General features: G+C 41.6%; 1 protein-coding gene across 4 annotated transcripts; it reads right to left on the bottom strand.

Annotated features, from left to right (window-relative positions):
- Positions 1-1,720: 1,720 nt before the first annotated feature.
- On the bottom strand, positions 1,721-100,287 carry LOC134337584 (scaffold attachment factor B2-like). Of its 4 annotated transcripts, none has more exons than XM_063032730.1 (19): positions 100,118-100,287; positions 94,847-94,934; positions 94,604-94,665; positions 90,304-90,447; positions 89,745-89,801; positions 83,722-83,749; positions 76,883-77,333; positions 76,360-76,403; positions 75,945-76,060; positions 75,049-75,198; positions 71,845-71,963; positions 67,894-68,009; positions 65,795-65,832; positions 63,755-63,915; positions 54,915-55,071; positions 49,412-49,578; positions 32,910-33,019; positions 18,565-18,631; positions 1,722-2,007 (listed from the first exon to the last, which is right to left on the bottom strand). In XM_063032730.1, the coding sequence occupies exons 1-19, from the start codon at positions 100,259-100,261 to the stop codon at positions 1,947-1,949; spliced, it is 2,280 nt and encodes a 759-aa protein (XP_062888800.1). In that variant the 5' UTR covers positions 100,262-100,287; the 3' UTR covers positions 1,722-1,946. The 4 variants fall into 4 exon arrangements, with proteins under 4 accessions (XP_062888803.1, XP_062888800.1, XP_062888802.1 ...); XM_063032732.1 differs by lacking the exon at positions 1,722-2,007 and adding an exon at positions 10,565-10,583; XM_063032731.1 differs by lacking the exon at positions 1,722-2,007 and adding an exon at positions 15,672-15,748.
- Positions 100,288-119,470: the final 19,183 nt, after the last annotated feature.

Below are 119,470 nucleotides of genomic sequence, written 5' to 3'. Positions count from 1 at the left end.
ACTCATTATGTTGTAACTGAGGTGAAAAGCATCAATGCAATCGGAACCCAATGGAGAAAAGAATAGGAGACGACAGTAAAGGCAAGGCTCTTTTGCCTGTCAAGTCTATGCTGCTCCTTTTGAAGAGTTCCCCAGCTATTCCCTGCTCTATCCCCAAAGTGTTAAATGAACTGCTTCTCCATGAAGCAGTTAGTTTTATTCACTTGTCCTCATGGCATTTCCCGTTATTTGACCTCTCAACTCTTCAAAGTAATACAGCAATTTACAGTACAAGTGACCTGGGTTCAATTCCTGCCATTGCCTGTAAGGAGTTTATACATTTTCCCCATGACCATGACCATGTGCGTTTCCTCTCACAGGTCAAAGACCTACTCGTTGGTAGATTAATTGGTCATTGTAAATTGTCTCGTGATTAGGCTCAGGTTAAATCAGGGGATTGCTGGGCCGCACAGCTCAAAGGGCTGGAAGGGCCTATTCTGTGCTGTATCTCAATAAATAAAAAAATTATACAGCACAGACACAGACCCTTTGAATCAACTCATCCATACCGACTAGGTTGTCTGCCTACCTGAGATAGTCCCACTTGCCTGCATTTGGCCTGTATCCATGAATTAAATGTCTTTTAATTGTTATAATTGTACCACCTTTACAGCTTCCTGTGGTAACTCGTTCCACATACCCACCATCCTCCATATGGAAAATTTGCACTAGGGTCCACTTCAAACCTTTCCCCTCTCATCTTAAACCTATGTCATCCAGTTTTAGACTCCCTACTTACGTAAAGGACTTTGTCCACCCACCTTATCTACACCTTCATGATTCTATTCAACCATTTGAAACAATTTCTCATGAATACTTTCTTCTGCGCTCCCTGTGATTTCATAATTTCCTTATCTCGAAGGAGTGAAACCACAGTTTCTTCAGTCTACCCACCAACCTACAACCCTCATCACTAGAATGTTCTTCCCTTACTCTTTTTATAAAGTGCAGTGCTCAGAATCGAGCAAGACCTTAAAACACAAGTTTCTATTGTGCCTTTGGGGAACAAAAACATACAGTGATGGGGCTAGATGGGCAAATAGACTGAAGCCAGGTATTTGAAATAAGGGTAATTATAAGAACAGAAAACAGACCAAGTGAATGGCAAATTAAATTAAGGGATGTTCGATCGTGAAACAGTAGTAGAAATTTTCAGGAGACGGAGAAAAAAAGTCTCCAAGAGGAGGACTTGTCACTGTGGTGAACTAAACAAATTACAGATAACAACATATTCGGTTTGGCAATGCAGGTAGAGCTTAATTCCCAGATCCGGCAACCCGGGTTTAATCCTGACATCAGGTGCTATCTGTATGGAGTTTGCATATTCTCCCTGTGATCGTGTGAGTTTCTTCTGGTCGTTTTGGTTTCCTCCGACGTCCCAAAGAATGAACGATTGGCTGCTGTAAGTTTAATTTGGTGAGGTGGGTGACAAAACTCGGGGAGATGATGCACATGTGAGAGAGAATAGGCTACAGGGAAATAAGGTAAGGAAATGGGACTGCTGAGAATGGTCTGAGGGCTGACAGATGTTATCAGAGGAAAATGAGTCATATGAGCGCATGGATTGCCAGGTTTTGACAGATTTTGAAGAATTCATATTGTCCTTTATGCAAATAGTCAAAGGAAAATTCAAGTATTACCGGACATAAATTTGGTATAAAAGGAGAAAATTTGATTTATTTTTTTTGTGAATGCACGTACATTTACGCAAGTAAATTGTTAATTACAAGAATACTTGTCACATTAAAACAATTGATTTGAATACTCAAGACATTAAACTATAACTACAGAACATTGGCAACTGCTTAAGCTTCTTATTAAGATAATGAACCATTTTTTAAATAAAGGTGTTGGTGTGTTCCTGAGGCATGTCTTCATGATATGTTTAAGTCTGATATCATCTGGTTTTAGCAGTTATCAAAAGCCGTAGAGACTGGTTGGAAGCCCCTTTGTACATAGTTTCCTTGGCTGTTAAAAAAACAAGATGAAAGCAGGTTATTTATAAAGATAATAAGTCACAACGTAAATTTAGCTTCAGTCTAGGGTCTAGAAATAAAGAACATTACTCAAGTGCATTGAACACATAAGAAATTTTCACAAATGAACACAGAAATGCAGCATTGAACCCACCCGACCTTAAAATAATACCAAAAATTTTCAACATCAACAAAGTTATTATCAGTCTCCTCGCCGCACGCCATGGAGGTGCTAATATAGGGAACTGTTTGAAAAGTCAAGGTGGGAAGCAGGTACAGAAGAGGATAATGTGAACACCACGAGTAGGAGATGCAAGAAGATATCAGGAGTGTCACATTACCAGGCTAATAAACTCCCTTGCACAGCAGCTTCCAGGTACACTGTGGTCACTCACCTGAGCTATACAGATATCAACCCCCAATGGAAAGGGAACACCTTGAACACAGGATCCCTTCCATCACACAGCCTGATTGATTGCCATTCAATATTATGGTTGATTTGACCTTTGCTCTCAACTCAGTATTCTTGCCAGGGACCTGGTGGTGTGGAACCTAATGACTTAATGACAAGAGCCTTCAGTGAAATGTAAATCAGAATCAAATTCAGGTTTAATATCACTGGCATATGTTGTGATATTTGTTGTTATGTGGCAGCAGTACATTGCAATACATAATAAAAACTGTAAATTACAGTAAGTATATGTGAGTGTATGTGTGTGTGTATATATACACACATACATACATGCACATATAAAAAGCTAAAATAAATATGTAGTGCAAAAAGAGAATGGAAAAAAGGTAGTGAGGGAATGTTCATGATTTCAATGTCCATTCAGAAATCTGATGGCAGAGGGGAAAATTTATTCCTGAATCATTGAGTCTGTGCCTCAGGCTCCTGTATGTCCTCCCTGATGGTAGCAATGAGAAGAGGGCATGTCCTGGGTGACGGGAGTCCTTAATGATGGATGTAACCTTTAACTTTTTTGAGATATAATTCCTTGAAGATGTACTGGATGCTGGGAAGGCCAGTGCCCATGATGGAGCTGACTGAGTTTACAATTTTCTGCAGCTTATTTTGATCCTGTGTAGTGCCCCTTCCCCAACGGCAGACAGTCAGAATGCTCTCCATAGTACATCAGTAGAAATTTGTGAGTGTTTGATGACATACCAATTCTCCTCAAACTCCAAATGTCATGCCTTTTTTGTAATTGCATCAATATGTTAGCCCAGGACAGATTCTCAGAGATGTCAACATCCAGGAACTTGAAATTGCTCTCCCTTTCCACTTTCTGGCCCCTCATCGAGTGTTCCTTTATCTTTCCGGTCCACAATCAATTTTTTGATCTTACTGACATTGAGTCCAAGGTTGTTGCTGAAATACCCAAGAAACGGGCACTGATACCTGAGATGGGTCTCTATTTAACAGCTTGTCAACTTGAAAATGATCCTTTCACCCCTAGACTTGATTTTCTGTCTGTCAATCTACTTGTGCCCTTAGATTGTTCAAGTGGCCTTTTCTGTGGCAACTTATTGAAAATACTAGTGGCCTTCCTTTATCCATTGTGGGAAGCTGTATGACAAAATAATCCACATGTGCTCCTGCACAAATTAACTAGTTGCTTTACTGTTGACCTGACAGAAGGTGCGTGCAAGCACTGAGCATTGCAGCAGAGATTAGGATGAGCAACCTCCCCCCAGGTGGACACTGTCACCTACTGGTCACATTACCCAAAGTACATACAACACTTGGCACAAGATTATTACTTCAGTACCAAGCTCAATCTAAGTCATTCAAAGTTCAAAGTTCACAGCAAAATTTATTATCAAAGTACAGACACATCACCACATAAAACCCTGAGATTCTTTTCCTGTGGGCATACTTAGCAAATCTACAGAACAAGTCATTGTAAACAGGATCAATGGACAACAAATTGTGCAAATGTAAATATAAATAAATAGCAATAAATAACAACCATGAAATAACAAGATAAAGAGACCATCGGTTGTGGAAACACCAGAAATAGAATGAGTGTAATTATCCCCTTTTATTCAAGAGCCTGATGGCTGTGGGATAGTAACTGATCTTGAACCTGGTGGTGCAAGTCCTGAGGCACCTGGGCCTTCTGCCTGATGCAAGAAAAGAGCATGGCCTGGGTGGTAAGGATCTTTGATGATGGATGCTGCTTTTCTATAGCAACATTTCATATAGATGTGCTCAATGATTGGAAGAGTTTTACCTGTGACATACTGGGCTAAATCACTACCTTTTGTAGGATTTTCTGTTCAAAGCCATTGGTATTCCCATACCAGGCCATAATGCAGCCAGTCAATACACTTTCCACCACACATCTGTAGAAGTTTTTGATAACGGAAAAAAAAGACGCTGTTGTGCTTTCTTTGCAATTAAATTTGTCAATGGGTCAAGGACAGGTAATCTGAGATAATGACACAGAGGAATTTTAGTTTACTAACTCTAACAGGTTGTGCATCACAACCTGGTATGGAAGTTGTCCTGTCCAAGACCAGAAGAAGCTGCGGAATATTGTGATCACAGCCCAGCACATCACACAAACCAATCTTCCGTCCTTGGACTCACTTTACACTGCATGCTGTCGGAGCAGTGCTGCCAGGATAATCATGGACATGACCCACCCAGCCAACACACTTTTCGTCCCTCTTCCCTCTGGGAGAAGGCTCAGGAGCCTGAAGACTCGTACAGCCAGATTTGGGAACAGCTTCTTTCCAACTGTGATAAGACTGCTGAATGGATCCTGATCCAGATCTGGGTCGTACCCTCCAAATATCCGGACCTGGCTCTCAGTTTTTTTTTGCACTACCTTACTTTCTACTTCCTATTTATGATAAATAATTTAATTTTTTAATATTAACTATCGATTTGTACTCCAGGCAGCGCAAAACGCAGAATCAAATATCGCTGTGATGATTGTACGCTCTAGTATCAATTGTTTGGTGACAATAAAGTAAAGTGAAGTATCCACCTCTGGCTCATGGACCTCTGATTTCCCTCTGCTGAAGTCCACAATCACTTCTTTGGTCTTATTGACATTGAGTGAGAGGTTGCTGTTATTACACCACTCAGCCAGATTTTCAATTTCCTTCCTGTATGCTGATTCATCACCACCCCTTTGATACGGCCCACAACGGTGGTGTCATCAACAAACTTGTATATGGTGTTGGGGCTGTACATAGCCACACAGTCACAGGTGTAAAGAGAGTAGAGCAGAGAGCTAAGCACACATCCTTCCTGTGCTGATGGAGATTGTGCAGGAGATGTTTTAGCCAATCTGAACTGACTGGGGTCTACACAATGGGGGAAATCCAGGATCCAATTGTGCAAGTAATATTGAGGCCCAGCTCTTGGAGTTTACTGATTAGTTTTGATGAGATGATAGTCACAGTCATAGTCATAGTCATAGTCATACTTTATTGATCCCGAGGGAAATTGGATTTTGTTACAGTTGCACCAACCAAGAATAGAGTATAAATATAGCAATATAAAACCACAAAAAATCAAATAATAATATGTAAATTATGCCAGGAAATAAGTCCAGGACCAGCCTATTGGCTCAGGGAGTCTGACCCTCCAAGGGAGGAATTGTAAAGTTTGATGGCCACAGGCAGGAATGACTTCCTATGACGCTCTGTGTTGCATCTCGGTGGAATGAGTCTCTGGCTGAATGTACTCCTGTGCCCAACCAGTCCATTATGTAGTGGATGGGAGACATTGTCCAAGATGGCATGCAACTTGGACAGCATCCTCTTTTCAGACACCAGTTCCATCCCCACAACATCACTGGCCTTACGAATGATGGTATTGAAAGCTGAGTTGTAATCAATAAAGAGCATCCTGATGTATGCATCGTTGCTGTCCAGGTGTTTCAGAGTTGTGTGAAGAGGCAATGAGATGGCATCTGCTGTAGACCTGGTGCTTCGGTGGGCGAATTGGACTGTATCCAAGTCGCCACTCAGACATGAGTTGATGTGCTTCAACACCAGCCTCGCTAAACACTTCATTACTGTGGACGTAAGTGCCACTGGCGATAGTTATTGAGGCAGGTTACCATACTCTTCTTGGGCACCGGGATGGTTGAAGCAGGTGGGTACCCCACACTGCCGGAGCGAGAGGTTGAAGATATCTGTGACTACACCAGCCAGTTAGTCAGCACAGGCCTTCAGTACTTGGCCAGGTACTCCATCCAGACCAAATGCTTTCCTTGGATTCTCTCTCTTGAAGGCAGCCAGCACGTCATCTTCAGGGACTGAGACCAAACGATCATCAGGAGACATTGGGGTGTGCAATTGTTCCTCCCTGTTCCGGTAGTCAAAGCGAGCATAGAAAGCATTGAGCTCATCTGGAAATGAAGGCTCTGCTGTCCCCTAAGTCGCAAGGTTGTGGTATTAAAACCCTGCCACAGTTGTCGAGCATCCCTAGAAGAACCACCGTAGCTACGCATGATGTAGATGTTAGAGATGCAAAACCCATAAAACAACATCTGTATCGAATGAACAGGGAAAAATGTGAACTTCCTGAACAAGAAATTAAGTATATGTTAGAGAATGATATTGTTAGATATTCTAATTCCAATTGGAGTTCACCGTGTGTTATGGTGCCTAAGCCAGACCGTAGTATTAGGTTTTGTACGGATTACAGAAAGGGGAATGCTGTGACAAAAACTGATACATATCCAATCCATAGGGTAGATGATTGTGTGGATAAAGTTGGACAGGCCAAATTCCTTACAAAAATTGATTTGTTAAAAGTTTATTGGTGTGTTCCATTGACGGATAGAGGTAGAGAGATTTCAGCATTTGTAACCCCATCTGGGTTATATGAATTTTATGTTCTTCCATTTGGGATGAAGAATACACCAGGTACTTTTCAGAGGATGATTAATAGTGTGATTCAGGGATTAAAAGATACAGATGCCTATATTGATGATTTAGTTACTGGAAATAATACGTGGAAAGCACATATTACGGTGGTGGAGAAGTTATTTGAGAGACTTTCAAAAGCTAACTTAACTATTAACTTAGCTAAAAGTGAATTTGGTCATGTCACAGTGACTTACCTTGGTTATGTTGTGGGTCAGGGAAAATTAGCACCTGTTCAAGCAAAAGTTCAGGCAACTTTAGAAGTACCCACTCCAACTGGTAGAAAAACTCTCAGAAGATTCTTGGGTATGGTAGGATATTACAGAAAATTTTGTAAGGATTTTGCAAACATTGCTCTTCCATTAACTAAACTCTTGAAGAAAAATGAAAGGTTTGTTTGGACAGAGTCTTGTCAAGAGGCATTTGATAAATTGAAAACTATAATATGTAGTCAACCTGTACTTAAATTTTGTTAGCTGTAGATGCTAGTGATGAAGCTGCAGGAGCAGTGTTACTTCAAAAAGATGATGGTGATGAAGTTGATCGTCCGGTAGCTTATTTTTCTAAGGAATTTAATGCCCATCAAAGAAATTATTCAACAATAGAGAAAGAATTGTTATCTCTTGTTCTGGCTTTACAACGTTTTGAAGTGTATGTTGGTACTCCTCATAAACCACTCACAGTTTATACCGATCACAATCCATTAGTGTTTTTGAGTAAGATGAAAAACAAAAATAGAAGATTATTAAATTGGAGTCTAATGTTACAGGAATACAATATCTTGATCACTCATATTAAGGGTAAAGATAATGTGATCGCTGATTGTCTGTCTAGATGTTAAATGTACAATGAAAATTTGTTTTTTTATGGAGTGATATTTTAACATTTGTGACACTCCTACTGTACATTAGCTTGTAAAGGGATGAAAGATAAGACTATATATATTGTGTATTTTGTAAATTTTATACCTTTGTATTTTTTTTGTATAAATTGTTAAAATTTTGTTCTTTAAGAGATGAACATTTTTTTGGAGGGAGGTGTTACATGCTCAAGGAGACCTTTTTTTTGTGAGAATGATATAATGGTCTTTTGGAGGTCACCTGATGTGATTTTCCCACCGATGTGAGGTCATGTGATGACATGTGCACCATGGGTATATAAGGGTAGATCCCAGACGACACAGTTAGTCTTAGTTTGTAGATTTCCAGGTAGAATGTGCTGTGTCTCCGTTTCTGTTGCGTGTTTCTGTTTGTGACGCAGTTTCATTTTTGAAACGGTTGTGCGTTCTGTTGCAAGATAGAATATTATTGGACTGGAAATTTTTGCTAGATGTGCTGATGTACCTCATTCCAGCAGTAGAAGGGAGAGTGAAGACTTTATCGAAGTACAGGACCCGAAGATGAGAGGAGTCAGCATCATTCAGCAGTTTAACAAAGGATCGACCTTATTGAGTCTTCGTTGGAGGAGAAGCGACCTGCATCGAGATAACTCTTGCCAAAAGAGGTTTGCTCTCTCTAAAAGAATTTAAGGTCAGTTGGTTTAAACTGTTTATTTACTGCATCATGAATCCTTTGGACAGAACCAGCAGGAAAGTCACACCTATGAAGAAATCCTTCTCCAGAGAAGTCTCTCCCAATTGAACGTATAAATCTGTTGAACTTTCAACTTTACCATTTTAAGAACTATATCTGACTTTACCGCTTTAAGAACTGTTTTTGCATTTAATGCTTTAAGAACCAGTGCCGAGTGACGATTTGTTGAACAGCTGCATAACGGTTAACTTCCGGTTAAGGTTTTCGTTTGTATTTTCCTTATCGTTTATCCATGTTTAATAAATGTTTGGTTGTTTTTATATAACCTGTCTCGATTGCTATTCATTGTTGCCGGTTACGTAACAAGACCAGCTGGCTGAGATTCTCACTGACATCTTCAACATCCCCCTGAGCAGTGTCGTCGTTCCTACGTACTTCAAGGCCACCACCAGAATTACTGGCAAATGTCATGAAATTTGTTGTTTTGCGGCAGCACTATACGGCAATACATAATAATAAAAACTATAAATTACAGTAAGTATATGCAAAAAATATAATTCTAAAATTTCAGATGGGTTCCAAGATTCCATTATTTGATCCTCATAAGCCTTCTTGGTAGCACAAGAATGGTAGTATTGACTTCCTTTTATCTGTGCATTCAACTGTTGACTTACTGCCTGCATTTCATAATAGGCCTAACCTAGCTCTCAGCTGGCATTTCTTGATATTCATGTGGCCATTTAATATATGGAGTAATGCTTTTTGCATCATTATGATCGACGATCCAACACAACTTTTCAGCAAGATGTCATATTTGACTGATTAATAGCGTCTGCTTCTTTCACCTACCCAGACCACCCTCAAATCATTCCTTGAAAAAAGGATCTGCAACTCCTCAAATTTGTCCGTCTTTGAACTTGCTCAACTTTATCATTATATTCATACCTGGATCATCTCAAGTTTCTCCTGGCCTAACTGGCAAAGTCATAGACATGCTACCCACTCTAACCATGTTTCTTTTCCATGCTTGTATTTCAGAGTGAAATTATAACTCTGAAGTCTGAACAGAAATATTTGCAGCCTTGTGATCTCTAATGTTCTACTTGAAGATTTACTCTAGTGCAGGGTTTCTCAACTGGGGTTCCACAAGAGATCGTGATTTTAAAAAAAAACGCCTTTTGTGCTCGCAGTTGCGGGAAGTGACCGAGCAACCCAATTAGCAATCTCGTTAGAGGTCTCTCAGCCCAGTATGACAGTGCGCAGTAGAGCTCTGTTTATTTGGTTGAATCCATTCTCAGTTTTTGATGCGAGATAGGGGAGGCCGTTGATAAATTGAGAGGAAAGGATGGTAGGCATGAAGTGTGTTTTACAAGCATTGAATGGACTTGCCTAACCTGGGCTGTGATGTCAGCCTCTCCCTACCAAATTACCTTCCCCAATTTCCCCTTACGTGCTACTGGACTGACTTATGGGAGCAAACAAACCCTACTAGTGCAGGAGAAAATTGGAGGGAAATTTTCATTCTAAAGAAGGAATTCTTATAAGCTGCAACTCAGCAGAACATATTACCCAGAAAAAGAAAAGTCACACATTTGGTGAGAACCTAATAATGCCAGATGTAAAAATATAGCTGGTGAAATGCTAGGACAAGATGGACTACAAGAAATTGAAAAGTTGCACTCTCAAATAGTACAGTAATTTGAATTTTGAATTTATTTAAATCTTACATCCATCCCACAACATGAGGGAGTAAAAATCTTTACGTTATGACTCCATCGCAATGCAAAGACATGCAAATTCATAAGTCTAATGGCTGGTAGGTAGAAGCTGTCCCATAGCCTGTTGGTCCTGACTTTAATGCTGCGGGTACCATTTGTCTGATGGAAGCAGCTGAAACAGTTTATAGTTTGGGTGACTAGTGTCCCCGATGAACTTCCAGGCCTTCTTTATGCACCTGCTGCTGCTGGAAGTTCACGTCCACAGAATCATTGGGCTGTCCGCACCACTCTCTGCAGTGCCCGGTGATCAAAGTTGATGCAGTTCCCATACCAGGTGGTGACACAGCCAGTCAGGATGCTCTCAATTGTACTGTTGACGTACTGATGACATGTCACATGATGCTGAAGAGGTTTTGTGTGATTAACTGAAAAACAACAGCTTCTCTATCAGGTTGATGAGTCAACAGATTTCACCAGTAAATGTCATGTTGTAGCATTTGTAAGATTTGTAAATGATGGTGAAATTCAAGGAAACATTTTCTGTTGCAAAGAACTGCCCATAACAAGTAAAGGCCAAGATAGATTTAATGTTTTGTCTTCACACCTGGAAACACAAGGTCTGTCTGGAGGAACTGTGTTGGCATCTGTACTGATAATGCCCCATCAATGGTTGGCTCCATGAAAGGTTTCATTTCTCTTGTCAACGAAAAGCAAATCCTGACATTGTCATAACACATTGCTTTCTTTACAGAGAGGTACTGCTGTCAAAAACTCTTGGAGATGAAATGAAAAAGAGTTCTGGATGATGCTACAAAAATAGTTAACTTTACTAAACAAAGACCAGTTCACATGAGAATATTTGAAAAACTGTGTGAAAACCTGGACAAAGAATACAGTTGAACAAGTCTCTGCAAGGCCCTGGAGAAAATGTTTTGACTTCAAGTGACAAGATTCATGGATTTAAAAGGAAACTGAGCCTTTGGAAAAATCATGTTGCAAAAGGAAATCTTGAAATGTTTCCACTGCTGCTTAGGCTTGAGAGTGAGGAAAGATATCAGAAAGTCTAGAGTCTTATTGAAAACCACCTGGAAGAACTGTAGAACAAAATTGAACAGTATTTTTCCTCCCTTTCATCACAAGTGTATGACTGCGTGAGGGACCCTTTCTCTAAATCTTCTGCTCAGCCCGAGAACTTGACTTTAAGAGAAGAGGAAGAACTTTGTGAGCTGCGGTTCAAGATGAGATTTACTGACCTGCCCCTAGACAGGTTCTGGATTTCTGTGAAAGAAGAGTACCCTGCCAATCATAGGAAAGCAATGAACATTTTGCTGCAGTTTTCAACTTCTTACATGTGTGAGCAAGCTTTTTCTTGTTTAACAATCATCAAGAGCAAGAGTAGAAATCAACTCATTTCTGTTAAAGGTGAAATCTGTTTGTGCTTATTATGTTTGTCTTATCAGGTTTTTAAAATTAATGAAAGGGAAGGCAAGATTAATTTCAAGAAAGGTAAGCTAAGCTTAACTATCTGTTTTTTTTTCAAGAAAGGTTGGCTAAAATTTCATTCTGTACTGAAAAAAGCATCAACAATCATTTTTGGATGATCACTTCTACAACTTACTGATCATGCTTCGGGCAGGTGGGGCTCATCAGCCTTGGACGGCAGCCCGCCTAGGAGAAGGAAAACTCTGATTTCAAACCTCCGCGGCCTTGCAGCCATACCCACCCATGGGAAAGGGTTGGGAGTAAACCCTGAGGAAGAAATCTGGAGCTGGGGTCCATAAGGCAGTTTGATGTTATTTACAACTTCACTCTGGCAACCTCTGTGTCTACACTGGTGCCAAGCTGTACTGGCACTTTCCCTTGCCTTGGACTACATCAGTGATGTGGAGAGGGGGAACCCGCTGCATGGGCAACAGCTGATTCTTCAAATCTTCCCGCCCAGTCTTGCACCCTGGAAAGGCCACAGTCCACTAGGGCCGCAAACCCATGATCCCCTGGGAACGATGGCTGCCTACTACTACTGATCACGTCAACGTACCATGAGCTATAGATGTAATTTTTATGCAGAGGTTCCCTAAGGCCTGAAAATTATTTCAAGGGATCCTCCAGGGCAAAAAGGTTGAGGAAGGCTGAGTTAGTGAACCCTCTACAATGAATTTTCTATCCCATGAGTGCAATTGCTAATAGCACTCTAAATTGGGGCATTTTGTTTCCACTGATGGAAATGCCATGGTTTCAAATGTGATTCACATGCCAGGCTGTACTAGGGCAGCCCTGATGTTAGTAGAGAGCTAGTTACCTGTAAAATGGCAACCTTTGTAAAATTGCACACCACCATATCAAATGCTGGAGAATGAGATTCATGGGGATGTACTGATGGGGGCAGATTTTGTTGGGAGCAAACATTAACCCATTGGCAAACAGCCACCTGCGATGCAAAGGTTTGTTAAGAACTCATTTCATGGGACTGTGAACACCAGTGCTCTTCTTTCAAATTTACTGCATGATTTGCTGCAAGAAGTTAAAACTCATCCCTAGGAAGCTCCTCAAAACTTCTGTACCACTGCAAGTTTTCTTGGGCTTGGCTTAACACTTCCAATGTATAAACCAAACTAAGAGCAGACCCCCTGATTGGGATGATTCATTTGTCCGCATTCATCTTCCTAATGTGACGATATCCTGAGTTATTCATTATGGACTCTGCTTTTAAAAAAGAGAGAGAGAGAGCGTGCAGCTGTACAGCACAAACAACTTGTTATTGAGAGAGAGAGAGAGAGAGAAGGGTGAAGAATGCTCACAGTTCGTTTGGGATTTTTGCAAGGACACTGCCAGCTTCTGAGTTCCTACAGAGAGAGAAGGGAGGAGCTACTTGATGGACAGCTGGTGTTCAGCACGACAGTATTTAAACCAGCGTAGTTGCTTGTTTCACAGGACACGCAGATGCACTAAGGTGTGGTGAAGTTACCACTATTCTGTTCAGGAGTCCACGAGTGTGGGACTGAGGATTGATCTTGAGGGATCGATCTGTGATTATTAGTGCATGAAAGAGCAACCCTGTGGAGTCTATCAGTGTGTGTAACCTTTGCCTGGGATGGTAGACTATCACTTGAAGACGGTCAAGTTTGGCTAACTTGGAAGTTTCGGAAGACAACGGGAAGAATCGACGGCATCGACTTACTCGGACAGCCACAACACCTCTCTCTCTCCCCATCACTACTCAACTCAATACCACGAACTGAACTGACTATACCTATACCATCTAAAGACTGTATCATTTATCACCTGGGCTGAGAAAAGTTTGGGAACTTTATTTACTCACTTATATATGCCTGAACTTTGCTAACCTGTTTGATTTATCTGAATTTATATTACTGTATTGCATAGTTACTTATAAACTCCATTAGTTAACAGCAATACCAGACTCCAAGCTGTTTTCCATTCCTGCTGGTTCTTTAACCCGTTACAGGGTACGTGACACTGAGTTTCATCTGTTTCTTTCTGAAGCTGTTTCAGGAGATTGGTATTTGTATCAGCAAAATGTGTCAAACAGTAGTGAGCTGTCCACTCTATCTATTCCTCTTAATATCTTGTACACCTCTATCATGTCTCCTCTCATCGTCCTTCTCTCCAAAGAGTAAAGCCCTAGCTCCCTTAATCTCTGATCATAATCCAGACTCTCTAAACCAGGCAGCATCCTGGTAAATCTCCTCTGTACCTTTTCCAATGCTTCCACATCCTTCCTATAGTGAGGTGACCAGAACTGGACACAGTACTCCAAGTGTGGCCTAACCAGAGTTTTATAGAGCTGCATCATTACCTCGCAACTCTTAAACTCTATCCCTCGACTTATGAAAGCTAACACCCCATAATCTTTCTTAACTACCCTATCTACCTGTGAGGCAACTTTCAGGGATCTGTGGACATGTACCCCCAGATCCCTCTGCTCCTCCACACTACCAAGTATCCTGCTATTTACTTTGTACTCTGCTTTGGAGTTTGTCCTTCCAAAGTGTACCACCTCACACTTCTCTGGGTTGAACTCCATCTGCCACTTCTCAGCCCACTTCTGCATCTTATCAATGTCTCTCTGCAATCTTCGACAATCCTCTACACTATCCACAACACCACCAACTTTTGTGTTGTCTGCCAACCCATCCTTCTACCCCCACATCCAGGTCGTTAATAAAAATCACGAAAAGTAGAGGTCCCATGTAGAGTTTAAAAGTAGTTGGAGAATGCATGGGGGAGCTTGGTGTGAACAGATTCTGGATTACCATCTTACACAATCCCTCAATGTTGAGTACTTGATTACATGTTCCGTGGGTTCTGAGAAGGGCTGATGAGGTTACAGGCACCACAATAGTTGAACCAGGAAGTATTTAATGAGTTATTGGGGAGGACTAGGTTTCATACACAACTTCTGCTATTTCTCTTGATTTCCTGTGTAAACAATGTGGCCTGTTCGTTGGAATGAGCTGAGTGTAATTAGAGGGTCTGCAGAGAACAGTGGCCTAGGAGAGGAATGTTGGTTCACTTCATCTACAAGCACATTTACAAGATCTTGCAGACATGGTGTTGGTGGTACTTCTTATGTTTTGAAGTGCTTGCTATGGCAGTCCATGTCTCTCAACCATGTAATCATTGCTACCTGGTGGATCATGAGTTTTTTTGCCAAGTTTGTCTTAATCTGCCAATACCTTTTCTCTGAGAACTGAAGGCTGCAGTTGTGCACTGGAAACAGTGATGAACTTTATCACTGATATCTGCCTTCACTAAGATCTAGCAATCAAGGTTTGAAAGTAATCATACTTTGCAGGGCCTTTGTTGGCCTTTATTGACAGAGGCTGGTTTTGAGGAAGCTTCATATGAGTGAATACCTTGAGTAAGCTGCAACTGGTCTAATGACCTGGAGTTCAGCCTCCAAAAGTCAACAGCATTTTACAACTCAAAAACCTTGGCACTGCTGTCAAAGTCAAGGAAATTTAACAATTTCACATTCATTCTACAGATCAGCTCCAGTTCAGAAGGAAGTTTGCTGGCGGTGAGTTGGAACACTGCAGCAAGAAAGTTTAATAAATGTTGAGGGTGATGACACACCTTGCCCAGGACTGAGATTGGACCCAATGATTGCTTGGCAGAATTGTGGCTTACCTCAAAGGTAACAGTCACATGTATAATTGAACCAGATTTCTGAGGACAGCCAAAGCTTGGCAGAATTGTGGCTTACCTCAAAGGTAACGGTCATATGTATAATTGAACCAGATTTCTGAGGACAGCCAAACTTAGGAAGCATTCTTCACAGTTCCTTTCATTGACAGATGAAGACTTTAGTTGGGTCAGAGTTGGCTGGTGAGGTGACTGATATCACTCCTTGCATGTTTTCCTGGTGTTGTCACATGGTGATCATTCCTTTTAGGCCTTTATCACCCAGTTGCACTTGCATACGCAGACGTGAAGTGTTCTGAGAGGCTAGTGAAACATTATCACCTCCTGCCTGAGAGGCGACTTGGATCCGCTCTGATTTGCCTATCAAAGCAACAGGTCTACAGCAGATGTCATCTCACTGGCTCTTCAATCAACCCTGGAACATCTAGACAGCAAAGGTGTATACATTAGGATGCTCTTTGTCGATTACAGCTCAGCATTTAATATCATCACCCCCTCAAAACTAATCAATAACGTCCAAGACCTTGGCCTAAATACCTCCTGTGTAATTGGATCAAGAGACCCCAGTCAGTTTGAGATTGATAACAACATCTCCTCCATGATCTCCATCAGCACAGGTACACCACAGGACTTAGTTCCCTGCTCTACTCACTTTACACCTATGCCTGTGGGGCTAAGAACAGTTCCAAACCATATTCAAGTTTACTGATGACACCACTGTTTTGGGTCAAAGCAAAGGAGGTGATGATTCAGCATGCAGGAGGGAGGTTCAAAATTTGGCTGAGTGGTGTCACAACAATAACCTCTCTCTCAATGTTAGCAAGACCAAGGGATTGAACGTAGACTTCCAGAGAGGGAAACCAGATGTCCACAACCCAGTCCTTATGGGAGGATCAGAGATGGAGAGGGTTAGCAACTTTAAATTCCTGGGAGTTACTATTTCAGAGGACCTCTCCTGGACCCAGCACGTAAGTGCAATTGCAAAGAAAGCACAGAAACGCCTCTACTTCCTTGGGAGTCTGCAGAGATCCAGCACAACATCTAAAACTTTGACAAACTTCTATAGCTGTGTAGTGGAGAGTGTATTGACTGGCTGCGTCACAGCTTGGTATGGAAACACCAATGGTTTTGAATGGAAAATCCTACAAAAGGTAGTGGATTTGTCCCAGTCCATCACGGGTAAAGCCCTCCCAACCATTGAGCACATCTACATGAAACGTTGTCATAGGAAAGCAGCATCCATCATCAGAAATCCCCACCACCCATCCTCTTTTCTCACTGCTGCCATCAAGTAGAAGGTACAGGTGCCTCAGGACTCACACCACCGGGTTCAAGAACAGTTACTACCCCTCAGCCATCAGGCTCTTGAACAAAGGGGATAACAACACTCACTCACATCGAGATGTTCCCACAACCAGTGATCTCACTTTAAGGACTCTTTTATCCTATTATCTCATGTTCTCATTACTTATAGCTATTTATTTATATTTGCAGCTGCTGTGTGTCATCTTCTGCACTCTAGATGATCTTTCATTGATCCTGTTATAATTACTATTCTATAGATTTTCTGAGTATGCCCACAGGAAAATGAATCTCTGGGTTGTATATGGTGACATATATGTATTTGAATAATAAAATTTACTTTGAACTTTGGATGGAACCCACAATACAATTTGGGTGACTCTCCCAGCAGCTTGGTAATGACTTCCCTGTTGCAGACAGCTGGGAGATACTTCTATAATGTCCACAATCAATATCTCTTTTCCTGAAGAAGGTCACAATTACAGCATCTGGTGTCTCTTCACAAATATAGGAGATATTGCTGTAAATCAGTGTTAAGTGCTTCTACCGTTTTTGTAGAATACTTCAGCAGGGCATATTATCTTGAGGCTATGTCTGTGGTATTTTCAAGATGACATATAGTATGGCTTTTTCAACCTTTTATTGGTCTGACGGTGGCGAGTCTGAATTTAATATTGCACTGTGAAATGGAGCCAAGGACAGAGTCTCAGCTGAGGAGCTCTTTGAAGTAATCCTTCCAATGGGTGCTAACCCATTTCTAGCTCTCAGAGATGTAGGCCAGAGGATGTTCGAGCTATAAGTGGTCTTGATGTGCTAAAGAATCCACTTGCATCATGGCTACAGCCAGTTGCTGGATCTCCCCCGATTTCTCCACCAACCATTTGTTCTTTAGGTCACGTGTTTTTTGTTGGACCTCAGCCTTCAAGTGCCTGTAAAGCTGTTTTTTTTCCATAGAAGTGTGATCAAGTTTCCATTCCAAGAAGGCCTTGCGTTTTCGACTAATTAGCTCCTGGATCTCATGGTCATTCTCATCAAACCATTCCTGGTGTTTTCTGGTAGAGGAGTCAAGAGCAGTAGCAGAGTATTAGGGAGCTTGGTGTAACAGGGTCTGTATATGCAGAGAGTAATGAATAATTGACTTATCTAAAAATAAGTGCAAAGAAGAGTTCAAGTACTGGGACAGGACTGGTACAATCAGGACTACTTCAAACTGGACTAGTACAATCAGGATTGACCTGAAAGCTTAAGAGAGAACTCTGAGATACACAACATGAAGAGAAAAGCTAGAATGGATCATATCTAGGACAATTAGGATAAGGACAGAAAGGATAGGCAAAGTGACTGAAATCTCCTGGGAAGTGAAACTGATAAGTGTGCTGTCTTTCTCCAATATTCTGCTTGCCCTATGATGACATATATAACAATCAGAAATATTTCAGGAGTGCCGACATTAGCAGCAGCAGAAGATGCTATTACATCTCCGCAAGCAAACCCAGACCTTATTGGGGATCAGGAGAACATAGGAAGTCAAGTTATCTTGTTTACCATTTATTTATATGGAGATTTATATTTATTTTTCTCTGAAAGTTGAAGATATAGACATAGCATTATAGTGATAAGAGTTCTGTTAATTCACAATAAAACTATGAAAAAGAACAGTCAAATAAAACACAAAATAAAATACAACCTCCATTACCACTCTGGCACAAAACCTACTGATAGAATATTAACATCAAATGGCAGATGGAAAGGTTAAATTGAATAACAATTGTTTACATACCAATCGTGCTCATGCATACCATCAACGTATGAATGAAGTACATGGATAGATATTTTATCAAGTAAAATTCCACAAATACAATTGGCAATTATTTTTAAATTTCGATAGTCCACATTCTCTGAAATATGTAATGCCAAGAGACCTTTCCTGCTACTTACTTCTGCTGTCCTCCTCTGTGCATAGTGTAACTTGTTCCAGACTGGCCAGACGTGTCCCGGTCATCACCTACAACAGCAGTACATTAGTGAGTAATCTTCATACTCAGGTAGCTAATCAATCAACATGGAAACACCTTATGAACATAATAAACAATGAATCACAAATTAAATTTGAATTAAATGAGGTGGGGGCAAGACGTTACAGAAACAATCAACATTATGAGAAAGAGTAGCATGTTAGAAGCTTTCCAGTCCATGATAAGAACAGGGAGTACCACAGCAGTAATCAATGTACCAGCAAAAATTGAGCAGGGGATCTGAGTGGGGCTAAAACAAACAAGGTTCCACATATCCCAAACAGACAAGTATACTTAGGACCCAAACAGACACTCTATTTGAGGAAAATGAATGAAGTCAAAAGGAATTGAACAATTTGTGAACATGTTCAGACAGAAGAATGGTGGTCATCTAAACCAGTGGTCCCCAACCACCGGGCCGCAAAGCATGTGCTACCGGGCCGCGAGGAAACGACGTGAGTCAACTGTACCTTTCCTCATTCCCTGTCACGCCCTCTGTTGAACTTGAATGCTCGCGAGGTCATCAGTTGGGCATTAACCTGCAACTACTCGATGAGTAAAAAACAAACGTCGCTTGAGAGTTTCTTTGGAAGAGATAGTAGGGGACATAAAAGACCTAACGATGATGATCATGCAGAGACTGCAAAAAAAAAGAAAGCTTCCTTTAACAGAAAATACAACGAGTCATACATAAAATATGGCTTTATTGTGACTGGTGACTCGCATGCTCCAAGCCCCGCGTGTGATATGTGGAGACAAGCTGTCTAATGAGGCAATGAAGCCCTCAAAACTGCTTCGACACCTTGAGTCTAAGCACCCTGCACTTAAAGACAAACCCGTTGAGTTTTTTCAGCAGGAAAAAACATGAGCAAGCGGGACAGAAGCAAGTGCTGAGAGCCACCACCTCCACAAATGCTGCTGCTCTGAGAGCGTTGTACTTAGTGGCTAGCCATATTGCAAAGGCTAAGAAGCCTTTCACTGTTGGTGAAGAATTGATTCTGCCTGCTGCCAAGACATGTGCTGTGAACTGTTGAGAGAAGCTGCAGCTAAAAAGATGGTACAGGTTCCATTTCAGCTACCACAGTTTCAAGGAGAATTGATGACATAGCGGAGGACATGGAAGCACAGCTGTTGGATCAGTAACGAGTCTGGTTTCACTACCCGAGTCAAAGACGTTGCTCCTGAATGCCAGTCTACACACTGTGTCACACAGAGGGAAATGCTGGCTAGCCGAAAAATGTCACCTGATCTTAACAGTGTATTGAGTGATGTTGTTGAAGTTATCAATCACATCAAAGCAAAAGCCCTTAACTCACATCTGTTTGAGCAGCTTTGCGAGGAAATGGATGCAAAGCACAAACGCCTTCTCTTACACACTGAAGTCAGGTGGCTATCAAGGGAGAGAGCCTGGCCAGGGTTTTTGAGTTAAGAGAGCAGCTACAGAGATTTCTTTCAGCAAAAAGGTCACCACTGGCAGCACACTTCAGTGACGAGGAGTGGATAGCAAAACTCTCTTATCTGTGTGACATCTTCAACCTGCTCAATGAACTCAATTTGTAACTTCAGGGGAGAATGACAACTGTCTTCAAGTTGGCAGATAAAGTGTCTGCTTTCAAAGCCAAGCTGGAAATGTGGGGACGGCGAGTGGACAGGGGCATATTTGACATGTTCCCAACATTAGCTGGGATTTTAGGAGAGACTGAGGCTGCGCCACCCTTCTCACAGCTGGTGTGCGATCATCTAACTTCGCTGTTGACAGAATTTGAGCATTACTTCCCAACCACAAATGACCCAAGACGTGCAAAGGAATGGGTCCATGACCCATTTGTGAATGTCCCCGGTGAATCATCCATGTCAGCACGGGTAGAAGATCAACTCCTCAAGCTTGCAAATGACGGTGGGCTGAAAAGTATGACTTAACATCTCTGCCGGCATTCTGAATCAAAGTCAAGGCTGAATATCTTGAGATAGCCATGAAAGCACTGAAAACGGTGCTTCCATTTCCAACATCATATTGCGAAGCAGGATTTTCTGCAATTAATGCAATGAAAACTAAATTGCGGAATAGACTGGACATAAGGAACCCCCTTCGAGTATCGCTGTCTCCCATCACCCCTCGATGGGACCGTCTTGTTGCAGGGAAACAAGTCCAGGGCTCCCACTGATTCAGCGATATTGGTGTGTTGCAATGATTTTATAAGTTCATACGAGGAAAATATGCGCTGTGTGTTTAATATTAAATTTGTTAGGTAAACCCTTTTAGAAACAAAATTGAGTGTATTATTAGCCACTTATAAGTGACATAGTTTCACCTATATTCCGGTCGTGATTAACACCCCCCCCCCCACCCCACCGGTCGGCTGGTCCGCAAGGATATTGTCAATATTAAACCGGTCCACGGTGCAAAAAAGGTTGAGGACCCCGATCTAAACCACCAATAAAAAAGGGAAAGAACCCAAGATCTCCTAGTAGGGGATTAAGATATAAAGGGACAGCATAACCATAATGAAAATAAGACACATAGGGTCAACAAATGGAAACTGTTAGTGACAAAGGACTTGCAAAATATTGTTTATAAAGATATAAATGAGGAGAGCTGAAACAAGTTCATGCAATGCAAAGTTGCTTCATTTTACTTCTGTATATACTGGCATATACATCGAGATACCTGAATATACACCCAAATGATTAAAAAAACTCCAAATGGGATCAGTTCTAAACAACCTTTCAATTTTGTGATGCATTCTAAACTTATTAACACCAGCTGCATTTACTTACAATTACAAGTAATTGCTATTCTACATTTTACATATATGAAGGTAGTAAGTAGTGACGACTTGAAACATATGCATATTACAAAGAAGAAGGTATCTGCAGCCTTGAAATGTATTAAGGTGGGCAAATCCCCAAGGCTTGACCAAGTGCACCCTTGGACTTTATGGGAGGCCGAGGAAGAAATCACAGAGCCCCTTGTAGAGTTATTTGCTTTGTCGTTAGCCACTGGTGAAGTTCCAGAAGACTGGAGGGTGACTATTATTGTTAAGAAGACTAGCAAGGATAGACCAGGGTACTACAGGTTGGTGAGTCTGACTTTAGTTGTCAAGAATTACTGGAAGGAATTCTGAGGGACAAGATTGACAATCACTTGGATAGCCAAGGCCTAATCAGGAAGAGTCAGTGTATGCATGGGAGATCATGTCCGATGCATCTTTTGGAGGTTTTTCAAAGAGGTAACTAAGGAGACAGATGAAGCTATGTCCATATGGATTTTAATAAGGTTTTAGATAAGGTTCCATATGGCAAGCTGATTTTGAAGATGAGGTTGCATGGGATACAGCAGGAGCTAGCAAAGTGGATTCAGAATTGGCTCGATGATAGGAAACAGAAGGTGATGGTTGAAGGTCGATTCTTCGAGAAGAGGCCTGTGGCTCGTGGCGTGCCCCAGGGATTCATGTTGGGACCTCTGATGCTATTTGTTTTTATGTAAATGATTTGGATGTGAGTGTACTTGGCACAATTAGCAAGTTTGTTGATGATACTAAATTAGACAGCCTTATTGATAGTGAAGCAGTTATAGTGAATTACAAATTAGTGACAAAGGACTTGCAAAATATTGTTTATAAAGATATAAATGAGGAGATCTGAAACAAGTTCATGCAATGCAAAGTTGCTGTATTTTACTTCTGTATATACTGGCATATACATCGAGATACCTGAATATGCATCCAAATAATTAAAAAAACTCCAAATGGGATCAGTACTAAACAACCTTTCAATTTTGTGATGCATTCTAAACTTATTAACACCAGCTGCATTTACCTACAATTACAAGTAATTGCTATTCTACATTTTACATATATGAAGGTAGTAAGTAGTGAGGACTTGAAGCATATGCATATTACAAAGAAGAAGGTATCTGCAGCCTTATATCCTTATATCCCTCATCTGTTTGGGAGATGGGCTGAGGAATACCAAATGGATCTCAACTTAAATAAGTGTGAGGTGCTGCATTTTGGACATTCAAACCAGGGTAGGATCTATATAGTGAATGCAGGGATCACGCAGGTAGACAGGATGGTGAAGAAGGTGGTCTTCACAAGTCAGGGCATCATCAGTCGAGCTTTTGAAAAGCGACACCTTGACTGGCACAGTAGCATAGTAGTTAGCATAACGCTATTACAGCGTCAGTAACACTGGTTCAATTCCGTCTCCTAGAACAGAGAAATCTACAGCACATTACAGGCCCTTTGGCCCACAAGGTTGAGGCCAGCATGTAACTACTACTACTACGTCGACTCAGGCCTAGGGGGCCGGCGTCGGGCAAAACCATGTAATCTACTCTAGAAACTGCCTAGAATTACCCTACAACATAGCCCTCCATTTTTCTAAGCTCTACGTACCTATCTAAGAATCTCTTAAAAGACGCTCGTTTATACCTTCTCCTCACAACGGTGTGGGTTTCATCTGGGTGCTCTGATTTCCTCCCACATCCCAAAGATGCAGGTGTTAAATGGTCACATGGCTGTAACTGTGCAGCATTAGCTTGTTGGGCCGAAAGGGGCTGTTACCACACTGCATCTCAAAATAAACAAAAATAAATAAATTATTTTGCAGTTACACACATCATTGGTGAGGAAGCACTTGGAGTATAGTGTGCAGCTTCTGTCCGTTTTTATTACAGGAAAGACATTGTCCAGTTAGATTAGGTACAGAAGAGATTATAGGGAGAGATTGGCCATACTGGATCCTTATTTCGTGAGCATACTAGAATGATGGGAGACTCAGAAGTTTATAAAATCATAAGATGGTTGGTCATAGATCTGAGAAGTAACTTCTAGTAACACAGAAGGTAGCGAGTACCTAGAATAAGCTGCCAGAGGAAGTGGAAGAAGCGGGTACAACAGCAGCAAAAAACCATTTGGACAAGTACAAGGAAGAGAAAGGCTTGGAAGAGTATTGGCTCTTCAAAAATGCCACTGGGATGAGCAGGGATGATGCTGTGGTTGGTATGGACTAAATGACTGAAGGGCCTGTTTCCATACAAATGAATATACAGGTTAGTTTCATCAGCTCTGATTTACTTCTACCAACCCCACACTTTAAGTCGCGGTGACTACAGCGAAGAGTTAAAGAGTGACACTGCTCCTATGTTATATTGCTTAGAGCTGCTTATGAAAGCACCAAATCTCAAATTGGCTGATGGAAGCAGAATACAACTGGTGGCCTCCCCCTGCTTCCCCCCAAAAAGTCTCTGGGAACTTCCAGTAAGATGGTGATAGGTTAATCACTTAAAATTGTCGCTCTGTTTTATTTCTTACCTCCGCACTTCTTATCTTCCTTTTTCTACTCTAGACTGCTAATTTTTGTTTTGTTCTCCTACCTGCCTGTGAATACGTCTGTCTTACAATGGCCTTCAAGCTGGGAAAAAAGAAGTTTCTGCGACTGCCTCCGGCTCATCTGCCGACATTATCGCCATTCTGGACCAGCACCGACAAGAGATTATATCTGAACTTAAGTCAGAATATAAGTCTTTCTTCAGTTCATTGGAGTCAAAATTGGATCAATTTAATTCCAAAGTGGAGAAACAGGCTATTCGACTTTCTCATCTTGACTCAGAAACCGGAGATTTAAAATGTCATGTTCAGCAGCTGGAAGCCATTCCAGCAATTTGAGTGAGAACAACACCAAGTTATCAGCCAAAATAGCTGATCTCAAAGGTCAGAGCAGAAGGCACAATCTACGTATCCTCGGTCTGCCAAAGGCTATCGAAAGCGGAGTTCCTGTTGAACTTTTTTCCTCCTTGCTTTGTGAGGTTTTTGGGAAAGATACTCTTCCAAATTCACCTGAGTTAGACAGAGCTCACCGTATACAGGTATTTCGTTCTAAGCCCGAACTGGGCTCCCAGCCATGCCCAGTTATGCTTTGTTTTCATCGCTATCAGGTGAAAAACCTTTTGATTATGGAAGCACGTCGAAGAGGAAAATTGCATTATCAGGGCCATCCCATTCGTATTGTTGAAGATTATACTCCTCAAGTTTTTTTGAGACTACGCGCCAAATAGAAAGGTGTAATGAAAGAGTTTTACAATCATGGATTTAGGCCCTCGTTATATTACCCTGCCAATCTTTGAATAACTCTTAGTACTGGGGATAAAAAATTGTTCAACTCTGCTACAGAAGCTCAGGAATTCATCAAAAGTCGCCCTGCTGTTACGACTTCTTCAGACTTGATCTGATTATTTAAAATGGCTGATTACTTTTTTTTCTCTCCTTGGTTTTTTTTTTGGTTTCCTTTTAAATTATTGATAATGGTTTATTTCTGGTATAAGAAGTTTAGAAATTTATCGAAAGTCTCCTTGTCATTGTGATTTCTTCAGACTCAATTTGATTATTTAAAATGGCCGATTGTTTTTTTCTCTTTTTTTTGTTGTTTTCCTTTTAAATTTAATTTTTAATATTACTGGAAATGGTTAACTCTGCTATAAGTAATCAAGAAATTTATTTGAAGTCTCCTCGCTATGGTGACTCCCTCTTAATTAATTTTTAAATTACTGAAAATGGTTTAATTCTGCTATAAGAAGTTCAGAACTTTATTGAAAGTCTCCTTGCCATGGTGTCTCCTTCAGACTTGATTTGATTATTTAAAATGGCCGATTGCTATTATTTCTTATTTTCCTTTAAATTTAATTTTTAAATTACTGAAAATGGTTTAACTCTGCTATAAGAAGTTCAGAAATTTACTGAAAGTCTCCTTGCTATGGGGACTCCTAAATTATTTCTTAAATTACTGAAAATGGTTTAAGTCTGCTATAAATTCAGACATTTTTCAAAAGTCTCCTTGCTACAGTGTCTCCTTTAGACTCGATTTGATTATTTAAAATGGCCGACTGGTACTTTTTTTTCCTCTTTCTTTGTTTTTTTTCCCCTGTTTTCTTTATAAATTTTATTTTTTTTATTACTGTATTTTTTTTCTTCGCGGTTATGGTAATCTGGATTATTATTTCAAGTTAAGTCTAATACTTTTTGATAGTACTGTTTTCTTTTTTTTCTTTGTGTACAATTTTAATTCCAAGTGCATAAGCTCTCTGGTTTTTTTTAAACTGTTAATTAAAAGGAGCTCATGAAACAGAAGCTGAAAGTTGGGGTTGGGGTAGTTTTTTTCTGAAGAGCTTGCTGCTGTTCTTGCTTTGGGTTCTGAGGGGGTAGGGAGAGGGTTTCCTAGTGCCAACATTATTTAAGCAATTCTTGGTTATCCTTTGTTATTCAGGACTTTTTTTTTTGTCCTGATTTTTTTGTTTCTTACTTTTGCCCCAGAGCTGTTATTAGAATGTTTGTCCATATTTATGCCTACTATCCTATATGTTTTTTATATGACAATGGTTAACCCATTGAATCTTATAAGCTGAAATGTTAAGGGATTGAACCATCCTGTTAATAGAAGGAAGGTGTTTTCACATCTCAAGCAGCTTCAAGCTGATATTGCTTTTTTGCAAGAAACACATATTCGTAGTTTTGATAACTCTCACCTTATGTCTAGGTAGGTTGGACAGCACTTTCATTCTGCCTTTCCGGGTAAAGCCATGGGGGTTTCAATTTTTCTTAACCAGAATGTTCCCTTTGAGCTTCATAACAAAATTTCAGATACAAATGATCATTTTATTATTGTCTCTGGGGAATTGTATAATAATAGGGTAGTCTTGGCTATACTCCCAATTCAGATGATGTGGATTTTTTTGACCGTTTTTTTTCTTTACTGCCTGACTTGAGTTTATATTCCCTCATATTGGGTGGTGATTTTAATTGTTGGTTAGATCCAGTATTGGATCGATCCTCCTCTGTTCCTAGACTACCTAGTAAATCTGTGTTGTCTATCCATTCTTTCCTTTCTAATTCTGGTATTTCTGATGTGTGGCGCTTTTTCTATCCTACTGAGAGGGATTATTCCTTTTTTTCACATGTCCATCATACTTTTACTGGAATTGATTATTTCTTAATGGATAATCAGCTGATTCCATCTGTTCGCTCTTGCGACTATCAGAGTATAGTGATTTCGGATCATTCCCCAGTTACCCTGTCCATAAATTTCCCTGGTCTTCCTCAAATGAACAAACATTGGCATTTTAATCTGACCTTGTTGTCAGATAATGAGTTTGTAAAATTTATGAAGGACCAGATAACTTTTTTTTAAGTAGTAACATGTCATCTGAAATCTCATCCCAGGTCGTCTGGGACGCCATGAAAGCATATTTGAGTGGTCAAATAATTTCATATACTGTGAATCTGAAAAGAAAGACCTATTTAGAACGTTTAGACTTGATTGGTCAAATTAAAGCAACAGACCAATTATATGCCCAGACCAAAAATCCTGAATTGTATAAGAAGAGAGTAGAACTTCAAACTAAGTTTGACCTCATCTCCACTCGGCCAGTTGAACGCCACCTTCTTGAAAGAGCCGATTTTATATTCATGGGGATAAGTCCAGTAAGTTTTTAGTTAACCAACTAAGACGCTCTAAAGCTAAACAACAAATCACAAAAGTTCGAATGGGAAATGGGAACATTACTTCGAATCATTTTGCTATCAATGACACATTTAAGAACTATTATTCTCGACTTTATATTTCTGAATCTTTAAATGAGAATATCTCGGTTGAGTATTTTTTAAATAGTTTAAATATTCCTTCGTTTTCTTCTGACTTTAAAACAAAACTCAAAGAACTATTATCATTAGAGCAAATATCGTCTGCCATCTCTGTATTACAGTCGGGTAAATCTCCTGTATTGCAGATGACATAGTCCTGCTCTCTGACCAGATGAAGGAAGCACAGCAGCTACTGACAAAAAGTGGAAATTGAGTGCAATAAAGTTGGACTTCACCTAAACGCTAAAAAGACAGAGTACATGGTGTTTAACTGCGACGAAGGTATTCTCAAGACCGTAGAGAATGATACCATTAAGAAAGCCTTTGACTACAAGTACCTTGGGTCAAGAATGATGAGTTCGGAGAACGACATAAAGATATGGAAGGTGCTGGCGTGGAGGGCTATGAACGACATGAAGGAAATCTGGAAGTCGAACCTGACCAGAGGGCTTAAAAACAGGATTTTCATAGCAGTCATAGAGTCCATTCTCACATACGGGTGCGAGACGTGGACACTCACCAACATGATGCAGAAGTCTCTAGATGGTTGCTATACACGAATGCTCCGTATGGCTCTTGACGTGAGTTGACGACAGCACATGACGAATGTCGAGCTCTATAACAACCTACCAATGCTCACCACTAAAATCAAGGCAAGAAGACTGCAACTAGCGGGGCACTGTCTTCGCCACCCCGAGCTACCTGCCAGCCTAGTCATCTTATGGGAGCCCAAGCACGGGAGGATGAACCCTGGGTGCCCTCCCAAGACTATGGTCAACACGCTCCTAGAAGACAGCGGCGCAGCTAATGTAGATGAACTGAACACACTGATGAGGGAGAGGGAGAAGTGGAGAGTCCGTCATCGTGCCCGACCCCGGCCCCCTAGGCCTGAGTCGACGTAGTAGTAGTAGTAGTAAATCTCCCAGACCTGATGGCTTTTCAGCAGAATTTTATAAATCATTTTCTTCACCGCTTTCGTCTCAATTATTTTCAGTTCTATCCGATTCGTTTAAGCATGGTAAATTACCTGCATCATTTAATGAGGCATGTATCATTCTTTTAGCCAAAAAAGGTAAAGATCCGACAGAGTGTTCTTCGTATAGGCCGATTTCTTTATTAAATGTTGATGTTAAAATTTTGGCTAAAGTTTTGGCTCGTAGATTAGAAAACATTATACCCTCTATTATTTCTGAAGATCACACCAATTTTATCAAAAATCCTCTTTCCTTTTTTTAATATACGGCACTTATTTAATATTTTATATTCACCCTCAAATGGGATTCCTGAATGTGTCATTTCTCTTGATGCGGAGAAAGCATTCGATCGCGTCAAATGGAATTACCTTTTTGCGGTTTTAGAAAAATTTGATTTTGGACAAAGTTTTACTACATGGATTAAACTGCTATATTCATGTCCCACTGCTTCTGTTTTGACCAGCTCTCAGCAATCCCAGTCTTTCAGCCTTAAACGTGGCACTCGTTGAGGTTGTCCTTTAAGTCCCATACTCTTCGATTTGGCTATAGAGCCACTTGCCATTGCGTTTCGCAGCTGTGCTGAAGTGACGGGGATTTGGAGGGGAGGTGTTTTATGCTGACGATCTTTTACTTTTTATATCAAACCTGACTACCTCCTTACCCTCAATGTTTTCACTTCTTAATAAATTTAGCCGATTTTCTGGTTATAAACTTAATTTACACAAGAGTGAACTCTTTCCAATCAATAGAGAAGCACAAGCTTTAGTATTCCATGACTTCCCTTTTAAAGTAGTTAACAATCAATTCACTTATCTTGGTGTTACAGTAACAAGGAACTTTAAGAATCTTTTTCGAGGAAATTTTACCAATCTTCTAAACTCTACAAAACAGAGTTTGACACAGTGGTCACCCTTGTCTATGTCTCTTGTAGGTCGTATTAATGTTATTAAAATGTATATCCTTCCTAAATTTTTGTATCTACTTCAGTCTTTACCAATTTTTATTTCTAAAGCTTTTTTTGATGGGTTAGATTCTATTATTTCATCTTATCTATGGGAGGGTAAGTGTCCTAGACCTAATAAAGCTCATCTTCAAAAATCTAAAAAGGAAGGTGGTATGGCCTTGCCAATTTACGTTTATATTATAGGGCAGCCAATATTCGTTGTCTTATTTTTTGGTCTTTCTTCCATAATAAGTCTTACTCTCCAAAATGGGTGGCTGTGGAGTTGAACTCTACTAAGGATCTTCCAATTTCTGCACTTCATGGTTCCGCACTTCCTTGTCATTTGCCTAGACTTATTGTTAATCCTCCTATCAGACATTCTTTAAGAATATGGGCTCAGTTCAGAAAATTTAATGGTCTTCACGGTTTTTCTCTCTCTAGCCCTATTTTACATCATCATCTTTTCCTACCTTCTATGTGGGATTCAACATTTTACAACTGGCATAAAAAGGGTATTAAGCGCTTTGAAGATCTTTTCATTGATAACTGTTTTGCAACTTCTCAACAATTGTCTGTAAAGTTTAATCTACCTAATACTCACTTCTTTAGATATCTTCAAATTAGACATTTCATCAACCCTTTGATATCAAATTTTCCTGAGATGCATGAGAAAAATGTTCTGGATTTGTTTCTCTGTATCAATTCATTGGGTAAAGGTTTAATTTCTGCTATTCGGGATGTTAGTGATTCTGAGGCATGCCCCTTTTGATAAAATTAGAACTGCCTGGGAACAAGATCTAAATATCTCCTTATCTGATGCGGGTTTGGGATTTAATTCTTAAGTCCGTCAACTCAACCTCTCTGTGTGCTCGCCACTGCCTTTTGCAGTTTAAGGCTGTACACAGGGGTTCACATGTCTAAAACTAAATTATCACGGCTTTATCCTGGCATTAGTCCTGTCTGTGATAAGTGTAAAGGGGCCGAGGCTTCCCTTATTCATATGTATTGGACCTGTCCTAGTCTAGAGAAATTTTGGAGAGAGGTTTTTTCAACCCTATCTCATATTCTTAACTGCCATTTAGAACCTAACCCTCTGGTTGCTCTTTTTGGCACCTTGGGTGACGTAAATTTGCACTTGAGTCCGACTAAATGCTGAACATCCAGGAGGAAATCTGCAGACGCTGGAAAATTTCAAGCAACACACATCAAAGTTGCTGGTGAACGCAGCAGGCTAGGCAGCATCTCTAGGAAGAGGTACAGTTGACGTTTCAGGTATTCTTTTTCTCTCTCTCTCCTTTTTCTCCCTCTGTCCCTCTCACTATACTCCTTGCCCATCTTCTGGGCTTTCCCTCCCCCTTTCTTTCTCCCTAGGCCTCCCGTCCCATGATCCTCTCATATCCCTTTTGCCAATCACCTGTCCAGCTCTTGACTCCATCCCTGCCCCTCCTGTCTTCTCGTATCATTTTGGATCTCCCCCTCCCCCTCCCACTTTCAAATCCCTTACTCACTCTTCCTTCAGTTAGTCCTGACGAAGGGTCTCGGCCCGAAACGTCGACTGTTCCTCTTCCTAGAGATGCTGCCTGGCCTGCTGCGTTCACCAGCAACTTTGATGTGTGTTGCTTTAAATGTTGAACATTACCTTTTGTCTCTCTTTTGGCTAGACGGTTGGTTCTCCTTAGGTGGAAAGATGCTGCCCCACCCACTCACGCTCAATGGCTTAGTGATATTATGGCCTGTTTAGACCTCGAAAAGATTAATTATTCATTTCTCAATTCGGACGTAATATTTCATAAGGTTTGGGGACCTTTTCTTGAATATTTTCACAATTCTTCTTTAGGGTAAGCTTATCCTTTTTTTGTATGCTACAATCCCTTACTTCCAGCTTTTTGTTTTGTAAGTTATATGGTTTTTTGTTGTCAATTACATTATACTTTTGGTAGTTGGCATTATACTTTCTTTTTTTCTATGTATATTTACAGTTCTCTGGGGTTGAATGCTCCGATTGATTTTTTTTATATATGCACAATGGTTGGCCTGGGTTTTTTTTTCAGTGGGAGGTTGGAGTGGATACCTATTTTACATAATTCTCTTTTGGCTGCTTTTTTTTTCTTAATTGTTATGAATTACATATTGGATTTGTTTGTTTTGCACTGTATAAATCTCCATTTTGTTGTTGGGTTCGCTTTCTCCAGTTTCTCGTAGAAATGCATTAAAAAATCAATTTTAAAAAAGTCTCCGGGGGTGGGGGGGCTGACTGCTCACTGACACTGGATAACTCAGGAACATTATTAGTTTAGCAATTTCAGATCACATTTTCCTCATTTTTTCCACGCTATCAACAGCAATCCATCTATTGTAGCTTCTTTACTTTTCATGATCTTTCCTTTTGTCATTTAATTTCTCCTGCATTCCATCACAAGCTTTCCTTTCTGTTCTCTCCTATTGTTTGTTTTGCTTTCTGACAAGTACTTTAATAAGATGTAACAGATGTTATACTCCAGTTTTCACCAATCTTAAGTTACTGACTTAAACTTCACATTCCACAAATACCTGCTGTGCATTTGCATTGTTTTTATTCATAATTCAGATTTCAAAATTGGAAGTACTTTTCTCTTGCATTGTCATATCAGCAAACTCTTGAAAATTATACCAATAAACAGATAAGTCAGTAGTGTCATCTTCTTGAGAAAATGAACTATAAAATATCAGCTCAGTGGAATATCAGATTGGAAAACTGCAATACAACTTTGATGTTATATTTAATACTAGCAGGCACAGGCAGGACATCTCCCTAATCCTTTATACAATACAGCACATTTATCCTTCAAATGTTGTAAACACAACTGGTTCAGCTCCTTGAGCTCTAAACTTGGTCTATTATTCCACCTTTTCCCCCGTTCATGTTTCTTTTTTATTTTTCATATTTATTCACCACTTTGAAATGCTATTTTCAGCAACGCTTCTGATAGGGCAATCCATTTCTCTCTGACTGACATATTTTGCCCTCACCCTTTATAATTCTGCAATGCCCTTAAATTTATACACTCATTTCCAATTTATTGGAGATGGAGAACAGTTCATTTCCAGTTAATGCAAAAATGTAACAGGTTTTCTCCAGGTTTTAGGACCAAGGTCACAGATGTTTTTAGCTGTTGATGACTTAGTTACAATACAGGAAGAGGTCATTCAGCCCACTACATTCTTGCTGGTTTCCAAAAGGTCAAACCATCAGTCTCATTTCTCCTCCCATTTCACTATAATCTTGCAATTTATTGTTTTTCATATCACCAGTAACTCTCCTTTCTTTTCACATTTATGTTATGTTCAACAGTAACCAGAAGCACCAGAAGAAACCCTCAGAGATAGTGTGAAAATGCCACGTAGATAAGATCAACCTTAGAGTTGTGGAGTGACAGACCTACAGTAAATGCCAAGCCACTATGTTAGCCTGTACCCAATTAAGTTACTAGCAGGTCTTTAGTGTGTGGAAGGAAATCAGAGTACCAGGAGAAACCCACAAGGTCACAGGAAGATGTGCAAATTTCACACAATCTACACTGGAAGATAATGACTACTGATAAACTCCGTACAGATAGTATCTAAGTCAGTAACTACTGCTAAGTATGAGCAATGATTCTCCAGTGTTGAAATGGCCAGAAACAATTTCTTTCTTCACATTGTTCAGAAACACAAGACTATTGTAGAGTTTCACCTTGCCAATGATTCCTTGACATCATTCCATTATCCATGCCTTCCTGCCAGGAATGATCAGGAAATCTGTCCATTTTCTGACTAAGATCACTGTTCCAACCTTCACTGAAGCTGAAAACAAAAATTCTTCAGTAAGCATTAAAAATTAGAGGGCAGAGGTTTAATGTATATCAGAAAAGCAAGACAGTTAATCATCAAATACAGTGCCCCTATTTCTTCACTAGGTCTTTTGCTCAAATTTGCTCATTCTGAGAATGAAGATTAAGCAGCAATATTTTCAGTTGGCAGAGACAAATCCGAATCAGAACCATATGTCATGAAATGTGTTGTTATGTGGCAGCAGTACATAGATAATAATAACTGTAAATTGCTATATATATAGTTATGTTAAATAAGTCATACAAAAAGAGAAAAAAGTAGTAGTGAGGTTGTGTTTATGGGTTCAATATCCATTCAGAAATCTGACGGCAGAGGGCAAGAAGCTATTCCCTGAACCTGGTAACCAAGAAAAAACATGGTGAAATATGGGCATGTACGTAAAAAAGGTAATGCTGGGGAATTGAAACTTTTTGCTACTAGGGCAGCACCAAGGACACCCAGCCGGAGGGCATTATGAGCCAGAGTAAATTTATTGTGGCACAATACACTAATATTATAAAGAACAATTGTTCTCACTTTAATCCAATGCCCCATCCATGGAAAAAATGATCATCCTACCCAATATACCCTTTTTTGTGAACTGATTGCAGAATTGAAGTCAGAAATAGTGACCATTACTCAACTTACTTTTGAAGGAAAAATAGAACTTTAAAAGGGTAAAAACAAGTTGATGTACAAAGAGTATTAGTGCAATGGCAAGTAGACACAAGTGTGAATAAATTCACCAATAAGAGGGACATGGAAAATTGTGAGGACAGCGTAAAATAGGCTGATATGCGAGTTGAGGTTAAGAAACAGGATGTGCTGGAACCTTTGAAAAACATTAGGATAGATAACTCCATAAGACCTTAAGACATAAGAGCAGAATTAGGCCATTGAGTCTGCTCTGCTATTCCATCATGGCTGATCCCGGATCCCATTCACTTGCCTTCTCACCATTTCCTTTGATGTCTCTGGGGTCAGATGAGATATACCCCAGGTTACTACGGAAACCAAGGGAAAAGACTGATGAGCCTTTGAAGGTGATCTTTGCATTCTCAGGGGCCACAAGAGTAGTACCAGATGACTGGAAAGTAGCAAATGTTATTCCTTTGTTCAAAAAAGGGAGTAGGGAGTAGAGAATTATAGAATTATAGAGAATTATTGTCTTCCTTTGCCTGTGGTGAACAAATTGTTGAAGAAGAGACTTAGATACAAGATTTCTGAGCATTTGAAGAAGCAGAGTTTGATTGGGGATAGTCAGCATGGCTTTGTGAGAGGCAAATCATGCCTCACGAGCCAGATTGATTTACTTGACGATATGACAAAGCACATTGATGAAGGTAGAGCAGTAGATGTGTTGTACATGGAATTTAGTAAGGCGTTTGTTAAGGTTCCCCATGGTAGGCTCATTCAGAAAGTCAGGAAGCATGAGATCTAAGAAAACTTGGTTGTGTGGATTCAGAATTGGTTTGCCCACAGAAGGCAGAAGGTAGTTGCAGATGGACCATATTCTGCCTGGAGGTCGCTGAGCAATGTGTTCCATAGCCATCTTTTTTGGGATCCCTATTCTTTGCAATTTTTACAAATGACTTGGATGAGGAAATGGAAGGGCGTGTTTGTAAGTTTGCAGATGACATGAAGGTTGGTGGTAGTGTGGATAGTATGGAAGGAAACTGTAAGCTACAGTGGGATATTGACATGTAGAGCTGGGCTGAGAAGTGGCAGATGGAGTTCAACCCACAGAAGTATGAAGTGTGAAATGATGCACTTTAAAGGACGAATTTGAACAGTGAATACAGGGTTAATGGCAGGATTCTTAGCAGTGTGTAGCAACAGAGGGATTTGGGGTCCACTTCTATAGATCCCTCAAAGTTAATGTGCAAGTTGATAGAGTTGTTAAGAAATCTTATAATGTGTTGGCCTTCATTAGTCAGGGGACTGCATTCGTGAGGTAATGTTGCAACTCTATAAAACCCTGGTTACACCACACTTCGAATATTGTGTCTGCCTCCTTTATAAAAAGGATGTGGAAGCTATTGAGAGGATTCAGAGAAGATTTACCAGAAAGCTGCCTTGATTAGAGAAAATATTTTATGAGGATAGGTTGGGGAACCTAGGGCTTTTCCCTGGAGCAAAGGAAGATGAGAGGTGACTTGATAGAGGTGTGCAAGATGATGAGGCATAGTTGTCAACCAGAGACTTTTTCCAGTGGGAGAAATGTCTAGAATGGTTGGGGGGGGGGGGGCATAATTTTGAGAGATTGAAGGATGGTATGAGGAGGAGAGATGTCAGAAGTAAGTTCACCCCTCCCCCCCCACTGGTGGGTGCATAGAACATCCTGCCTGAGGTGGTGATAAAGATACATTATAAACATTTAATAAACTTTTAGATAGGCATATGGATGATAGAAAAATTGATGGCTATTTAAGAGGAAAGTGTAGATTAAAAGGTTGGCACAACATTGTGTGCCAAAGGGTCTGTACTGTGCTTTAATGCTCTGTATTTTATAGAGGTGCAAGTAATTAAGAAAGTGTGTGTACCTTAATACCAAGGTTGCTGGAGTAAAACTAGAAAGCCTTGCTGAGTCTGTATTAAGGTTAGGGAAAACCTTGTTTGGGGCATTGCTAAAGGATACATTGGACTTAGAATCACAGCAGCTTGATACTCTGACCATTTCCTAGGATGAGATGCTGCCCAATGATGAACAACTAAATAAGATTAGGTCATACTGGAGTTCAGAAAAATGCAGCAGCTCAGTGAAATAAACAAGATTCTGTGACGGGGTGATAGGATGCATGCTGTTTCTCCAGATGTTAAGTATAAAGCAACTGTTGGCTGGCTGACAAGTCTCCAGGTCCATGTGCACTTAACTTTAGGATATTAAAACTGTTTTCATTTTCTAAAGCTTCTTAGGGAATAGTTCCATTATATTGGAAAACAGCAAATACTCATTATACAAGAAAGGCAGAAAGCAGGAAATTACAGGACATTAGCTTAACATCTGCTATAGGGAAACTGTTGGAAGTTATTAAAAGGATTTAAAAATATTCAGGCATTCAACCAAAGTCAACTATAAAAGGGAAGTTAAATTTATTAATAACAGAATGGAAATGAAAACAAGAGGATGTAATAGGATTCCCAGAAAGCATTTGATAGACTCAGATAATTGAGTTGTGCAGCACTTCTGGGCTCTTCACCCCTAATGTGTGCGTCCATCTAAACTAATCCCACTTGATACAAGAAATCCATGCCCCTTTTATGCCTTGCTCACTCAAATACTTTTCAAGATGCTTCTTAAATAATGTTCCTTTACTTGCCTCTTCCACATCCTCTGACATCTCCTTTCAGATATGAACTATTCTATTATGAAAATTTACCCCTCAGATTCCCTTTAAACCTCCTCCTCTCACCATAAACCGAAAACCTCTCATAGGAAACAGATACTGACCATCCACCCAGTCGATGTCTTTGATAATTTTTACATACTTTTATTATGTAAATTCTCAGATCCCTTTGTTCCAGGAACAACAGACCAAGCCTGTCCTATCTCTCCTAATAACTCAAGACCTTAATCCAGGCATTGTTTCTGTGAATTTTTCTATATGCTCTTTAGCTTAATCACATACTTCCTGTAGTGTGGTGACCAGAACTGCACATAACACACCAAGTGCAGCCGAACTGGTGTTTTATACAATTGTACCAGTTCTTGTATTCCATGCCTCAGCCAATGGAACAGGCCAACAGGTAAACAGGTAAACATGAACCAGCCAACTGTACCCCCAAGGTCTCTCTACTCAATAATACTTCCCAGGGGACTATCATTCACAGTACATGTCCTACTCAGGTTTAACTTCCTGAATTGCAACACTTCACACTTAAATTCCATCTGCCATAACTTTTGCCAACTTCCCTAGTTATTGCCATGGAATTACGGAGTGACACTACAGCACAGAAGCAGCCCTTTGGCCATCCAGTCCATGCCAACCTGACCTTTTATCTAATCTAATCCCATCCCATCCATACTCCTCTTATCCTCATACTTTTCCAAACTTCTCTTAAATGTTATAATGGAACTGGAATCTACTACTACAGCTAGCAGCTCATTTCACACTCACACCACCCTCTGAGTGAGAAGTTTCCCCTTAAATATTTCACCTTTCACCCTTAACTTATGACCTCTAGTTCACATTTCACCCAACCTCAGGGGATAAAGCCTGCATACATTCACCTGATCTATACCCCTCACAATTTTGTATACCACTCTAAGATCTACCCCCCTAATTTACTGGACTCCAGGGAATAAGATCCTAAACTATTCCCCATTTCCTATAACTCAGAGCCTCAAGCCTGAGCAACATTCTTGCCTGGTGAGTAGCCAGAAGTCTTGGTACATATTGGCACCAACGATATAGGTCAGAAATTGGAGGAAGTCCTGAAGAGAGAACTTAGGGAGCTAAATAGAAAGCTGAAAAACACAACCTCCAGTGTAGTAATCTTTGGATTGCTGCCTGTGCTATGCACCAGTGAGGATAAGATTAGGATGATTTGGCAGATGAATGCGTGGCTGGGGAATTAGTGCAAGGGCAGGGTTTCAGATTTCTGGATCATTGCGATGTCTCCTGGGAAAGGTATAACCTGTACTAAAGGGACAGATTACATTTGAACCCGACAGGAACCAATACCCTAGCAGACAGGTTTGCTAGAGCTGTTGGAGAGGATTGTAACTAATTTGGCAGGAAGATGGGTAACTGAGTAATAGGGCTAAGGATGAGGCAGTTGGTATATAAGCAGAGGCAGGGTGTAGTGAGACTGTCAGGAAGGAAAGACAGATGTTAGGGCAAAATTGCAGTCAATGGGATAAGTTGCAGTAACGGGGGACAAAATCGAAAAGGGTGACAAATACAGGACTGAAGATGTTGTATCTGAATGCTTGCAGTATTATTATGCAGATTGGCAGGCATGATGTTGTGAGCATCACTGAGTCCTGGCTGAAAGAAGATTATAGTTGGGAGCTTAACATCCAAGGATACACATTGTATTTAAAGGACAGGTAGGTAGGCAGGGGGTTGACGCGGCTCTGTTGGCAAAAAATGCAATCAAATCCTTAGAAAAAGGTGACATAGGATTGGCTGTAAATCATTGGGTTAAGAAACTGCAATGGTAAAAAGACCCTGATGGGAGTAATAGAAAGGCCTCTGAACAGTGGGCTACAACTTACAAAGCGAAATAGAAAATGCATGTCAAAAGGGCAATGTTATGATTGTCATAGTGGATTTCAATATGCAAGTAGATTAGGAATATCAGGTTGGTGCAGATTTTGGATTCTGAAAGAGAGAATTGTAGGATGCCTATGAGATGGCTTTTTAGAACATCTTGTGGTTGAGCCCACTAGGGGATCAGCTATTCTGTATTGAGAGTTGTGTAATAAATCAGATTTGATTAGGGTTATTAAGGTAGGAGGCAGTAATCATAATATGATAGAATTCATCCTGTAATTTGAGAGAGGGAAGCTAAAGTCAAATGTATCAATACTACAGTGAAGTTAAAGGGAATTACAAAAGCATGAAGGAAGAGCTGGCCAAAATTGATTAAAAGGTGACACTAGCAGGGATGACAGCAGAGTAGCAATGGCTGAAGTTTTTGGGAGCAATTCAGAAGGTGCAGGATAGAGACATCTCAAAGAAGTAGTTGTAGTATAAAGGCAGGATGATGCAACTGTGGCTGACAAGGGAAGTCAAAGACAGCATAAAAGCAAAGGAGACGGCATAAAATAGAGCAAAATCTAATGATAAGTTAAAGGCTTCGGAAGCTTTTAAAATCCAACAGGTGGCAACTAAAAATGCCATGGAGGAAAAGATGAAATATGAAGGTAAGCTAGCCAATAATATCAAAGAGGATACCAATAGGATTTTCAGATATATAAAGAGTATAAGAGAGGCAAAAGTCAATGTCAGACTGCTATAGAGGTAGTAATGGGGAACATGGAAATGGCTGACGAACTGAATAATAAGTATTTTGTATCATTCTTCATGTGGAAAAGATCGAGAGTCAGGGGGCAGAAGTGAGGGCAGTTGCTATTACAAGGAAGAGGGTGCCTGGGAAGCTGAAAGGTAGATAAGTCACCTGGACCAGATGGATGACAGTCGAGGGTTCTGAAAGAGGTAGCTGAAGAGATTATGGAGCCAATAGTAATGGTCTTTCAAGAATCACTAGATTGTGGCATGGTTCCAGAGTTCTGGAAAACTGCAGATGTCACTCTGCTCTTAAAGAAGGGAGGGAGGCAGAAGAAAGGAAATTATAGGCCACTTAGCTTGACCTCAGTGGCTGGGAAGATGTTGGAGTCAATTGTTAAAGATGAGGTTTCAAGGTACCTGGAGGCACATGATAAAGTAGGCCATAGTCGGCGTGGATATTTTGAGGGAAAATCGTGCCTGACAAATCTGTTGGAATTCTTTGAGGAAATAACAAGCAGGATAGACAGAAGGGGATTGGTGGATGTTGTCCACTTAGATTTTCAGAAGGCCTTTGACAAAGTATGAGGCTGTTTTGCAAGGTAAGAGCCCATGGTATCACAAGAAAGCCACTAGCATGGTTAGAAAACTGGCTGACTGTCAGCAGGCAAAGAGTGGAAATAAAGGGAGCCTTTTCTGATTGGCTGCCTGTGACCAGAGGTGTTCCGCAGGGGTCGGTGTTGAGACTACTTTTTACATTGTGTCAATGATTTGGATGACGGAATTAATGGCTTTGTGGCCACGTTCGTGGATAATACAAAGGTGAGTGGAAGGGCAGACAGTGTTGAGGAAGCAGGGAGGCTGCAGAGGATTTAGGCAGATTAGGAGAATGGGCAAAGAAGTGACAATTGGAAAACCATGTCGGGAAGTGTATGGTCATGCACTTTGGTGGAAGGAATAAAAGCACAGACTATTTTTGAAAAGGGGAGAAAATTCAAAAATTCCAGGTGCAAAAGGACTTGGCAGTCCTCGTGCTGGACTCCCTAAAGGCAAACCTGCCAGTTGAGTTGCTAGTAAGGAAGGCAAATGCAATGTTAGCATTCATTTTGAGAGGACTAGAATATAAAAATAAGGATGTAATACTGAGCCTTTATAAGGCACTGGTGAGATCTCACATGGAGTATCATGAGAAGTTTTGGGCCCTTTATCAAAGAATGGATGTGCTGACATTGAAGAGAGTTCACAAAAATGGCTCCGGGAATGATAGCCTTATCATATGAGGAGAGTTTGATATCTCTAGGCCTTTACTCACTGGAATTTAAAAGAATGAGGAGGGATCCCATAACCTATTGAATGTTGACAGGCCTAGATAGAGTGGATGTGGAGAGGATGTTTCCTATCGTGGGAGAGTTTAGGACCAGAGGGCACAACCTCAGAACAGAGGAATGTCCATTTAGAATGGAGATGAGGAGGGATTTATTTAGCCAGAGGGTGGTGATTCTGTGGAATCCCTTACCACAGGTGGCAGTGGAGGCGAGGTCATTGGGGGTATTTAAGGCAGAAGTTGATAGATCTTTGATAGGTCAGGGCATGAAAGGTTACAGGGAGAAGGTAGGAGAATGAGTTAAGCGGGATATGGATCTGCCATGATCAAATAATGTAGAATTGATGGGTCGAATGGCCTAATTCTGCTCCTATGTCTTATGGTCTTAAATTTTTTCTGCACTCTTTCAAGCATTGATATCTTTCCTGTAGATAGGTGACTAGAACTGCACACAATGCTCCAAATTCAGCTTCACCAACATCTTACACAACTTCAAAATAACATCTCAGCTCCTGTACTCAATGCCCTGACTCAAGGCCAACGTATTAAAAGTTCTCTTTACAACCCTTATCTACCTGTGATACCACTTTCAAGGAATTATGGATCTGTACTTCCAGGACCCTTTGCTCTAATACACACCTCAGAGCCTTACCATTCTTTGTCCTTCCACAATGCAGCACCTCACACTTGTCCACATCAAATTTCATCTGTCATTTTTCAGCCCATCTTTCCCAGCTGGCTGATCTTGTAACATTACACCATGAAATTTGGTATTTTCTGTACCAATCGGGCCACTTACATTCTCATCCAAATCACTAATATATATGACAAGAGAACCCAGCTCCAATCCCTGCGGCAGGCTTCCAGGTGATCAATCTACCACGAGGGATCTCGTCAAAGACCCTGCTAAAGTACATTTATACAACTATCAACAATCCTCTTGGTCACCTCTTCGAAGAATTCAATCAAATTCCTGAGACATGATTTCCCATGCACAAAGTCCCGTTGACTATCCCTAGTCTGTCTACGTCTTCACAAATGTAGGTTGATCCTACCTCGCGCTTACTCACCACAAGCAAGTGACTGCTTAATCCACAGTAATGGAGCCCACTCTGTGGACACAGCAATGAAACCCAGAGGCTGGCAAATCCTTTGGTCGGAAGCCCATGATCAGCGAATCCAAAGGTCAAAGTCCTGAGGTCGGCAGGTCCTGAAATCAAGAGATGTGATCGGCGAGAACCGGGGTCAAAACCCACAGATCAGAGATTCTGGAGGTCAAACCCTGGAGGTTGAGGTCCCGAGACTGTAGAGACCAGAAGTAAAAATCCGAAGGTGGAAGCCATGGGTTGGCCAATCCAGGGAATCCCCTAGCTTAGCAAGTTGGAGGCATGATATTTACTAGTTTGCAAGTCCGGGGCCTAGGCCAAGGACTGGAAGTCAGAGACCTGGAAGAGGCCTGTCCTGGGGCTGCAGGCCTGGCTTTGTGTGTAGGCAGTAGGGACTAGCTTGTTTTGCTTTGTTATTATTTTGATTTGCTGTTGCTTCTGCTTATTGGCAGCATGTTGTTCTGCTGAACATTGTGGGCATGATATGTTAGCACCAGAATGTGTAGGTGACACTTGTGGGCTGCTAATGCAGTCAATGCATTTCACTGTATATTCTGACATACAGTACATGTTAATAAATAGATCTAATCTCACAAAATCCTTTCCAATAACTTTCCCATCATTGATGCAAGGATCACTGGCCTGTAGTTTCTTGACTTGTCCCCATGCTGTTTATTAAATGAATGCACATTAGCTATCCTCAGTTTCATTACCTCATTTATGGCTGATGAAAATACAAAATGCTCTGCCATGGCCACAGCTTCCAGTAATGACCTATGATACACCTGGTCAAATCCCAGAGATTTATTCACCTTCACCTATTTCAAGACCTCCAATACCCCCTTCCTTGTTATGATGATCTGCTCCAGAACATAACAGTTCCTTCCTCTAAACTCACAAGGTTGCAGATCTTTCTCAGAAGTAAATTCAAACTCAAAGTATTCATTTAAGACTTCAGCAATTTCCTATGGTTTCACGTATGAATCACCACAGTTGAGGAATAAAGATAACACTGAGAATGACAGACCTGTAAGTCTTACTTCAGTAGTGGGAAAATTATTTGAGAAGGTTCTTCAAGAATTTGAAGGAGCATAGTCTGATAGGGATAGCCGGCATGACCTCACAAGCCTGATTGAATTCTTTGAGGATTTGACAAAGCTTAATGATGAAGGTAGTATATATGGATTTTATTAAGATGTTTGATAAGGTTCTCCTTGGTAGGCTTATTCAGAAAGCCAAGAGGCATGGGACCTTGGGAAACTTGGCTGTGTGGATATAGAATTGGCTTGCACAAAGAAAACAGGGTGATTATAGGTGGAGTGTATGTGACCTGTAGGCTAGTGACTAGCTGTATTCAGCAGGGATCTATTTAGGGATCCGTGTTCTTTGTGATTTTTATAATTGAATTGCAAGAGGAAGTGAAAGGATGAGTTGTAAGTTTGCAGATGACACGAAAGTCAGTGGAGCTGTGAATAATGTAGGCTGTTGTAGGTTATAACGGGACATTGACATGATTCAGAGCTGGGCTGAGAAGTGTCAGATGCAGTTCAACTCTGTGAAGTGAATCACTTTAGATGGTCGAATTTGAAGGCAGAATACAGGGTTAATGCAGAATTCTTAGCAGTGTTAGAAGGATCTTGGGAGCCATGGCTGTAGATCCCTCAAAGTTGCCACAGAAGTTGATGGGGTAGTTAAGGAGGTGTATAGTCTGTTGGCCTTCACTTTTGGGAGAATGAATTCAAAAGCTGCAATTCTATAAAACTCTGGTTGGACCACACTTAATTTTCGTTGCCTTGAAAAAGCCAGTGGGGCTAGTCAGGTCATTTGACCCCCCTGAGATCGGCAGAGCCGTAGGCCTGTGGATTTTGAAGATGAGTTTTGATAAAGTTAGCAGAGCTGTCAGGCCATTTGGTGGGCTTGAAATTATTGTGTAATTATACACTTGTTACGGCCAATAAAAATTTTAGGTTTAAGTAGAGCTGCCATTGTTGGAGCGGGACACTGCAAAAGTGGACGAGCTTTCACCCAAGAGGCTTCAGTGAGGACAGGCAGAGGCTAATGTAGGTTTCTAGTAAGTTTCCATCCTTATATATTAGTGCCCAACTAGTGTAGTGATCAGTGCTGTGTTCTTCACGTCAGACATGAGAGTTTGGGATGACCTCTAGTCTCCCTAATAACTACATTTGCATGAAGTCCATCTAGTTGCAGCTTCTTACAAAGTTAGGGAACTGGAGTTAAAGCTAGATATCCGTCATCTCATACAGGAGGCTGAGGTGGTGACAGATAGGAGTTACAGGGAGATAGTCACCCAAAAGTTGCAGAAGGCAGGGTGTCTTTCAGCAGAGGAAAAGAGAATAGACAGTGTGGAGTAACCCGTGGCCATTTCCCCAATAACAGCTGTACCACTGTACAACTGATGGGGAGGATGACCTAACAGGAGAACGTTGCAGATACCAGGTCTCTGGCACTGAGTCTGGCTCTGTGGCTTAGAAGGGAGGGGGAGGGGAAGGGGAAGGGGAGAGAAGAGTGCAATGGTGGTAGGGGATTCAATACTTAGGGGAGCAGAAAGGAGATTGAGTGAATGTAAAAGAGACATCTGGATGGTATGGTGCCAGAGTCAGGGATATCTCACATCAGGACCACAGCATTCTAAATAGGGAGAATACTCAGCCAGAAGTTGTGCTATGTATTCATACCCACAACATAGGCAGGAAACAGGATGAAATCCTAAACAGAATATACAGGGAGCTAGGTAGGAAGTTCAAAAGCAGGACCTCAAGAGTACTAATCTCTGGATTGCTGCTTATGTCATGTGCCAGTGAGGGCAAGAATATGATGATATAGCAGAGGAATGTATAGTGGCTGAGAAATTGGTGCAGAGGGCAAGGTTTCTGATTTGTGGATCATTGAAATCTCTTCTCGATAAGACATGACCTGTACAAGTAGGATGGGTTACACCTGAACTTGAGAGTGGGGTTAAACTAGTTTGGCAGGGGGATGGGAACTGGAGTGATAGGTCAGAGGATGAGCAGTTGGTGTACAGGTAGATGCAGTATATAGAGAGATTGTAAGAAAGGATGAACAGTTGATAGAGCAAAATTGCTGTCAGTGGGATGGGTTGAATTATATCCATTTTAATGCAAGTAGTATGAAGAACAAGGAGTAAGAGTATTAAAGAGTATTCATTGGCACATGGAACTATGATGTTGTGGCAATTACCCAAGACTTGGCTGTTAAAAGGGCAAGAATGACTGCTGGATGTTCCAGAGATAATGCCTCAAAAGGGGACAGGGAGGTAGGTAAAAGATGGGGGAGTGGCATTGCTAATCAGGGGTAGCATCATAGCCACAGAAAGGGAGAACACTGTGGAGGGATTTTCTACTGAGTGTGGGTGAAATTAGAAATAAAAAGATTCATCACTCTATTGGGAGTATTCTATAGACACCCCCTACCCCTTGCAAGTCACTGAAGAACAGATCAGGAGCCAGATTTTGGAAAGGTGCAAAAATAACAAGGTTGTTGCTATGTGTGACTTGTGCCTAATATTAAAAGGATTAGAAGAGGCAGAATTTGTTAGGTGTCCAGGAAAGATTCCTGACTCAACATGTAGACAGGGTGACAAGAGGAGGCCATACTGGATCTGGTGTTAGTCAATGAACCAGGCCAGATGTCAGATCTGTTGGTGGGTGAGCATTTGAGACAATATCCACAACTCCCGAACCTTTCCATAGCCTTGACAGGGATAGGTGGTGGTATGGGCAAGCATTTAATTCAGGGAAAGGGAATTATGATGCATTAATGTAGGGATTTGGGAGCATAAATTGGGAATGGATGTACTCAGGAAAATGCACAATGAAATGTGGATGTTGTTTAGGATACACTTGTATAGGTTCTGGATAGGTTTGTCTGAGGGAGGATAGCTAATGTGCATTCATTTAAGGTAGATCATCTTGTCAAAAGGAAGAAGGAAGCTTATTAAGGTATTGGAAGCAAGGCTGAAGAAAGGGCTCTAGAGAGTTACAAGATAGACAAAGAACATTTTGAAATAAATTACGATAGACCAGACAGAATATACCCCAAGTTACTATAGAAAGCGAGGGAAGATATTGCTGAGCCTTTGGAGATGATCTTTGCACTTTCATTGGCCACAGTAGTACCAGATAATTAACCCTCCATATAATTGGAGGGTGGGGGGTGGAGGGTGAAAAGAAGTAGGGATAACCCTGAGAATTACAGACCAGTGAGTCTTACCTCAATGGTGAGCAAATTATTGAAGAAGATCCTTAGAAACAGGACTTCCAAACATTTGAGGAAGTAGTCTGATGAGGGATAGTCAGCATGACTTTGTGAGAAGCAAGTCACACTTCATGAACCTGATTGAAATCTTTGAGAATGTGATGAAGGTAGTGCAGTGGATGTGGTGGATATGCATTTTAGTACAGTATCTAACAAGGTTCCCCATGGTAGGTTCACTCAGAAAATCGAGAGGCATGGGATCCAGGGAAACTTAGACGTATGGATTCAGAATTGGCTTGCCCAAAGGGAGAGTGTGGTTGCAGATGAAACATATTCTGCCTGGAGGTCACTGGCCAATGTGTTTCCACTGGGATCTGTTCTTTTATAAGTGACTTGGATGAGGAAGTAGAAAGTGGGTTAGCAAGTTTGCAGATGACATGAAGGACCGTAAGGTTGTGGGTAGTGTAGAAGATTGCCATAGGTTGCAACCGGACATTAACAAGATGCAGAACTGGGCTGAGATGTGGCAGATGGAATTCAACCTGAAAAAGTGTGAAGTAATTCATTTTGGAAGATTGAATTTGAAGGCAGAATACAGGGTTAATGGCAGGACTCTTGGCAGTGTGGAGGAACAAAAGGATCTTAAGGTCCATGCCCATAAATCCCTCAAAGTTGCCACGCAAGACGACAGGGTAGTTAAGAAGGCATATGGTATACTAGCATTCATTGATCCTCCAGTGACTTTTTCCAGGACAGAAATGGCTAGGATTAGGGGGCACAATTTAACGGTGATTTTTGGAAAGTGAGAGGCAAGATTTTATTTTAGAGATGGTGCTGAATGTGTGGAATGCCCTGTCACGGGACGTGCTGGAGGCAGATACATTAAGGATATTTAAATAAATGCTTAGAAAAGCACATGGATGACTGAAAAATAGAGGACTATGTAGGAGGAAAGGGTGAGATTGATTTCAAGAGCAGAATAAAAGGTCAGCATAATATTGTGGACTGAAGGGCCTGAAATGTACTATGTCCTGATCTTCAAGAGAATCTCCTCTCTTCCAATTATTCTTTTGCCCTTTATAGAATATTTTAGGATCCTCTGTTGCCTGCCAAAGATATGAAATGGCCCCTTTTTGGCTTTCCAATTTCAAGTGTACGACTGCATGCCTTATATTTCAACTGATTTGATCAGTCCTAGCTACACACAATTCCATTCTTATTACTAAATTCTTAATAATCTTCTTCAAATAAAGTTCCCTAATCCTGACCAGCCTTTTTCTTCACTTTTACATGTACATGATCTAGCGGAACTCAACTTGGCAGAGTTCCTTTAAGGCACCATTAAAATTATCCTTGTCCCAATTTAGGACTTTGAAGTCAGGCTCAGTCCCATCTTATCTCATAACCGTCTTGCTAGTAATAGAATTTCGGCCACTGACCCTAAAGTGTTCTCCCAATGAAATATAAAGCACTTCTCCAGTCTCATTTCCTAAGAGGAGGCCCATCCACTTTTCATTTCAGAAGACTTCCTTGCACGTTCTTAACAAATCCTGCCCCATCTAATTCCTCAGCACTATAGAGGCCCAAGTCAATAATAAGGAAGCTGAAACATCAATATTCGGGAAGTTGAAATCATAAACTATTATAATCCTATTATTCCATTATCCATGATTTCCCACATTTGCTCAAATTCCTGCTGACTTTTGGATAATCACCCCTTTTTAATGTCAGGTTCTACCCATAGGGCCTCACTGGATGCTCTCCTAAGATAGCTTTCTAAATACTGCTGTGATGTTCTTTCTCTCTAGTTAACACAACACGTTTTTCTTTCTGCCTTCACCTCCGTATCACCAGAGGCAATGATACCTTGGAACATAGGATGGGTTTTTGCTAAGCTAGATGTGTTGGTGAAACCTATCACTTATAAAGATGGTCATTCCCTTTTCTCAGCTCGTCTCCACCGCATCTGTCCTCAGGATGAGGATTTCCATTTCAGAATACATGAGATGTCCTACTTCTTCAAAGAATAGGTTTCCCTTCCTCTCCCATTGATGCTGCCCTCACTCACCTCCTCCATTTCCCAGACATCCACTCGCAGCAGATCGTCCCATCACCATAAAGGGCAAAAGCTCCCCTTCTCCTTACCTAGCACCCCACAAGCCTCTGTATCCATCACGTCATCATGCATAACTTCTGCCATCTTTAATGGATCCTACCACTAAGCACATTGTTCCTCTTCCCTTCCCCCATCACCAGCTCTCTGCTTTCCGCAGGGAGTGCTCTCCATATGACTCCCTTGTCCACTTGTCTTACCACTGGGTAAGTGCCAGGAGGGAGATCAGTGGAGAGGGACAAGTGCTACACCTCCTCACTCACAACCATTCATGGCCCCAAACAGTCCTTCCAGGTGAGATGACACTTCAGCGACGAGTCTATCAGTGTCATCTACTGTGGTCCTGGTGAGACCTGTCACAGATTGGGGATCACTTCTTCAAGCACCCTCACTCCACCCATCACCAAAGGCAAGTTTTTCCAGTACCCATGCATTTTAATTACTCATTCCACTTCCATTCTGACATGTCAGTCCATGACCTCCTCTCCTGCCATGATGAGGATTCTCTCAGGTTGGTGGAGAAACACCATCTGGGTAGCCTCAAGCCCAAGGGATGAACATCGATTTCTCTAACTTTCAGTAATTTCTCCAACTGCACCCCCTTTCTTTTATCATTCCCTGTTCTGGCTCCCCTCTTACCATTTCCCTTCTGCTCACCTGCCCATCACCACCGTCTAGTGGCCCTCTTCCTTCCCTTTCTTCCATGGTCCACTACTCTATCAGATTCCTTCCTTTTCAGCCCTTTACCTTTTCCACCTATCCTTTCCCAGCTTCCCACTTCATTATCCCTCCCTCATGCAGCTTCCTCCTCGCATGTTTTCACTCATCACCTGCCAGCTTGTACTCCAACACCCCCTCCCACCACCTTCTTATTCAGGCTTCTTGTCCCTTCCCTTCCTTTCCAGTCCCGATGAGGAGTCTCCACCCAAAATGTCATCTGTTTATCCCTCTCCATAGATGCTGCCTAACCTGTTGAGCTCCTTTGGCATTTTGTGTGTGTTGTTCTGATTACCAGCATCTGTAGAATCTTGTGTTTACTCAATGTACATCTTTATTTTTGGTTTGTAAAAAAAGTTGAATAAGTTTGATTTTTGGAATGAGGAAACAAACTCCAGCATAATTTCTGTTTTGTAACTAGATTTAGGAAGAACATTTCAGGTTTATCCTTTTGAAATTGCACCACTTACAACACTCAGGTTGCATGGTTTACTTCCCGTGTCCCTTAGCTCATAGATGGAGTCAAGACATTTATTGCTGGCAGTTCAGACAATTCTGCTGTGATCCAAATAAGTTTGATCTTGAAGAGTATGACTCCAAACCAAAGACCTTCTTCAAGCTAACCCAGTACATTGAACTAATTTTAGTACCTTCACTATTCCTTTTTTTTTTGAACTATTTTATTTTTGTAATTTATAGCAATTTTGTCTTTACACTGTACTGCTGCTGCAAAACAATGAATTTCACATCACACAAGTCATGAATAATGAATCTAATATTCCAGATAAAATCAGCTGACATTATCAAGGATAATTGGTTTGTACAGTATAACATCACAACATTTAATGGAGGACAAAGGCATTATATAGTGATTAGACCATCATGCAAAACTCTGGAAGAAAAATGACATTTTACCTATCATAAGGCTTATCATATGGTCTTTCATAAGGCCTATCATAAAACCTTTCATACGGCCTTTCGTATGGTCTATCGTAAGGCCTCCTCATAGATTGTTCATAGTGCATCTCACGGAACAATTGTTCCTTCTCGCGATGTATTCGCTCCTGTTCTCGTCTCCTCTCCTGTATGAAATAACATACATCATTGTGAAAAAACAAATACTTAACTTGCAAGTAGCTTATTAAGCCAACCAGCATGCCAATCTCATTGTTGGCAGCTGACTTTTGTTTCTCACTCAGTTGTTGTGTGTGATCAAAGCACGTCTTGTATGGAGTCTCTAAAGTTTTAGAAATATGAGCAGATAGGTACTTTTCAAAAGCTTATTCACATTATTGATGCCCCTTTACCAATACCTTTTCCGTGAAGGTGCTCATATTTAACAGTTCCAAAAGGCAACTGATACCACCAGATTCTTCACACAAGCAATTACATTCAACTGAGGCAAGAGCATGACAAGCAAACTGTTATACTGCTTACACCAGTTATTCGCATTAATGGAATTAGAACAATGGCCGTAAAAACAGGGAGTGTGCAAGAATCAAACCCATTGATTCTGCATTAAAGAGTTGACATCAGTTAGCTCAGCAGATCTGTATGATTCAACTTCACTAAGTGCAGTTCTTAAAATGAATATTTTACCAAATACTCAAATTTTTATTAAAATACTGAAGGGTCTCCTATCTTTAATACTGAAGTAAACCATGATTTCTTTAAAGTCATGACTACAGCTAAAGTACATGCTTGGGGGCATCCATAATAATTCTGAAGTTTCCTCAAATTGACAGTGCAAAGAGTGTGAGAGACCTCTCAACTTAAGTCGCAAGAATGCTCACCTTGGATGGTTATCATCTATTTTGGAAACCAATCACAATTACCTATTTTCCCCCCGACTCAGCTAATAGTCCAAGTTAGAATCAAACTAGGACCTTATTGGTTACATGGATTACGACACCTCTGGATAGGAGTAACAGAATTGGTCCAAGTCTGCATGGATTTACGAAGGGGAAACTGTGCTTGACTAATCTTCTGGAATTTTTTGAGGATGTAACTATGAAAATGGACAAGGGAGAGCCAGTGGATGTAGTGTACCTGGACTTTCAGAAAGCCTTTGATACAAGTCCCACGTAGGAGATTAGTGGGCAAAATTAGGGCACATGGTATTGGGGGCAGAGTACTGACATGGATTGAAAATTGGCTGGCTGACAGAAAACAAAGAGTAGCGATTAACGGGTCCCTTTCGGAATGGCAGGCGGTGACCAGTGGGGTACCGCAGGGTTCAGTGCTGGGACGCAAGCTGTTTACAATATATATTAATGATTTAGATGAGGGAATTAAAAGTAACATTAGCAAATTTGCCGATGACACAAAGCTGGGAGGCAGTGTGAAATGTGAGGAGAATGTTATGAGAATGCAGGGTGACTTGGACAGGCTGGGTGAGTGGGCAGATGCATGACAGATGCAGTTTAATGTGGACAAATGTGAGGTTATCCACTTTGGTGGTAAGAACAGGAAGGCAGATTATCTAACTGGAGTCAAGTTAGGAAAAGGGGAAGTACAACAAGATCTAGGTGTTCTTGTAAATCAGTCACTGAAAGCAATCATGCAGCTACAGCAGGCAGTGAAGAAAGCTAATGGCATGCTGGCCTTCATAACAAGGGGAACTGAGTATAGGAGCAAAGAGGTCCTTCTGCAGCTGTACAGGGCCCTGGTGAGACCACACCTGGAGTACTGTGTGCAGTTTTGGTTTCCAAATTTGAGGAAGGACATTCTTGCTATTGAGGGAGTGCAGCATAGGTTCACAAGGTTAATTCCCGGGATGGCGGGACTGACATATGTCAAAAGATTGGAGCAACTGGGCTTGTATATTCTGGAATTTAGAAGGCTGAGAGGGGATCTTATTGAAACATATGAGATTATTAAGGGCAAACAACAGGAATTCTGCAGATGCTGGAAATTCAAGCAACACATATCAAAGTTGCTGGTGAACGCAGCAGGCCAGGCAGCATCTGTAGGAAGAGGTGCAGTCAACGTTTCAGGCCGAGACCCTTCATCAGGACTAACTGAAGGAAGAGAGAGTAAGGAATTTGAAAGTTGGAGGGGGAGGGGGAGATCCGTCTGGGTAGCCTCCAACCTGATGGCATGAACATCATTCTGACATGTCTATCCACGGCCTCCTCTACTGTAAAGATGAAGCCACACTCAGGTTGGAGGAACAACACCTTATATTCCGTCTGGGTAGCCTCCAACCTGATGGCATGAACATCGACTTCTCTAACTTCCGCTAAGGCCCCACCTCCCCCTCGTACCCCATCTGTTACTTATTTTTATGTCCCTCCGCACTAATCCTAACCTTATTATTAACCCGCCGATAAGAGGGGTGCTGTTGTAGTCTGGCGTACTGACCTCTACCTTGCCGAGGCACAGCGACAACTCGCGGATACCTCCTCTTATTTACCCCTCGATCGTGACCCCACTAAGGCGCACCAGGCCATTGTCTCCCACACCATCACCAACTTTATCCGCTCAGGGGATCTCCCATCCACTGCTATCAACCTTATAGTTCCCACACCCCGCACTTCCCGTTTCTACCTCCTACCCAAGATCCACAAACCTGCCTGTCCTGGCCAACCTATTGTCTCAGCTTGCTCCTGCCCCACCAAACTCATTTCTGCATACCTCGACACAGTTTTATCACCCCTTGTTCAATCCCTTCCGACCTATGTTCGTGACACTTCTCACGCTCTTAAACTTTTCGATGATTTTAAGTTCTCTGGCCCCCACCGCTTTATTTTCACCATGGATGTCCAGTTCTTATATACTTCCATCCCCCATCAGGAAGGTCTCAAAGCTCTACGCTTCTTTTTGGATTCCAGACCTAATCAGTTCCCCTCTACCACCACTCTGCTCCGTCTAGCGGAATTAGTCCTTACTCTTAATAATTTCTCCTTTGGCTCCTCCCACTTCCTCCAAACTAAAGGTGTAGCTATGGGCACCCGTATGGGTCCTAGCTATGCCTGCCTTTTTGTTGGCTTTGTGGAACAATCTATGTTCCGTGCCTATTCTAGTATCTGTCCCCCACTTTTCCTTTGCTACATCGACGACTGCATTGGCGCTGCTTCCTGCACACATGCAGAACTCGCTGACTTTATTAACTTTGCCTCCAACTTTCACCCTGCCCTCAAGTTTACCTGGTCTATTTCCGACACCTCCCTCCCCTTTCTAGATCTTTCTGTCTCTGTCTCTGGAGACAGCTTATCCACTGATGTCTACTATAAGCCTACTGACTCTCACAGCTATCTGGACTATTCCTCTTCTCACCCTGTCTCTTGCAAAAACGCCATCCCCTTCTCGCAATTCCTCCGTCTCCGCCGCATCTGCTCTCAGGATGAGGCTTTTCATTCTAGGACGAGGGAGATGTCTTCCTTTTTTAAAGAAAAGGGCTTCCCTTCCTCCACTATCAACTCTGCTCTTAAACGCATCTCCCCCATTTCACATACATCTGCTCTCACTCCATCCTCCCGCCACCCCACTAGGAATAGGGTTCCCCTGGTCCTCACCTACCACCCCACCAGCCTCCGGGTCCAACATATTATTCTCCGTAACTTCCGCCACCTCCAACGGGATCCCACCACGAAGCACATCTTTCCCTCCCCCCCCCCTGCATTCTGCAGGGATCGCTCCCTACGCAACTCCCTTGTCCATTCGTCCCCCCCACCCCTCCCCACTGATCTCCCTCCTGGCACTTATCCTTGTAAGCGGAACAAGTGCTACACATGCCCTTACACTTCCTCCCTTACCACTATTCAGGGCCCCAAACAGTCCTTCCAGGTGAGGCAACACTTCACCTGTGAGTCGACTGGGGTGATATACTGCGTCCGGTGCTCCTGATGTGGCCTTTTATATATTGGCGAGACCCGACACAGACTGGGAGACCGCTTTGCTGAACATCTACACTCTGTCCGTCAGAGAAAGCAGGATCTCCCAGTGGCCACACATTTTAATTCCACATCCCATTCCCATTCTGACATGTCTATCCACGGCCTCCTCTACTGTAAAGATGAAGCCACACTCAGGTTGGAGGAACAACACCTTATATTCCGTCTGGGTAGCCTCCAACCTGATGGCATGAACATCGACTTCTCTAACTTCCGCTAAGGCCCCACCTCCCCCTCGTACCCCATCTGTTACTTATTTTTATGCACACATTCTTTCTCTCACTCTCCCTTTTCTCCCTCTGTCCCTCTGAATATACCTCTTGCCCATCCTCTGGGTCCCCCCCGCCTTGTCTTTCTTCTCGGACCTCCTGTCCCATGATCTTCTCGTATCCCCTTTTGCCTATCACCTGTCCAGCTCTTGGCTCTATCCCTCCCCCTCCTGTCTTCACCTATCATTTTGGATCTCCCCCTCCAACTTTCAAATCCCTTACTCACTCTTCCTTCAGTTAGTCCTGACGAAGGGTCTCGGCCTGAAACGTCGACTGCACCTTTTCCTACAGATGCTGCCTGGTCTGCTGCGTTCACCAGCAACTTTGATGTATGTTGCAATGTTCTATTTGCTTTCTTAACTTGTTGCACTTGCTAATATTGTGATTCATACAACACCTAGATCCCCCGTACTTCACTCATTTCCAGTCTCTATTTGATAACAATGTGATTTCTCACCAAGTTAATGACCTAACACTTACCCAAATTAAACTTAAATTTGCTAAATTTTCACATACCCACTCAATTATCAATTGAATCACATCTCCATCACAATGTGCATTTCCATCTATTTTTAGTGTTGCCAATAAATGTGAATACTGCCCACTTTTCCAAGTCATTAATAAAAACAGTAAATTTTGAGGGTTAAGAACTGAACCTTGAGGGTAGCCCATAAGTTACCTACAACTGTCATTACATTTATCATAAATGTGTCATTTCTAGGTAGCCTTCCAATGTAGGCACTACTCTAGTCCCTTGGGTTCAATTTTGCATCTTATACATTTCTCAATTTATTTCTGTCAACCAGACAGATCTGCAGGTATGATGCTCTGCAAATCAAAAACGCAGCATCCTCTTTCTTTGGTTATTTCAGTCCTTGTGTAATTGAGTAATCTTCAAAATACTGAAGAACAGGAAGATAATATAACGAAGGTAGCATGTGGGGCATAGAACCTAAGAAAAGAGAAGGTATGGGGCAACTTTGTAAAACATTGTTCAGAACTGCATACAGTACTCTAGCCTTAACCTAGAATGCAGAGGTGGTTTACCAGGATTTGACTAGGGTAGACTATTTCAGTTTGTTTTCCTTAGAGCAGGGGAACCTGACCAAAGTGTACAGAATTATGAGGAACAGAGGCAGGTTACACAGTAACAGATTTTTCATCCAGGGGATTGGCTGGAATCAGGATTGTTAGCAGCTACAGCCTCTTTCTGTGCTGTAAGACTTTGACCAACTGCCTAGATTTTTAACTTACTTCTTCTATAAGTAACCTCTCTCTTTCCAGTGCTTCTCGCTCCAGTCTCTCTCGTTCGAGTCGCATCCTCTCAATTTGCAAGCGGCTTCGTTCCCTCTCCAGCATTTCTCTACCTTCACGTTCCCGTCGGCTTTCTCGCTCCCATATATCTCGCTCTCTGCAGGAGAGAAAAGCACTGGATGTTCATGGAATTTCACAAAACAAATTAAGGTCACTTGTTCCATCAATTCTGTCTCAAGATTTAGTATTTTGACCCACTTCACTTCATTCCCCTTTAGGTATCCAAATTTCTTCTTTAACAGCAGTTATCCAGTTCATTAGAAATTGGGCAATACATTCTTGATCATAACTTATAATTCTCATCACTATGCAATACGCTTTTGAACCTTCTCTTCAGCAGAACCAATTCACATTCTTCAACCTGGTCTAGCTTTCAGCTCCACTTCATCATTATTCAGCACTTCTAAACATTTATTGTATTTCGTGCTTTCAAATAAAGGATCAACTTGCATTCAAATATTCCTCCAGATCCTCTTTCCATTTTCCTTTCATTCACTCTTCAACTAATCTCACCATTTGCTTCTGATCTTCCCATCTTGACCACAATTAATCCTCAGAAGCCTTTCCCTCCCCACGTTGAAGAGTTGAGCTTATGAAGCTGAAGTCCTATTCTGCCCCCTTTGTACCGATCTCCAGTTCTTTGGCCATGAGTCTTCATCACTCACAATGGGCTCCCTCATTTTGATCCATCAAAATAACCCCAGGAGACCAATATGTTCTCGCTACATATAGTAATGTTTAATTTCCAATGTTCTGGGCCACCCCCACCCAAGTTGCATCCCTTACACTCAGATCATTTCTAATACTATCTAACTTTTTTGTTTCCTGGCCTTTTCACCATGGATATCCAATCTAAACTCCAGAGTTCTTCCACAAACACAGAGCAATCTAGTCCGCTTCCACTTCTCTTTAGTGGAAAAAAAAGCTGCTATGAACACTATCAGTGTGTGGGGGGTGAGGAAAGAGAGAATGGGGAAGGGAGGAATTGATGTTACTGAAATATCTTCCTCCTCCCACCACAGATGTTACTTGCCCCATGACTTCCTCCAGTCTATTCTCTTCTTGGCTGAAATGGCTCTCACATTAACTGATTTCTCCTTTGATTCTATTCACTTTCTCAAAATGAAAGTTGTAACTGCAGCAACTCATATGGGTTTAACTCTGTAGGAGATGTGGAACATTGTTTCAGTTCTACTCAGGCTCCATAACGTACCTCCATTCCAGTATCTGTGCCATCTTTTGCTTTTACACCAAGTTAGAAAACAAAGTGGCATGCAAAGGTTTGGGCACCCCGGTCAAAATTTCTGTCACTGTGAATAGCTAAGCGAGTAAAAGGTGACCTTCCAAAAGACAAAGTTAAAGATGACACATTTCTTTAATATTTTAAGATCTTTTTTATTTCCATCTTTTACAGTTTCAAAATAACAAAAAAGGAAAAGGGCCTGAAGCAAAAATTTGGCCACCCTGCATGGTCAGAACTTAGTTAACACCCCCTTTGGCAAGTAACACAGCTTGTAAACGCTTTCTGTAGCCAGCTAAGTGTCTTTCAATTATCGTTTGGCGGATTTTCGCCCATTCTTCCTTGCAAAAGGCTTTTAGTTCTGTGAGATTCTTGGGCCGTCTTGCATGCACTGCTCTTTTGAGGTCTATCTACAGATTTTCAATGATGTTTAGGGTCAGAGGACTGAGAGGCCCCTGGCAAAACCTTCAGCTTGCACCTCTTGAGGTAGTTCATTGTGGATTTTGAGGTGTGTTTAGGATCATTATCTGTTTTTTTAATATACAGATGGTGTGATGCTTACTTCCAGAATTTGCTGGTATTTAATCAAATTCATTCTCCCCTCTACCAGTGAAATGTTCCCCATGCCACTGGCTGCAACACAAGCCTGATCGATCCACCCCCGTGCTTAACAGTTGGAGAGGTGCTCTTTTAATGAAATTCTGCACCCCTTTTTCTCCAAACACATCTTTGCTCATTGCGGCCAAAAAGTTCTATTTTAACTTCATCAGTCCACAGTACTTGTTTCCAAAATGCATCAGGCTTGTTTAGATGTTCCTTTGCAAACTTCTGACACTGAATTTTGTGGTGAGGACGCAGGAAAGGTTTTCTTCTGATGACTCTTCCATGAAGGTTATATTTGTGCAGGTGTCCCTGCACAGTAGAACAGTGCACCACCACTCCAGAGTCAACTAAATCTTCCTGAAGGTCTTTTGCAGTCAAACGGGGGTTTTGATTTGCCTTTCTAGCAGTTCTCTCGGATGTTTCCTTGGTCTTCCAGACCTCAACGTGACCTCCATCATTCCTGTTAACTGTCATCTTAATTACATTACGAACTGAAGAAATGGCTACCTGAAAACACTTTGCTATCTCCTTATAGCCTTTTCCTGCTTTGTGAGCATCATTTATTTTAATGCTCAGAGTGCTAGGCAGCTGCTTAGAGGAGCCCATGACTGCTGATTGTTGGGATAACGTTTGAGGAGTCAGGGTATTTTTAAAGCTTTGAAATTTGCATCACCTGGCCTTTCCTAATGATGACTGTGAACAAGCCATAGCCCTAATATGCTAAGGTCTGAGACCTTGGTAAATTATCTGAGAGCTCAAATCTCTTGGGGTGCCCAAACTTTTGCATGGTGCTCCTTTCCTTTTTTACCACTCTAAAATTGTACAAAACAAAAAAAATACACTAATCTTGCTTAAAATGTTGAAAAGAATGTTTCATCTTTAACTTTATGACTTTTGGAGATCAGTTCATCTTCTACTCACTTAACTATTCACAATCCTCTTCAATAATTTCACCACCACTGAAGTAAGATTCACTGATCTATAATTTGCAGGATTATCCCTCCTCTCTTTCAGAACAAAAGAATAATATAAGCTACCTGCTAATCATCTGGTATACTCCTGCGGACAGACAGGATGCAAATATTATCACCAAGGGGGCAGCAATCTCCTCCCTCGTTTCCCACAGTAACCATGGGTATATCCCACCTGGCCCCAGGGACTTATCTATCCTAATGTTTTCCAAAGGTTCCAGCATATCCTCTTTCTTAACATCAATACACTGTCCTCAATCACCAAGGCCCCTCTTGCTGCTGAACACTTAAGCAAAAGTATTCAATAAGGACCTCCCCTACCTCCAGGCATGTTTCCTCTCCTCTCCCTGATTGGTTCCATTCTCACTCTCACAACATCCTCCTGTTCTTCGTGTACATACAGGATGCCAAGGGGTTTTCCTTAATCCTACTCTCCAAAGCCTTCTCATGCCCCCCCCCCCGCCCCCCACTAGCTCTCCAAAGTCCATCCTTCAGTTCCTTCCTGGCTACCCTGTACCTCTATAAAGCTCCATCTGATCCTTGCTTCCTAAACATTAAGCTTCTTTCTTCCTCTTGACACATTCTACATCTCTTGTCAACCATGGTTTTCTCACAGTACATCCTTATCCTGTTAAAATAGCAAAGCGATCCAGAACCATTAGTAAGTGCTCCCTAAACAACCTCCACGTTAACGTACATCAATTCCCAATTTATGCTCCCCAATTCCTGCCTAGTAACATTATAATTCCCCCTCCCCCTATTAAATACCACCTCCTATCCCTCTCCAAGGCTGTAGTAAAGGTCACAATCACCGAAATGCCCTCCCACAGAGATCAGACACCAGCTCAGCACACCTACTGCCTTGCACCAAATCCAATATAGCCTCTCCTCTAGTGTAGATATTGAGCCTGGAATCCTTTCTGGACCTACCAAAAAAATTCCACCCCATCTAAACATTTTGCACTAAGGATAATCAATATCAGGAAAGAAGACCCCCATGAACAACCCTGTTATTTTTCAATTTCTTGCAATATCTTTCCATGTGTGCAGAAATACAATAACTAGCCAAAAAAAAATGAGGAACATGAAAGTAACAATGTCTCAAACTCTTTTCAGGTGAAGCCACCAGTTCCTCCAACCTAACCAACAGTATTCAGTGCTCACTGTGGTCTTCTCTATACTGTGTAAGACTGTCTGAGTGATGTACTTGTGGACCAGCTTCCACCCTGCTACTAGTTCTCCATCTTATCCCTACATGGACCTCTTTTCTCTTCCTCCCACATGATTGCAAAGTTCTTAAACTTTGAAGGAAAAGTCTCTTTGCAATTTGAAACATTGCTCAACAATTCCTGACAATTAGCATTTCCAGTGCTCACTCCACCTCTAGCAGTTTCTGCAAGTCCTCCTTTTGCTCATCCATCTTTTTTCACCTTGCATTATCTCTTTCACTTTCAATCTTATTATAGAGTTGTCCCCTCCTAACACCCACTTTCTCCATGATAATACTTGATTATCTCCAGCTCCTCCCAATTTTAGTTGCGGGTCACCAACACATCTCCAGGAACCTACTGACAGCTTCCAACGCACCTGTCGTCAAATCTTTTGCTTTCTAGTCAATTAACTGAAACCTATATTCTCCAATGATTTATTAGTTACAAGAAATAAGTTCGCTTGCCCTACCAAAATCTTTAATGAACATTTCTCCCCTATCCTTCACTCACAAGAAACCAATCCCATGGTTCCAGCATCAACATGGAAATGTATCAACAGACAATGTTCTGGGCCGAGTCTATTCATCAAGTGTCTTGATGAACAGTCTCAACCCAAAATGTTGACTGCTGATTAATTTCCATAGATGCTGCCTGACCTGCTGAGTTCCTTCAGCATTTTGTATGTGTTGCCCTGGATTTCCAGCATCTGCAGGATCTCTTGTCCATGTTTCCCAGGCTGGCTTCACAAGGACACTTCAGAATCTGGAAAATTACCCAGCAATCTTATTGCGGACGCACATAAAGTTCGATCTTCTGTGGCTGAACTAACATTTTTAAGGAAAATTATAACAACAGCTTTCAGCTATGGGTGACGATATTTGGCATCATTCAGGGGAACGAAGAAGTTTCTCTCCTGATTTCCTAGAGCAAAATCAGAGTCTCCTCAACAACCAGTTATAATATGTAGGAGTCCCAACTGAAAGTAAACTCTCTGGGTTTTATTTAGAAGATATTGAAATCCTAGTTTAGAACAAGCTTTTAAGAGCACTGGAGTACTAAACTTGGATCTGCAGTGTGAAAGATGCTACTACCCATTCAACATAATGCCTCTCACTTGGAGTGATACTTGAAAATAGAGCATGCTAACAATTCAATAGACTAGGGCAGTGGTCCCCAACCACTGGGCCACAAAGATGTGCTACCGGGCCGTGAGGAAACGATATGAGTCAGCTGCACCTTTCCTCATTCCCTGTCACGCATTGTTGAACTTGAACAACCCCCCCACCCACGGTCCGCAAGAATATTGTCAATATTAAACCAGTCCACGGTGCAAAAAAGGTTGGTGACCCTTGGACTAGGGCACAAATGAAGTTTGTTCTATGCATTGGTATACAAATAAATTTTATTCATTTGGCTACATCCATCTTGCACTATTCACAGTTCCCTCATTCTTTCTGTTTACATCAGGCTCAATTGTGCCAAGTATCCAGGGTATAACAAAGACAATGCTCTTGCACAGACAGTAACACAAACAAGCTCCTTTCCAATCCAACCAGGTTTATTTTGCAGAAGCGTAAACCTACACCATGTGTAGATTTGAAAGGTTTAAGTACACAAAAATAGTTTTATTTTAGAGCAGTTACTTAGACACATATTTATCACATTTATTGCAACTTGAGATGGAAATATGCCTCCTATTTGAAATTTGAAGGCGGCCATTTGGCTACTTGTGCTGCTCTGTTCTTCAACACAAGCTGCCATCTTACCTCAGAACTAACCCCATGACCCTCAATGCTGAAATAAAGCATTTCAAATAGCAATGATTGCCTAATTTTGGTTGACATATACAAGTCTTGCACTTTAAGTTAGCTGACATTGCTACTTGCCTTCCCTTAAAGCCCATTCTTTGTTAGTGGGCCCAAGCTCAAACACCACTCAAGAAACCGGCTGCCTTTCAGTCAAATTCCATCCTAAGAATTGTTTGAGCCACGCAAGTACAAATATGTCATTAATATTGAATATCTGTGGCATTCACAACCATACTAAAAGATTCCAAAGCTGGTTTACAACCCAAAACGATTAAAACAATTTAAAAGTCTAAAACATAGTATGAAAATGACCAGGTAGTTAACTTTTCTGCAGCATCTCTCCACCCCCCACCCACCTTCAAAATGAATGATAGCAATGGACTTCCAGTAAGTTATTTTTCAGATGAAGTGCTGGAAAATCTCTGGAAGTCTGCACTCCCCAAAGTTCAGCTGCCATAAAAAGAGCAATCATCTGAGCATAAGTTCACAACTTTCATCTTTACTCACGAATCCCCGACTTGTATACAGATCTATGGGTGGCAGCCAACGACCCCCAGTAAAAACATCAATGTTTCAATTAGTTATGGCTAAATCTCCATGAGAATTTGAGATCCAGTCGTTTCTTCATGGAAAGGTCCACACGTTGTTGTCAGGATTTCTGTATATCCTTTGTAATAGTAGACCAAAATTATTTTGCCTGGACCCCTACAATTCCATTTTGTTTTCTATTTACTGTAAAAATTTAATGGATTAAAACTATCTTTTTGTTGTAATATTTTTAGTAACTTTACTACAATCCCTTGACAGCCTATCTCACTCATTTGAAAACCAGCGATAGCTGACCAGAAGACTATCAAGAAATTTTAATTCTATATTCTTGCAATCCTTGCAAATAATAACGTTTCATGATCTTAACACTAACATCACGATTGTCTGCACATTCTACGTCTTCAACTTCTGTATGCAACAGAGGGTGCTTTGTTGCAGTACAATGCATTATGTTTTCACAGAATTTAGTCTGCTGAGAACGAATGGTTAAGAGACAGGATACAAAATAAACTTTGAGAGAACACAAGAAACCGAAGCAAGAGTTGACCAACAGGAATACAAGAAATAATCATAAATAAAGAATAGAAGAAATTCTGGAAAATTGTAAGCAGGAGAGAGGTACTGAGGAAATTGTTGGAGCTGTGAGCTGACGTCTCCAGGTCCATCCAAGAGTCCCCAAAACGGCTCGTGAAATATTGATGCAATGGCTACAGGGTGCTTTAACTTTCAAAATCTGGGGAAGGTTACAATAGATTTAAAAAGAACAAATTTAAACATTTATTCAAAAAAAGGGAGACAGGAAACCACAAGCCAGTTTGCTCCACATCTTCATCACAAAAATGCTGAAGGATATTATATAAGGTAGAAAGAAAAATTCAAGATTATCACACAAAGCCAATAAATTTTTATAAAAGGGAAATGATGTTTGAATGATGACAGCCTTTTGAAGCTGTGACATGCTGTGGATTAAAGCTGAATCAGGGGATGTATGAAACTATTTTCAGGAAGCAATTGATAAGGTACTGCAACAAACGTTATTGTAACACTTTACATTTACAAACAAGACACCAGTGGCTATATTTCATTAGGAGTTTCAGGAGATTTGGTGTGTTACTAAAGGCACCCCCATCAAGGACTTCTTCAAAAGGCAGTGCCTCCAGAAGGCACCATACATTATGAAACACCCTTATCAAGACATGACCTCTTCTCATTACTACCATCAACAAGGGGGTACAGGAGCCTGAGGATGCCGTCAATATTTCAGAAGCACCTTCTTCCCCTCCACCAGATTTTTTATATATATACCCTGTACTATTGTAATTCAGTCTATTTTTTGTAATGCACTATACTGCTGCTACAAAACAAACTTCACACCATATGTCAATAATAACAAACCTGATACTGATTTAATACCTAGAAAAAGCACGTGGATTTACTGCACAAGCTAGGCCTGTTGAAGAGCAAGAGTTAACGTGAGTGAAACTAACATGCTGAGAACATCCTTCCACTGTTCTCGACTCATGCGGAGAGGGTCCCTCCTGCACCCACCCACACCCCTCAAGTGGAAAAGGTGTCTCTGCACTCCTGTAGAGGGAGGTGCACCACCCATCAGATGGAGAGGCTGCCTCCTGCCATCCCACCCCCATCTGGTGATGAAGGTGCTTCCTACAGTGGAGGTGGATACACGTTTGACAGATTAAGAAATAAAGTATGGAGAAATGGTACATGATCATGTTAAATGTTAGGTGAAGCTCGAAGTCCTGCTCAATCTTACTTTGTTGTGCTCTTGTGTACTGTGAGAAAATCCAGAGTAAGGGACATAGTTTAAAAATACGGTGCATCCATTTCAGACAAGATGAAATAATGATTTTCTCTGAGGGTCACAAGTCTTTGAAACTTTGCTTTCATTATCCTTGGAGAAAGATCAGCTTTGAATAGGAAGGGGTAAATGGTAGCTCATATGCAAGAGAGGTAAACAGAAGGGAATCATGAGTTGGGATTACAATTATATTAGCAAAGAAAACCTATGGGGCTGAATGGGCTACATGTTTGAGAAATAGCAGCTCTTCTTTCAGCTGCACAGACAAGATACTGGGGAACTCAGTAGGTCAGGCACACAACTATGGAGGTAAATGAATAGCTGACGCTTTGGGTCGAGGCCCTTCATCAGGACACACGAAGAACTAATGAAAGATTTTGGTTTGAAGTGTCAACTGATCAGTTCCCTTCAGAGATGCTCCCTGTCGGACTAAACTTTGTAAAAACTATCTATATCATATATAAAGATACAAAAATCATAAACAACTTATTTCACAGCTATTACCAAAAGAATGCAAGCATGAAGAGTCAGTTCCATATTTTATGCAAATATTTATCTAAGTGCAGCAATTATACTGACCTGAATCTCTCCATTTCCCAAAAATCTCTTCTGTGGTCCCAATGACGCTCTCGTTCACGTCCTCGCTCACGCTCTCTCATTGCGATAAGTTTATCAAAGGACACAAAATTTCTTCCTCTATCTCTGTTCTGAAATCTCCTCTGACGACTTCTGGACCGAGACTGTTTATACCCCCACCCCAAGAAAAAAGGCATTAGAACATCAGAACACTGGTCCAAGGCATCAAGATGCACACAACTAGTATTATCACACAATCTACCTTTGATTAACATGGTTAGGAAAATGCATTTCTCTAACTTGAAGCCTATGATCCAGTATGGTAAGTGAACAACATGTCATATATAACATGACTCCACCACATTTGCAATTCAGTGAAATTTTGGACTTGGTGTACTTCAAGCTATTCACAGTACTATAGTATTTAAGATGAAGGGAATAAAGGTCCAGTAATGAAATCACACATGAAAACCAATTAAACAATAACCTGAAATATAGTGATGTCATGCCAAAATTATCCACAAATCAATAAAGTGAAGATTATCTACAAGCAGAAGCATTTTAGAAGAGCCAAAGGAAGCAATCACTTTCCAGTCACTTCTCCTCACCACCAATTAATGGACTATGGGAGAAATAAAATCAACTTGGATAAGATTAGTGTAAAAATGGACGCCTGATGGTCGCACTGACTCAACAAGCCAAAAGGTCAGAGTTCCTCTCCATAGCTGTATGACCATTGGTAGACATGATGTTAGCTATTCCTGTTCTAATTAATTACTTTCTGGTACCCTCCCTAAACCACTATATTTCACAAAACAAAAATTCAATCTCTGAAAACTAAGACAAAATTAGCAAGAGTGATAAGCTATTAACCTGTGTCCTCTGCTTCCAATGGCACACGAAGGTCTGCTCAATTGCAATGATTACTGAGTGCAGACAAAGCTATATGCATTGCTTTTCAGGAGTCAACGTTGTGTGTGTGTTCAGTAATATCAGCACCTCTTAAAGGGCAGGTAACAATGACTGACAGTTTTCTCAAAAGTCACCTTGAGCTGTGATAGCAAGAACACTACAGAGATAAGGCAGTGGCCTCAGACTTTCTGACACTGCACTAGTGGACTTGGTGAAGGCGATGGAGACAAGTGACCTATATTCAGGGTGCAAAAAAGGCCCTCTAGAAAAATTGACTGAATAACCTGTTCAAGGTGGGTTCAGTAAAGACAACTTGGCTCCAAATGTCATCATAGCCTCGGTATAAGCATGGACAAAGATGAATTAAAATGGTGAGACACGAGTTTCCAGTTTCGCCCTCCATAAATTATGCAAGAACTGCTACCTATGGGCTGTAAATTCCAAATTCTCGCTCATACTGGGGATAACTTTCTAATCTGCATGTCCTAGGACATGCAAACTTCCCATAAACAGCACCGGAGGTCAAGACCATATTTGGGTCACTGGAGTTGTATTGGTGGCACAACTAGTAGAGCCACTGTCTCACATCATGTTGCATATGACGTAATGTTTGGTCAGAGGGAATTTTAAACCAAGGATTCCCCATTTCTTCTGAGATGAATCTAAAAGAACCCATATTAGTATCCCAATCTTTCCCAGCTCATATTTGAATGCTATTTGTGGGTTACGAAGCTTGCAGATTTGCTGTCACATTTCCTGCCTTCCAACACCAACTGTCCAGGGCCCCCAGAGGAAACCCAGTCACAGAGATAATGTGCAGGTATGTGTCCAGTTAAATTAGGCAGATGCAAATACCATAGGTTATCACATTGTCTTTTGAAATTAAAAGTGCTGTGCTTGTTGGTTACCAAGTATGTTATTTCTTAATGAGAAAGTCAATTAGAAGCATCCCACCCAACACTTCACATTTCAATTCCAAAGAATAGTTCAATGTAATGCTCATATTTCTGATGAGAAGGAACTGCAGTGACTGGAAAGCTAATGTACTTTTCACTCCCCTCTAACTGCAATTATTTGAGTTTAGCTGAAGCAATTGCAGACATGGAATTCTTATGTTCATCAAAAACCTACCCGCCTCCTCTCTCGACTTCTTTCTAAATCTCGATATCCTAGAGAGAAACAAAAATGTTATACATCCAAAACCTCAGCTGTTGTTGTTCCCATTTCTCACGAAACAGGACAGTTATCATTATGCACATTATATAAAATTCATTTTACCTTCAGGGAATACAACCAAGAGCGAGAGAAGGCAAATTAATAATAATAATATTTCACAAGAAAACAAATATTATTAATGCTGAGCTTTGGAGAATGCATCAAGGATGGATAACTTTAGGGTAGATGCACTTTTGCATAAAGTTGGTACAGACCAAATTTTACAAATTTCTGTAAGTTATCCAAGGAAATAAAGGAGCATTCACAACATATACAAGAAAGGTGGAAGGCATGAACTAAATACAGGAGAATGCAGAATAAGGGCGGACCTTGGGGTGTTTGAAAGGTATGAAATAGCTGTTAAAATGACAAAAGAATCCTGTTTACACAGAAATGCAGATTAAATGTAAATTACATTGAGTTTACATTATTCAACCTCAGCCAGAATATTGTCTCTAACTCTGGGAACTATTAGAAACATAGAAACAAAAAAACACAGTACAGACCCTTCAGCCCACAATGCTGTGCCGAACATGTACTTATTTTAGAGGTTACCTAGGGTTACCCATAGCCCTCTATTTTTCTAAGTTCCATGTACCTATCCAGGAGTCTCTTAAAAGACCTTATCGTTACCGCCTCCACCACTGTCGCCAGCAGCCCATTCCACGCACTTAACACCCTCTGCGTAAAAAACTTGCCCCTGACATCTCCTCTGTACCTACTTCCAAGCACCTTAAAACTGTGCCCTCTCGTGTTGGCCATTTCAGCCCAGGGAAAAAGCCTGACTATCCACACAATCAATGCCTCTCATCATCTTATACACCTCCATCAGGTCACCTCTCATCCTCCATCGCTCCAAGGAGCAAAGGCCGAGTTCACTCAATCTGTTCTCATAGGGCATGCTCCCCAATCCAGGCAAAATCCTTGTAAATCTCCTCTGCACACTTTCTATAGTTTCCACATCCTTCCTGTAGTGAAGTGGCCAGAATTGAGCACAGTACTCCAAGTGGGATCTGACCAGGGTCCTATAAAGCTGTAACATTACCTCTCGGCTCTTAAACTCAATCCCATGATTGATGAAGGCCAATGTACCGTACGCCTTCTTAACCAGTCAACCTGTGCAGCAGCTTTGAGTGTCCTATGGAATCGGACCCCAAGATCCTCTGATCCTCCACAATGCCAAGTCTTACCATTAATACTATATTCTGCCATCATATTTGACCTAAATGAACCGCCATTACTTTCTATCATTGTTCCTTCACTGGAAATGGAATTCTCTATCAAGCAGCCCTTCTTCTCAGTGACTGCCATTGTTCAGTAAGTAGAATCATAGAACACTACAGCACAGAAAACAGGCCATTCGGCCCTTCCAGTCTGTGCCGAAACTTTATTCCACTAGTCCCATTGACCTGCACCCAGTCCATAACCCTCCAGACCTCTCCCATCCATGTATCTACCCAATTTATTCTTAAAACTTAAGAGTGAGCATTTACCATGCAATATATCTTCCAGAGAGATATGGATAAATTGTGGGCTTTCCATAGAATCTCAAATATAATAATCGTAACCTGAGGAGGACCTGTATTCCATAAAGTGGATTGGAGCTTGAATTTAGATGCTGGAGGCATGATCCAATCAAAGAATTTTAAATTATTGGATAGATTTAATACATAAACAACTTCCCTTTATGATGAACTGTTGAATACAAATGCAAAAATTTAAGCAGAAGTAAGCTATTTCACTGAGTAATGAAAGAGGAGGATATGATAGTTCACATGAAATTTTTCACCAATTTTTACTGCATTAAAAGGTATTGGGTAGATGAAGTCAATGCAGGGAAATCACATTGAAATGTACTTAATTTACAATGTAACTGTGTCAAAACAAGCTTGAGAATAAGAATGCCAAGTTATGTCTTTTACAGGAAGCAAACAAATCAATAATGAGAATCCCAGGATAACCTAACAGACTGCCCAGCCATCACTTCGCATGCACACTTCTTTCATGTTTCTTACTTGAGTATGATCTGGATCCGTCATCCCTTGCTCTCCGTCTGTTTCTTCTCACATCTTCCAGTTTTCCATCGTCTCCACTGTCCTTCTGATCATCCCTTTTTCCATTGACAGATGACCTAAAGTATTTTCAATTTATCTGAGCAAGTCTCACGAATTTCACATACATCCTCTCTTCATCATTACATTATGAAGAGCTGACTAAAGGGAAGGATTTCATGCACAATACTTGCTATTTAACAATGCCATGCAGGGATAGGAGTAAACAAAATACTCTGCAGATGCTGGGGTCAAAGCAACACTCAACACGCTGGAGGAACTCAGCAGGTCAGGCAGCATCTGTGGAAACAATCAGTCAACGTTTTGGGTCAGGTCCTGATGAAGGGTTCCGGCCCGAAATGTTGACTGATCGTTTCCACGGATGCTGCCCAACCTGCTGAGTTCCTCCAGCGTGTTGTGGGGTAGGAGTGACTTTCATTTAACTACCAAGTCCAGGTGCAGCAAGCTTTTTCTCAATCTAAAAAGAAGCACCTGAGAAGATAGTAGTCAAACCTTGCAGTTGGTCGTAGCAACCTCTGTAAAGAGTCCTTGAACGTGATTCTACAGGGTGCAGAATCAGTTCAGAGTAGGCATGAGAAGTCACATGGTGGTGATGATGGATGGTGCTTTCTTGTGCAGCACTTCATGTAACTATATTCAATGGTGGAAAGACCTCACCTATGATGGACTGGGCTATATACAGTACTTCTGTATCCTTTTTCATTCTGGGGCTTTGGTGGTTCCATAGTAGGCTGTGATGCATTCAGTTAGGATACTGTCCATCTATAAAAATTTGTCACTATCTTTGGTGACACGCCGAATCTATACAAACTTTTAACCCAGTAGATGTGATGTCGTACCTTTGTGATGACACTTATGTCCCAGGACAGATCCTATGATATGTTGACACCAAAAGATTTAAAAGGTATTGACCGTCTCCACCTTTGTTCCCTAATGAGCACAACTAACTCTTGGATTCAGCTCTAGTTTTGCTGACGTTAAGACAGAGGTTGTTGCTGTGGCACCACTCAAGATTTTCAGCTCCCTCCTATTTACTAATTCACCACCAATTTTGATTCTGCCAACAACAATGCTGTTGACAGCAATCTTAAATATAACAATTGGGAGCTGCACACACAATCCTAAGCATAAAGTAAGGAGCTAAAATACAACCACTGATTTAGTCCTTCAGAAACATAAGTTCTGGTAATACAAACGCTCACTTAAGCTAGGAAAAAAAGTATATCATTCATAATTTTAAACACCCTTATCAAAATCTCCTCACAAGTCTCCACAGCTGCAAGGAAAGCAAACTCAACTTCTCTAGTCTCTCTTCAGAACTAAACACACTACTCCAGGCAAAATCCTGGCTAATCCCCTCTGCACCCTCTCCAGTGTAATCATGTCCCTCCTAGAATGTAGCAAGAACTGCACACAGTACTCCAGCTGTGGGCTAACCAACGTTTATAAAATGGTATCAAGACATTCCTGGTCTTGTACTCTAAGATTCACCCTATCTATATGCTCCCATATTTAGGGGCCTTTGGACGCAAACATCCTCGATATTCCCTGGAGCCCTAACACTCCTTTATTTGACCTCTCAAAATTCAACACCACACATTTATCAGGATTCAATTCCATTGCCATTTCTCCATTCAACTTATCCGCTGGTCATTATCATGCTGCCTGCTTCACCATCAATACTACCAACTTTTGAGTCACCTACAAGCTTACAAGTCACTCCGACATTCACTTTTAAGTTATCAATGAATATAACAAAGAGCATGGGACCAATCCCTGAGGAACACTGCTGGTCGCAGGCTCCCAGTCAAAAACAACCCTCCACCATCATTATGCCTCCTATTGCCAAGCCAATTTTGGATCCAATTTTCCTCACTCCCTTGGGCTCTAACATTTTGAAAAAGCCTTACACGTGGGACCTTATTAAATTTTTACTGAACTCCATGTCAAGCAGATCAACAGTCCTATTCAATATATTTAGTTTACCCATCAAAATTATTCACTAAATTAGTCAAAGCTGGACACTTTCTCTTGCCATCTTCTGAAGTGATTCTACTTCCTCACATGTGTTGACAACTCAAATCATGACAATTAAATCATGACAATCAAGTCATGATTTGAGAGCTCCTATCAATTGCCCACATGACAGCCAGCTTCAGAGTTAAGAAGTGCCTACTTTCAAATGATTCCAAATCAGGTCATTGACAACACCACAAACAAGCTTGCCTTTATATCTCAATTAAGGGTACAGTGGCCAACAGAGCACCCCACATTACTGACACCGCATAACTTGGTCATGCAACTCCTACCCCTAATGAAACAAAGTAATAAAACATATGCAGCTACATTAGTCTTTAGTAAGGTATCTGATGACTGAAGGATTGCTAATGTTGTACTTTTATTTAATAAGGGTAGCAAGGATAAGCTAGGGAACTGCAAGGCATTGAGTCATGAGCATTGAATCAAGGCATTGAAAAGTTACTTGGGAGATTCTGAAGGGCAGGATCTACCAGTGGTTGGAAAGGCAAGGACAAAAAAAAGAGAATAGCACTGTGCATGGAAAATCATATCTTACAAATTTGATTTGAGTTTTTTGAAAAATAGACCAAGAGGACTGAGAAGGGCAGGGTGGCAGACACAATCTACATCAACTTTAATAAGACTTCTGGCAAGACCTCACACACACAGGCTGTTAAAGAAGTTAGAGCAGATGAGTGACTCAACTGCATACAAAATAGGTTCAAGTGATAGAAGTTAGAGAGGTAGTGGAGCGTTTCTTTTCCCCTAGATCTTTGACCAATGCTGCAGTAATTGGTACTGGCTCATGGATTGTTTGACATATGCATTAATGATCTAGATGAGAATGAAAGTGCCACTAAAATTCACAATATAGTGCACAATGAAAAGATTGTCTAAGGTCAGTACAGTATATTGAACTGGAAAAGTGAACAAAGGAATGACAAATGTCATTTAACTCAGGCAAGTTGTATGATGCATGCACATGAATGGCAAGGCCATGAGGAATGGAAAGCATACTGTATGGCCAAAGCATGGAGTACAAGAGTTGGAAAGTCACATTACAGTTGTACAAAAAAGAGAGTTAGTTCACATTTGGAGAATTGTACAATTCTGTTCACAATAGGAAGGAGGTGATTAAGCTTTAAAAAAAAAAGTGCAGAAAAGATTCATAAGGATGTTGCCTGGATTGGAGGCTTCAGTTACAAGGAGAGATCAGATAGCATGGATCTGTTTTTCATAGAGCAAAGGTGGCCAACAGGTTTCATGATAAGGTGTGTAAAAGTGACATACAAAAAGGGTTGATAGCTAGTGTGTTTTCCATGATAAGGGTGTCTAAAACATGAGGGCATAAGTTTCAGGTAAGGAGGTGGTTTAAAGGGGATCTGAGGGATAACTTTTTCCACAGAGGAGTTGGTATCTGAAATGAGGTGGTGGTGGAGGAGGCAGGAACAGTAACAACACTTAAGAGGTATCTGGACAGGTACTTGAATTATTAGGGCATTGAGGGAAATATAATTAATGCAGACAAGTGGGATCAGCACAGGGGGACATGCTGGTTGGCACAGACACAGTGGCCAAAGGAATTTCAGAGCAGGTACTACAGAAATTAATAACCAAAGTGAAGACTTTAATCATACTGTTTGCAGAAACAACCAGATCTGAACAATGGATGAAAAGATAAGGATACAAGAACATGCAAAAAAATGAGCAGAGGAAGACATGTGACCCTCTTCTATGATCAGACAGAGCAAAGATTGTAAAGAAAAATAGTCTCTATTCAACCATGGGTTGACAACAGCACGATTAAATATGGTCAAATAATAACAATGAAATATCTACCACACAAGGTGCCCAGCTAAAATTAAAGCTACTTACCCATCTCTGGAATGATCCCTATCATGCCCACTTCTTCGACTGGAACTTGGTTTGGAGACCTTGTTCATATTCTCTGCTTTCTGCTCTGCAGGTTTCTTACAGCTAGGATCACTTTTAGCCTGAGGACACATACAGATTTCTAAGCATTAACTACATCTACATGTTCAACATCATAATTCCAAACAAAATCACCAAACTCTTAGACCTAGTGCTCAGCACCTCCCTTTGCAACTGGATCCTAAATTCTTAACAATCATGAAAGCAAAGAAACACATTTGGCATCAGAAACGAGGAATTCTGCAGATGCTGTAAGTTCAAGCAACACACATCAAAGTTGCTGGTGAACGCAGCAGGCCAGACAACATCTCTAGGAAGAGGTACAGTCGACGTTTCGGGCCGAGACCCTTCATCAGGACTAACTGAAGGAAGAGTTAGTAAGAGATTTGAAAGTGGGAGAGGGAGGGGGAGATCCAAAATGATAGGAGAAGACAGGAGGGGGAGGGATGGAGCCAAGAGCTGGACAGGTGATTGGCAAAGGGGATATGAGAGGATCATGGGACAGGAGGCCCAGGAAGAAGGGGAGGGGAGGGAACCCAGAGGATGGGCAAGGGGTATAGTTAGAGGGACAGAGGGAGGAAAAAGGAGAGTGAGAGAAAGAATGTGTGTATAAAAATAAATAACGGATGAGGTACGAGGGGGAGGTGGGGCATTAGCGGAAGTTAGAAAAGTCAATGTTCATGCCATCAGGTTGGAGGCTACCCAGACAGAATATAAGGTGTTGTTCCTCCAACCTGATGTGTGGCTTCATCTTTACAGTAGAGGAGGCCATGGATAGACATGTCAGATTGGGAATGGGATGTGCAGTTAAAATGTGTGGCCACTGGGAGATCCTGTTTTCTCTGGCGGACAGAGTGTAGGTATTCAGCAAAACGGTCTCCCAGTCTGCGTCGGGTCTCGCCAATATATAGAAGGCCACATCGCAGTATATCACCCCAGCTGACTCACAGGTGAAGTGTCGCCTCACCTGGAAGGACAGTCTGGGGCCCTGAATGGTGGTAAGGGAGGAAGTGTAAGGGCATGTGTAGCACTTGTTCCACTTACAAGGATAAGCGCCAGGAGGGAGATCAGTGGGGAGGGATGGGGGGGACAAATGGACAAGGGAGTTGTGTAGGGAGCGATCCCTGCGGAAAGCAGGCGGGGGGGGGGAGGGAAAGATGTGCTTAGTGGTGGGATCCCGTTGGAGGTGGCGGAAGTTACGGAGAATAATATGTTGGACCCGGAGGCTGGTGGGGTGGAAGGTGAGGACCAGGGGAACCCTATTCCTAGTGGGGTGGCGGGAGGATGGAGTGAGAGCAGATGTGCGTGAAATGGGGGAGATGCGTTTGAGAGCAGAGTTAATGGTGGAGGAAGGGAAGCCTCTTTCTTTAAAAAAGGAGGACATCTCCCTCGTCCTGGAATGAAAAGCCTCATCCTGAGAACAGATGCAGCGGAGATGGAGGAATTGCGAGAAGGAGATGGCATTTTTGCAAGAGACAGGGTGAGAAGAGGAATAGTCCAGATAGCTGTGAGAGTCAGTAGGCTTATAGTAGACATCAGTGGATAAGCTGTCTCCAGAGATGGAGACAGAAAGATCTAGAAAGGGGAGGGAGGTGTCGGAAATGGACCAGGTAAACTTGAGGGCAGGGTGAAAGTTGGAGGCAAAGTTAATGAAGTCAACGAGCTCAGCATGCGTGCAGGAAGCAGAGCCAATGCAGTCGTCGATGTAGCGAAGGAAAAGTGGCGGAACATCAGCTTGGCTGCAGGAGCTGCCAGAAGCATGTCAGTGATGTCCAGCTGCCTTAGGGGCTCCACTCTGGATTTTCTGACTGGGTTTACTCCCATTGCCTTCATCTCTCCCGAGGCTGCCCACAAGGCAGTGGAGCTATTTACCCATAGCTGGCAATCATTCATGACAATCAGACTGTAATAAAGGCAGCAGCAACACCTTTGCCACGATTGCCTCACAAGTCTGCGCCCTCAGCCACTAACTTTACTCCCAATACACTGAACCATATGCCAGAATCTGCTATTTACGAGGGGTGACTGATAAGTTCATGGCCTAAGGTAGAAGGAGATGAGTTATTAACTTCAAACTTTCTGCATTTTCACTCAAAGAGTTGAACTGCACGTGCATGTAATGAGAGCACCTTGGACCGCCAGGTAGTCCACAGCAGAGGCAATTGATAATTTCGTGACCTAAGGTAGGAGATGAGTTATACCGCTCTCGTTACATGCACGTTCAGTTCAACTCGAAGCGATTACGCAGAAAGTCTGAAGTTATAACTCATCTCCTGCTACCTTAGGCCACAAACTTATCAATCACCCCTGCTGTGGAGCACTCTCTGGAGGTCCAAGACGCCGACTTCTACAAAGAAGGGATCCGTATGCTCCACGACCGCTGGACTAAGTGTGTAAATATAGGAAAAATAAATGTGCCAGGTTTTCTAAAATTGACTCCTTCTATCTTAGGTCACAAACTTATCAATCACCCCTTGTACAAATCTGCAGATAATTTTACTTCAATGAAGCAATATTGCAGTGGATTGTTCACGTGCATTTCATTCATTACCTAATTCTGGAACTATCCAATAATACCATAACATCTCAAAATTCCATACATTACTCTCACTTGCTATCTCCAGCTTCCTTCTACTACTGGCCTGAAGTGCTCTCATGTTCACTCCACTCCTGTCACAGACAAAGCCTAAATGAAATGGCTCCCACGATGACCCTTTCTTAAGACAGTTGAAATGGCCAATTTTAGAATCTGTTTTCAACAATGAAGAAATTAATATCTTATTGAACCTCATTGTGCCCTATGCATTTAAACAGATTTAAACTGTTGAAAGCCTTAAAATATTTATCACTATTATTGAATTCCAAGTTTATGGAAAAAACCCTTAAAATCATAAAAATTGAAATGAAAATAAGTGATAAAAATGCCATAATACACTCTAACTCTTAAGTACTGACAGGGAAAGGGAATTAATCAAGGGGAATACGAGGTCAGGTACCCAATTTCTTTGGGACCAAAGTAAACTGATGCATGTAGGTTGACAGAGAAAAAAAAGTTATACAATTACATTTATAAAGCATGCATCTCCACAACTCTCCTACACAACATGCATGCTCAATAATTCCCACTGGTAAATTCTAAATACTTACCAGTTCTACAGTGATGGTTTGCCCATTTAGTTCAGATTGATTCAAGGAGGAAATGCACTCTGTTGCCTCCTCAGGTGTCAACATGGTAATGAATCCATAGCAGCGGGCACCAGGATTACGAGCATCTGTTACAACTTTGGCACAAATCACCTGTGTAAAAATAGTCAGTCCAGGAAACAAGTGGGGTTAGTATAGAAAATATTAGTTATTAGCTCGTTAAATGGTATTTGTTTTCACATAATATTGAAAACTTTAATAGACAGTCACTGTAGACATGCACAATTTTATCTTCAATTAGAGTTTGAAAACTGACAAAAAAAATCAAAATTAATGAAGTACTTATCATTAAATCATTACTTAATTTCATTAAGGAGCAGAGCACTGTCTTTCAACCTCTGGTATCTAAATGTCATGGAAACCACAAGAAATTTTCCAGATCACTGGAATTGAGAGTCAGTGATTCTGTTAGCTGTTACTGTGCTGTGGCTAGGTTTCTATATAACCAGACTTATGTAGGAATAATGGTTAGCACAACACTTTACAGTACCAGTTCAATTCCTGCCACTCTAAGTAGTTTGTGTGATCTTCCCGCAACTGCATAGGTTTCCTCCGGGTGTTTCAGTTACTTCCAACAATCCAAATACATACCAGTTGACAAGTTAATTGGTCATTGTAAATTATTCCATAACTAGACTAGGGTTAAATGTTGGATGGCACGTCTCAAAGGACTGGAAGAGCCTTATTCTGCACTATACTGTATCTCAATAAATAAAAATTGCACACTACAAGATTAATCCATTACTGTAAGTCACTTTGGGACATCCCAAGAAAGCTTCTCTCACCATTCACTTCGTCAATACTAACAGAATACAAAAAAAGTAACCCTCATCTCTTACCTTGCCATGTTTACTGAAGAGATTCTTCAAGTCAGTTGCCCTGGTAGTGGAGGACAGCCCGCTCACCCACAGGTTCTTGCCTGTAGCATCTGAGGTTCTGCAGGAACCTGGCTCCTCTGCATTGCAAAACAGTCTCATTAATTATGAAACAACCTACCCTTGCTTTGAGTCAGACTCCTACCTTTAGGCTCCCTAGCTTGTCAAACATCCTATTAGAGCTGAATCTCTATGAATTTATATTATTTTTATCTGTTAAATTAACACTTGATTAGCATTAGTAACTGATTAAAGGATGCATAATTGTAATTTCTAAAATATGCAAAATGTTCATCTTTTCCTTCAATTTCATGCAAAATCTACATACCAGTTAAATACTATGCAGAATAAAAGATTATATTTGTGGTCTTTGACTTACCTTTTTCACTTGTCTCATTCTTAATATCTTTTCCATCCTCAGAGCTAAAGACACAAAGGTATATTTCATGAGACATTCAGAAACTCAGACATTCTCAACCGAAAGTATCACTTCCAGCTAGATAAGTTCTCCAATACCTACCCAAGTATTACAGCTATCAGCTGCAAGTCATTGTGAACAAAACACTTAGAAATATGTTTGCAGAGGTGAACACCAAAGATGTTTTGAACCCAGCTATAACTAGAACTGTACAAGAATTGCCGCAATTATACTTTGATACCATCAGCGAGTAGCGCACAGAGAGCAAATTCCTACTTGCAAACTCTGCAGAATGGAGGAAAGTGTAAAAGATAAACAAATACAGCCTCCAATGATAGAGGGATGAGATTATCAAGAGATTTTAAAATTAAAATAAAATCTGTTCAAAAATTACCATCACTGGGCTGGCCAATTCACAAGATAAGTTTACTGGAATCATCTTAGCACGATTGAAAATCTGATCTTGAACTAAGAAACAACAAACCTCTTCTGATCACTGCCCTCAACAATCGAAGGTTCTTTCTTTTCTGCTTTGTTAGAACCTTCATCTTCTGGATTCCTTGCACTTGTTTTACATTCCTCAAATCGTGGCAGCGGTTCTGTTTCTGCTCCCTTAGACTCTCCCTCGTCTACTTCATGCTTCTGCTGGTGACTTTCCGTCTTATCATTACTTTCAATCGTGTCCATCTTCTCAGCATCAACTTTTTCTTGCATATAGTCAGACTCCATCTTGGGTCCTTCCGGTTGCATTTCACCAGCTTCGTCCAACGTAATTCTGTCCTCCATTTGAACCACGTTTCCATTTTCCTCTTCCATATAGGTGGCATCCATATCAATCATATATTGCATCAATACCCGAGGATCTTCAGGGGGCTTCGCCTCTGTAGGAACTGAACTATAAGCCTCCCCCGAATTCTCAGCTACATTCTCCTTTTCTATGGGATTAATGGAATAAATAGCACAAGGTTTAATTATAGCATATAGAGCAAGAATACATGAGGAGCTAGTATACTCCCCTACCCACTGGGAGACTGGAAAACTGAGGGAGCATAAAAAGTACTGTCAATATAATGATTTTCTTATTAGGTTACCATAATCAAAGTAGCAGGAATGTAGCTCTGAATGCCAAAAAGAGCAATTTCCTGGAACTCAAACAGAAAGCCTGAATTGGGAATCTGATATCCAATATTTGAAGTATCAAGGCCCCAATAAGCTTCAACATTTTAGTAAAATATGTTTTTTTTTGTTTTGTTTTTACTAGTCTTGCTATCATTAAAAAGAAAACCAGACCCTGGAAAACTTGAGAGCTGCAATGATGAAAGCCTTCTCAGTACAAGAACTCAAACAACAGGAATTCTGCAGATGCTGGAAATTCAAGCAACACACATCAAAGTTGCTGGTGAATGCAGCAGGCCAGGCAGCATCTGTAGGAAGAGGTGCAGTCGACGTTTCAGGCCGAGACCCTTCGTCAGGACTAAGGGTCACTCTTCCTTCAGTTAGTCCTGACGAAGGGTCTCGGCCTGAAACGTCGACTGCACCTCTTCCTACAGATGCTGCCTGGCCTGCTGCGTTCACCAGCAACTTTGATGTGTGTTGTCAGTACAAGAACTCTTTCTTAGACCGAATTCCTGAACAAATACAGTTAAATTGTGATTAAAATGACCATTACAAATTTGAGAGCATACTAATATAGTTGTGAAAGGCACTGTGTTAGAGGGGTACTCTTTCAAATAGGACACTAATCCGAGATTCCATTTGCTCTCTTAGATGGGTACAATCTGAAGATGATTCACTCAACTTCTTGCTGATCATCCCTTAATCAACTTAATTAAAATAATTTAGTGTGGTGATTTACCACACTTCAGTTTGTGAGACAGTATTATTCACAAATTGGCTACTGTTTATCCTCCCAACAGAGCTTGCCCTTCAAAAATACAATAATGACTATTAAGTATTGACAAGTATTTTGGCATACCAAAAAAAGCAAACAACAAATTGTTTCTATATGTCTAAATAACTGAATTAATGGTGAAAACAAATAACTCTAATCTTTCAACACCTACATTGGCATGTAAGAGAACCTTTCCTAGAACAGAAGATGTTTGCGATTAGCTTACTATATAGCAAAGCAGAAACAGAAGTTGCAGGAAGTCAACTCAGCACCAAAAACTGCAATGTTTCTCCTTTAGTTTCCTCTTAGCCACTTCTACCAAATACTTTTTAAAACATTCTCTTCAACCATATTAATAAAAGGCAATTGTTTGATCTGTCCTCCCCTTCACAACAGCAAGCTGATGATACAAAAGATGTGTATCAAGAAAACCATATGAATACAAGGGATTCTGGGCTATATGATAGGGTAAATGAAGAAGTAATCCATAACAAATTCAGTACAATGGAGAATCATGCAAGTACATAGAAAAAAAATAGAAAAGCATCAAAAAAAGATCGAAAAGCACTGCTCAGAAGTACCATGGTAGACAAAAATCACTAAAAATTTTTAATCACTGTTAGGGCAAATGGTTAGAAAGGCAAAGAGCTTATGGGCTTACATTGCAAGAGTATTTGAGTTCAAGAATACAGTTGTCTTACTGAAATTATGTTGGCCCTGAAAAGATTACACCCGGATTATTATGTACAGTTCTGGTCTCACTAAAAGTACTCGTGCTGGTTCATCCTGAGATTTAAGTAAAAGGGTTGGTGGTAGCATTTTCATTGTGGTTTTGCACAATTCAGGATGAAGGAATTCTACAAATCAAATCTCACTGCACCTCATTATACTGAAATTATATTCTTAAATAGGGAGACCAGGTCTCAACATAATATCGGGAGTGCAATCTCAACAGGTGATTGTATAACTGCATTAAGTCAACTTTATTCTTGCACACAATCCTTTCACTCCGTAGGCTAATTACTTGCAGGAACTATGAACAATGACATCCAGATCCTTCCAAGCTCCACTTTTCAACTTCTCAACATTTATAAACTACTTGCTTTTCTACTTTGTTCAACCAAAGGAGCTGATGTCACATTTTTTGACACTGTATCAACTGTTAAAGTCCTCAACTATTCATTTAGTTATCATTTAAAAACTCTGCATCTGGTCACAACTCATTGCAAACCAGGTTTTGTATCAACAACAAACTTGGAGACACTGCATCTGGTTCCCGATGGGGACCGGTAATTCCCATGGGGTCGGTTAGATATCCTAAGGGGCGTTAGGGGAAATAGAAGTCGTTGGGGGGGGGGGAGAAGAGGGGAAGCAACATGCTAACTTGAGTAACAAGACTTGACCATTAGTTGAGCAGGCAGGCACTTCCAAAAAAACAAAAGGATGAGGCTCTGGAACACACGAAGAACTATAGTTCTGGAAACAACGAGCACCTGTCGTCATAAAGCGTCTGAAACTTAGCAATCTCATCCAGCCTTACCAACCAAACAGACTTTATAAAGGACGCATAAAAATCAGCCCCTTTGACTCAGGGCACGGAATGAGTTCATGCAATTTTACAGTTGGCAAGTCGAGTATACCCTCTCAACTTTCTCTACAGATCTATGGAAAACAAATCGCGCAACGATACAGTGCTGGCTGGAACTAAATGGTGAAATAGAGCCAGTGAGCCTGAGGATTCCTCTTGAGGTGTTCAAAGTGACCTTGGCTTGATATGTGTGGTCAAGGAACAAGATCTTACTTGATTGGTCAATCATGCTAACTGGATTAGTATAACGGTAGCTTGCCGAACACTAGTTCTATCCCAACTAGCATTCAGATTCCAATCTGAATCCTTGTCAACATAACTTTCGCTGTTGTGATCGTCTTCATCTTCACCTCACTGCTCCTTTGCGCTACCATCGTTCCATTCATGTCAACACACTGCCATTGTCAACATCTGGCAAGCATTCCCAGTTTTTATTTTAACTTAACCCCGTTAATGATGGATAAATACCTATGGCGCAATCTCCCGAGTCTGAAGGCGGTGAAACTTTGAATTCTAATCTGCTAAGACACAGAAAGTGTGTCAATACAATGTTACATACCTCGAGTATGGATTTATTCCGTTCCCATCAGATCAGCAACACCCCAACATGTACTGTCTAATGAAGCCATGAAACCATTAAGATTGCAGGAACACTTAAAGACAAACTGTAAAGGCTACTCATGGTATTATTCAATTCCAGAAGATGAAAGAAGCCTTTGAAAAGAAATGCACACTCAAGTCATTTGCCAAGAAAGCTAACAATGACCATGGTAGTGCTTCTTACAACATTTCCAAAATGATAGTAAAGTGTGGAAAATTTCATGCAATTGGTGAAATAATTGGTGTAATAATGCCTGCTGTATCAGAAGTGCTCACCACTGTTCTCAAAATGGTATTTTAAAACCAGTGTTTTAAAATCAATTCCTCTGAGTAATAGCTCAATAGCTCATGATATTGACGGACTGAGTAAAGACATGAGATCAACTATGCACAACTACAAATAACAATTTGGGATACAATTGCATGAATCAACAGTGTGAGACAACAAGGCATTGCTAATGGCAATGTACGGTTTATCAAAGATGAAAGTTTATGATGAGATTCTCTTTTGGAAAAAGTTAAAAAACAAATTATCAATGGAGAATCAATGATAAGCTCAAAATATATATTGAGGATATTTTGCCTGTTATGCCAAGATAACAATGAAGTGTTTGAACACCTGCTTCTTCACACTGAAGTGCATTGGCTATCAAAAGATGTTTAGAACACTTTGATCTCTTTGATGCTACGGTTGAATTTTTGCTCAAAGTTGACAAAAGCTTGAGAAACAAGACAGAACTTCTACATGGAAATATGGCATACCTAGCTGATCTATATGATAGAATGGACATTCTAAATATGAAAATGCAGGGTGAGAATTTCAATTTGATCCAGGCAATAAGTGCAGTGTCCACTTTTATCGATAAATTTGAAATACTGGAAAACATTGGATGTTCTCACAGCTTCCCTGCATGGAAAGTAAGGCACTCTCTTTCACAGACGGTGATTTGCAAGAGTACTGCTTACACTGCAGTCACTGAAGAAGGATTTTCAGAATTGATTCAAGGATATGAACAACCTGGAAATTCCAGACTGGGTAATTAACCTCTTTTTTTTTGCAAGATGGAAGAACAGGAAGACAGCTTGCAAGAAGAAATTATTGAAATTCAGAATGATGAAGCAAAAACACTTTTCAAAAATGTCAGCTTTTGAGGTATATGGCTATACCGTCTTAAGTAGTATCTTGGTCTTTGTAGAAGAGCCAAACTGCTCTTCATTGCATTTCCATCCTCCTACCTTGTTGAAAGAGGCTTCAGTGTAGTGAACCACATACTCACAAAAAGCAGAAACCACTTGGACATTGTTAAGTGTGGGGACTTAAGGCTTTTGCTGTCATAACTTGAACCAGATATTTCAACGCTTGCTAAAAAACCATCAAGTATGAAAGTGTGAAAGTGAAAGTATGAAAGTGACTTAGGGGGGTGTTGGGCTAAAAACGATGGGAAACACTGATCTAAACCACTGACAGATTGTGAACAGCTGGTCACTGGTACCAACCTAGGACACCCCAGTGTCTTCTAACCAATGCCTGAATTATAGGACTTAGCCCTACAAGGCTGATATGATTGTAACCTCAATTCTGCATTGCTGTGGTGATCTTTCACTCTTTTACACATCAATGACCTATAGAAAGCCTTAGAAATACTTATCAACCCTCTTTGGGGAAATAATTGTAGTAAAATTTCCAAAAAAATCTTACCACCTTCTTAATTCAAAGTCCACTTTATTGTCATATGCACAAGTGCAATGAAAAACTTGCTTTCAGCAGCATCACATGGCATCATTTAAGCTTTTCTAGGCAAAGACTGCCCATTTCTAGATTCCCCTCACAAGAGGAAAAGACCTTTTCTATATCCACATCAAACTCTTCAGGATCTAGCAGGGTAGCCACTTCACAGCAAACAACAAGCAAGAATTTAATCCTGATCCTGGGTACTGTACGGATCTCACACTTCCTCCCCATGAGTCCTCTGGATATACATACATTTTCTCTCACATTCCAAAAACATGCAGATTAGTAGGTTAATTGGTTATGGTAAATTGCCCTTAGTTCGTAAATGAGTGATTTGGGGTGGGTTGGCTGATACAAAAGCAGGGAGAACAAAATGTGTTATATTAGGAGTGCAAAGAAAGGGGTGCTTGATAGCACAGCCTCAGTTGGCCGAAGAGTCTGCTTTCATGCTATATCTTTCTAGGACTATAATTGCCCACCAATTTCCAGTATTACCTTCTTTAAATTATATACAATAATTTAACTACTTTTATCCAACTTTTGTATCCAATTATTCTAATAACAGCTTTTTAATTATTTGTTTTCTCTACATATTAGCCTTCTACATATTATGCACCAGAACAACCACTCCCTAAAGTTTGTCCAGTTGCAGCTGCACTAAGTGTATTGACCGTTGGATCTCACCAGTATACAGACGCAACATATCCCCTGTATTGTCATACTAGTCTAATGAAATAGGTGCTGTTCATATACTTATCTTTGGCAGTTCTCTAACATAATTTCATGACACTAGCTTCAGTTAAAAGTAAGCAACAGCTTATAATTATAACAAACACAAGAAAATATGAAGATTAACTCACCAGACAATCAGATTATCTTAGATTTACCATCAGGATAAAAATAAACGAATTAAGGTATTTACACCCATTTACTTTAAATATGATAGGTTAAATAATATTCATCTGTGCTACAAAATTACTATAATTCTATGTAATCTACCAACTGGCTACATAAACCAATCGATAACCAGTCAATCATAGAATTTAGATGTCAACTGGACTGGGTAAAGAATGGAACAGACAACTAAATTCTGCACTGACAGAGTAGATACAAAAAGTGCTTTGCATGGCAGGATTGAAGTGTCCGTTTCCTCTCATGACAACTTGGCTCAAAAGCTAAGGGTAGATTACATTTCAGATTCAAACTCAAAACTTCAAGGAGTGAACATTTAAAAGCCAAAACAATCCCTTTGCCATTTGTCGCTTAAGGTTGTGTTTATGTTTCAGTATTAAATTGCAAGTCAGAAAAAAAGCCTACTAGCATTAAGAACATACATTGATAGCTTTCACCTCAGTTTTCCACTCTTCCAGTAGCTGCACTGTTCTCCGATGTTCACTACCACAAAATGCTTCTATATTTATGCATCTTGTAAGAAAAATGGGGGAGGGCTGGTGAAGGGGAGGGAGAAATAGAGTTGGAGTGTTCAGACTAGGCAATGATCTTCAACAATACCTGGTTCTTCTAGAGTTGTTTCAGTTTCCTAAAAGAAAGAAAAAAAATGCAAGCACATTAAAAATTGCAGCACTTTCCATTTATGTGTCCCATTTTAAATAAGCTATCACAAATAGAACAATGCAATAACAGAGCTGCTTGGCTCAAAGTATAACCATGTGGAAGGTAAATTTCCAAATCTTTAGCAAGAACATAGTTGTAGATATGAATCCATTTTCCTTTGTAATGCAGTTTTATAAACAAGGTCACAAAAAAATCAGAAGGCAGATATTTAAACTATACATCTCCGAGTATTCACAAATTCATTGTCCCTAATTTCAAGACCCTTAGAATCTATGATCTTACTTTCATCCCAACAAAGGTGAACCTGCTACATCTCCCAATTTCTCAATTACATGGGTTTTATATGAATCACACCAGTATGGAAGACATGTTTAACTCCAAGTCAACATTTCAATAACAATTAGCATTAGGTCAAAGCTGTTGGATTACAAAAGGTAACAAATTTGTCAGTTATTTACAGTTTTGGTTGGATTCTAGCAGCCCTGGCCATTGAAGAGGCAAGGCAGCAGACCCTGATGGTGTACCTGGTAGGACTCTGAAAGTCTGCGCCAACTAATTGGCGGAAGTGTTCAAGGACATCTTCAATTTCTCACTACTGCAGTCAGAGGTTCCAACCTGCTTCAAAAGTATGACAATCATACCAATGCCCATGAAGAGCAGGGTGAGCTGCTCACATCCAGAGGCACTCACATCTACTGTGATTAAGTGCTTTAAGAAGTTGATCGTGGCAAGTATCAACTCCTGCCTAAACAAGGACCCATTGCAAGCTGCCTATCGCCACAATTGGTCTACAGCAGATGCCATTTCACTGCCTCTCCACTCTGCCTTGGTACACCAGGAAATAGTAATACCCATGTCAGGCTGCTGTTTATTGATTACAGCTTGTCATTCAATATAATCATACCCTCAGTTATAATCAACAAGGTCCAAAAACCTGGGCCTCTGTACCTCCCTCTTCAACTGGATTCAGATGGATCAGAAATGACATCTGACAGACAACAACACTAGCACACAACAAGGATGGGTGCTTAGCACACAGCTCAACTCTGTCTACACCCTAGACTTGTGGCTAAGCATAGGCCATCTAAAAATCCGCAATGACAACCACTGTTGGCAGAACTTAGAAAGGTCTCTATGAGGCGAATAGGAGCAAGTTTGATTAGCTGGTTGGGTGGAGTTACAACAATAACCTAACATTTAACGTCAGTGAGACCAGGGATTGATTGTAGACTTCTGGAAGGGAAGTCAAGTGAACACACTCCAGTCCTCATCGAGGGACCAGAAGTGAAAAGGATAAGCAGCTCCAAGTACCTGGGTGTCAACATCTGAAGATCTATCCTGGGTCCAACATAATGATGAGGCATGACTGTGGCTGTATTTCATTAGAATTTAAACAAGAAACGGTATGTCACCAAAGACGGGTCCCCAACTTTTTTTGCACCGCAGACCAGTTTAATATTAACAATATTCTTGCGGACCAGCCAACCAGTTTGGGGGGGGGGGGAGGGTGTTAATCACGGCCGAAATATAGGTGATAAGTCAACCAAGGCACTTGTAAGTGGCTAATACACTCAATTTTGTTTCTAAAAGGGCTTATCTAACAAATTTAATATTAAACACACAGTGCATATTTTCCCCGTATGAACATATAAAATCATTGCAACACACTAATATTGCTGAATCAGAGGGAGCCCTGGGCTTGTTTTCCTGCAACAAGACGGTCCTATCGAGGGGTGATGGGAGACAGCGATACTCAAAGGGGGTTCCTTATGTCCAGTCTATTCCACAATTTAGTTTTCGTTGCATTCATTGCAGAGATATGCTGGAAATGGAAGCAACGTTTTCAGTGCTTTCATGGCTATCTCAGGATATTCAGCCTTGACTTTGATCCAGAATGGCGGCAGAGATATTATGTCAAACATACTTTTCAGCCCACCGTCATTTGCAAGCTCGAGGAGTTGATCTTCTTCCCGCGCTGACATGGATGACACGTGGGTAATGACCTCGCGTACGTTCAAGTTCCAACAGTGGGCACGACAGGGAATGAGGAAAGGTGCAGCTGACTCATATCATTTCATATCGCCAAATCATATAGTTTCCTCGCGGCCCAGTAGCACATACTTTGGTTGGGGACCACTGACCAAAGACACTGCCAACTTTCTACACTGCGCAGGATCGAAAAAGGCTGCAGAAAGTTGTAAACTCAGCCAGCTTGACCATGGGCATTAGCTTTCTCAACATCCAGGTCACCTTCGAAAACCAATGCCTCAAGAGCAGCATCTATCATGAAAGACCCTGATCACCCAGGACATGCCCTCTTCTGGGTGTTGTTATCAAGGAGGTGGTTCAAGAGCCTGAGGACACGTACTCTGTGTTTCAAGAACAGTTTCTTCCCCTCCACATCAGATCCCTGAATGTACTTTTTTCCACTTTTTTTTGCACTAATTTTCTTTGTTTTATATACTTTTATAACTTATAATTTTTATTATATGTTGCAATATACAGCTGCTGCAAAACAACAAATTTCACGATATACGCCAGTCATATTAAAGCCGATTCTGTATCTCGGGAAGAATATACCGGCCTTTGGGAGATATACAGAGCAATCAATGACACTGAGCCTATGTCTCAAGGGTCGAGAGCATAGATTGCACAAGCTTGGCTTGTATTCAGAATATAGAAACGGAGCTGAACTGACAGAAGTAAGTGAATCGATACAGAGAAACTACTTCCTCCAATGTGAGAGAGAAAACATGATGACTATACAGGTCCCCCGCTTTTCAAATGTTAGCTTTACGACACCTCGCTGTTACGAAAGACCTACATTTGTTACCTGTTTTCGCTAACAGAAGGTGTTTTCAGTGTTACGAAAAAAGGTAGCGTGTGAAAAAAGGCAGCCAAACTCCTCCCCCGGAACTGCATTCTAGCTGGCATTGCTTAAACACGTGCCTGTGAGCATCTGTACTTTATGTCGATTTATTTTGAGCATCCGTTAATAAGATGAGTTCTAAGGTATCAGAAAAACCTAAAACAGCTCGTACGGGTGTTACACTTAGCGTAAAACTAGACATAATTAAGCGTTTCGATCGTGGTGAACTAAGTAAGGACAAAGTGAGTTTGGCTTGTGGAAGTTGACGAAGATGATGTTGAAGAGGTTTTGGCATCCCATGGCCAAAAACTGATAGATGAAGAGCTGAGGCAATTGGAAGAGGAAAGGATAACAATCGAAACTGAATGCAGTAGCCAACAAAGTGAAGTCGTCCAGGAACTGAACGTGAAGCAACTGCGTGAGATTTTCGCTGCAATGATAAAGTACGACTTTAATTTTGAAAGGGTACGTAGGTTTAGGGCATATTTGCAGGATGGTTTGAATGCTTACAAAGAACTGTATGATAGAAAAATGCACGAGGCTAAGCAGTTAAGCATACTGTTGTTTTTCAAGCCTTCCACATCAGCCACAGCAGACGACGAATCTTGACCTTTGACATCGAGGCAAGCAGACATAAAAGATGACCTGCCTGCCCTGATGGAAACAGACGACGATGAGATGACACCCCAGTGTCCCACCACCCCAAGCTCCGACAACTCAGCCCAACACACCATCAGTGTGCTCGCTGTCTTCCTGATTCCGGTAAGTGATACTACACTGTACATACATTATTTCTACTTTATATAGGCTGTGTATTTTTATGTGTTATTTGGTATGATTTGGCAGCTTCATAGCTTAAAGGTTACTGGAGAGAGTGTTTCTGCCGAGAGCGTTTGCGCCAAGTGTTTCTGCCGAGAGCGCTTGCATGAGATTTTCGCTACGGTGAACAGTGCAGCAATGACTGCAGAAAAGAGTTTCTACTTTATATAAGCTGTGTATTTATCACATCATTCCTGCTTTTACTATATGTTACTGTTATTTTAGGTTTTGTGTGTTATTTGGCATGTTTGGTAGGTTAATTTTTGGGTCTGCGAATGCTCACAAATTTTTCCCATATAAATAAATGGTAATTGCCTCTTCACTTCAGGACATTCCAGCTTACAAAGCATTTCACAGGAATGCTCTACCTTCAGATGGCGGGGGAAACCTGTATAGAAAAACTTTGATAATTTGCTGACTAATCAGAAAGTCCAATGTTCAGCGTCTGGTCCACTGGATAAAGTTTTCTAGTCTTCCCTCTAAACTCAACTCCCTGCTTCCTTTAATATGTATATTTTAAATTACCAGAGTCAATAGAAAATTATAATATTCTGCAACATCTAATAAAGTAAAAATGTGTATACTGCAGAAAATCAGCCATTATAACACCAAAATTCCAAGTATACAAGATTACTGGAGTTTTACTACATTTTAAATTTAGAACTTAACCATTAAATTTAAATAGAGTAGTTTATGGAATTGGATAAAGAATTCAGAATTTCTACTGTATATGTCACCATATTTTTTTTATTTTTATTTAGAAATACAGTGTTGAACAAGGCCTTTCAGCCCTTCAAGATGTGCCGCCCAGCAAGCCACTGATTTAACCTTAGCCCAATCGTAGGACAATTTACAATGACCAATTAACTTACTAACCAGCGTGTGTCTGGATGTGGGAGAAAACCGAAGCACCTGGAGGAAGCCCACGCGCGCATGGAAAGGACGTACAAACCTGCTGACACAATTGAACTCCAAACACCCCAGCTGTAATGGCGTCATGCTACACTTGGAATTGCTTGCAATTTTCAAAGTTCAAAGTAAATTTACTGTCCAAGTATAAATAAGTCACCATATACTACCTTGAGATTCATTTACTTGCAGGCATTCATAGTAGAATGGTGAAAATGAAAAGGTGTTTTGCTGCACCTGAACTTAAAACTTAATCATTTAATAAAATGAGGGAACAATTTTCAAACCAGCAGTGATCTGAATTCTTTGTCAAATTCTGTATATGCTAGGGAAAATCAACTTTCAAAGCAAATTAATACAGGTCGACCTTCACTAATCTGACTACCTGTAATCCAGTTCCTTTGATAATCCGGCACTGATTATACTTAATGTGATCCTTCTGTAATTCGGCATTCCTCAGGTCCCAACGGTGCCGGATTAGTGAAGGTCAACCTGTATAGTCCTCGGATTAGGGCAAACTATGCAAAGATAGGTAAATGAAGCTGAGATGTTTGATCCACCATGAGTTAACTGAAGGGCCATGCCAGATTTTGGAGCTGAGTGGCCAGCTTCTGATAATTACATTTTAAACAACATACAGGTGATGACAAATCAAATAAATATTGGGGAATCAATACACATGAAAACGTAACAGTAAAACAAGGACAACAGAGCATCCAATTGCTTGGAAAATATGATGGCCTATTATGTATAATTCATTAGTCTAGAATATGAGCAAGGGGACTTGGACTGTCGGTCTAAGGAGAAACTGAAACCAGGTTGGGGTCTGAAACACCAAAGTTCTGGAACATTAGCAGGTCAGCAGCCAGATCAGAGGTCCAAAACGTTAAAGCTAAGGCACAGAAGTAGGCCTTCACCCATACTTTTCATGCTAACCATCAGGCACATATACATACTACTCCATTTAACAGCACTTAGTATGTTTCTATGACTTGACGATTCAAGCTCTTGACCTGGCCTCCCACTCAGACAATGTGTTCCAAGCACCCTCAGCAAGAAAGAAACTCTTCCTTATATCCTCTCTAACCACTTAAATCTTTGTCCTCTGGTTATAGGCATCGCTGCTATTTTATTTTCAGGAGAGGATTAATATCCTCGCTACTTTCAAATTCACCAGGTTTACTGGAAAATTTATTTTACTGTTTAACCTGTACAAATGTATTTGGCTATTAACTGGAGCAGGACCTGATGGCCCAAACAATCTAAGAGTGCCAGCTTACTGGACGTTCAATTCAGAAAATATCAAGGAATTTGTCTAATTTCTCCAGCAGCGACAAAATTATGGAATGAAATTTGATCTTACTTCATTAACTTGCATTTGTTCCCCCTCTGCTGGGTCTCCAGTTGCCTCTTTTCGTTCCTCGATCAGAAAATATTAAAATTAATAGAAGAACAATAAACATGCAAACAATTTACAAGTCCAAATCCTAGCTTTATTTCTTTCCTTAATCAAAAAGTAGAATCAGTGCTTTATGTCATGTCTAGATATGCAGAGAATCAAACCTCCTAAAGGCAGTTCTAACAAGATTGGTCAAAAATGACAGAGTTAACTAGAACTCATTCTACACAGTTCTGCTTTTAAGGGCGACAGGCAGCTCAAATTATAAGGAACAAAGGAGCTTTAATTAATTTTTAAATGCCTCAGGAACTTAGCAGCTGATGAGATGTGAAGAGCCTGTACGATTATTAAATGCTATTGAAGCCCTTGCATAGATAGCACTTGTTGTTCAGAAGGAGCTTCAGCTGTTGTTCAGCAGAAGTGAATTAGCAAGCCATTCTCTCCCACTCCCTTCTCTTCACCTCCCCATTATCACTTCTCTTTTCCCAGCAGAGATCATTGGAGCCACTTATAATCTCCTTACTTTATCAACTGAAGTGGAGTCCAAAATACACTCCATGGCTTTGTCCACAACAGCATCTGCCTCAGCACACTCAGTGTACCCAATTTCTGACACGTTCATTACTTCGGTGTCCTGATCCTGGTCAACAAAAGCTTCAATATCCTCCTGTGATAAAGAAAAAGAAACAAGCTATGACTACTACACTGTTGACTACGTTCCCAAACTATCAAATTGTGGTAGGATATAAAATTACCAACCTTTCAATCTATTTGCCCTAATGACACTGTGTGAGGCGAAGGTAGAAACAAAACTACAGGCACTACATACTGCTCAGCGCAATAGGCCAGTTCCTGAAAACATATCATGTACTCCTTCCTCAACAGTAAACAGGAAAATTTTCAGACATAATTCAAATTTTGTAACTGCATGTGACCAATGTTCTTGTCGATCTTTGCCTAGTGTCCTGACTGACCAACCCTTAGTTTTATAAAGTGTCTCTAACCTACCATGCTAAACATATTTTGGCTCTCCCCACATCCATAAAATTCACCTCCATTTCACTGTCACAAAGCTGTTTGCAATCTATATTCATCTTTTTTAAGACTGAGCATAACTGACAGATAACTGGCAGAATAAGGAACAAATTGACTGAGATGCCATCAGATATGACAACAGCTAAATAATGGAATAATTCGCTTTTATTGATTCCCTTGATAAATAAGAAATAAATCCAGTAAAAACTGACTGAAGTAGCTAAAGATGATCATGTAATAAAGCTGGTAAGGTGGCATGTCACATGTAACTGAAGTAGTTAAGGATGATTTTGTAATTAAATGCTGCTGAAAAATAGCAATCCCATGAAGCAAGAGAAAAAGATTCAGGTGGCTGGAGCAGCCTTTCATAAAAAAATTATACTACAACTTACATGAAATTAAGTTTACAGAGGAATTGTAAGTTAAGAATAAAGGCCAACAAATCTCTGGACTAAAGATGCTGTAGAGCTTTACAATTCATTAACATTGAACTTCTAGCATTTCCTCAATTCTGGTGTAATCTATGTGGACTAGGCAGCTAATCACACAATAACTGTCCCAAAAAGGGAGCACAGAGATAACAGGAACACAAGACTGGATAGCTGCATACAAGAAGTAAAACACTAGAATCCATAATTAAAATATAATCAGGCTCTTGGAAAATAGAAGTATTAGAAAAAAATTATAATGCTTTATCAATAAAAAACTGCTCTTCAAAGTAGCAAAGGAGAAAGCAGATATGGTTGGATTTGTATTTCAAGCACGTGCCACAAAAACGTTAAACAGATTGGTTAAACAGAGAGAAAATTATTGGTACTTATTGGGTTAGTAGGCCTAATGAGAGAATACAAGAACAATCAGTGCTTTGACTCAGCTCTTTACAATTTCCAAAGGCAAAAATGAAGGGACTGAGTGTAATGCTTTCAAGTTTTCTGACAATGGAAACCCAGATGCAAAAATGAATTAAAATGAATGTGAAGGGTCTTGTTTGTGAATCAAAGTAAGGATGCAGGTAATTCTGATAGTAACATCTTTATTGCAAGATGCTTTGACTAAATGAGAAAAGAAGTCTTGCTGCAGGCTGCAAACCACGACTATCAGGGTGTGTACACTTTAGACATCTAGAAAAGATGAATGCATAAAGGTTCATTGAACTAATCCCTACTGAGAGGCTGGTCTTGTTTGGATAAAGAAAATGCACATCTTCAGTAGAATTTAGAATGAAGTGGTATCTTTAAAAGTATGTAAACAACAGGAATTCTGCAGATGCTGGAAATTCAAGCAACATACATCAAAGTTGCTGGTGAACGCAGCAGGCCAGGCAGCATCTCTAGGAAGAGGTACAGTCGACGTTTCAGGCCGAGACCCTTCGTCACGACTGGCGAAGGGTCTCGGCCTGAAACGTCGACTGTACCTCTTCCTAGAGATGCTGCCTGGCCTGCTGCGTTCACCAGCAACTTTGATGTATGTCTTTAAAAGTATGAACAGTTTTAAAAGGGATTGAATTTAATATTCCTGTAACTGGAGAACAAAGACAGTCACTATTTCAAATTCATTACTTACAGTTGCAAGAAAAACTTTGTGAACCGTTTGTAATTACCTGGCTCTCTACATTAATTACTCATGAAATGTGGTCTGATCTTCATCCAAGTCACAACAATATACAAACACAATCTGCCTAAACTGATAAACAATTGTATTTTTCATGTCTTCACTGAGCACATTGTTAAATCATTGACAGTCTAGACTGGAAAAAGTATGTAAACCCTTATATTTAATAACTGGTAGAACTTCCTTTAGCAGCAATAACCTCCAAACGTTTCTTGTAGCTGCTGATCAGACTTGCACAATGGCGAGGAGGAATTTTAAACCAATTCTCCATATAAAACTATTTCAGTTCGTCAATATTTCTGGGAAACCTTGCATGAACAGCCCTCTTCAGGTCACACCACAGCATCTAAATTGGGTTAAGGTCTGGACTCTGATTTGGTCATTTGAAAACACAAATTTTCTTTTTCAACCATTGTGTTTTGGATCATTGTCTTGTTGTAATCATCCAACTTCTAAACCATTACCTTGACATTCTCCTGTAAAATATATTGATTCAATTTTGAATTCATTGTTCCCTCAACAATTGCAAGCTATGCAGGTCCTGAGGCAGCAAAGCAGCTTCTTCCACCATGCTTCACAGTTGGGATGTGGTTTTGGTGTTGGTGTGAAGTGCCCTTTTTTCCTCCAAACATCACAGTGTGCATTTTTGCCAAAAAGTTCAACATCTATCCAGAGAACATTGTCCCAGAAGTGTTGTAGAATATCCAGGTGGTCTTTTGCAAACTTGAGGCATACAGCAATGTTTTATTTTGGAGAGCTGTGGTTTCCTCCGAGGTCTCCATCCATGAACACCATTCTTGTTCGATGCTTTTCAAATAGTGGACACATGAACAGAGACATTACTAAGTTCTAGAGATTTCTGCAGGGCTTTGCAGTTACCCCTGGGTTTTCTTTCATCTCCTTCAGTACTGCACATTGTGCTCTTTGCAGGACACTCACTCCTAGGGAGAGTAGCAACAGTACTGAGCTTCCTCCATTTCTCTTACTGTGAACTGATGAACACACAGGTCTTTAGAAATACTTCAATAGTCTTTTCCAGTTTCATGCATCTCTACAATTCTTCTAAGGTCCTCTGAAAGTTGTTTTGATCGAAGCATGCTGCACACAAACAGATCTTTCTTTAGCAGAGTGGGCATGTCAGTACCCTGAATTTGTGTGCCTTTTCTACATGCGAGGGCATCTCTATAACCTACAATTCCAATCTCATCTCACTGATTGGATCACCTGAATCCAAATAGCTTTTATAGAAGTTATTACACTAGAGGTTTACATCCTTTTTTGAACCTAGACTGTGATTGCTTAAATGGTGTACTCAGTATTAACGAGAAATCTAGGCAGATTGTGTTTGTCTATTATTGCAACTTAGGTTAAGATCAGACCAAATTTTATGAGTATTTAATGCAGAAAACCAGATAATTGCAAAAGGTTTACAAACATTTGCAACTGTAGTCCATGATGGGGATAATTGTACTTCTTTGAAGTTCACCATCCGAGAATGCTGAGGAAGCTCAGTTGATGTTTGTTTCTGGCACTGTTAGAAGGGCTAGAAAGAACAGATTTAGAGTTGACAAATAGAGGCATCACTGAGGTGGGGGAAACAAGAAATTTTAAATCTGAAGGCAGAGGAAAGACGAGGTTGAGTGAATAGGGGACCAGAGTCGAGGTGTAGGAATGAGGAAAAGAAACATATCTACCATAGTCAGGGGAGAGATGGGAGATTGTCTAGCCTGAGGCAGATTGTACATTAGAGAACATTCTTTTGTTCCCGAAAGAATCAATAAGTGCAATAAAACATTTCAATTTATTTGTAATAAATGCCCAGTATAAAAGTACCTAATAACCACTGTCAATCTACAGTTGGGAAGAAACATATCTGAGGCCTACTCATCTCTGACAATTTGAGGCACTGTTTGCTGCAAAAACAACTCACTTTGCAACCAATATTCCAAGTTGACATATTTTGCTCAATTCTGCTAGGACGAACATCAGGGAATGTATCAACAATTATTTATAAAAATGTAATTAAAAATGCCTGTGGAAAACTATAATTAAATGTTACTATGTAACCATTACTTGAGCAATCAGAATTGTACAGCATAGAAATAGGGTCCTTCGGCTCACCCTGTCCACACCAACTCTTTTGCCTCCTATGCCTTTACCTATATAAAATAGCTCACCTGCTTTCCAGCAAAGTCCTCTTCTGCAGAGTCCTCAGTCTCACCATCCTCAGCTCTGTGTCCTAAGCCAAATAGAAATTTTTATTTTCCAACAGAAAATAGTACTTCTTGCAAATTGGGTAGTATGCTACTTGGCAACTGCCTTCAGATGGGTTGGCTCAAATACCCATGTCCACAATATCAATAACAGGCAAACAAAAGGTACAAATTTACCACTTGTACCTTGTAAATAATTATTGATACCTTTCCCAGTCCTCTTTGATGTTCTGCTGTTTAGGGTGTCTGGTGTGACTGAAAGTTCATCAGGGTTTCCTCCTTCCTCTTCTATTACCTAAAGAAAGAAATCATTAACCCGGGGTGAAGTCAAAATTGTTGTGCGATACCATCATGTTTACAGAAAGAAGTTAGCCGCAATTAATAATGACTCTTGCCTCTTTTCACCCGCCTATCTTCTCCCCCTGATGCCCCACCTCCTATGGTCCACTCTCCTCTCCCATCATACTTCTTCAGCTCCAGCCATTTACCTTTCCCACCCACCTGGTTTCACCTATTATATTCTAGCTATCCTTCCCTGCCCCCACCTTTCTATTCTGGCGTCTTCCTTCTTCCTTTCCCGTCCTGAGGAAAGATCTTGGCCCAAAATATCAACCGTTCATTTCCATGGATACCACCTGACCTGCTGAATTCCTTGAGCATTTTATGTATGTTGCTTTGGATCTCCAGCAGCTGCAGAATTTGTGTTAATGATGACTTACAGCCCAGTTAAAGATTGACAGGTATGACATTATGGGTATTAGTCAGTCATGACTGAAAGATGATCATATTTGGGAGCTCCAAGTATAACTATTGTATCGAAAGGACAGGCAGGTCGGCAGAGTCGATGGGGTGGTTCTGTTGCTAAAAAGTGAAATCAACTCCTTAGGAAGAGGTAACATAGGATGTAAGACATTAAATCCTTGTGGGTAGAGTTAAGAAACTGCAAGGGTAAAAAGAACCCAATGGGAATTATACAAAGGCCTCCAGGATGTGGGCTACAAATTACAATGAGATAGAAAACACACGTAAAAAGAACAATGTTATAATAGTGATGGGGGATTTCAAAATGCAGGCAGATTTGGAAAATTAGGTTAGCGCTGGTTCCCAAGAGAGAAAATTCATAGAATGTCTACAAGATGGCTTTTTAGAGCAGCTTGTGGTTGTGCCCACTAGGGGAAAGGCAATACTAGATTGGGTATGAACCAGATTTGATTAGGGAGCTTAAGGTAAAGGAATCATGAGTAAACAGTAATCATAATATGATAAAATTCACCTTGCACTTTGAGAGGGAGAGCTAAAATCAGATGTATCAGCTTTACCATGGAGTAAAGGCAATTAGAATAATGAGAGAGGCCCACAAGACAGAGGAGAATTCTGAATTGGCCCATTGAGTCTACTTTGCCATTCCATCATGGCTGACATATCACTCTCAACCCCATGCTACTGCCTTCTCCCATAACCTTCAACTCTCTGACTAACCAAGAACCTATCAAGCTCTGCTTAAAATAATCAATGACTTGACCTTCATGTCTTCCTTGGCATTCAATTCCAAAGACTGACCACCCTCTGGCTAAAGAAATTCCTTCCCATCTGTTCCAAATCCCTCTATTCTGACTCTGATCCACCATAAAAAACATCTTTTCCACCTCAACTCTCCCAAAGCCTTTCAATATTCAATTTGGAGCTAGTCTCAGTTGATTGGAAGGGAACACGAGCAGGGATGATGGCAAAACAGCAATGACTGGAATTTCTGAGAGCAATTCAAACGACACAGCATAGATACATCTCAAAAACGTAATATAAATGTAAAAGAATGGGTATATAACATAGCAAATATAGTGGGAAGCTTTGAAAAAGCAAAAATTAAATAGATGAGACATGGAGGTAAGCTAGCCAATAATATGAGGATTTTTCAGATATATAAAAAGAGAGACAAGAGTGGATGTTTGATCACTGGAAAATGATGCTAGAGGTAGCAATGGGATCAAAGAAATGGTGGAGGAACCTAGTAGTGTTTTGCATCATTCTTCATAGTGGAAGACACTAGCAGTATGCCAGAAATTCAAGTGTCTGGAGGTAGAAAGGAGTGCAATAGCTATTACTAAAGAGGAGGTGCTTGGGAAGCTGATGAATAAAGTGCATGGTCATGCTGGTAGTTAGAATAGAGGTGAAGACCATTTTCTAAATGGAGAGAAAATTCAGAAATCAGAGGTGCATATTGACTTGGGAATCCTTGTGCAGCATTCCCTAAAGGTTAACTTGCAGGTTGTGTTGGTGTATAGACAGCAAATGCAACATTAGCATTCATTTCGAGAAGACTAGAATATTAAAGGATAAAATGCTGAGGCTTTATAAAGCATTGGTTAGACCACACTTTAAGTATTGTGAGCAGCTTTGGACCCTTTAAGAAAGGTTGTGCTGGCATTGGTGAGAATACCGAGGAAATTCAGAATGATTCCAGGAAGGGTAACGTATGAGGCCTGTACTCACCAGAGTTCAGAAGAATTGGGGGGGGTCTATATAGAGTAGATGTGAGACGGACATCAGTAACAGTTTCTTCCCCAAGGCTGCAAAACTAATACTCTGCCACCAGGACTGCTGTTTTCTGTGCATCACATGCGTTTTACATTATAGTTTATTAACTTATTTATGAATATATTTTGGTTTATATGCTGTGTGTCATGTACATTTTCTGGGTACACTGTAGTCAGATGACAATAAACTTGAACTTCAGAGGATGTGGAGGAGACTGAGACCCGAGGGCACAGCCTCAGATTAGGACGTCCCTTTAGAACAGAAATGCGGGATTTATTTCACCAGAGGGTGGTGAATCTGTGAATTCATTGCTACAGATGGCTGTGGAGGCCAAGTTATTTGGTATACTTAAAGAGGTTGATAGGTTCTTGATTAGTTGGAGCATCAATGGTTACAGAGAGAAGGCAGGAGAATGGGGTTGAGATGGATTAATAGATCAACCATGATGCAACGGCTGAGCAGACTCAATGGGCCAAATGGCCTAATTCTGCTCCAACTAAGCAACAAATTTTAGCTTGCCATGGGAAGGAAGGTAGAACAACACTGTTAAACAGAAAAAGGAAACAAGGGGACAAGACAATTGAAGAAAACACTGAGTTAATATGGACACTTAAAAAAACAAAATGAGTAATAATGTGTGGTGAAAAATGTCGGAGGCAAATGAATTGAGCTTTGGAGAATTGTAGACTTGGGCTTTTATTTAAGGCAATATGTTTCACACTGAAATGTATAGTATCAGAAATGTATAATATCAAAAATATAACACAGTAGGCACTCAGTCTATTATAGCCATACTTATCAAGATAAGTGATCTCAAATTTAACCTACTTTTGTTTTCCATAACCCTTGCTATAATGGTCAATTTTGAGGCCCTTTGTTGGTCAGCATCAACCATGGATACTGTGTTGTAGCTGTCCATGCAACACATATGCCAAGTCAGTACGATAAGGAGAGTAAGCTATTGCTCATGCAGCAGGCTTCCCTTCTCCACATTGCTGATGAATCCAAAGGAACAATTTGATACCAGCAATATCACAGGAGTTACCAGTCAATGCTGAACTCAACCCAAGACTGGCTCAGGGACTGCTTATCCAGATTTTTCCCTCAGGGTTTACTCCCAAAGCCTTCCCATGAGTGGGTATAGCCGCAAGGCAACAGAGGTTTGAGATCAGTTTTCCTAGATGAGCTGCCAACCACGGCAAACAAGCCCCATCTGCTCGAAGAGATTGGTTTTTAAGGTGCCAGTAACTGGCCTTTGCCCCTTCTCCTCTCAGTAGAAATGGTTCTATCAGGCTTAGAGCTAAGCCATACGGGAAGGTCAGGAACTGGACTTGGTTGTCAGAGGCCATTTCAGATGCACGCCACTGAGAACATTTGACAGGTAGTGGGCATTTATCCCCACTACCTCCCCTAACTATGACAATCCTGTGGAACAAATGTTCAATCAACCCTTCTGCTGCCCAATTCAAATAATAGTGTAAATTGATAACAGCTGCTACTCAAAGAGACTAGACACTCCTTAAACACAAAATAATCTGCAGATGCTGGGGTCAAAGCAACACTCACAACACGCTGGAGGAACTCAGCAGGTCGGGCAGCATCCGTGGAAATGATCAGTCAACGTTTCGGACCGGAACCCTTCGTCAGGACTGAAGAGGGAAGGGGCAGAGGCCCTATAAAGAAGGTGGGGGAGGGTGGGAAGAAGGCTGGTAGGTTCCAGGTGAAAAACCAGTAAGGGGAAAGATAAAGGGGTGGGGGAGGGGAGGCAGGGAGGTGATAGGCAGGAAAGGTGAAGAAGGAATAGGGGAAAACAATGGGTAGAAGGAGGCAGAACCATGAGGGAGGTGATAGGCAGCTGGGGAGTGGGCAGCGGGAAATAGAGATAGGGGAAGGGAATTACCGGAAGTTGGAGAATTCTATGTTCATACCAAGGGGCTGGAGACTACCTAGACGGTATACGAGGTGTTGCTACTCCAACCTGAGTTTAGCCTCATCATGGCAGTAGAAGAGGCCATGTATGGACATATCCGAATGGGAGTGGGAAGCAGTGTTGAAGTGGGCAGCTACCGGAAGATCCTGTCTGTTGTGGCAGACACTACTTTCTTTAAGGAATGAGTCAACAATTCATTACCAGTGTCAACATAAAGCAACAACATAGGATTGCATTATTTCAAAAGAGACAAAAGGGTACAATAATATTTAAGAGACATGTAGACATAAATAGTTAGGAAAGGGTTAGAGAGAAATGAGCCAAATACAGACAAATAGAAATAGTTTAGGAAGACACTTTGGTCACCCTGATAAATCAGGCAGAAGGATCTGTTTCCATGTCTTATGATTCTGTGACAGCTAGTAGTGAATTTGCCAGTTTCCAAAGAATTAGAGTTGCTCTCCATTATTTTCCCAACCAATTCAAATTCCCAAATACTAAACAACCAGAAATCCACCCCCTTCTTCATTCACCATCCTCGGCCTGTCTCCAACCTTCAAACACCAGACTTCTGAAGCAATCTCCTTCCCACAGGTTGCAAAACCCTTCCCCTTTACCCTCCTAGTGTTTTCCTCATCTTCATTCACTCCCTCCTTGTTCACCCCTATCTCAGTTCTCTCCCACCCTTACCGACCACAGCCCCACAATCACAGGCCCCAATGACTACAACCCCTACTAGTGCCCCATGGTAGTGCCCTACCGTACTGACCCCAGACCCCTTCCAATACCACATATTTCACCCTTCCCTCCAGAAGGAACCCACTGACCCCCAAATCATCCAACACACCAATAACACCTACTTCCATCATAAATTTTTCCAATTTACGCCCCTTCCCTGTACATCCGAGTTCCCTTCCAGCCCTATTGACTGTATCCCCCACCGACTACGGACCCCTTCCAATACAACAGAACCACCCCTCCCCCACTCTCACAACAGCCCTCGCTCTTTTCACCTGTCGGAGCCTTTCAATCAGAACACTTTTGTTTCCACTGGTGTCCAGGCTCCTCCTCTTGAGCTCGGCTTTCAGATCCACCACCCTAAGCTCGGTGATCCCACGCACGCCACCCTCACCAGCTACCCCGCTCTCCTCCGCCATTGCCGGTCCCTCAGATATTGCGCGATTGCAACAAGATGGCGCCCCCCTCGCCACGCATGCGCTGTAAAGTGATCGCCAGTGCGCTTGCGCCGGTGTGAGCTGTCGTGGGCGCAGAGCGGGAGAGCTGAGGTGGATGCGGAGGTTCGTTAGTCATCCTCTGAAAAACTACCTGTCAGGTGCGTCCCCAACCTTCCCCGTGTGATTTTTTTTGTATTTGAAAGATCCACCCTAATCCTCTTAAGGGTAAAACTCTCTGCTGATCAGTGTCTGAACGGTTATTCCTCGCGCCCAGTGCTGGAGAGTCAATCTGGTCTCCAACATTTTATTTTTGAGAAATTTGAAAGGAAAATCAGATTCAGGCTTAACATCACTGATACGTCATGAAATTTGTAAGACAGGTAGCATCTATGGAGGGCAATAAATAGTCGACGTTTTTGGCCGACTTAACTGAGTTCCTTGCTCAAGATTTTCAGCATCTGCAGTCTTTTGTGTACTGTGACATTTCTTGTTTTGTGGCAGCAGTACTGTGCAAGACAGAAGTTACAGATATATGATTCCCCATCATATAAGAAACATAGAAACTAGCAAAAGTCAGTTGGTCCTTTGAACCAGCTGCACCCATTCCAATATGACCCAAGTTCAGTATCCTGTGCCTATTTTCTGTACCTTGATCACTTTTGCCTTTAATACTGTACCAAGTTCATTGAATACTTTTAAGATTTGGCTCAACTGCTTCACAGTGAAAAAAATTCTCCTCGTATCAGTCTTAAATGGCATCATCATGTAATAGTTGGTCTCTGGTTCTGGGAAGATCTTCCCTATAACTAAATTTATCCACTCCTGTCAAGATTTCTGACTTTCATTGAGTACTCCTCTCATTATTCTGAACTCTGATGAACATAATCCCAGTCTCACCTCAATATCAAATCTGATTGCAGAGCATTTTAGGTTTAATAAGCAGAATCAAAAAGAAAGGGTATCCATTTCAGTGCATATGGCTGAATTGAAGAGTTTGAGCATCGTCAGTTTGGTAATGGGCTTAATAATGCACTCAGAGATTGTTTAATTTGTGGAAACTTACCACAAAGCATTTAGAAGTGGCTCTTAACTGAAGTACAACTGACATCTAAAAGAGCAGTTGAAATTGCTGTATCAATGGAAACAGCAGACGCAGTTGAGTTACAGTCAGGAATGAAAATGAGCATGAACAAAATTGCAATGTTTAAACATAAACCTGCCTGGCCAAACAGATTGTGTTACTATTGTGGCAGGAGTTATAAGACCAATGCAGGGTTAAAGGTGAAACTTGCAGAAAATGCAACAAAGTAGGACACATACAAAGAGCATGTCAGAGCAACAAAAATAAGTGAACTGCACAGGGAAGAGAAAAGGCTAAAAGGTCAAGTTGCAATTTTGAAAAGTTCACAAATCTGCATGCTGTTGATGAAAAATCTGATGATGTGAGTGACACAGGACTGAGTAACCTTAAGATCTACAGTGTGAAAGTAACAATAGACCAGCAATATGGCTTACCCCAGAAATGAATGGAAAATTAATTTAAATGGAATTGGACACCAGCTCTGTTGTTTCAGTCATTCCATAAAATAAGTTTGAATGCTATTTCAGAGATGCTGACTGAAGCCTGCTGATACGCAAATATGAACTGAGACTGGAGAAAAGATAACTGTGGGGATGACATTTGTAACAATGAAATACAACAACCAACTAGCCACATTAGGGCCAGCATTATCAGGGAATGATTGGTGTGACAACTATAACTTGATTGGAGATCCAGCCACCATTTGTATGCCGCATCCCCTGCAGTGAAGCCAAATGAAAGCAAACTATGAAAGGTACTGGATGTATTCAAGGATGGCATTGGAAAACTCAAACATATCAAGGGTAAAATAGTGTTAAATGAAAATGCCACAATCAAGTTTTGCAAATCACATCTGATTCCTTAGACCATCTGACAGTGAGCTAAATCGCATGGAGCTGAAGGAATACTTTCCAAGGTAGAGTGGAGCCATGGGCAACGCCAATGGCCCCTGTGGCCAAGAAGAATGGATCTGTCAGGATCTGTGATGATTGTAAGGTCACCATCAAAATGGCACTGAAAGTACATCAATACCCTCTGCCCAGGATAAAGGTATCTCCGCAAACCTATTCTGGAGGGAAACACCAACAAAGTGGACTTAGCTGAGGCCTATCTACAGATGGAAATGGAAGAAGAGTCCAAAGTGCTTCTCACCATAAACACTCACAAAGGGCTTTATCACTATAATAAGCTTATTTTTAGAGTAGCATCTATGGAATAGTTTCTGCAAGGCTGCCCAGGCACTCTGTGTTACCTGGATGACATCATTGATACAGGTAAAGATCAAGGTGATGCCAGCAAACAACGATTCCTCAGCAGCATCTTCCAGATAGTCAATCATTTCAGTTTTCAAAATCAATAAGTTCAGGCCATGATAGATCCTCAGAGATGTTGATACCTGGTAACTTGAAATAGCTCACCCGTTCTACTTCTAATCTCTTGATGATGACTGGTGTGTATACTCTCATCTTACCCGTTCCGAAGTCCAGAATCAATTCTTTGGTCTTACTGATGTTGAGTGCAGGGTTGTTGCTGTCCTGTGTGCCCTCTCATCACCATCTGAAATTCTGTCAACAATAACTTTGTCATCATCAAATTTATAGATGGTATTTGAGCTGAGCCTAGCTACAAGGTGTAGAGCAGTGGGTGAAGCACACATCCTTGAGTTGTGCCAGTGTTGAATATCAGCAAGGTGAAGATGTTATTTCTGAAAGGCATAGACTGTGATCTTCCAGTGAGGAAGTCAAGTATTCAATTGCAAAGGGATGTATAGCTTTTTAAAGATTTTTGATCAGATCTGTAGGAGTGATTGCATTAGGGGTAGTGGAGGTATAATTTGTCCATTTGTGTTGATCACCCCATCCTTGACTAAGCTGTTCCACTATGAACACGATCTGTTATGACACCCTTGTGCCTGTTTTTGTGTTCTATTGCTGAGCAGCAGAGAACCATCTGATTGGCCTATCAGAGTTCTGTTTGGGAACTAGTTGACTTGATCAGCATTTCTGATCTGGCTATTGTTCACGATTGCACTTAATAAAAAAAACACTGAGCTGCAGTCAATAAACAGCAGCTTGACATAAGTATTAGTATTGTCTGAGAGATCCAAGGCCTTGTAAAGACCTATTGGGTCGATAGGAAAATTGCAGTGGTCCAGGTCCTTGACTAGACAGGAGTTAATTCTGACCATAACCAACCTCTCAAAGCACATCATCACCATAGATGTGAATAACAGTCGTTAAGGCAGCTCAGACTGCTCTTCTATGTTTGTTGCCCTTTTGAACAGATGTGAACTTCCAAATGTAGCAATAAGAGATTGAAAACATCACACACCCGCCCATTGGTTAGCACAGGTTTTCAAAGCCCTACCCGGTACACCATTGGGGTCTGTCCCCTTGCAAGAGTTCACCCTCCTGAAACACGTTCAGAGACACTCAGAACTGTAGATTGGGAAGAAATGCCAATGAACAAAGCAGTGTGAGAAGGCTTTCAAAAAGTTAAAGGAAATGGTGACGTCAAATACTGTATGCACACATTATAATCCACATCATTAAGTGAAGCTTTCCTGTGACGCCTCACCTTACATTATAATTGCAGTCAGGTCACATGTTAAGAGTGATGGAAGTAAATGCCCCACTGCAAAGAAATTACGCACAGATTGGTAGGAAGACCTTCAGTCTGGTTTGGGGTGTAAACCCTTTTAACCAATACTTGTATGGGTGAGAGTTTACCCTTGTTTATCGATCATCAGCCATTAATATCCATTTTCTATCCACAGAAGGGTGTTCCACTAACAGCAGCAGCACAAATGCAGAGATAGGCTGTTTCTAGGAGGATACGAAGATTGAATTCAAGAGGACAACTAATCATGGAAATGCTGATGTCCCATTTACCCTTGACAAAGGAAATACCAGAAAAATTTACAAAAAAAAGGACACTTCTCGTGAACATATTCCATATGAAGGACATATTCTCCATAACGCAAATCGAAACTCTCCCTATTTTGTTAGAGATGATCTAAAGGGAAACTGGAAAAGACCCCACACTGTCCCAGGTCTACATGGCAATCCAAAATGGCTGGAATATGTAGCAGAAACTCCAATTCCTCCATTTTTACCAGCACCGGGATGAACTTGCCTTGTGTTGGGATTGAGAATTATTGTACCATTCAAGCTGAGCATTAATGTGTTAGAGGAGCCATGTGCCAGTCATCCAGGCATTGTGAAAAAAAAGGCATTGGCTCAAAGTTTCATCTGATGGCCTGGGATAGATTAGCAACTGGAGCAGTCTGTTCGGGATGCCAACACATGCAGAAGATGCCAAAAACAGCAACTCTCCATCCCTGGGAATGGCCTGCATAATCCTGGCAGAGGATACATGTAGATTTTGCCAGACATGGGCACAGATTTCTTCGTGGTAGTGGATGCAGCTGCAATGTGGCCAGAAGTGTTCCCAATAGCCTTCACCAGAGCCTCACACACTGTCGATGTGTTGAGAAGCCCATTCTCAAGGACTGGTGTTCCAGAACACTTAGTCAGTGACAATGGACTACTGTTTGTTGCAGAACCATTTCAGTCATTCCTAAAAAAGAATGTAATAAGACATTTTACATATGCTACCACACCATTCAGCTACAAACAGCTTGATGGAAAGATTTGTCCAGAGTCTAAAGAAAGCAATGTCAGCACATCACACTGCACAGACATTGAATCAGAAGGTCGCCAATTTCCATATCACAATGCGGCACACTCCATAACCAACAACTCACCAGCTATGCTGTTCTTGGATCTTGTCACTCCCAATATCAGAAGGTGTATGCAGGACAAACAGCTGAGAGTTCGACAAACAAAAAGGTTCGATGTTTCACTCCTGGACAAGCAGTCCTGGCAAGGGACTACAGAAATGATCAAAAGATGGTATTCTGAAATATTAAGGACAGAACTGGACCACTCTCCTACACAGTGGAGATTGTGTCTGGTGTCATCTAGAGATAACACATCGATCAGTTGAGAAGAGCAGAGGAAATTGCTAGAGAAGGAAGGTGGCCAGAGCTCCCAGAACCAGTTCCTGCATTCCCAGTGTCAACTCCTGCACTACTACAGAGGTGGCCCCAGAACCCGAGATTGTTTCACTGCCTCAAATCTCAGCTGCCACACAAGAGTGGCATCCCTTGTCAGGAAAGATGTTATCCACAAGAGTAAGAAATACTGCCCTGTGATTAAATCTTTAGGACCGAATGAGACAATTTAAAATTTACTGTGCTGTGGATGTCTGTCGAGTAATTGTATATAGTTGAGGTGCATTCTCTATTGAATCGGAATTTATTGGTGACCGTTCGTCAATGGAACTAGGTTAGGAAATTCACATGCAACTCGTAATTAATCGAAGCTCACACTTTATTATCTGTGTACAAACAACAATGTGACTATGTTGACCCCGGGCCAACAGCTTAGAACATGAATTCTACTGTCCCCACTACACCAGTACTCACTCAGACCAATTTTCCAATTTATAACACCAAAATAGGGGATATCCTTTGGCCAGATCAGACATCCCACCTCTCCCGGAAGTTCCGGGAGCCTCCCGCATATTAATAGTGGCTCCCTGATGCCCGCAAATTATATACAATATCCCGGAAATGAATTTTTTTTTGAGAGAGAGAGCGAGAGTGTTCCAATAAAAGAAAATATAAAACGTACGTCACCCCAGACTACCCTAAAGTGTACCTCTGCCTAATAGGGATCAAAAATAATGACAGTGTTCCTCGCTGCACTGTTTGCAACAGTGACTTTTCTATTGCCCATGGTGGGTTAAGACTGTAAAGGACATGTTGAGGTGAGTTTAACAGGTGTCATTCGTTCATTAGTATAGCTAATGTTATTTAAACTAGCTGGCTAGCTGCTAAGGAGCTACTCTATTGCAGACATCCCACCTCTTCCGGAAGTCTCCCACAAATTGATGGTGCTACCTCCCTGAATGAGTTTTTGCAGGGTGAGATGTCTGCCAGATGATTGATCCTTTCTTCACCCAGCCCCTGGCATGGGGGTTCTTCCTTGCAACGGTGGGTCTCTTGTGAAAGTTATCACTGATAGCACACTTGAACTGTCCACTTTTATATTTGTTCCTTACCAATTCAAATATTGTATTCCAGTGTCATTGGCATCTGATTGACCTTTAACACCTTTTTAATTGGTTCTGCTCCATGCCAGCATCCATTTATTGCCCCCTTCCCAGCAAGTGGCAGTTGGTAATTTCTGGCTCTTTGTTCTGTTCAGTAACCAGCACAAATCACTCCAGGCAGGCACCAACCCCAACATTCACAAACCTGCATGCTATGTTATATCAAAGAGCACCTCACAAGTAACATCTCATTTGGAAATTATCTCCAGTCCAGCAGATTACCTGGAGCATCATTGTATCTACTTTAAAACACAGAAAGCAAAGCAACTCCATCTCACAAAATGGAGGATGTAAAACGGTTCCACAAAAGGGTAGCCTCCATTTCCAGGCACATGGCAGGAACAAAGACAATTGATCTGTCTGCATCCACGGTCCTTGACGCATTCGAGTTCAACGCTTTCTTCCATATTTTAAATCCATCATGCCCAACGTTGTAGCTAAGCAGGGAGGAATGTTGTGTATTTAAATTTTGGTAATATTTGAGTAATCTTGTAAATATATTGTTTGATAAAGCATTCTCTGTCGTTTATATAATTTGTTATGTAAAAACTCGTGAATTGCATACGTCATGACGCTATCACGTGATATGTGCACACCTCGCTTAAAGTAAAACATAAAGTTAGACTCACATTCCCGCCTCCGTATTTTTCTTGCAATTAGTTAAATGTTTTTAAAGTTACAAATAACAAGGACCGGAGCTAATATTCAAGGTGTGATATCACTGAGAGCTGCCCAATTTCAGTAAGACACCATTTCCGTTCCTGCACGAATCCTTTCACCATTTGCCTTCTTAACCACGAGCTTCAGCAGCATGTTTACTTTCATCCACTGATATACAAGAGCATGCACTTTCCCTTTCCCCATTCAGATAATCTCTGACATCCGCCATCCATTTGCCTAATCATTCCACCAATCTAAATAATTCTACGGCCCCTCTGCATCTTCAAAGTTTGTTTACCACCCTTCTTGTATCAGTTATCAATTTAGAGAAACTGTAGAATAGAACAAGTAAGGCGTTTATGTTTAATGAAACCTGGAACATATTTCACTGCTGAACTTCAAAACCGAAACACGAAAGCGCGCTAAAACTCCTTACATAACTGGGTCATCAGGTCAGACCAGCCTCTTAAAGCGAAACCTCTACACAACGTCGGTGGTTGTACATTTCTCTCGATTACGTTACCCTCCACAGCGCCTCCCCCAGAATTCACTAAAACCGGCATCGTGAGCCTGTCTGGAGCTCGAACCAGCCGCCCAGCTCGGGTCCTGTGTTCAGGGGTGGAGGAACAGCAGGTGCCTCTGGCTCATCCAGAGGTGCGTGTACACGATCATGGTCATGTTGTGACCCCAGGGGCATGGCCACAGAATGGCATGCTCCAAATCTTGATGGGCTGTTCAGATTTACCCCTCTTATCTATGATGAAAGTCTTTTCTCCCAGGTCCAAAACGCAGAACGGGCCATCGTAAGGAGCCTAAAAAGGGATGTTAGTGTGCATCGTGGCAGACGAAAACAAACGAGGCGGAATGTAGGTCAACAGGAACCCAAGGGTACTGTACGCCATGATGGGAGGTAGGAAAAGGTGAAAAGGAATTTAATTTACTAAGGAGGGTGGAACATTGTTGAGAGGCTGATCAGGTAGTCGTGGCATCACCTGGCACTCGTAACGGCTGCCCGTAAACCAGCTGAGCCGTGGACTACTGCAAGTCCTCTTTTGGAGCTGTTCTGATCCCCAGCACGACCCATGGGAACAACACTCATCGGTCGGGGAAGCCCTCAGAGCAGCCTTGAAGGAGCGGTGAAACGGTTTTCATAGGCTATGGAACTGCGTGGTGTGATGTAGCCTAACGCCGAGGTTCTGGGCCACCGCAGCACAGAGACACGGTCAGGGGAAATATAAGATGGGGTGCCAAACAGAGCAACACAGGTGTGGTGAACACCCGAGCCACGTACGACGACCACTGACTATCTGGTGGTACGGTCCACCATGGTACGGAGGTGAGTGAAACCGCGGGAGGAGGGAAGTCCACTGTAACGTTCCCCTGTTGACTCTCTTGTAGGGGTGTCGGGGAAGCAACATAAAACCACGTCCACCCTCAGCGTTGTGTTTGTTTGTGACGGGAAAAGGACAGGGCAGACACAGCGGTCCTACTTGCAGTATAGTTACAGTATTTTTACACGTATTTACAAGTGATCCAGGGAGGAATCCAAAAGCCAGATTCTTCAATACGAAAATACAGGTCAGAGCACGAAGACTACAAGTTTGTGAATAGGGAAACTAGCGCAATTCTTTTACAACGGCTGCTCGCTGTCTCTCTCTTCTGCCGCTTCCCGGATGCCGGCTTCTTGAAATTGCGCTCTCCAATCCTGATTGGAGCCGTCCTGACAATGAGGCACGACTAAGCAGCGCTCTAAACTGAGATGGACAGCGGCCCGGCACACCTAAATCAAGGAGGGAGGGACGGAGAGACAGGGAGAGGGAGAGAGAACGAAAGAAAAAAACATGGGCACGCAGTACGCACGCTCGTAACACCGCAATCAAAACAACAAACTTGTCTCGACTTTACAACAAAAATAACGCTAACTCACGGACTGAGACCTGCCAAGGCTCCCTTTCTTTGTAACGAATGTCAATATTATAATTTTGAGCAATCAAAGAGCAGCGCATAAGGCGTTGGTTCTCGTTCTGCACACGAGAGAAAGATAAATAAACTGTGGTCTGTGTATACTACTACTGGGAGAGAGCCGGAACCTACGCAAACTACAAAGTTTTGAAATGCAAGCACAGAGATAAACATTCCTTTTCTATGGTGGAGTAGTTACAATAGTCAGGCTCGGCAGACTTCATTCCGGTCCAAAAGAAATGGCATAAAATGTAGTCAACAGGAATTCTGCAGATGCTGGAAATTCAAGCAACACACATCAAAGTTGCTGGTGAACGCAGCGGCCAAGCAGCATCTCTAGGAAGAGGCGCAGTCGACGTTTCAGGCCGAGACCCTTCGTCAGGGCTAACTGAAGGAAGAGTGTAGTTATACGTTTTAGTAACACCCAGGTGTCCCGCGAATGTTTTGGTTGTGCGCTAACTGTCGGTATATGGTAGGTGTCACAATCTGAAAGACAGCACACCCCAGCCCAAGCTTTCCGATACATCTGGCACCCGCATGCCACTTTCCTCTTGGTAAGCACCCTTTTCACCCCTGACTGTATCGCCCTCCCTCGCAGCAGACCAACACCAAGCTGGGGAAGGATCTGTCAGCTGAGCCGCTATGAGCGGCCGGCAACTCAGGCATCGCACTACCCGCTGGAATTTCCTTCGGACCCTTCACTGCAGAGTTCGGCGCTATCGGAGCCCCTGCGACTGAGCCAGGTTGAAGAGGCACAAAGAAGGAGAGGTTCACTGCATCTTCAAGTCTGAGGGTCTGAGCACGAGTCGTCAGGCAGGCAGGAAACACGGAGGGGAAATCACGAACAAGCTCCTCATTCCGGGTTTGATCCAAGGGTGTAGCTGCCACCTCTGGCTATGGCGGCACCTTCCTACCAGGTAGGTTATTGCCCAGGATGAGGGTGACCCCTCTGGCTGGTAGCGAAAGCCTTACCCTGACTGTGACGAACCCACTCATTAGTCTGACTGTAAATGGATCGTGTGTAGGGGCATTTTAAACACTCGATCTGAATTCGCTACAATGAGACATGTGACCCAAACGTGTCCTCAGGCAAAAGCAGCGCATCAGAGAGGATACGAGACTTGGCGGCAGTATCGCGCAGCACGGTTACCGGAACCTGTTCACCGGGCTTACCAGAAACTAGCCCATGAAATCAGAATGGCGTATAGTAGGACCAGGCTTGGATCCTATATCAGCTGAAGCCATAGGAACACCACGGACAGTTTCTCCACATTTGAAACCACATTGAAACTGGCCTGACTGCAGCCGCTGCCGTTTATGCCTCAGGATCATGCAATCCGCCATTAAGTGACCCGCCTTGTGACAATAAAACACTTACGCTCTTCCTTAGAACGAGGTGGTTCCTGTAGGTCATTATAGCCGAAAGTGGTAATGAAGATAAGCTCTCAATACTTATTAAATGCTCCCAGTGGCGTGCACCTCAAATAGCCTCTGACCACCAAGTCCAGTCCCTGGCGTTCACGTGTGGCTGAGTTTCTACTGACAGGAGAAGGGGCAAAGGCCGGTTACTGGCATCTTCAAAACCAATTGCTTTGGGCAGATGGGGCTCGTTTGTCCTGGTTGGCAGTTCATCTCAGAGAAGGGAAACTCTGATCTCAAGCCTCCGCTGCTTTAATGTTATACCCATTCATGGGGAAGGCTTCAGGGGCAATTCCCGAGGAAAGTATCTGGAGCAGGAGTCCTGAAGGCAGTCAACGCTGACTGGCAACTCCTGCATCGCTGCCGATACCAAACCGTATCAGCCTTTGCCGTTCCTTTCGCCTCATCAGATGCGTCGAGAGGGGGTGCTTGCTACATGGGCACCATTGCTCTCCATATCGTACTGCCCAAGATTGAGTATATAGTCAGCTAGGACACAACATTCATGGTCAACGCTGACTGACAGAGGCTTCACTCACTCATTAGACCGAGGTGCAGTAGAAGGAGGCTGTTTCTCAGTGACATTGACCCCCTTCTCACTGCCCTAAGCTACTGCACGGTCAGACGCAAATACATTCTTGTTTGTAAGGCTAAATTGATCCGCTTTCACATTGGCTTGAGACAAGGAATGTACTTCCTGTTCACTGAGGTACAGAATAACACCATCAGGTAAACAGGTTTTAAAGTCCTTCAAAATTATCATCTTCCAAAGAGAAGCAAATTTGTCACCCTATTTGACATGCACCATTTATCAAAGAGATGGCCCTTCTCCCTTGCAAACTCAAGTTGTGGTCTGAGTTGTGATCTTTCTATAAGAGCTAGGAACCAGCTTGAGCTGGGAAACACAGAATAATGGGTGGATCTTCATTGATTCTGGTAGAAGCAATCTATATCAGTCCTTGTTGACCACCTTTTCCACTACAAATGGTCCCACATAGCGCGATACCAATTTGCGGCTATTGACTTTCAGGGGAAGATCCTTTGATGCCAACCAGATCTCCTCTCCTGCCTTAACAGTTAGCAGAGCTGATCAGCCTGCTGGGCACGTTGTTTCTGGGCACACAGCCAAGAAGCCCTGGCTCGTCTCCAGGTGCACTTGTAATGCTGGATCAACTGTTCAGTAGCAGGAACTGCTACATCAATCTCCTGGTCAGGGAAGAGCAGGGGCTGGAATCCCTTTTGGCATTCAAAGTGGGACATACTCATAGAGAATGACTGGAGGTTATTGAGGATGATCTCTGCCCAAACCAATTGTGAGCTCCAGGACATGCGGTTGAAAGAGGCACGACAGTGCAGGTTGTCTCCAACCCCTGGTTCACTCTCTCAGTCTGGCCATTGAATTGGGGGTGGAGATCAGATGGGAGGCTGGCCATGGCTCCTACTAGAGAGCAGAAAGCCTTCCAAAAGTGGGAAGTGAACTGAGGTCCATGATCAGATGCTATGTCCTGAGGGAAGCCATGGAGCTAGAACACATGTTGAACCATGAGTGTGGCAGTCCCTTGAGCCAATGGAAGCTTAGGGAGGGCAATGAAGTGGGAGGCCTTGGAAAATCAATCCACAACAATCAAAATAGTACTGTTCCTATTTTGCCACCCCAGAAGAGGATAAAGCTAAGACATGTTACCAGAGCCTCCATTGTCAATCATCTAGGAGGGATGATCCTCTATCATGTTTTAAGGATAGGTGGACAGGTTTGTGGGTATAAAAATGGATCATCCCCAGGAAGAGCTGAGATATACCAGGCTACTCCACTAAGCAAGGGATTTTTAAATGTTTACTGGTCACAGTTGAGGTCCAGATGACTGGTGGACAGTAAGTATTATTTGTTATTCAACACGGGCAGTGAGGATAAGCTTATCCTTGTCAAATAATATTTGCTGTCCAGCAGTCATCTGAACCCCATCTGTGACCAGTAAATATTTAAAAATGTCTACCGGTTTCATTCATTGGTTTTGAAATTATTAGAAAAAGTGCTGGGAGACGGTATTAATCTGCACTTGGAAAGGTGTGAATTGATCAGGAATAGTTCCAGGTCTGACAAGGCCCCACATGGAAAGCTGGTTCAATAGGTTAGAGCCCATGGGACCCAGAGTTTTCTTTGTCATTAGAGGCCAAGAGTGACAGTGAAGGTTGCTTTTTTGATTGGCAGTGTGTCACTTAGTGGTAATAGTGGTAGATGGAATTGAATCCCAGTAAATGTGAGGTGATGCACTTTGGAGTAATGTGGTTTGATCGTATACCATGAATTGCAAGCCTATGCTTTTCAGTAGCAGGAAATTTGCCACTCTCACCTGGTGTGGTCAAAATGTTACTCCAGACACATCCCACACAATTGACTTTTTAATGGTCTCTGAAATAGCTTAGGAAGTCTACACACAAAATGGTGATGGAACGCAGCAGGCCAGGCAGCATCTATAGGAAGAAGTACAGTCGACGTTTCGGGTCGAGACACTTCGTCAGGACTAACGGAAAAAAGAGATAGTAAGAGATTTGAGAGGGGTAGGGGGAGAATCTAAATGATAGGAGAAGGCAGGAGGGGGAGGGATGGATCTAAGAGCTGGGAAGTTGATTGGCAAAAGGGATAATATTTATTTAGTTATTTATTCTCTCATTCCCTCTCACAATAACTCCTTGCCTGTTCTCCATCTTCCTCTGGTGTTCCCTTCCCCCCTTCTTTCTTCCAAGGCCTTCTGTCCTATGATACTCCCCCTTCTCCAGCCTTGTATCCCTATTGCCAAACAACTTCCCAGCTCTTGGCTTCATCCCTCCCCCTCCTGTCTTCTCCTATCATTTTGGATCTCCCCCTCCCCCTCCCCCTCCCACTTTCAAATCTCTTACTATCTCTTTTTTCCATTAGTCCTGACAAAGGGTCTCAGCCCGAAACGTCGACTGTACTTCCTCCTATAGATGCTGCCTGGCCTGCTGCATTCCACCAGCATTTTGTGTGTGTTGCTTGCATTTCCAGCATCTGCAGATTTTCTCATGTTTAGGAAGTATACTTTGTATCAGAAGAAGAATTAGCCAGGACAGACGACCTGGCATCAACTCAGATAGGGATGTAGTGTATTTAATATTACAATAATAGTTGAGTAATTTTGTAAATATATTTTTAATTAAGCATTCTTTGTGGTTTCCTTCATTCATTAAGAGTTACTGTACAAATAACATGAATGGCATACATCATTATGCCACCTTGTCATATGTGCATGCCTCACTGAAATAAAACTAAACATACATGAGTTATTCTGGCTTCTGTGTTCTTTTTTCAATAAACCTTATGATTTGGAGTTACAAAATGCAACAATTGCAATGAGGTAGTTTAAAAATGAACCCGGGACTGCCAACCTGTAGAAGTGCAGCATGTTTTTTTCTTAAAAAGGAGACAGAGTTGACTGAGTTAAAACAAAAAGGCAAAAAATGCTCAAAATTCATGGGTTCATAAACAGTGCATACTGGATAATAATAACAATTTTTTTTTTAAATACAGAAATGGCTGACTACATTGGAAAGTTAGACACGTCTGATGACTGGGTGATATATACTGAACAAACTGAGTAGTAATTTGAAGCAAATTAAATATCCAGTTTTGCTGAGGACAATAGGTGGAAAAGCAGAAGGTTTGCTTAGAAGTTCAACTGTTCCAACCAAACCAGCCAAAATGAGCTTTATTGATGTCATGAACATAATGCAAGAACATTTACAACTGAAAGCATTGTTGATTGCAGAACAGTTTAGTTTCATAAGCGGAACCAAAAGAAAGGGGAATCCATTTCAGATTATGTGGCTGAATTGAAGAGATTGACCAAGCATATAATGGGCCTAATGACTCACTGAGAGTTCATTTAGTTTGTGGAACCTTACAAGAAAGCATTCAAAAATAGCTTGTAACTAAAGCACAACTCACATTTGAAAGAGCAGTTGAAGAGCAGATTGAGTTGCAGTCAAGAAGGAAAGTGAGTGTGAACAAGATTGTAACCTAAACAGAAACTTGCCTGGCCAAACAAATTGTGTTACTATTGTGGCAGGGCCTCACATACACCAGACCAATGCAGGTTTAAAGGCAAAACTTGCAGAAAATGCAACAAAGTAGGACACAAACAAAGAGCATGTCAGGCAGACAAAAATAAAGGGACTGTATAGGGAAGAGATGAAGATAAAAAGAGAAGTTGCAGTTCAAAAGATCACCACTCTGCATGCTGTTGATGAAAAATATGATAATGATGAGAGTGAAATGGACAGGATAGCCTTGAGATTCACAATGTGAAAAACCAACAGGAAACAACCAGAGGTAAATGGCAAATTAATTAAAATGGAATTGGACACTGGCTTGGCTGTTTCAGTCAAAGTTTAAAATAAATTTGTTATCGAAGTACATATATGTTACCATAAACAATCCTGAGATTCATTTTCTTGTGGGAATACTGTTGTAATGTGAGCATTATTAATAGCAAGTTAATACTAATTAGGATAATAGGGGGGGGGTTTACTTCCGTCCTTTTTACCTCCAGTGTGCTTTGTATATAGTGTTCCTGCCGTGCCGTGTTTTGAAAGCCCCTGTATATACATAATGGTTTTAACATTTGAGATAAAGTTGTTTCTTTGGGCATGAAGTTGTCGAGTGTGCCTTTTTCAAGGTAGAAGTTACCACATATTTTTGGTGACGAGGTGAACTGGTTTTGTGGACGTGTCGGCATGTTTCGAACAGGAGCAGCAGCGCCGATAAGGGGCCTCATGTTCAGATGGCGACGTTTGGGACTATCGGTGAATTTGTGGAGTTAACGGAGGATTAGCCAGAGTATGAGGAAAGGTTGGGACACTTTTTCTGTGCTAATGGAACTACTGAGGAGGCTAAGAAGTGCTCTATTCTCCTGAGTGCATGTGGGGCGAAAACTTACAAGTTAATAAGGAATTTAGCCACACCATGGAAACCAGGGGACATTCCATATGACGAGCTGGTCAAGCTCGTGGGGAACCACTACAATACGAAACCTTCTGTGATAGTCCAACGGTGTAAGTTTCACAGCCGTTTCAGGAAGCCAGGTCAGTCTGTGGCCAATTTTGTGGCCGAGCTTCGGCAGCTGTCGGAGCATTGTGATTTCAGAGCGGTGTTGGATGACATGCTCCCTGATAGATTGGTATGCGGCATTAATAATGACGGCATAAAACGCCACCTGTTAGGGGAAACCCCACTGTTGACTTTCGAGAAAGCCTTAGAGATTGTCCAAGGCATGGAGATGGCTGCTAGTAATGTCAAGGATATCCGGAAAGGACACGGGGGGGTCACAGTCGGCGGCAGTGCACCAAGTCAGGAGGGAGACTGGTAATCAGGCAAAGCAGGTGGAATGTTTCCGGTGTGGAGGGTCGCACTATGCAAATGATTACAAATTCAAAGACACTGTCTGCCATGTTTATAGCAAAAAGGGACATTTAGCTAAAAAGTGCAGAGGTTCAAAGGGTAAGATTAAGCCTGGGCAGGGGAAAGCTCTACAGACTCAGGCAGCCACACGCCATCTAGAAGAGGCAGCGTGTGCCTACAACATGTTTGCAGTGGAAACAGATGAGGAACCACCTGAACCAAATTATGCCACAGTCACTGTCAGGGGAAAGGACATTAAGTTTCAGATTGATTCAGGGGCTACTGCATCGGTCATTCTACAGGAGGACATGGGGGTCCAACCTGCCTCCCATCAGACCATCAAAGTTCAAACTCAGGACCTATACGGGGCAGCCCATACCTCATTTAGGGGTGTTATATGTGGACAATTCAGCCGGGGGTCAGAAGGCTGAAGCCAGACTAGTGATAGCTAAGGGCAGGGGGCCCAGTCTTTTGGGTTGCGATTAGCTTTGCAAAATCTGGCTAAACTGGTATGATGCACACACGACGGAGGACATTCTGCAGTGGTACAGTGATGTTTTCGGGGACGAGCTGGGAACACTGAAGGGCATGACAGTGAAACTCCATGTCGATCCTGAGGCTACACCACGTTTTTTAAGCTCAGGTTGGTGCCCTATGCCATGAAAGCCAAAGTTGAGGAGGAGCTGGGACATTTACAGAGGCTGGGCATTATTGAGCCCATCCAGATTTCAAGGTGGGCGGCTCCCAATGTTCCAGTTTTGAAGGCAGACAAAACGGTGAGGATATGTAGGGATTATAAGCTTACGGTGAATCAGGTCTCCAGGCTGGAGGGGTACCCATTGCCACGAGTGGATGACCTGTTTGCGACCCTGTCAGGGCGTAAGCTGTTCACAAAGCTGGATATGAGCCATGCCTACGAACAGCTGCTGCTCGACGAGGATTGAAAGGAGCGCGTCACAATTAATATGCACAGGGGATTATTCAAGTACAATCGCCTGGTGTTTGGAGGTTTGGAGTGGCGTCCAGCCCTGCCATTTTTCAAAGGACAATGGACACTTTGCTGCAGGGTATTCCACAAGTAGCAGTGTACCTTGTTGATATTTTGATCACGGGGGCTACGGAGGTGGAGCATCTGGCTAACTTAGAACGGGTGCTGAAGAGGCTCTCAGATGTAGGGCTGTGGTTGAAATGCGGAAAATGTGTGTTCCTGGCATCGAGTGTGACTTACCTGGGACACAAGATCACAGCTGCGGGGTTTTGCCCTGTTGAGGACAAAGTGAGAGCTATTAAGGAGGCCCCAAGCCCTAAGACCATCACAGAACTCAGATCATTTTTGGGCATGGTGAATTATTATGGCAAGTTTCTTCCTGACCTCTCAAGGGTTTTGACCCCGCTGTATAAGCTGCTTCACAATGACACTACGTGGCAGTGGGGTGAAGAGCAGGAGAAAGCTTTCAAGGAAGTGAAAGAACTCCTCCACTCAGCGAAGCTGCTTGTTCACTATGACCCAGACAAGGAGATCACGCTTGCCTGCGATGCCTTGCCCTATGGAGTTGGGGCAGTTCTCTCACATGTAATGGAGGACCGTTCAGAGAAGCCTATTGGTTTTGCTTCACATACCCTGACAGCTGCAGAGAAGGGATATTCACAGCTAGACAAAGAAGGTCTGGCCATTGTTTTTGCGGTCAAACGGTTTCATCAGTACTTTTATGGATGCGTATTTACAATTTATACGGACCATAAACCACTGATGAGCCTGTTCAGTGAGACTAGATGCATCCCACCGCTAGCTTCAGCCAGGATACAGTGTTGGGCTCTTACATTTGTCAGCCTACCAGTATACAGTATAGTGTACAGAGTGGGTGGGGATAATGGAAATGCCAATGCACTGAGTCAACTACCTTTACCTGAGACACCTGTTACTACACATGTGCCTCCAGAGACTGTATTTACATTGGAGAGGCTGTCAGAGACACCTGTAAAGATGACCCAGATCAAGCAGTGGACAGAGAGGGACTCAGTCCTGTCCCAAGTCAAGACTTTTCTTTCACAAAGTTGGCCCAGAGTCATTGAAGGAGAGGAACTGAGGCCTTATGCCAAAAGCAAGACAGAACTCAGTCTGCAGGATGGCTGCATTTTCTGGGGGGCAAGGGTCATTGTGCCTCCCCCTGGCCGTTCACAGATTGTGGAGGAAATTCATGAGACTCATCCAAGGGTGTCTCGAATGAAAAGCCTTGCAAGATCCTACGTTTGGTGGCCAAGAATGGATCAGGATCTGGAGAACAAGGTAAAGTCATGCACGCAATGTCAGACTAGTCAGAATATGCCTCCACCAGCTCATTTGCATCCATGGGAGTGGCCAGACCACCCCTGGTCTAGACTAGATTTGGACTTTGCTGGCCCTTTTATGGGGCAGGTGTTTTTTGTAATGGTAGATGTGCTTTCTAAATGGATTGAAGCTCACATCATGAGCAACATCACAGCCCCCTCAACCACAGACAAACTCAGGCAAGTGTTTGCAGTCCATGGGTTGCCTGACACTCTGGTCACTGATAATGGCCTGACGTTCACCAGTGAGCTGTTCAGTGAGTTCATGCAGCAGAATGGCATTCATCACATTCGGACAGCCCCTTTCCACCCAGCCTCCAATGGCTTGGCTGAGCGGGCTGTTCAGAAAGTGAAAGAAGGCCTGAAGCGAATGACAGGGGACTCTCTTAGCATTCGGCTTTCACGTTTCCTGTTTAAATACTGCCTCATGCCACAGACTACGACTGCTCACACTCCAGCAGAGATGCTGATGGGGCATAGGCCCAAGTCAAGATTAGACCTGCTGTGCCCGGACAGGAAGGCAAAAGTGAGACAGACTATGGTGGAAGCATGTCCACCAGTGACTTTGCCAGAGGGAGAGACGCTGGCAGAGGGGTTGGGGTCCCCTGAAGAGGATGGACATTCCCACGCAGACACACAGACCCCTCTCATGCCCCCAACACCAGACCCACCCAAAACACCATCACCAGAGGTGCCTGCGAGGTCACCGGGGGTAGCACGCAGATCACAGTGCAATCGTAAACCTCCTGACAGACTGAATCTTTGATGGGACTTTTTTTTGTTGTTGTTAGATTGAATGTTGAATCTGTTATGTTTTCTAGATGTTTTTGTACTGATAAATTGTTGCTGAGTTTTAAGTTTTCAGGGGTACGCAAGTTAATAACACCACTGTTTTCATTTCCTGGTTTTTTACATTTGGGGATGTTGGATTTTAAAGGGGGAGAAGTGTTGTAATGTGAGCATTATTAAAAGTAAGTTAATACTAATTAGGATAATGGGGGGGGGGTTCTACTTCCGTTCTTTTTACTTCTGGTGTGCTTTGTATATAGTGTCCCTGCCATGCCGTATGGGTTGTAAAAGCCTCTGTATATACCTATCGGTTTTGACGTTCGAGATAAAGTTGTTTCTTTGGCATGAAGTTGTCGAG

Source organism: Mobula hypostoma, chromosome 24 (assembly GCF_963921235.1).
Source record: "Mobula hypostoma chromosome 24, sMobHyp1.1, whole genome shotgun sequence".
In the NCBI taxonomy this organism is placed as follows: domain Eukaryota; kingdom Metazoa; phylum Chordata; class Chondrichthyes; order Myliobatiformes; family Myliobatidae; genus Mobula; species Mobula hypostoma.
The sequence above is the reverse complement of the archived record's forward strand: the minus strand, read 5'-3'. Positions and strand labels throughout refer to the sequence as shown.

Coding starts and splice junctions, on each gene's coding strand:
- LOC134337584 (XM_063032730.1), bottom strand. CDS start 100,261: ATGGCGGAGGAGAGCGGGGTAGCTGGTGAGGGTGGCGTGCGTGGGATC. Junction 75,199..75,944: donor TCTTCAGTAAACATGGCAAG/GTAAGAGATGAG, acceptor ATTTTTACACAG/GTGATTTGTGCCAAAGTTGT. Junction 49,579..54,914: donor AGAGGTTACTTATAGAAGAA/GTAAGTTAAAAA, acceptor TATTTCATACAG/GAGAGGAGACGAGAACAGGA.